Source organism: Lactuca sativa, chromosome 5 (assembly GCF_002870075.4).
Source record: "Lactuca sativa cultivar Salinas chromosome 5, Lsat_Salinas_v11, whole genome shotgun sequence".
Lineage (NCBI taxonomy): Eukaryota > Viridiplantae > Streptophyta > Magnoliopsida > Asterales > Asteraceae > Lactuca > Lactuca sativa.
The window spans coordinates 98240658-98384836 of NC_056627.2; the positions used below are offsets into that span (position 1 = coordinate 98240658).

General features: G+C 37.2%; 5 protein-coding genes across 30 annotated transcripts; 4 read left to right on the top strand and 1 right to left on the bottom strand.

Annotated features, from left to right (window-relative positions):
- Positions 1–38171: 38171 nt before the first annotated feature.
- LOC111880181 (uncharacterized) lies at positions 38172–43104 on the top strand. Its single transcript, XM_023876587.3, has 8 exons — positions 38172–38853; positions 39003–39149; positions 39415–39513; positions 39611–39727; positions 39870–40001; positions 40247–40384; positions 41809–41985; positions 42600–43104. Exons 1-8 carry the CDS (start codon positions 38362–38364, stop codon positions 42966–42968), a joined length of 1671 nt encoding a protein of 556 aa, XP_023732355.1. The 5' UTR covers positions 38172–38361; the 3' UTR covers positions 42969–43104.
- Positions 43105–53397: 10293 nt separating this feature from the next.
- Positions 53398–58316, bottom strand: LOC111880186 (calcium-transporting ATPase 8, plasma membrane-type). 26 transcript variants are annotated; one of them, XR_008224334.1, is made up of 11 exons: positions 57703–58314; positions 57310–57575; positions 56082–56376; positions 55940–56000; positions 55322–55416; positions 54978–55231; positions 54827–54877; positions 54480–54522; positions 54298–54399; positions 53980–54115; positions 53398–53665 (listed from the first exon to the last, which is right to left on the bottom strand). XR_008224334.1 is itself a non-coding variant. In XM_052764266.1 (8 exons), the coding sequence occupies exons 4-8, from the start codon at positions 55991–55993 to the stop codon at positions 53423–53425; spliced, it is 549 nt and encodes a 182-aa protein (XP_052620226.1). In that variant the 5' UTR covers positions 55994–56000; positions 56096–56376; positions 57310–57575; positions 57703–58316; the 3' UTR covers positions 53398–53422. The 26 variants fall into 26 exon arrangements, 5 of the variants coding, with proteins under 5 accessions (XP_052620226.1, XP_052620225.1, XP_052620224.1 ...); XR_008224335.1 differs by having other exon boundaries at positions 55322–55421; XR_008224325.1 differs by having other exon boundaries at positions 54978–55055; positions 55122–55231; positions 55322–56000.
- Positions 58317–84691: 26375 nt separating this feature from the next.
- LOC111880172 (receptor-like protein EIX1) lies at positions 84692–85621 on the top strand. Its single transcript, XM_023876573.1, has one exon. The coding sequence runs from the start codon at positions 84692–84694 to the stop codon at positions 85619–85621; it is 930 nt and encodes a 309-aa protein (XP_023732341.1).
- Positions 85622–85687: 66 nt separating this feature from the next.
- Positions 85688–86365, top strand: LOC111880173 (LRR receptor-like serine/threonine-protein kinase SIK1). The gene has a single exon (XM_023876576.1). It carries the CDS (start codon positions 85688–85690, stop codon positions 86363–86365), a length of 678 nt encoding a protein of 225 aa, XP_023732344.1.
- Positions 86366–102592: 16227 nt separating this feature from the next.
- On the top strand, positions 102593–105997 carry LOC111880174 (receptor-like protein EIX1). The gene has a single exon (XM_023876577.1). It carries the CDS (start codon positions 102593–102595, stop codon positions 105995–105997), a length of 3405 nt encoding a protein of 1134 aa, XP_023732345.1.
- The last annotated feature ends 38182 nt before the right edge of the window (positions 105998–144179 follow it).

Below are 144179 nucleotides of genomic sequence, written 5' to 3' on the forward strand. Positions count from 1 at the left end.
GTGTCATTCACTATCATAAGCCTTTTCATTTCTTCCATCTACTTAATTCCCTACGTGTCTTCACCGTGAACTTTCGTACACCCAAGCAGATGTTCGGTGTACCAAGCGAGAATTTAAGATAAGAAAGCTTTAATTATGATAAACGTATAAATCCCCCTATCACCCCGAAACATTTACATGCTAGTTCTAATATCGTAGTCATACACTTAGAATCCTAAACACATAACGTTTCCAGATCCGGTCGGCAACAAACCATAGATCCAAATAAACAAATAGCATCAAAATAGCTATCACACAAAACATTTAGCACATTAAAGCATTTTAGGCATCATTCCTAAAATAAACTAGTGCTTGTGTCAATTTAGGTGTACTACCTAACATATTTTAGACACACTCCTCACAATCATTACTTAGCATTCTAAGTTTAAGTCTAGAAATTTCCTACAAATTCCTAGTTTGCTTAAACTAATGCTCTGATACCAACTGTGACATCCCCAATTTCACGACCAGAAAAGACCGATTTGTTTATGCTTTGTTTTAAAAATCAGAGTAATCTTTTAAAGAAAATTGGTGCGGAATTTGTTCCCAAAACAAAATATGATAAAAATTATCAAAGCATTTCTTTAAAGAAATGTATTTTCATTATATAACAAAATCTCGGGATGTCATGTTCAATACAGACCAAAAGCATAAATAGAACAAAATAGACCTTACAACAGATATTCATAACTACTGGCCTATAATCCAAAATCTCTCGTCAATTCCACCAACTTATACTCTTGTGCCATTACCTGTAATGCAAAGAAAACTGAGTGGGTCAGGCTTGGGAGCCTAGTGAGCATATAGGGTTTTCAACCCACAATAATATAATTATTATATTTAATTATCAAACAATCAATTCAAATACCCACCCCCATTATCTCCATTTATTTCTTAAAGATTCACCCTAAGAACCAATTACCCTTAGGATTGCCCTAAGGAACTGGCACAAAGTCTAGTGCTGCCAAGGCTCTTAGATTACCTCTAGTGAGCACGCAATTCACAATAATCAATGAACACCTATTTCAAGAACACCTAATGAACACTTAGTTCAAATATTACCCAATGAACAACTAGTTCACAAACATTTAATGAACACTTAGTTCAATTATCCCTGATGAACACTAAGTTCAAATATCTAATGAACAATTAGTTTGAATATCCCTGGTGAACCCAATCACCTAAGGAACACAGTGAATGAAAGCTATTAGTTCAAACAACGTGATAATAAAGTATATCTCGATCCTGCGAAACCACTAATGTTATAAACACATATAAATTATATTTCTAAAACAATATATCCCACCCCATCGATCCCCACATACTGACCCTATACAATGACCTTACGAGATCTAGCCTAAGGAATCAATATGAACCACAAACTGACGAAGCTGCTTCGGAAATTCCCTGGCAGCAAACGAGGATCAATAAAGATATCAATTAAGGGGAATGGAATAAGTTTCACCATGAACCTTCATTCGTAAAAGAAAGAACCACAAGACAATTAAGTCAGGGGTAGTTATGTAGATAACAATGCCTAGGCATGGTCCGGCTATCATGAGGTATTATACCCCCAGACTTTACCTATCCCAACATCGAACTTTGCCTAGCAGTGGCCTGAATACATGAGGTATATCACCCCCAGACGCACCCTATCCATCAATATAACACCAGACATACCTATCAGTGGTCTATAACCGACACATTTTATTAGGCAGTCTACGAAGTTCCCTTAATTACTTCGTGAAAGAAAACGCTGACATATGAAGCTCGGTCAATCACTTCATAAAAGAAACGCTGACTCCAAAGCTCTCTCAAAATAAAAGTATGGGGAAATACTACTAGAGTACTCCCGTACACTCCCGTAGCCGACACACAAGATTGTCAAAAAGACTTTGTACATGATGGTACTTCTGGCACATTATAGTACTCTGGTATGCGAAAGAATCGTACCCAAGAACATAATAGTACACTGGCACAAGCAGCACCCAAGACATAGAGCTTTGAAAAAGACTTCGTACATAAAATGTACTTCTATACATAGGATGTACTCCAGCGATCATCAATCTCACAACACACGTACTCTTAATAAGAGGCTACCCAATGTCCAAACTTAATTGAACTAAACATCCCTATTTAAGTCTTAACCCATCACTAGGCAAGCCTACAATGCTTATAATCAATTTTCGATAGTAAATCCGTTTAGGCAATGCTAACTAGTGTATACTTAACATAGAGTTTTAAGTAATAATATCATATATTCACATCTTAACACATATTGAACCATAACTGATTCGCATGTTGTATATCATCAAATATATCTAACCCGTATTTCGGACAATAACAAATACTTTACATACATATGTATATTTCATACTTTAGTCAATACACGTATAAAATTCACGTTCCTAAAAGGGACTATACGCATGATACCTTATCGTATGAACACATAATTCAAAAATACATAATCCGTACTCTCGGATCTAAGATTTACCTCCTTACCTAATCCATATTCCCAGATCTAAAACTAACCTCTTGATTTGATCCATACTCTCAGATCTAAAACCAACCTCCTGACCTGATCCATACATCCAAATCTAAAACAAGTTTATCTCTTTACCCTTTTATCTCCTGGTCCAACCCATCTTTTATCACCTACCAACAACCTCATCTACTCATGTTCTACCCAACATATTTTTTTAGATACAAAATACATATATAGTTTAATCATTAAAACTTATATAATTTATCCATTCCACAATCATCTCGAATAAACAACGATATATTATACACATAGCACGTATTTCATAGCAAATACTTAACATTTATGCGTAAGAAGAAAGTGACTACACACTCACTTGATTAGAAGATGATCGGACAGCGTTACGACTTGTAGAAGTAGTATTCTTCGGTAGATCTGGGAGATCTTCACAAAAACCAGGCTCCTCGCGGGCAGAGCTTCGGCTCGGTAATCTCACTTCTCGGGATCTTCGGGACTTCGGAACTTGCTTCGGGGCTCGGGAATGATACCGGGGCTTCGGGATATAATTGGCACGCAAATCGAGGCAAAAACTAGAGAGAAAGTAAGAAAAATGGCAAAGGAATCGGCTGATCTTGGTTTCTATTTATAGGCTGTTGGGTCTGGGATTACGCTGGGCGTAATTTTGGAGTACGAGCTCCGTTTTCGACGTTCTTTATATCCACGCATAGTTGAGGTTATACTCTACAACTTTCATTTAGACTCCATTGGCTAATTTTGACTTTATTTTTATTATATTATTTTTAGTAGGTAAGGACAGGAAAACTCCATTATAAATTCATAACTTCTTCATCTGACGTCCGTTTTCGCCTATCTTTTTATCGTTTCACTACAATTGACAAGATCTTCGATTCTCGTTTAGATTGCTTCGGCTAAAAACCGCTCGATCTCAAATCGAGTATTCGGGCTGCATAGTGCTAAGCTGAAACTTAGAAAAATCATAACTTCCTCATACGAAGTCAGGTTTGGACGTTCTTTTTATGCACGCTCACGGTTTAACGAACTCTATGACTTTTTTTTAGATCGCTAAGGCTAAATATCGCTCTAACATAAATTCACTATTTACGTCGCGCTGTGTCGTGCTGGTTCTGTCACAAAACTTCAACAGGTCATAACTTCTTCATTATAACTCGGATTTCGGCGTTCTTTATATGCACGGAAACCTTGTAACATATACTACTTAGTTAAGATTATTCATTCTAAATAATCTTTCATCAAAAATCCATTTTTGACGCCTATCGTCTCTAAATTGAGTAGCCCGGATCTACGGGCGTTATATTTCATCGGCTACCCACATAAATCTTTTGGTTATATCTTCTACAGACCCAGTGATAATATGGTCTTTGTAGCAAGAAGAGGAGTCTTGAGAGAGAGAAAGAGAGAACTCATAAGCCAAGGAGACAGTGGGAGGCATGTTGACCTTGAAGAAATTCAAGAGTCAAGCGGTGAAGGAACCTCAAACCCTAGCCCACACCCTGAGGAGGAAACTCCTGTTGAGTCGACTGAAGAGTCCATACCTCTGAGGCGTTCCACCAGAGTTAGGAATGCACCTGAGCATTATTATGGTTTCCATATTACTGCAGAAGGTGATACCCTTATCAGTGATAATACACTGATAAATCTAGAAGAGCCTAACAGCTACACAAAAGCCATGGCAGGCCCTGAGTCTGCTAAATGGAAAGAGGCTATGGATAGCGAGATACAATCCATGTATGACAATCAAGTTTGGAACTTGGTTGACAATGTACCAGGTCGTAAGACAGTAGGGTGCAAATGGATCTTCAAGAAGAAGACCGACATTGATGGTAATGTACACACTTATAAGGCACGACTGGTTGCAAAGGGCTATTCTCAAACTCCTGGAGTTTATTATGATGAGGCCTTTGCACCAGTGGCCAAGATTAAGTCTATTAGGGTTCTGTTAGCCATTGCTGCATTTCATGAATATGAAATATGGCAAATGGATGTCAAAACCGCTTTCCTTAATGGAAAGTTGGCTGAGGATGTTTACATGGTTTAGCCAGAGGGTTTTGTAAGTATAGAATACCCTAATAGGGTGTGTAAGCTTGAAAATCCATATATGGATTGAAACAAGCACCTCGCAGATGGAATCTTTGCTTTGATGAGAAATTCAAAGAGTTTGGCTTTTCGAGATGTGAAGATGAATCTTGTATATATGTCAAGGCTAGTGGGAGTATAGTTAGCTTTTTGGTACTGTATGTGGATGACATACTGCTCATAGGAAATGACATCCCAACCTTGCAGGAAGTGAAATCCTGGCTTGGGAAGTATTTCGCTATGAAAGACCTAGGAGAAGCTGCCTATATCCTCGGGATAAAGATTTTGAGAAACAGGAGTAAAAAACTAATTGGACTTAGTCAGAGTACCTACTTGGAAAAAGTGCTGAAGAGGTTCAGTATGGAAAATTCCAAGAAAGGAGATTTACCTATTCAGTGTAATGCAAGACTGAGTAAAACTTAGAGCCCAAGTACAGATGAAGAGATAGCTGAGATGAGTCGAGTCCCATATGCTTCCGTTGTAGGCTCGATCATGTATTATATGACCTGTACTCATCCTGATGTTGCTTTTGCTTTAAGAATGGTTAGCAAATAGCAGAGTAATCCTAGAAAGGCTCACTGGACTGCAGTAAAGAATATTCTCAAGTACCTGCGAAGGACTAAGGACTGGGTCCTTACCCTTGGTGGGAGTAATGACTTGAAAGTAGCAGGGTATAGTGATGCTAGCTTTCAGACCGATAGGGATAATTTCCACTCTCAGTCGGGCTGGGTCTTTACCCTAAATGGAGGGGCAATTACTTGGAAAAGTTCCAAGCAAGATACAGTGGCTGATTCCACTTGTATATAGCAGCAAGTGAAGCAGCAAAGGAGGCTATATGGCTAAGGAACTTCATCGGAGACCTTGGAGTTGTACCATCTACTAAGGAGCCCATGGAAATTTTTTGTGATAGTGAAAGTGCAGTTGCCTTAGCAAAGGAACCAAGGGATCACGTGAGATCCAGGCACATCGACAGAAAATATCATTTCATCAGACATCGAATAGAAGAAGGAATTCTCATGGCAAAGAGGGTATCATCAGATGAGAACCCGACAGATCCCCTCACGAAGGGACTGAATAGGGTTAAGCATCTTCAGCATGCTAGGAGCATAGGGCTAAGAGATGATATTAGTTTAGAAGTTAGATAATTTTTGAAATATGTAAAATGTAATTGACATTTGATGATAAATAAAAGTTGTTATTTATGAGTAAAGTGTTACTATCTCTTGTCAATCATTTAGTAGTATTTCTTTTTGCATGTTTTGACTTCTAGAATAATTATGTTATGATATATATCATATTATTCAAATTCTCCACAGTCAATCATATGTTGGAAGTACATATGAATCAAGACTGTCATGGGTTGGTTTGTAGAGGTCCAAGATGTTGGACAAAGGGGCTACAACACTCATGAGTGCTCATAAGCTCTGAGTATTGGATTCAACCCACGCTCACTGGTATCATTTCATGGAATTTATCTCGAGTGATCGTGAGACAGTAATATCATATAAGTCTTCAATCCTATACATATGATTTTTTACCTATGAGTTGGTTATGCATTGATTGTACGAAAACGCGTTGGTAACTCGATTTTATAAAACGTACCTTTGTGTGTAATTCAACAAGTAGTAGAGCAAACATATGAGTCGAAGTTTATCTGTTCCTTCTTGGATTAGAAGCGACATATGGGCCCCTCGATGATTTTGTTTTGACCCATGTACCGGGCCCGGTCAGAACTGAATTCATGTGTTAAATTAAGTTCTATGTCAAACAAATCGGAAATCGAGAAACAACTACTAGACAGTAGAAAGAAATTGTTCCATGTGTTTGTCCGGCTGATATCTAGAATAGAGGATTATATGATCACTTATGTAAAATGGCACACCATCATCTTCTCAGTTCCAAGAGACCTTGAAAGAGCTACAATTGTTGATCGGTTCCTGAATTCATACTTGCAACTATAGTTATTAGACTTATCCAAGTGGGAGACTATTGGATATAATGTCTAAGTCCATAACTATATTTGGTATGTACTTGACCCGACTCGGCATGGTCCATTTGGGTTGCATGGCATCATGCACTTGGATAGACTAAATGAGAGAAATAAGACACTTATGGTTCATTAATATATTATAAGTGTCTAATATATTAACTGACTAGATGTACCATGTAGAAGTTTCGGGTTGTCACATCATCCCCCCGTTAGAGAGAATTTCGTCCCGAAATTCAAGGATAAAGATGTAACTTACGGACTTGGAAATGATGGGGGTACTTTTGTTTCCTTGGATTCTCGTGCTCCCAAGTGGATTCAGGTTCCTGCTTGGTATTCCAGCGGCCTTCACTATTGGGATGTGGCATTATTTCGTTCTCTTGACTTCTCGATTCGTGTGTCCAAATGAAGCGTAGACTCTTGTCTAGTTCGATATCGTCGAGGGGACCCACAAGTGTCTCATCGGACGGACACTTATTTAGTTCGACACGAGGATGACGGGATGAACGCTGCTAAGCGCTCGAGGTAACTGGAGTTTGTATGCTACGGTACCGATCCTAGCAAGGGTCCCGAACGGTCCAACGTATTCTTCGATTTAGCTTTCTACGCTTTCCGAAGCGTATCAGGCCTTTCCAGGGTGAGACCTTTAAAAAGGACACAGTCACCAATTCCTAGAATTCCAAGGGTTTTTGTCTCTTATCGGCGTAGTCCTTTCGTACGATCCATTTCAGTCGCCTCTCGGATGATTTCAGGACATCATGAGAGTATAGTCTTGGACTTGACTTCTTGACTAGTTGCATGTCTCCCACCTCGGCCCAGTACAGAGGGAATCTATACTTACGGCCATAGAGGGCTTCGGACGGCACAACCTTGATGCTGGAAAGGTCACCGTTTGTTGCGAGAAAGTTCAGCTAAGGGTAGATGAGTGTCCCACGATGTATTTCCAATTGTTTGGATAGCACTCTTACTTTGTCCATTTCTTTGTGGGTGATACTCTTTATATGAATATCTTCGGGTTTCGAAGAGAGATGAATTTTTGAAGTTCGCATCTAATTTGTCGTTACGAGTGACGGGAGTTTTGCGATCGAAAAATTTAAGACAAAAGGGCTTGGTATAACATAGACTCAGTCGGACTAAGCGGGACGATGTCGTAGAGTCGTGCGTTAAGTTAGTTTGGAAGGATTGTTTTGTTAAGACATTGATGCCCCTAGGTGAATGTCTCCGGTGTTTTCTGTGTTTGATTCGAAATTGTAGGGTACCACGAGTACGAGGGTTCTAATACTTCGAAATCATGAACTTTTTATGAAATGATTCTTACGAGATCTTCCTATAATTGCTTGGTGTATACAAGTCATGTATAACTACAACTGACCTTAGCATTTTCACTAAACTATCATAATATGCTCATTATGGTTTCAAATCTTATAAGGATTTCGTGATTTAATCCGTACGAGAAAGTAATCACAATTATGAACAATTATCGGGTTTTTCAAAAACATACCAAAATATGGCAGGGTCCTCCAACGCTTCCTCATTCTCTGAGGTCAGACTCCTCCTGTTTCCTCATTGTTCTTCTCTCTCGGGCAGTCTCTTTTAAAATGTCCTACACTTCCACATAGGTAACAGGTTGGACTTGTCCCAACATTGGTAGTCGGAGTGATGAACTTGACTAGGGTGTTACAACCGCGGGAGGTGTGTCCCTTCCTGTTGCATCTGGTGTAATGCATCACTCGGCAGACTCCATGATGATGGTAGTTGCATTTGCTGCAGTGCGGGAGATTTCCACAGTAGGGTATGGTTGGTGTAGGAACAGCAGAGATGACTGGGGTATTAACTGTCCCAGTTAGTTGCCTCTTGTAACACCTGTGTTTCCGGGCTTGCCATTTTTAGCAATGTAATATTCTAGGTTAACCTTTGTAACCCGTTTTGAAATAATAAGAATGTATTATTTGAGTATTATGTGTTTTGTGCTTAGTTGCTTAATTATGTGGTCTGATTAATTAAGAATAAAAATAAGCGTCAAAATTTAAGTGTAAAATGAACTTAATATCTTTGGTTAATGTTGTAGTAGTTGAAACGAGGTTTCCGAATATATATAGAACGCCCAAATCTGACTTCGTATGAGGAAGTTATGATTTATCGAAGTTTCGGCTTAGCGGTGTGCAGCCTGAAATACTCGATTTGAGATCGAGCGGTTTTTAGCCAAAGCATTCTAAACGAGGATCGAAGGTCTCGTTGTTGGTATCGAAGCGATAAAAAGTTAGGCGAGAACGGACGTCAAACGAAGAAGTTATGAATTTATAACGAAGTTTTTCTGTCGCGGCCTATTAAAAATAAATAATAAAAATAAAGTCGAAATTAGCCGACGGAGTCTAAACGAAAGTTGTAGAGCGTAGTCTCACCTTCGCGTGGATATAAAGAACGTCGAAAACGGAGTTCGTATGAAGAAGATATGAATTTCCGAAGTTTGATAAATAAATTATATTTATTTTTAATTGAAAAATCGGAAGCTTTATCCGAAGAGTAGTCATCGATCTGATCCGAGGTACGCGCCGCGTACTCGTGTACGCCTTGCGTACTCCGAAGGTGTCGACATCGCAACAAGTGGCTTCGGATACGTAAGCAATGACGTTTTTCGGACCTGTACGCCCCGCGTACGTGCGAGGCTCAGCCTTTATAAAAGGAATCCGAAGGCAGCCGAGTCTTTTGCCAATTTCTTCTCTTCTCTCTCCCGTTTTGCGTGCCAGAAATACCCCGAAGCCCCGGTATTATTCTCGAGCCCCGAGGCAAGTCCCGAGATCCCGAAGATCCCGAGAAGTGCGGTTCCCGAGCCGAAGCTCTGCCCGCGAGAAGTTCGATTTTTGTGGAGATCTTCCAGATCTGCTGTGGATTACTACTTCTGCAAGTCGTAGTGCTGTCCGATCGTCTTTTGATCAAGTGAGTGTATACTACTTTTCATAAACACGATAATAATACAAGTGCGGTTTGAGTGTATTAAGTAAATTGTGGTTTATATGTGTGAGGGTGTAGTTACTTTCTTCTAACGAGTAACTATGAGGTATTTTATACGATATACTTGTTATGTGTATATTTTGTGATTGTATGCGTGAATGGATATTCACTTTATTCTATCTCATAGATTTGAATTGTTTTTCTATGAAATACGTGTTATGTGGTATGCCTCATCTGTTATGTGGAATATATATTGAATGAAAATGATATACAAGTTTTAAACTATGTATGAGAATATATATTTTATCTACTAATATGTTGGGTAGAACATGGGTAGATAGTTGGTGTGTAATAAACAGATGAGAGGCCTCGATGTTGTTGTTGTTGTTGATCTAGTTATTCAGCGGAGTATGGATAACGACCATGGACTCTTTCTAGACAGTCCAGTGGAACGCTAGCAGGTTCATAACCTATAGGTGTTGTGAACGATGTGTTCACCGGTGTACTCTATCCCCCTCATGGTTGCCTTTAGGATATTTATTGTTGAGGAAACCCCTTCGCAGTGATGTCCGTCCCGTTGAAAATCCTAGATTAGGTCCCTTGAGATAGATGTTATTTTAGGGACGTAAAGTGAGGATAACGGGAATGGGTAATCGGGATAGTGATTGGTTGGTGAAATTAAATATAACTTATTTATTGTGGGTTGAAAACCCTATATGCTCACCAGGCTCCCAAGCCTGACCCACTCAGTTTTATTTGTATTACAGGTAGTGTCGCGAGGGCATAAGATGGTTGAATCATCAAGTTGTTTTGTTTACAAGTATGTATATGTATATATTTGTTGAATGGCTTGTAATGTTATCGTTTATGCTTTATGGCCTGTATCGGAACATGACATCCCGAGTTTTGATTATATAATCAAAATGCATCTCTTGATGAAATGATTTGATAAATATTATTTTATCATGTTTTGTTTTGGGAACAAATTCCACAACACTTTTAAATCAAAAGGATTTACTCTGAAATTATTTTAAAAAGCATAAATGAAAATCGGTCTTTTCTGGCCATGATTTTGGGGATGTCACACCTCTCAACATGTCTTTGGGTTGAACAACTTCCTTTGAAATTTCGTTTTAGGAGGTTAGGTGTGTCCTTTCTAGTAGGCACATGTTGTTGAGATTGGTTAACACCAAGATTCGGATTGCCATTAACACTTCCACCCACATTTGTGTTGTTAGCATTAAGAATAGCTAGGGCAGCTGTCACCGTTGCTGTCACAGTAGCTTGGAACATAGCTAAGTCCATATGGAGGAATGGCGTCTTACCTGTGGATTGGTTACGTTTCTTCGAAGGCATGGTTCTGCTACATGTCAAGAAAAGAAGCTTGTGAGCAACGATGGTTACCTCTGGATGTATGCTAAATGTTTATCTATGCATTAAGATTTCCCGTTTTGCTATCTGACTCTCATTGATTCGACTCACATCCCCATGATATGCTCCTAGCAAGAATAGATAAAGATTTGATCGCAATAAAGTTCACATACAATAAACTTACGAACTCTTTGTTGTTCAGCTCATTGCGCTGGCTGGATAACTCTTACATTCTCGTCGGCTCTAGACGCTATGGAGATTTTAGCTATAAGGGTAGTTTCGGGGATTAAGCCGATATGGGGTTCAACTTGACACTCAAAAGAAATCCCCAGAACGTCTTTGGGGAAGACATCAGGAAGGTTTCAGTCTTCGGGGATGCTCTCGAGGTCTTTAACTTTTTGCGTTTCATCAACCACATGTGCCAGGAATGCATGGCATCCCTTTCACAGATACTTCTGGGCTTTGGCGCAGGAAATGATACGAAGGTTCGAACAAATCTTATCACTATAACCATTGAGGGCTTTTTCAGGGGAAAACATTGAGACGAGTCACCCTTTCGAGTGCAAAGGACATCAGCACGATTTGGGGCTCAACCATCTCATGCCGGTTATGACATCGTAGCTTTTTATGGAGACTGATATGAAATTGATGGGGAAAAGGAATGATCGTCTAAGTACATCCTATGATACATGTTTTGAGGACAAAATAGTGATAGGACCTTGATACAGTTGCTTAATTTGCATGCCATCGATCTAAGGTATACTTTTGACGAAGATAATCTTTAACTGAAATATGATTGTCGCCATCATAAATGAAACTGAGATTACGTATATTTCAGAACCCTTGACCTAAAAGTAGGTTTAAGTCATTCTAATAGGGAAAGAGTCCTGGCAACATGAAGGACAGATATGTTTACAGAAAAGAGCTACTTAGAACATGAAAATGAAAGTTATTCCTCAGACAAAAAAGGAAGGATGAGTAGAGTATTCTCCTATCAGCGACGGGCACTCCTCAAGCGGATCCTTAAGTTAGCCAGATGGCGCTCCATGTCAAGTAGGCGACTCTTGTATACTGTCTGGCGTGTTCGGAGCTCTATGACCTCAGCTCGAGTGGTAGCTAGCTCTTGTTGCAGAGCTTCATTGTCCCTCATAGTTCTCCCATGAGCAATTTCAATATTGTGAATGCGATTTGTGTTGGCATCCGAGTCTGCCTCAAGCTCCATAGTTCGCTGAAGGGTTGCCATACTTAGCTCCACATTGCGAGCCACTCGACGGACTATGATCGGAAGGGCTCTTTCTGTGGAGCCTCCCTCATTTACGTTGTAGAAGCGACGATCCCCTTCGTACGGGCGGGGTTGTCCTTGTTCGTGACTCCATCTATCCAGGCTTCCGACCCACATATGTGTTGATCCTTCGAGCTCAAGTCGGGGGTTAGGATTTGGTATTGAGGCTACTTGAGGTAGGTTCTTGACTTCGGGTTCTGATTCAGTCTCTTCAGGAAATGGTTCGGCGAAATCATCGTCCAAAGGAATCTCATGGTTCTCTTCTGGTGCTGGTTCGAGCCATCCATCATCTCCTTGGTTGGGAAAGTATGGGTTGCCAAGGAGATGGAATCCGGCCATGCTATCTACGCGAGATGGTGGTAAAGGGATAGTTAATAGGCATCGAATCTAATAATACTTCCAATGTATTATAGTTACATGATTGCTTCTTGAGGGATGGATTCTTGGGTAAGTTGTGGGTTCGGTCGTTATATTACCCTAAAATACTCCTATAGTATTTTAACCCTTATGTTTGATTCTAGAACTTTTCTGGTACCTAGGTAAGTTTTAGGCTTGCTACGACACCACAATCACTCCCAAGCACATGTTGGTCATGTCTCGAATGAATATAGTTGATCAGACTATATTGACCCTAGACATGATTACATAACTGCCCAGGTTTAACCGCGATGTCCAACATACAAATACTTTTGTTTTGTTCTATTTATGACACCGGTTCGGGTACTTAGGTATACTTGTATACTTTTTATAAAAATACTTATATTTTTGATAGTATACTTTTTAGTTTAGAGCACTTAGGCCCCTTAATGTTTATAGTTGTATACCATGTATGGTTCGGTATACTTAGTTCACTATAAACAAGAGCTCTAATATCAATCTGTCACACCCCCAAACCGGAACGGCGGAAACGTTCGGGGGTGGTTGACGTCATGCGTAGTATCACAACAGTTGTATCATAGCAAGCATAGTAAACACAACCAAACATTGAATACATATATGAATAAGGTTTACATTGTCTTAGTACATAGTTTTATTTCATGACAAAAGTAAAATCGAAAGACGTGACTCTAACGCGTCGACTTCTCCAAAATCCTGGAAGTACCTGTCTACTAAATCCCTGAGAATACAAGCAGTTTTGAAAGAATATCAGCATAAAGCTGGTGAGTTCATAAGCATTTAGTTTTGATGAAAAATGTTCCCTTGAATCCTTTTGAAAAGTGTTCCTCAAGAAAATCCTATATTTTCTTATGAAAAGCGTGTTTGAAAAACCATTCCTTCCATGACATCCAGATTCATACAAGGTAAGTACAAATCCAAGGAGTCATGGAATGAATATGAATATCCATTAGTTTCATGTAAAAACAATTTGTTTATGGATAGCCGAGTTATCCCGGGAAAATCCTATATTTTCCCTAAAATTTGATGGTTTGTTATCCATTCTAAATTAAGGTGTAGAAGTATCTACCATACTTATATCGGTAAACGTAGTTTTCTTTTAAAAACCATGGTTACTCCCAAGTGAGGTATATTAGCCTTATTTTATAAATAAAACTAATAAAAGAAACGTGTTGAACTAAATCTTGAAGGTACTATTAATACCCTCTAGTAATCAAATCGGTTATTACTTTGAGGTTAGTTCACTTGATTCATTATTACAAAAGTAAATCTTTGCTATCTAGGTTGCGAGTGTCATGACCATAACTAACTGGATATGGCCCGCAACGGCCGGTATCCTTAATGACTTTGTCACTCGTAGACCTATCGGTCCGACTGTAGCTAGCAGCCAAGTGCGGGATTATCAGCCCCATATAGAGATATCTATACACAACAATCACGCTCTCCCTAAAAGAGATTTTGGTCACAAGTGCTAGTCCTACACTCTGTTTCTTGTGGTGAGTGTTACCAAGGACGTGTCTCCAACTTAGACTAACAAATTTACAAGTAATAATATAGAAAATCCTTTGTGATTAACATGAATCCTTTATAAAATGATACATTTTGCTATATGATTCATAAGTTCATTGCTCTAGTTTATAAAACTATTTCTACGAGTTGATTTGTTAATCGTTTGGTAAAACTGTTTTCCGTGTTAAAAGTATACTGAAAATATAATTATCTTAAACAAAATAATATATTTTGAGCACAAGTTTCCTTTTACTTTTTCTTGTATTCCCCCCTGAAAAACATGAAAACTCGGAAAAACGTAGGGGTATGAACTCACCTCAGGCGATTTGAATGAAAGATCGATACAGAATGCAGGATGTTCAAATGAGGCCTCGAACACGATTTGATCCTAATTAACATGTAATGACACATAAAGGAGTCAAATGAAAGTATTTCTCTACTAAATGTGATGGAGAACCACTCTAAGAACTTGGGACTACTTGCACTAAGTGCTAGAACCTTAAAGGATTGCATGAGGGAGGTGTATGGTCACTTTAAAGGTGTGTACGGCCATGGGTGTGTGACCCAAGGGGTGTGTGGCCATACACTCATGATGAGAGGTGCTTTTGATATGTTTTCAAGGTCCATACTTGTATCCATGAAGTGTTCTAGGTCTATACTCGATTGTAGTGCAAGTTAAGGGTCCTAAAAGTGGGTTTGTGGTCCTAAAGTGTGTGTGTGGTCGCACATGGGAATGTGCTGCCGCACACAAGGAGTGTGCAGTCGTACACATGTGTGTGCGGTTGTACACCCCACATGAAGATGTCCAAAATGTCAATGCTAAGGTGTAGCAAGGCTAGGTTCGTGTGCAACTCGAATATGGAAGTCCAACTCTCACTTTAGAGGGACTTTTAGGAGTGTGCGGCCCACCTTATGAAGGTGTGCGGCCGTACTCCTTGAAAGAGTGAAGAACATGATGATTCAAGGCTTAGATCAGTAGGTCCTTCATGTATGATAAGCTAGGTGATGGGAAACTCACGTTTTTGATGCCTTGAGAGGGTTTGCAGTTGAAGAATCTTGAGAGGATAGGAGTAGTGTGTTGCCAAGGGGTGAAAGGAATGAAGGGAAGGGGTCTACCCTTTATATAGGGGTGGGTGTGTGGCCATGAGGGGTGTGTACGGTCGTACACCCATGTGTGTAGCCGCACACTCCTCCAAGAGGGGTGTATGGTCCGGTTTCGTCACTATACAACTTGTTGACTCATTCCTAATCTCGACCTTGGTTGTACTCAAGCTTAGAACGCTTAAATGAACCCTTAATTAGTGTTAGGAGTTAACAAAAGCAAGTTTAACTTAGATTAACTGACTGGATGTACCAGGTAGAAGTTTTGGGTTGTCACAGCTAGATCTCATACACACTGATGTGTGTGGACCATTTAGAACCACCACAAGGGATGCTAATTGCTTCTATATAACTTTCACTGATGATTACAACATATATGGCTATATCTACTTAAACAAGCATATGTCAGAAACCTTTGAAAAGTTCAAAGAGTTTAAGCAAGAAATGGAGAATCAATTGGGCAGGAAGATAAAGATGTTGCGATTTGATCGAGGAAGAGAGTATCTTAGTATCGAGTTCCTTGACTATCTTAAGGAATGTGGAATTGTTTCACAATTGACGCCACCTAGGACACCACAGCTTAATAGTGTGGCTGAGAGGTGCAATAGCATGGCTCGTTCCATGATGAGTCGAGCTTCGTTACCTATCTCATTCTGGGGGTATGCATTAGAGACTGTTGCCCATATCCTTAATCTAGTCCCTACAAAAAGGTTTCCAAAACACCTCACGAGATGTGGATAAGGAAGGTTCCCTCGTTAGACCACATCAAAGTTTGGGGTTGCGAGGCTTTCGTGAGACGCGAGACTCATGACAAGCTCGAACCTTGGAGTGAGTGATGTATTTTCATCGGCTACCCACATAAGTCCTTTGGATATCTCTTCTATAGTCCGAGTGATAATGTTGTCTTCGTTGCGAAGAGAGAAGTCTTTCGTGAGAGAGAACTTGTATGCCAAGTGGACCGTGGGAGGCAAATTGACCTTGAAGAGCTTCAAGATTCAAGCGGTGAAGGAACCTAAAACATTAGCACTCAACCCGAGGAGGAAACTCCAGTTGAACCAATTTATGAGTCCGTACCTCTGAGAAGTTCCAGTAGAGTTAGTGTTTCATCTGTGTTATATGGTTTTCATATAACAGCTGAAGGTGATACATTTATCGGTGATAGCACGCTAGTAAATCTGGATGAACCTAACAACTACAAGGAAGCCATAGTAGGCCCCGAGTCTGCAAAATGGAAAGAGGCCATGGACAGCGAGATTCAGTCCATGTATGACAATCAAGTTTGGAACTTAGTTGAAAATGTATCGGGTCGTAAGACAGTCGGGTGCAATAGGATCTTCAAGAAGAAGACTGACATGGATGGGAAAGTACACACATATAAGGCGCGACTGGTTGCGAAGGGCTTTACTCAAACTCCGGGAGTTGACTATGATGAGACCTTCTCACCGGTAGCGAAGATTAAATCTATAAGGGTTACGTTGGCCATACCTGCATTTCATAACTATGAAATATGGAAAATGGATGTCAAAACCGCTTTCCTTAATGGAAAGTTAGCTGAAGATGTTTACATGAGTCAGTCAGAGAGTTTTGTCAATGCAAAGTACCCTAATAGAGTGTGTAAGCTTGAGAAATCCCTCTATGGATTAAAACAAGCATCTCGCAGGTGGAATCTTTGTTTTGATGAGAAAGTCAAAGAGTTTGGATTTTCGAGAAGCGAGTACGAGTCCTGTGTATATGTCAAAGCTAGTGGGAGACTGTTGGATTTGGTGTCTAAGCCCATAACTACAATTGGGATGTACTTGACCCGATTGTAGCATGGTCCTTTTGGGTTGCCTTCACTAGTGCAATTTGATATGATGAACTTTTGAGGATATGGTTATTTATGATTTATTAATATATTACAAGTATAATATATTAATATGAAATCATATTATTTAATTAGTATTGATCAAGAATTAATTTGGAATTAATTTTGTGGTCAAAAGAGACTAATTAAATATATGAGGATTGATTATGTAAATCAATGATTCTTATAGTGTGGGCCAATGATCCATGATTGTTTAGATGGGCTAAACCAATGAGATAATCCATGGATAGTCCATGGAGGTTAAACCCATGGAGCATAAGAATGCGAAAGGCCATGGAGCATTAAGGTTTGCATGAATGTAACCCTAGCTTAGCAACACTATAAAAGCATACCCCTAGTCCCAAAATCGGAACCCATTCATTTCTAAGAGAGTGAATTTGATTTTGTGCTAAGTAACCTAATCTCTCAAGAATCCTTTTGCATATTAGTGTTTGTGAACCATTAGAGGCATCACACTTGGGGTGCTCAAGCTTTCAAAGGCCAAGAACTACAAGTCCTTCTAAGAGGTAAGTTATCTAACTAGTTGTATTGTTCAATTGTTCAATTGTATGCTAGTTAGGGAGAATGCTTTGGAAAATTTGAAAATGCATGTATAATTAGAGAAAACATAAATCCAAATCATTTAGAGTTTCATATGCACCATAGGAGTGTTGTAGTGCTCAAAACCCAACACATCCCAATTACTAAAAGTAATTTTTTTTACAAGATCATCGGCCCAAGGGGTAAATGTTGTTGTTGCTTCTGCTAAAAAATAGATAAAATTACACAGTTAAGATCAATAACATTTAACACAAACATTAATATTACAACTTACTACCTGCAAAGTTACGTCTTTGAAACCACCACTATTGCATTGTTGCATGTAAAAGGTCAATCAACATCAATATCAGCACCTTACGTGCATGTGTGGATAATGCATTTATAGACTCCGCACTGTTAGACGACATAAGATTGTATCGGTTGCCTCTAAAATGTTCCCTAGACCAAGTTTCAGGATTTATACTTTGTAAGTATTCACATACTGGTTCTTCTGTCTTTTTCATAAGGTCTATGGCAACATTATCCCAAAAAATCCCTTTAACTGTCTTACTCTTCCCATATCTAGCTACTATGTTGAAATACAAATGGACACCACGTATTCTGTGATGGGCGTGAGGAAAAATGTTGGCAATAGATGTCGCTATAAATGGAGACATATCAAATATAATTATAATATCCTCTATATTGCCTATGCAATCACATAGTTTTTGAAAAAAAAACCATGTCCAAGAATTTGTACACTCATTTTTGCATATATCATATGCAACCGGTAATATTTGGTTTTGTTCGTCCTTAGTAATTGTTGACTATTTGAGATATAGAAACTAATTTGAGATTTTTGTTAATAACAGAAGACATTTTAGTCTTGATAGCTTGTTTAGTTATTTGGCACATGTTTTATTTTATCCTATATATAACATATAGCTTAGCTTGTTAGGTAAGTTTTTCCTTAAAAAGTTTCTTTGTATGTTCCAATTCTAAATCAATAACATACAAAAGCTTTGACATATTACTTGCAACTTTATGGTGATTGATTCATGATTGTTATTCTAATTCTGCACTCCTCATTTCGTTTTGGGCTTCATAATTGGTATCAGGGCCAAATCTTGTAGATCTTAGTGATTATTGCAAGAATTGATCAGAAATGGCAAAATTTACTCATGAATCTCAGTCTGTTCTTCAGGTGTTGTAATTTTTTTGAAGAGGAAGTGAAATATCTCTTGTTTTCGCAAAACTCAATTCATATCGGTTATTCTCTACACATTCTATCATTTGATTATTCTTGATTCAAGTTTTGGAAGTGTAATAGAAGAAGAAATTCGAGTTATATTCTCATATTTGTGCTTAGATTCATTTTCTTTCTCTAGAAATCATCTCAGATCCATTTTCTCTCTCTAGAAATCTTATCAGACCTATTTTCTTTATTTAAATTTTGTTTCTTATTGAATATTTAGTGGCCAATTATAGAGTATTAAAATCCATTAAAAGACTTGGATTAAAGGTTACAGATCCAAAGTTTCATCTTAAAGAAGGATACATGTTATGGGATGTTCCTGGTCAATCCGTTGAAGAATGTTATTGATATGTATAATCTCTATGTTGATGAGAAGATAGGTGATCTCACACAGATTTCTTGTGGTGGATTTGAAAACAATCGTTTAGATGAAGATAAAGATTTGTTAAATCAATTTTGTATTATCCCAGAACATTTAATTCAGGAAAATAAACAACGAAATTTAAAGATAGAAAGAAAGGAAAAAAGAAAAGGTTGATGTTCTTGGTGTTCTTGGTAAAGTTCATGATGTACTTCACGTTTCAGAGAAAAAGGTGACTCAAGATGTTCTTGTTGAGGGGGAGTCAAGAGTTTCAAGTTTTTCAGAAATTTCACATTCCAAATCTAGTAGTTTTAAAGACAAATATGATTTTGAATTTCTAAGTCAAAAAGCGTGTCTATTTCCGATCAACTGAAGAAGATGGTTACGCTTATAATTTCAGTCCTTGGGATTTCTTCTTGGCAGATTTAACCCAGATTCAAAATTCTATATAATTTCTTGGGTTTAACCATTTTTACCCTTTCTTTCCAAATTATTTTTGTTTCCTATTGTTTTAGTCTACTTCTTTCTAAACCCTTCTAATATTTGTTTCTTATTCTTTTTCATTTTGTCTAAACCTCAAACACAGAATAACACAAAAATATTTTTATTCTTTTTCGTTTTTAATTCCAGAAAAACCCGAAAAACCCCAAAAGAATGTATTTTGTTATTTGGTTCTAAGATTCGTAATTTTTCTCGTCAAGCTCACATTGGTTTCTGAAATATTATGTTCCTCAGAGGAATTCAGGATTTTGGTATTTTACCTGACGGTTAGAGCCTTTATTCAGTGGTTTCTTCCGTGTTTTGTTGGTTATTCATTGGTTCTTTGAAGATTATGGTGTTATAGCGAATGTTTGGGTACAAAAGTGCAAGATTTTAGAATCAAATCTTTTTATGCACGAATTTTTGAAGATTGTTTTTCAGATCTAATGGGTTTTGAAGAATTCATGTTAGCCTTGGGAAAGCTTTCATGTTCAACTTGCTTTTCTTGTATAGAGTAAGTTGTTGGTGATTCTTCTTAACTTTCCAGATTCTCTCCAAAGTATTTGTTGAAGATTCAAGGGGGAGTGATGATTGTTCAAGGGGGAGTTCATTCTTTTCTGATCTTTGTGCCTTGAAGATGATATTTTTCAGATCTGATTTCTCTCTTTGAAGACCCCAAGTTCCGATGAGTCTCACAATTTAGGGGGAGAAATGCCAAGAAGATTGGAAATCATGATCTTCATCAGTTTCAACATCTAGAGGGAGATTATTGAGTATTTGAGATATAGAAACTGATTTGGCATTTATGTTAATAATTGAAGACTTTTTAGTCTTGATAGCGTGTTTAGTTATTTGCACATGTTTTATTTTATCCTATATATAGCCTATAGCTTAGCTTGTTAGATAAGTTTTTCCTCAAAAAGTTTCTTTGTATGTTCCATTTCTAAATCAATAACATACAAAAGCTTTGAAGATTACTTGCAACTTTATGGTGATTGATTCATGATTGTTATTCTAATTCCGCACTCGTCATTTCATTTTGGGCTTCACAATAACCAAGTAACATGGTACCTTTGAACTCGCCCTTTAGGTGGGCTCTATCTACTACAAGGGTCGACTTATAACAATTGACAAAAACGCGTACCTACAATACATTGTATATCTATTCATATACACTGATTATACTTAGGTACACCAAATAAAAATAATAATAATAAAATATAGTAATATTAACTGAGCAACCAAGTGCGACATACAAGAACTCAAACCGATCATCACCATCTATTTGAATATGTGTCACCGTGTCGGGATTATGCTTGACCAAATTGTGGAAATAAGCTGGAACTTTGGTAAAAGAATCATCTTTCATACCCCTTAACAACAACAATGCATATTGCTTCTCACGCCAAGCCTGATAGTATGAGATACTGATTTTTAATTGAACATTCATATCATTAATAATATATTTGTCCCTGATATAATCTACTATAATCTTCAGCAAAACATCAGCAAGATATTCACCCAAAACATATTTGTTTGCTTGTCGATGATTAGGTTGCAACATTGTTGAAGAACATGTGTGTACGTTAACAAATTTATTCACTTGGAAAAGTCTGGCATAATTTTTAATTCCTTTTACTCTTAGTAATCAACAACAAATTTTCCTAACACACACAACCTCATACCTTGATTTGGTCGATCTACTTGTCTTTGTCTAAAAGCCTTCTTGAAGACATTTTTTCCTAATCATAGGTTTTAGAAGGTCTTTGTTCTTAAATATATGGATACATTCAATCTTTTGATTGACGTCTACCATTTGCGATGAGATATCTTATTAACATCAACTAGACATACTAGTATAGGGGGTATACCGTGAAAAGGTTATCGGGAAACTTAGCTTTACATTCATCACCCAACTCATCTCCATCAGAATTGCTTTCTAAGTAGGTTATATCTAAAGCTACATCAGTAACATCAACAAAATCCCCGTAACCATGTACATTTTCATATTTCTGAATAATAACTTTTTTTATTTTTACTATTATCTAGTCCACCCCTATTCATAACTTTAACTTTTTGTTGGGAAACATCAACATAACAACCACCCACGTCATTAAGATATGTACCAACATCATCATCACCAACATACCTGTAATTTTCAGAATCCATATAGTGATTAGATGAATAGCTTACATTAAAATTTCAACAACACTATGAAACTGAGGTACACAAGGAGTCATGAAAGTACCTATTCGATCGTTGCTCCCTTTATCGCTGCATAAGTTAGCAACCAACTCATTTCCACTCTTGCCACCCTCCATAACCGCATCACCTTCATCAACCACCACAAAGACTTTCACAGCCCTTCCTCCAATCGATTTGATTACTTTGATCAACATTCCAACATCCATGTCTTCAACTATGGCTATATAATGATTCAATTCAGGATGATGGAAACGGAGACTAATCTTTATATCTGTCTAACAAACCAATTTTCATTTTCACCAAAGATATAAAATCACTATAACTAATATATTTGGAAAATATCAAAGAGAATTCAAAAATACCTCCTCGTGGACATACGTATTCAAGATTTGTTTCTACAACTTTCCACCTCCCAACGTTTACAACGCAAACCAAATATTCATTCATTTTATTAGAGAGGTTTTAAACAAATTTGCTAAAGAAATAACACTTAAAGTGATAATTTTTTTGCAAAACTTTATATATAATATGGTTGTTTCGTAGTCAAACCTATCAATTTCATAGTAAAAAAAAAATAAATTGCCCAAAATCATAGGTAGCTGGCAGAGGAAATCGTAGATGAACTTAGTTCAACTGCGATTTTAGTGTGAGGTTGCAGGTATTTATACCAGAAAAAAATGAACAAACTAAAAAAAAAGATCCACTTGCGAATGTACAAGTCACTAAAGCATACCCGTGCTTTAGCAATCTGTACGTTCGCAGATGGAAATATAAAATCACAGACGAGTTTAATCCATCTACGATTTTGATGACTATTTTTGTAATTTTGGTTTTTTTGGCTATTTTCTACAAAGCAATTAACAAAAATGACTAATTTTGTATGTTTTTTTTTAAATCCTCCGTAATAAATAAAGAATTTTTTTATCATATGACATGTTCTCCTTTAATTTGACAAATATCAATTTGTAGTAATTTTGAATTAATTTTTTTCCACATGTCATTTTATGAGTTTTTCTGTTTTATTAAATTTCATATAATATTTTAATGTAATAATTGCAATAAATATAGTAACAAATGGATATCAATTTCATTAATGAACTTACTTTCTAACTTTCAAAAATTTCAAATTATTTATTTAGATTTAAAAGAGAAAAAACATTTTAATTTTAATAATTCATTATTTTTCTTATTTTCTTAGAAATTCATAATTCTCAATTATTTAGACCTTCAAATTTAACATTTTTTTAATTAATCCATGTAATAACTCTTTGTTTAGAATATATTCACTAAAGTCCCAATGTTTTCATCGATTTGACATTAAAGTCCTAAATTTTATTTTTTTGACGGTAAAATCTTAACTATCGACAGTTTTTAACACTTTTATCATTTTTTCCGGTTAGCCGGTAATTAAGACTTTTTTGTCAAAATAATAAAGTTTAGGACTTTCTTGTCAAATCGTGAATTACGACTTTACTGTCAAAAAATTAAGAGTTTAAGACTTTCTTGTTAAATCGTTGAAAATATTGAGACTTTAGTCTATATATCATTTTTTGTTAGAAATTTAATGGTATGATAGTCTTTAAGCATAAAAGTTATTGAAACTTGCTCTAGTTAGCTAGATCCTATTGAAATCTTAAATGTTTGCTTCTTGTTAATTAGTTTTTTAATCTCAACAAACCGATATTGAAAAAAAATGGAGATAATGAAGAAAAAAAGAAAAGAAAAAACTACGGTTGTGTTGGTTATTTGCAGTCCTAAAAATATAGAACTAAGAAACTGGAAAAAAAGAAATTGCCCTTCTTAGCCCTTCTCCACATTTCACACTCATATGCTTAAAAACTATCATACCATTAAATTTATAACAAAGAAATTTATATATATATATATATATATATATATATATATATATATATATATATATATATATATATATACACTACTAAACTCCCAATATTTTTAACGAATTAAAAGAAAGTCTTAAACTTTATTTTTTTTTACAGTAAAATATTACTTTAGTATTTGACAAGAAAGTCCTAAAGTTTTTTATTTTGACAAAAAAAAATCATAATTATCGGCTAACCGGAAAAAAAGGGTAAACATGTCAAAAATTGCCGGTAGTTAGGACTTTACTGTCAAAAAAACTAAAGTTTAGGACTTTCTCGTCAAATCGATAAAAATATTAGGACTTACATATATCATCTTTTTTAAATTAACCAATATAATAGATAAGCAACACAACTAATGAAACGACCCAAAAATACGACCCAAAAATTTCATTTTTCAATATAATCGAAAACCATAATCTGAGTGTCATATCATAAAACCATACGTGATGTATCCCAACATAATAAAAACACTATGCGGAAAAACTGTATCATATCTATGTCATATCAAAATCAAAAACTAATCAACTCCCAGGATAAAAGCTGAAGTTGTAGTGTGTGCGATGTCATCATCCCGAGCTCTTCCCTCTGCTTGCGGAAATACCTGAAACCAAAACTGAAACTGTAAGCACGAAGCTTAGTGAGCTCCCCCAAACTACACATACCATACAATAACATATCAAGCACATACTGGGGTCATGCCCCCTCCATCGAACCGAAGTCCGAAGCTAACTGGCTGGGACCTTGTCCCCTACATCGGACCAAAATCCGAAGCTAACTGACTGGGGCCTTGCCCCCTCCATCGGACCGAATTCCGAAGCTGACTGGGACCTTATCCCCCTACATCGAATCGAAGTCCGAAGCTGACATCGGACCGAGATCCGAAGCTGACTGGGACCTTGTCCCCTACATCGAACCGAAGTCCGAAGCTGACATCGGACCGAAGTCCGAAGCTGACTGAACATAGCATAAACATATCACTAGCATGAACACACATAAATCCTGTCTGAGCCACGAAGGCATCAAACATGCTAACTGCTGCATCGGGTCAAAATCCAGATATTACTACTAGCTACACGGGCCGGCATTGTGGCCTTAGACCCATTCCTACTGAAAGGAAACTCACCTCGTGAACTGGCTGCTGAGTGTATGGCTCTGGAAGCTAACTGCTGCTGTTCCGGTATCTCCCCGGCTACAATCCATAAACACACTCAATCAAATACTAAACACTGTACTGGGTAAAATGACTCTTTTACCCTTGGTCAAAGTCAACTCTCGGTCAAGGTCAACTCTCGGTCAAAGTCAACTCTCGGTTGACCTGACTCGCCGAGTTGGGCTGCCAACTCGCCGAGTCCCTATTCTCACTCCTCGACCCTACTCGCTGTTACTCGTCGAGTATGGCATCGACTCGACGAGTACCCTCTCGATCCAAGAACTCAGACAATCTTCATCCGACTCGCCGAGTCATATGAACAACTCGACGAGTTGTTCTTGAGCTTAAGAAGATTGCCTTGGACTCGCCGAGTTGTATGAACAACTCGCCGAGTCTCTCCATTACTGAGTCTACCCTCAAACTCGCTGAGTCCACTCCACTACTCACTGGTCCCACTCGACACCGCTCAAAAGGAAGAAATCGGGGACTCGCGACTCGACTCGTCGAGTCGTTCTTCCGACTCGCCGAGTCACCGCCATGCAATTATTCTACACTCGATTCTGCTCGAATCCAAAACATACAAATGATAGATCTGAGTCCAATAAGCTGATTTACCACGTAAAGTTTCCAACTTTACGTGTACCAACACATGAACAAGGGAATAAAGGCTAAAAAGGCACTTTAAAGGGTAGATCTAGGGTTATGATGCAAAATAGCTCCATAAAGGCAATAGATCTGGGCTCTACAACTCCTAAATGAACAGATCTAAAGATATTTTGACATAAAAGGGCTTCCATATCGACATAAGGCTTGAGAAAAGCATCCACTAGATCTAAAGGGGGGTTTTAAAGCATAAAAGGGAAGGAAATCTGAAGAATACCTCAAAGAGTTCTTGCTTTCCCTTGAATCTCTGCTCCACAATCCTTCTCCTTGCTCCTTTCTTCTTCTCCTTCTTCAAGCCTTCACAATTGCACACAAAATCACTTAGAATCACTCAAGAACGAATTAGGGTTTTCTCACAGCTTTTGAGGGTGAAGGAGGCGAGAATGGAGGCCATAAGGGTGGCTTAAATAGTGGGCAACCCGGGGATTTAGGGTTTCTCCCAGACGGACAGACTCGCTGAGTCCAGAATATGGACTCGCCGAGTCGCCAGCTAACACGTGCTCGAAATCCCGTCCCTACTCGGCGAGTCATGCCATGAACTCGTCGAGTCCTTCTTGCAAAACTTCAAAATAAATACCAAGGAATTATCATACCGGAGACGGGTCGTTACAATTCTCCACCACTTATCTCAGACTTCGTCCTCGAAGTCTGCTACGGCTGAAGCTGCAAATATCTCTGGGTAGTGCTCTCTCATCTCCTCCTCAGCCTCCCACGTCCATTCCGATCCCTTTCGGTGCTGCCATTGCACCTTCACTAACTGAATTTCCTTGTTCCTCAAGGTCTTGGTCTTCCGGTCCAGAATCGCGACCGGCCTCTCAATATAATTCAGGCTGCTATCAACCTGAATATCCTCTAGGGGAACGACTGCTGACTCATCCACCAAACACTTCCTCAACTGAGACACATGGAAGGTGTTGTGGATCTGACTAAGGTCCTCAGGAAGATCTAACCGATAAGCAACCCGACCCACCCGGGCCAAAACCCTGAAAGGACCAATAAATCTGGGGCCCAACTTGCCCCTCTTCCAGAACCTGATGACACCCTTCCAAGGTGAGACCTTCAGAAGGACCATATCTCCCACCTGGAACTCCAAGTCCGAACGCCTCCTGTCGGCGTAGCTCTTCTGCCGACTCTGCGCAGTCTGCAGTCTACTACGGACCTGCTGGATCAACTCAGTCGTCTTGAGCACCACTTCTGTGCTCCCGATGACTCGCTGACCGACCTCGCCCCAACAAATCGGGGTCCTACACTTCCTCCCATACAGCATCTCAAAAGGAGGTCGATCAATGCTCGCATGATAACTGTTGTTATACGAAAATTCCGCCAACGGAAGATACGTATCCCAACTGCCACTGAAATCAAGAACACATGCCCTAAGCATGTCCTCGAGAGTCTGAATCGTCCTCTCGCTCTGTCCGTCCGTCTGAGGGTGGAAAGCGGTGCTGAAATGGAGACGAGTACCCATCTCGTCGTGGAACCACTTCCAGAATCTGGATGTGGAACGGACATCTCGGTCTGACACCACCGATACCGGCACTCCATGACGTGCCACAATCTCTCGCACATAGATATCGGCTAACTTCTCTGCTGATATACTCTCCTGGATCGGGATAAAATGGGCACTCTTCGTCAACCGATCCACTACTACCCATATCGAATCCACTCCTCGTGCGGTCCTGGGGAGCTTGGTGACAAATTCCATGGTGATGTCCTCCCATTTCCACACAGGAATGTCTAGCGGCTGCATCTTTCCGTGAGGCCTCTAGTGCTCCGCCTTGACCTTCCGGCAGGTCAGGCATCTCTCAACATACCAGGCGACGTCCCGCTTCATGCAGGGCCACCAATAATCAGGTCGAAGATCTCGATACATCTTCGTCGCCCCTGGGTGGATAGAAAATCGAGACTTATGAGCCTCGTCCATCAACACTTGCCGTATTCCACCCTAATACGGTACCCACACCCTCCCGTGCAGCGTCAGCAATCCCCGACTATCATAATCAAACGAGGCTACTCGGCCCACGATCCTCTCACACTTCTGTCTCTCCTCTTTGAGGCCCTCCACCTGAGCCTCCTTGATCCGCTCCAACAACGGAGTGATCACTGTCATCCTCAAACACAGATCTCTGATAGGGGCCGCCATCACTTTGCGGCTTAGGGCGTCGGCCACCACGTTGGCCTTCCCTGGATGGTAAAGGATCTCACAATCGTAATCCTTTAGCACATCCAACCACCTCCTCTGCCTCATATTCAGACTCGGCTGATCCATAAGGTACCTCAAACTCTTGTGATCCGTGTAAATAGTACAACGGACCCCATAAAGGTAATGCCTCCAAATCTTGAGGGCAAACACAACTGCCCCCAGCTCCAAATCATGGGTAGGATAATTAGCCTTGTGAGGCTTCAACTGTCTCGAGGCATAAGCTATCACATGGCCTCGCTGCATCAATACTGCTCCCATACCTGTGATCAAGGCATCACAGTAGACTACGAAGTCCTCTACTCCCTCTGGCAAGGTAAGGATCGGAGCCTCGCACAATCTCTGCCTGAGAGTCTCGAACGTTGCCTGCTGCTCAGGGCCCCAACGAAATACCACCGACTTCTTGGTCAGTCGGGTGAGTGGCAGTGCTATCTTGGAGAAGTCCTGAATAAATCTCCGATAATACCCTGCCAACCCTAGGAAGCTCCGAATCTCAGATGGAGACTTCGGGACCTCCCACTGCATCACGGCCTCTATCTTGGCCGGATCTACCAAAATACCCTTCTGGTTGACGAGGTGACCCAGGAACTGCACCTCGCGCAACCAGAACTCACATTTGGAGAACTTGGCGAAAAGTCTCTCCCTCCTCAAAGCCTCCGGCACCTCCCGCAAGTGCTCCTCGTGCTGCTCCTGCGTCTTGGAATACACCAAGATATCATCTATGAATACTATCACTGACCGATCCAACATCGGCCTGCACACGCGGTTCATGAGATCCATGAACGCAGCTGGAGCATTAGTGAGCCCAAATGGCATCACCACAAACTCATAATGACCATACCTGGTCCTGAAAGCAGTCTTCTGAACATCCTCATCTCTCACCCGCATCTGATGATAACCGGAGCGTAGATCGATCTTGGAGAACCAAGACGCTCCCTGAAGCTGATCAAACAAATCATCTATCCTCGGAAGTGGGTAACGGTTCTTCACCGTTACCTTATTCAACTCCCGATAATCAATACACATACGATGCGACCCATCCTTCTTCCTCACAAACAGGATCGGTGCTCCCAAGGGGAACTGCTTGGCCGAATGAAACCCTTGTCTAACAGCTCCTGCAGCTGTGTAAACAACTCCTGCATCTCAGGGGGAGCTAGTCGATACGGTGCCTTGGCTATCGGAGCTGCACCAGGAATTAGGTCGATCCTGAACTCAACCTGTCTCTCAGGAGGTATCCCTGGCAAATCCTCGGGAAACACATCCGGATAGTCTCGAACAATAGGAACATCATCAACTATCGTCTTGCCCTTCTCCCGGGCATCCAAGACGTAAGCTACAAAACCGGCGCAACCCTGCTGAACATAACGCCTCGCCCTTGCGGCGGAACAAAAGGTCGGTCCACGCTGTGGCCTCTCGCCCTGAATCACTAACTCTCCCCCACTGGGAGTGCGAACCCTCACTAGCTGAAGCTCACAATCAATCACCGCCCCATTGGGGCTTAGCCAATCCATGCCCACAATAACCTTATTCCCTCGCAGGGGAATAGGTACCAGGTCCACTGAAAACTGCTCATCAAACAACTGAAGGGAACACCCTCTATGCACTCTGCCGACCCTCACGGTCCTATCAGCTGCTATCTCAACCTCTAATGGACAATCTAGCTCCCCAGGAGCTCTACTAAATCTCTTGCTAAGCGCAAGCGATACAAATGATCGGGTAGCCCCCGAATCGAACAATACCATAGCAGAAATGCCATTCATAGAGAACGACCCTAAATAAAACATACAGTCATAAGCAATATTCAAACGATAATAATAATAAAGAGATGAAGGGATGATACATACCCGTCGCCACATCAGGAGTCGCTCGCGCCTCCTTTGCTGTCATCTGAAACGCCCTGCTCTTCGCCACTGGCGTCTCGGTTCGGCCCTGCCGGCCATCTGTAATCCTCAAGGTAGCAGGGGCAGGTGCAGCCACCTTCCCTGCTGCGGCTAAGCTCGGACACGGGGACTTTTTATGTCCCCTCTGATTGCACTGAAAGCAAATCAGATCTGATGCTGCAACGGCAGTGGCAGGAGCCGTACAATCCCTACTCAAATGTCCAATCCGACCGCACTTGTAGCAGCCGGAACTCCCTGCCTTGCACGCCCCCTCATGCATCTTCCCACACCTACCACATCGACCGTGGCTCGGCTGTCCCCTGGACCTGTGATCTGAAACCCTGGGCTTTTTGCCCGAACCGCCTGAACCCGAAACCGCCTCCGGTTTCCTCTTCTTCTCCATCTCGAGATCAATCTCCCTCTCCCGAGCCCTAGCAATCATATCTTCCAGCGTTTTACAGCTGGACCGGCTCACAAACTGGCGGATATCGCTCCGCAACATCTCATGATAACATGCCTTCTTCATTTCCTCATCAGCCACGTACAGAGGAACGAGAAGAGCCCTCTCCCTGAACTTGGCGGTGATCTCCGCCACTGTCTCTGTAGTCTGGGTGAGGTCCTGAAACTCCTTAGCCAACTGCTGTACCTCAATGACCGGTGCAAACTCCGCCCTGAACCTGGTAGAGAAATCAGCCCAGGTCATGGCGTCCAGTGCTGCATCATCCCCAATGGCATGCCCGACCTCCTCCCACCAATCCCGTGCCCTGTCCTTCAGAAGACAGGACGTCAATCTGACCTTGTCCCCGTCGGGACACTTGCTAGAGCGGAAAGTGTTGGCCACATCCGCCAACCATCTGGTACTTGCTATGGGGTCCCGCGCCCCATGATAGTCCGGAGCTCCACATGCCCTGAACTCCCTGAAGGTAAGGGTGCGCGACCCCATCATGGCCGCCACCTCGGCACGGAAGGTGCCCAATCTCTCATCCATCAGCTCCAGAATCCCCTCCTTGATCGAACCGAAGATCACAGGAGTCTGCTCTAAAATGATGCGTGTAATCTCCGAAGAAAGAAACTCTCGAGTCTACTCATCCATGCGCTCGTCCCCCGAGCCTGAACCTGATCCCTCCCCGGCACCTCCGCTGCCGGCTGCTGGTCTGGAACGCAAAACCACCATTCTGAAACACATCACAACTACATCAGAACTGAAATATCTCAAGGGATCATTGATACTATAACTAGCTCCCTGGTCTTGTCTCGGCTTTTCTTGATTCGAGTACGGATCCTCTGCTTTCAGTAGTACGAGCCCATACTACCTTCCACATCTATCCGTACTTTCTTCAAGAACTGCCTTGACTCCACCAAGTCACTTCTACTACTACTGATCTCTGCTACCCTCATCCTAGGCTTGCCCTAGGGAAACCTCAGACCCAACTCAACTAGCCCTCAGCTGCTGAAGGTCTCCTTATAATGCTAATTAGCCACCACCTGAACACCATCACATGTGACGTGGATCAGATAATCCTTCAAGTAAAAGACCCGTCCCTATAACGGTTGGACTCAAACAAGAGTTGCGCAATAGGGCCAGTTCCAGCACTCTGGGATTATCCAACCCTGATCACATGTGGTGTGACGTGTTCACCTAATGGCTAACTCCCATCACTCAGAACCCCACAAAGCACGAAGCAAGCAGCATTCGGATAAAGGAAACATACTCAGGCAAAACTTATTCTCATAACGAGAAACTGTACTAGCATATGATGCTAAGCTCATACTATCAGGCATAACCTAAACAGGCTATCTTACTGCTGTCTACTCAATACTAGCATGCAATACTCATAAAGCTGTAACACATAAAGCAAGCACATAAGGCATCCTCCTCGATCCTTAGTCCTATACTAGCATGCTGTTCTACTGAAACTGAAACTGAACAAATAACTTGTATGAGTATTTTGGGAGTACTTACTTGAGCTCGGCTGATCGCATGCACCACACCCTTATCTCGTTTTAAAAATTTTCTTTCTTTCTAAGTGCTTTCAAAATTCTTTTAGAAAACATTTCCTTTTAAAAATCTTGTTATTTCCCCTTAGTTTGAGTTCAGATACACCCAGAAGTGTATCCGAATCCCTCAAACCAGGGCTCTGATACCAACTTGAAACGACCCAAAAATACGACCCAAAAATTTCATTTTTCAATATAATCGAAAACCATAATCTGAGTGTCATATCATAAAACCATACGTGATGTATCCCAACATAATAAAAACACTATGCGGAAAAACTGTATCATATCTATGTCATATCAAAATCAAAAACTAATCAACTCCCAGGATAAAAGCTGAAGTTGTGGTGTGTGCGATGCCATCATCCCGAGCTCTTCCCTCTGCTTGCGGAAATACCTGAAACCAAAACTGAAACTGTAAGCACGAAGCTTAGTGAGCTCCCCCAAACTACACATACCATACAATAACATATCAAGCACATACTGGGGTCATGCCCCCTCCATCGAACCGAAGTCCGAAGCTAACTGGCTGGGACCTTGTCCCCTACATCGGACCAAAATCCGAAGCTAACTGACTGGGGCCTTGCCCCCTCCATCGGACCGAAGTCCGAAGCTGACTGGGACCTTATCCCCCTACATCGAACCGAAGTCCGAAGCTGACATCGGACCGAGATCCGAAGCTGACTGGGACCTTGTCCCCTACATCGAACCGAAGTCCGAAGCTGACATCGGACCGAAGTCCGAAGCTGACTGAACATAGCATAAACATATCACTAGCATGAACACACATAAATCCTGTCTGAGCCACGAAGGCATCAAACATGCTAACTGCTGCTGTTCCGGTATCTCTCCGGCTACAATCCATAAACACACTCAATCAAATACTAAACACTGCACTGGGTAAAATGACTCTTTTACCCTTGGTCAAAGTCAACTCTCGGTCAAGGTCAACTCTCGGTCAAAGTCAACTCTCGGTTGACCTGACTCGCTGAGTTGGGCTGCCAACTCGCCGAGTCCCTATTCTCACTCCTCGACCCTACTCGCTGTTACTCGTCGAGTATGGCATCGACTCGACGAGTACCCTCTCGATCCAAGAACTCAGACAATCTTCATCCGACTCGCCAAGTCATATGAACAACTCGACGAGTTGTTCTTGAGCTTAAGAAGATTGCCTTGGACTCGCCGAGTTGTATGAACAACTCGCCGAGTCTCTCCATTACTGCGTCTACCCTCAAACTCGCTGAGTCCACTCCACTACTCACTGGTCCCACTCGACACCGCTCAAAAGGAAGAAATCGGGGACTCGCGACTCGACTCGCCGAGTCACCGCCATGCAATTATTCTACACTCGATTCTGCTCGAATCCAAAACATACAAATGATAGATCTGAGTCCAATAAGCTGATTTACCACGTAAAGTTTCCAACTTTACGTGTACCAACACATGAACAAGGGAATAAAGGCTAAAAAGGCACTTTAAGGGGTAGATCTAGGGTTATGATGCAAAATAGCTCCATAAAGGCAATAGATCTGGGCTCTACAACTCCTAAATGAACAGATCTAAAGATATTTTGACATAAAAGGGCTTCCATATCGACATAAGGCTTGAGAAAAGCATCCACTAGATCTAAAGGGGGGTTTTAAAGCATAAAAGGGAAGGAAGTCTGAAGAATACCTCAAAGAGTTCTTGCTTTCCCTTGAATCTCTGCTCCACAATCCTTCTCCTTGCTCCTTTCTTCTTCTCCTTCTTCAAGCCTTCACAATTGCACACAAAATCACTTAGAATCACTCAAGAACGAATTAGGGTTTTCTCACAGCTTTTGAGGGTGAAGGAGGCGAGAATGGAGGCCATAAGGGTGGCTTAAATAGTGGGCAACCCGGGGATTTAGGGTTTCTCCCAGACGGACAGACTCGCCGAGTCCAGAATATGGACTCGCCGAGTCGCCAGCTAACACGTGCTCGAAATCCCGTCCCTACTCGGCGAGTCAGGCCATGAACTCGCCGAGTCCTTCTTGCAAAACTTCAAAATAAATACCATGGAATTATCATACCGGAGACGGGTCGTTACAACTAAACTAATGTTAATGTTATAATGTATAGTTATCTATCGTTGCCTAAATGTGATTGGGTTTTTACCATAAAACCCCTCAAATTTACACAAAATTTTTTATGTGTTAGGGTGTGTTTGGCACGGAGATTTTAGAAGCGTTTGAGAGCTTCTAGCTTTTAGCTTTTGATAAAACGTTTTAGTTTGAACAAAAAGCTTCGTTTGACAGTGCGGACGTTTAGCTTTTAGTTTTAACAAAACACTCCGATTCTAAAAGCTATTTCACGTAACGTTTAACAAAACGCTCCTAAGCTTTTGAAACCAGTTTCCATAATTACCCTTAAAAATATACTATTTATATATTTATTTATTTTTAATCAATTGTCATTTTATGTAATTTTATATATTTTAAAAGTTTCCAGCTATTTCTGTCAAACATTCATATAACAAATAAAAGCTACAGCTTCCCGCTACCAGCTACCTGCTACTAGCTAACAACTACTTTTGCCCAAACATTCATATAACAAATAAAAGCTACAGCTTCCCGCTACCAGCTACCTGCTACTAGCTAACAACTACTTTTGCCAAACACGCCCTTAATCTCCAAGTATACCGAAAAGTTGGTTCAGTTGCCACACACGCCCTTAATCTCCAAGTATACCGAAAAGAAACACGCCCTTAATCTCCAAGTATACCGAAAAGTTGGTTCAGTTTCCACACACGCCCTTAATCTCCAAGTATACCGAAAAGTTGGTTCAGTTTTACCCCTTACCCACCACCATATGAGGACACTGATTGGGCGGATGACGGAGCGTTTTTACCATATGAGGACGTTGATTGGGCGGATGACGGAGCGTTTTTATGTTGACCTGGAGCTGAAGAGCTGGTGCCACGTCTTCTGCCTTCCTTAAATTTTTTTTTTTTTTTTTTTTTTTTGTTTTTTTTTTTTACATAAAAAGGCTCGAACCGGGGTTTATTCAAACAAAGGCAAAGAGCCTTACCACTACACTAGAATGATTTGTTTGAAAAGCCTCCTAAAAGATTATATTTAATAGCTAAAACCTTTTATTACTATTACTAATATTATTATTACTATTATTATTATTAGTATTAGTATTAGTATTATTTATACATATACTTTTATACGTGTAAAAACATATTTATAAAATTAAAATTGTATTTACATAAATATATATATTTTTTATATTTATTTATATATATAAATACTTACATACAAACGTGTTTATACATATTTATATATAAACGTGTTATTATTATTATTTATATATACAAAAGCAGGTTTTATACGTGTTTATATGTATAAATACATATATATATATATATATATATATATATATATATATATATATATATATATATATATATATAAATGCGTTTTTATATCTATTATATATAAATGCATTTTTATAATTACTTATATAAAAATACATTTAAAATGTATTTTTTACCTTTAAAAATATATTTATACATTTAAAAAATGTATTATATTTACACATTTAAAAATGTATGTATACATTAATAATAACAATAATCATAAGTTTTATATTTTTTCTTCTTCCAGATGAAGCAATAAAGAACAGGGGTAACATGATGTGGCTCAACTTGATTCACTGTAAGCCTATCACCTTCCATTACCTTAACGACCCTCGCTCCCTTTTTCTTCCAAATAAAAACATGCCTACATGTGATCCACTCATAAGATACTTACAATTTGACCCAAAAAACAAACTCATTTAACTGCCAATGAATTCGTATGTCCACAATATGTTTGTGGATCTTCCAAATTATCCAAATTTGAGATGGAAAGGGGAATCATTGAAAAGAACCGAGGAAAGACATTTGGTATTCAACCAATTACCTCGAGAATAAAGCAAAAAACTGGAATTTGTATCGTAAGAGAAACAGTTGAATTGCGAATGCCAACAAAGGATGATGTCTCCTGTAGTGATCCTTGAAGACGAGCATGCTCCTGACCCATCTTCAAGGAAGACAAGCGAACGCTTCTCATCGCCAGCATTATGATTGGAAAGTTGAGTTTGGGTGAAACCAGTATGCGATTAACAAGCTTTTGGACCTTTGTGTTTTTCACAATATGAGAGGTGATAGAATATTTTTCCAGACGAGAGCAAATTTGAGTGCCTAGTCAGCAAGTTTTAATAAACAAAGCCAATAATTCATTAGAAACCGTCTATTGTAGGTCGCTAGCCTTTTTTAACATGTAAATATCAAGTTTATGCCCTTTAAGTACTAAAAAAACATGAAGGACAGTTTAAACCAAAACTTAATAGTTAGTTGGCTTTTATGACACATTTAGGTACCAAACACACAAATTACTAAAATCACAAAGACCATTCGTGTAATTTACTCTTACCTTTTCGGTATGCTTACATCTGAATAACTAGTTTTTATTTGTACATATCTAGATAACGAACATTTTAAAAGTGTTCACATATGACCGGTTATAACTAGATGTAACCTGCTACAGTCGGTCATAATGGTCATATGTGAACACTTCCAAAAAATTCATTACCTAGATGTGTACAAAAAAAAGATAGTTTGCTAGATATGAACAAACCGAAAAATTAATATGTCTAAAAAAAAGAATTATCGTGAATAAGGTGTTGTTTGTTTTTTTGAAGCAAAAATCCATAAAGTCTGCGGATCATCTCTGCAACCCTTTGCAGTAGAAGATGTAGACCAAATGGCTGTAGACTGTAATAAGAAGCGTGTTTGTTTTTTTAACATTTGCATGTTGTTGCAAATGTTAAAAAATTAAAATAAACTGATTTTAAAATCCGAAAATAGTTTTTTAATACCGAATTTAATAATGTATGACATTTCGGCAAAAATTTCTGATGGTTCAGCAAAAAATAATGATATTTTAACAAAAAATAAAGATATTTTAGCACAAAATAACGATATTTCATCAACAAATTATTATTATTCAATATAAAAAAAAGAAAAAAAATCAACAAGAATAAACAAAAAAACGAAAAAAATTGTAAAATAAGATTTCAGCAATATATAATCAATATTTTAGCAAGAAAAAAAAAGAAGAAAATGTTGGAAGAGGTAGGAAGAGGCAAAACAAGTGTTGCGCCAAAAAAAACACGCGCATATGTTTTTTTAATCTGAAGACTTCTGAAAAACAAACAACTGTGAGATGAAAAAGTGTCGTTCGTGTGCTGCGTCGCGCAGCAATATGAGGTATGAAGAGGTAACAAACATCATCTAAGGTGTTGTTTGTTTTTTCGAAGCGAAAACGCCTGAAGTCTGCGGACAACCTCTGCAACTCTCTGTAGTAGAAAAGGTGGACCAAATGGTTGCATCATTTAATAAAAAAATATGTTTGTTTTTTAACGTCTGCAGATTGCTACAGTAAGTTAAAGTAAGGCGTAAAGAGGTTTGAAGCAGTTGGTCTATTGTTGCGCCACGCAGCACACGCGCATCAGTTTTTAAGTCAGAAGTATTCTGAAAAACAAACAGTTGCGAAAAGTCTAATGTTGTCGTGTGCTGCACGACACGACAATAAATGATCTGAAGTTATTTTTTAGAAAACCGAACAACATCTAAGCCTTTTAAATCTACTATGGAACAATGTGGAGCATTTGGAAATCAAGGAATAAAAGAGTTTTTAAGAAAAACCGGCTATCACGGATAAAGTCATTGATATTATAAAATTAGTGACATTTCTTTGAGTGAAAAACAGGGTTAAAATTAACCGGATGGATTAGGCAACTTGGTAAGGATGCCCATTGTCTTATTGACTATCTCTATTTCTTTCTTTTTTATGGTGTACTATTATATGCCGCTAATTGTGGTTGGATATTTTTCTTGTGTTTATTAATAATGTTTATTAATAATAATAATAATAATAATAATAAATCATAACGCAAGTTTAGATATCGAATATAATTCGTTACGAAAGACATTAAAAAAACTAAGTTGGCCTAATGACAAAAGGAATTATTTTTATATCATGGATTCAATTCTTGCTTCTCCCTATTTATTTTCTTATTTTAATCCTTCGTATTTATTATATATAATAGCTAAGCATTAAATCACAAAATGGTGTCCAGCTTAGGTGGTTTTTGACTTATCGTTTTAAAAGGCAAAAGTTTTTTTTGAAAAAATTATAAAAAGTCAGGTTTTTCAGATTTTTCCAAAAGGTCAGTTTTTTTTAAAGACTTTTGTCTCTTAAAAAGATAAGTCAAACACCACTTAATGATTAAAGTTTGTTATGCAATAAAAGGTAAAATCAGCTGCATGGGCAAAATTGAACGAATTTACTCGTATTTGAGGCATTAATGAACAAAAAATCTGATTTTAAGCATATTCATTAATGAACAAAAAATTTGACTTTGGGCGTAACGGAATATTTTGTGTAAAAGTGAGGATTCCTAGACAAAAACCCAAATGTGATTTAAGCAAAGTAAGAGGGAAAGAACAAAATTCGTCTTTGATTACGCCGCTCATCTGTCGAATATTTCAAACGTCTTTGCTAATAAGACAAGAACCTCGATCAACCCACCTCTTAGTGAATCATGGTCATCAATTGTCTCTTCCAAACAACCAATTTGGATTCCATCCAAAGCTGAAGAAATGGCGACAGCAGCATTCAAATCGAACTCTAGAAGAAGCAACGCCTACAGAGGAGTAGATTCCCCCAAAACCGAACCTCCTAACCCTAATCCCCTACCTCAAAAACAAAGATTACGAAGGTCTTTAAGCGTCAACGCTGTTTCCCGATCCACACAAATCGACATATCTGAATTCTTGAACAAAAGAGACAACCCTCTTTACTGGGCAACCGGCGGTTCCCCTGCTGACAACACTCAAACCCCGACACCGATTGATGTTGCCGGTGGCGGTGCCATAGAAATAGAATCGTCGGGAGTTTCAAAGAGCTCGAATGCGGTGGTGGGTGAGAGAGGTCGGTCAGTTAAGAGGAATCCAGATTTGAGAAATGGTGGTCAAAAGGAGGAGATTGGTGGTCGCCGGAGGAGTTTATCCAGGGTGAACGATAATGGCAGCGGCAATGGCAGGCGGGGCCGGTCAGTTTCCAGGGCCAAATTACCTTTTCGTGCTTCTGAGGTTTGGAAAACTTCATCAATTAAACTCCATTTTCGCTTATATTATCTACATTAGCTGTTATTGCTTAATTGTTCTTAACGGTGTCATTAAGACGAACAGTTGTCAATGATTTCTTCAACTTATGGTTGCTTTATTTTCTTTCAAAATAGAGTGAAGTTGAACAAGAATCAAGAATACCAATCACATATGGAGGCAGAAGTAGTTCTATTCGGACATCTAGCAGTAATGGAAAGCTTCCTGTTAATGGTGTCAAAGCATTTGAGAAGAGGAGTTCCCATCCATCCCGCCACCCTTCAGTTAGACCACGTTCCTTCTTTCTCCATCGGATAAATAAACGATTCTTAAAAATACATTTAAATAAAGGGTTAAAACTCTATAGATTTTTCAAAACACAATGCCTTTTGGTTTTGTAAATGCATTGTTGTAACAGAAAAAGATAAAAGCAGGATGCTTTAATAACCAATAAAAGAAAGTGCATTGCAGTTATCCTAAAAATAAATGAGGAGAATTTGTAAAAAGATAGGACTTAATGTGGAATGTCTCATTTGCTTATATTTATAGTTTGATTCACAAGTCCCAAACTGGGAAGATGGAATCTCCACCAGCTCTTTATCTGAAGCCGAAGAGAAAACAATCAAAGCTGTCTATGAACAGATGAAGGTCAGATATTTTGTTTCATACTCAGAAGGGCATTTATGTCTTTTGCACAAATGAGAGTTTGAAAAGTAGTTCTTTGCTTCATCTTTTTTGGCTGCAGTCATTTGAAGGGGATAACTCAAGAAAAGACACTACATCAACCTCAAGTGAAATATATGAAACTGTGAGATCTGAAGTGAGAAGAGCTATTGCTGATATACAAGATGACCTTCAACATGTGAGTTCTTATGGCTATTATTAATTTACAAAAGCTTTTAATACCACATAAATGTCACCTTTTACAGTTTATGCAATAAAGTTATATTCAATATGCAAAAGACGTAAACGCCCTCCCAAATTTTGACTTTTCTTGACTTCAGGCCATCAGGAGGAACACTACGGGTGCACTTGTGAGTACAGATGTTATGGATATATCTCCCAAGTTGGTCAAAACTGGGGCTGTTGACTTAGTGTTGGATATAAGAAGGGAATATGCCAAAGAACTTGAAGAGGTGATATTTTATTATTTTTATATTCCACTTTAGGGCTATGAAATATGATAACCAAAGTTTGGTGATTAAGTGGATTGATCTTAATTCTTAACTAAAGGGGAAACTTTCAACAAATTTGTGTGAAAATGTATAAATATTAGGTTGAAAATATAGTGGCTTTTATGTATTTTCCCTTTTTTGTAAATATATATAGATCAGTTTTATTGTTGATTGAAATTAATTTTTAATTTTGTTTAAATATGTAGTCACAAGAACGTGCTAGAAAACTTCGATCAGATTTAGCCATTGAGGAACATCGCAAGCAAGAATTAAGCAGAATTCTCAAGGAGACACTTCCGGAACCAAAGACATCTGTTTCTCATAGATCACGTGTAGGAAGAAAAGTATGTAATTTTCATCAATTTAGACAACATATTTATTCTTTTGATTGATTTGTTTATTACAAATTTTTAAAGAAAATATAAACCAATTAAAATTTTATGTAACACTACTAACCAAAATAACATTTCAAAAATAAAGAAATACAACAAGTTATTTTTAATAGGGATAATGACTTGAAAGGGTAACGAACTTTCGACTTTGTTCACATTTAGTCACTAAACTTTTTTTCGTTATCTATTTGCCATTGAACTATTGAAACTGTTCATATTTTACCTTTATGACCGGCTGTTACCGGTCATAAGGGTAAAATGTGAACAGTTTCAATAGTTTAGTGGCAAATAGATAATGAAAAAAAGTTTAGTGACTAAATGTGAACAAAATCGAATGTTCGTTTCCCTCTAAAAAGTTTAATGACTAAATGTGAACAAACTTCCTCTTGTATTATGTTTTAGCAAATTATTTATTTTTGCTAAACTGTAGCAACATTTGTTGATGAAGAAAATCTATGAAATAAAAAAACAAAACCCCAAAAAATATATTAAAAAAATGAAAAACCAAAACCGAAATAAAAAACCAATAGTTTGGTATTTTTCAAAATAAAAAATCACAATTTTCCAATCTGATTTTGGTTTTACAAAAATTCAACTTTCGGATTTTCATATCTAAATCATTCCCCATTTTTATAATCTAAAAATGATTATAAAACCAAAAAGGGAATGAGAAAGCGTTCAATTTAGAATTTTCTATCCAAAACTCCCCCTTTATGACATGAGAGAGAGAGAGAGAGATGTAAGCACCTCTATATAAGGGGAGATTGGAAATTTTAATTTTTTATTTTGGAAAATGTCAAACCATTGGTTTTTTATTTCGGTTTCGGTTTTTGTTTTTTTTAAATATATTTTCAGGGTTTTTTTTTTTATTACATAGATTTCTTCATCAACAAATGTTGCTACAATTTAATAAAAATAAATAATTTGCTAAAACATAATACAAGAGGAAGTTTGTTCACATTTAGTCATTGAACTTTTTAGAAGGAAACGAACTTTCGATTTTGTTCACATTTAGTCACTAAACTTTTTTTCGTTATCTATTTGCCACTAAACTATTGAAATTGTTCACATTTTACCCTTATGACCGGTAACAGCCGGTCATAAGGGTAAAATGTGAACATTTTCAATAGTTCAATGGCAAATAGATAACGAAAAAAAGTTTAATGACTAAATGTGAAAAAAATCGAAAGTTTGTTACCCTTTCAAGTCATTATCCCTTTTTAATAATACTAAGAAAAAAACTGCAAGTAATATGCTATAATTAGTAGAATTAAATGGAATACGCACACAAACAAATAAAAGTAGATTGCAATTTTTTGTGTATATCATATGGTTTTGATGTTAGCGTTGTATTTTAATATTATTTTTTATTACAGAGTAGCAATGAAAGAAAAAAGATGTCAAAACGTTTGAACGATGAAGCAATGTCATATTTTGACGAGTGTGTGTCAATATCAACATTTGATAGTTCAGATTTCTCAGCAGCAGAAGATCCATCTGTCAACTCAACAACAACAACAATGGGTCCCACCACAAACGCCATTGACCCAAAGGTAAAATTGCAACACTTGAACTCTTCCATGTGAAATTTACTTATTTACTTATTTTTATCATTTTTATAAATCAAAACAAAATACTAAATTTAGAAAACTTTGGAAAACTGTAAAACTCACTTTTCTAATTTACATACAATTCGGGAAACAAAACATTTTCATTTTCTTGGAAGTTTTCCGAAAACATAATCAACCAAATGCTTTTTCAAAATGATTATTTTCATTTGAAAATTTTTCTAGAACCAAACGCACCCATAGCTTTTACAGAATAGAAACCTAGGTGCGTTTGGTTGTGGAAATTGTTTTTATTTTTTTAGAAAACGTTTTCAGAAAATAGAGTTGAGTTTTTATTTTTAGTTGTTTATGAAATTTTTAGAAAATGCGTTTGGTCGAAACCCATGGAGTTTTTATTTTCCGTTTTGGAAAACTTTGGAAAAGTGTAAAAACCACTTTTCTAATTTACACACAATTTAGAAAACAGAAACTTTATGAAATCTAAAATCAACCAAAAGTGTTCTCAAAATTTTCATTTTAATTTGAATTTTTTTATGAAAAATTAGAAAATTTTTCACAACCAAACGCACTCCTAATAGCTACTAAATTGTGTTCCTCAGATGATTCATAAGGACCCAGGATCCGGTTCCATGGCGGATAGTAGCTGCTCCAGTCAAGTACTTGAAACCACGGATGCTCGAGAATGGGATGGAAAATTTCGCTTCTCGTTTGGTCAAAAGTCAACTGAGAGCATTGAGATGAAACATGATATAAAAAATTACATCAAAACTTTTGAAAAAGACACGGATCTAAATTTGAAAAGTTCTAGAACGAATTGCATTGTAGACGCGTATGAATATGGTCAACTTGAGGTCAACGAGAGGTTGTTGTTTGACAAGGTTTTGTTTAAAACTAGACATGCATCCGGAAGTTTGCATCTTTGTGGTGGAGTCGGTGTTCCGTTTATATCATTTTCTCATCTTTTTTGAAGATTGTAGATATTTAATTGTAGGGGTTTTTGCTTTTTTGAAGATTGTAGATATCCATAGATTTTATTCATTAGGGCACTGTGGACTGTTGTATACAATATGAGAAAAATTTAACACGTGACACAGTTTTTCTTCTTTTTCCTAGGTATTGATGGTGGTTTTAGTAGGGTTTCAAAATGACATTGTTTATGGTACTAGTTAATATATAAAAGAAAATTATAGTATGGGTCAAGTCAAGTTTGACAAGTCATTTGATGATAAGACTAACTAGGAGTAATATATGTCTGTTTGTTGGGTTGATAGGTGTATAATTTCTCATTTTATTAAGAGAACATATTAATAAACCCTGAGATTTAAATCGGAAAACATGTACATAAAAAGCTCAATATAAATGGCTCACATGTTAATAAAAGAGTAAATTACAAAAAGAAAGTCCTTGTGATTTGTTTCATACCAATTTCAAATTTAAGTAGAATTCATCTGGATTCTTGAATGCTGTCTTTTTCTTGAGTTTTTGTTAAGCAAAGTCGTAGTCATAGTTTTAGCAACGGAAAGAATTAAAACTTGGATTCGTCCGTCCAACAATGTTATCGGGCAAAAAAGTATTTTTCTTATGAAAAGCCTTTGCACGAGCAACATAGTTCTCGTGTTTCTCAAGAAGCCTGCATCGTTTCCTTTCTTTCCTTATTAGTCCGTCTATGGACAGCATAATTTAGGGATAAATTTACAGTTATGGCAATGAAATTCCATTATTTAATAATTAAACTTAAAAGCATGACCTAGGTTGATCATAATGCATTGCAATTGAACTGTAGCACTCGATCATGGTTCTAAACATACAAAATAACTCTTAGGGAGGTAGACCCACTCTCATATCAACTTTTCTATTTTCTTTTTATTCTATTTTTTCCCTACCCATAATATATAGAAACCCTATCTTTTCTAACCTATTAAACCTACTTTCCATATCATTCTTTTTTATTTAATTAAATTAGAAAATATAAATTAAAATATTATTTTTTGCTAATTTAAAAAAATTCTAAAATAATATTAAAAATAACATTTAATATTCTTTTTTATTTAATTAAATTAGAAAATATAAATTAAAATAAAACATAACCTTTTTTTTGATTTTTTTCGCTAATTTAAAACAAAAAAATCTAAAATAATATTAAAAATAACATTTAATTAAAAAAACACTACAAAAAAAAATACACGATAATTATAAAACACGATAATTAAAAGAATACACTTAAAAAAAGACAACATAATTTAAATCCTAAAACGACAACTGAAATTAACTAGTTATTATCTAGAGTTGGAATGTAGACATGTTCAATGTGATTAGTAAGATCGGATCGAAGTTGGTGGTGGGTTTCAGCATTGCGCAATTCATGTATTATTTCTTGCTCATCAACTTCGTCGGTGGGGTTCGGGCTGATACACAGGAGATATCACATCACCCTCATCTTTCAATATCATATTGTGTAGTATAATATAAACGTACATTATATTTTTTGTTTTCTTCAACGTCATTGCTCGTGCAGACATTTTTAATCTATCCCAGCGTCCTTTAAGGACCAAAAAGCACATTCTACGTCATTTCTTGCTGATTCTTGTGACGCCTTGAACCGTATCTTTTTTTCGATTATTAGATATGGATATGCTTTCACAAATACAACCCATGATGGATATATTCCATTCGCAAGATAGTAACCACATTTGTAGTGTTCACCATTAAGATAAAATGAACAATTGGGTCCTATTCCATGATATTTCTCATCAAACAATAGACTTAAAAAAGACAACACAATTTAAATCCAAAAACGACAATTAAAATTAACTAGTTATTATCCAGAGTTGGAATATAGACATGTTCAGTGAGATCAGTAAGGTCATATCAAAGTTCGTGGTAGATTCGTGAAATTGATCGAATTATAAAAATTTTCGAAAAAAAAAAACTAAAATTAAGTGAAATTTAAGTATTCTATTATATAAAGGGATAATGACTTGAAATGATAACAAACTTTCGACTTTGTTCACATTTAGTCACTAAACTTTTTTTTCATTCTCTGTTTGCCACTGAACTATTGAAACTGTTCACATTTTACCCTTATGAAGGGCTCAGTTAGTGTTTTGGTCTAGGCTTTACTTTGTTTGAAGTTCTTTTGAGTAATTTGGTATATTTCTAGGGTATTATGTGTATTTACGGCTGGAGTTTGTGTTTACGGCCGTAAGCCCTGTTTACAGCCCGTGTCTCCTATATAAAGGGTTGGTCTCGGTCATTGTTAGTTGTTGATACTAGAAGAGTTCACGGTCACTGTAAACGAGTTGTACCCGACGTTTTCCAGTTATAAAGCGTGCGCAAGCTTGTTTCAATTCTTCTTCTTCTCCAATTCTTGTTCTCTTGATTGTTTGATTATTTGATCATTGGTAAGATCCGTTTCCAGGACCTTACAATTGGTATCAGAGCAGAACCGGTGTCAAAGCATCATTCAATCAAGTTTTTGGCCAATTAAGTTCGCATTCATCACTGTTCGAGATTGTGTTTGGTACTTTTGCTGCTAAAAGGGATCAAATTTGCTCTAAATTCGTATTTTCGTGAATTTCTGAGAGTTTACTGCCAAGTGATTACGACCGTAAACCCAGTTTACAGCTGTAAACTCAAGAATATCCAAAGACCGTAAACTGTGTTCTTGGACCGTAAACAGAGCACCTTCATAGACCGGAAACAGTGTATCTTCATTGACCGGAAACAGTTTGACCGTAAACACGTAACCGGAAACCCGACCGTAAACTAAGTTTACGACCATAAACCTTCTGACCGGAAACTCATTTTGACATTTTTCTGATTTTAATTTTTGACTTAAAAAAAAAACAAAAATGGATTCTCAAAGTCAAACTCATCATCATGAACTGGATTCTGTCATGGGTACAACCACGTGTATTCCAAGACTGTTGTTTGCAGATGGTTTTCATGAATGGAAAATACCGGATTGAGAAGTACATAAAAATGAAAGACTTCAAGGTTTGGCGAAGCATCATCAAGGGTCCTGTCCGAATTACCACCACTGTTGCAGGACAACTAGTTGACAAAGCAGTTGAGAACTATACAGATGAAGATTTTGAGAAAGTTGAGGAACAGGAAAGGGCTTTGGCCACTCTGACCATGGCTTTATCTCTTGATATAGATCAAGGTTTCAGAGAGTATACTTCAGCTAAAGCGTTGTGGGAAGCCTTGATTGAGGTGTATGAAGGAAATGAAGACATGAAGGAAAGCCTCCAGGATATGTTGCGCCAGAAATTCAACATGTTCAACTACATTCTCAGAGAAACCATGGAGGCACAGCCGCAACGATTCACAACTCTCACTACTGAGATGAACATATCTGGGATCTTCTTGACCAAGTCCGAGATAAATAAAAAGCTATTGAATGCTCTTCCAAAGTCATGGGATATGCATGTAGTTGTTATTAAGAAGACCAAGGATTTGAATCGTCTTACTCTCGCTGAAACAATAGCGATCATCAAAGCTTGTGATATTGATGATAAACAACGAGAAATTAACCATGTGAATTCATATTTGACTGCAAATATCGGAATTTATTCTAACAATGCCCTTTTGTCACTCATCTCTTCCTTAGGTCAAGCATTTGCTGTTCAACAACCTCATATTCAAACTTTCAATGCTGCTTCATCCATGCCTCACTCACAAAGCCAATCATCAGTTACTCCACAAGATGCTCCCTCCTCCAATGTACCTATTGTGGCCTCTTCCTCAAATTCTAAGGAAAGTGATGAAAATCTTGATTTTTCCACTGGGCTTGTTAACTGCTATAATGCTTTTGTATCTAGAGAGCTTCCACCTCAACTATCATTTGCTGATCTGGATCAGATTCATCCAGAAGATGTGGAAGAGATGGATATCACATGGCAAATAGCTATGACAGTATTCAGGGCAGAGTAGTTTGCTAAAAAGACAGGGAAGAATAATTGGGGAATGAATGCCAACAAGAAGGTGGGGTTCAACAAGGGAAATCTGCGATGCTATAATTGTCACGAGGCAGGTCATTTTGCTCGTGAGTGCCCGAAACCGGATCGTAGGTTGAACAATGACAGGACGATGGTTACGGTGGGAAACAATCGTGGAAATGCTGCGGTCAATGGTGAGACTGCTATGGTTGCTCAGTCTTTTGACTGGGAGGACCAAATTTAGGCTCTGAATATTTCAGGACCTAAAAATGCTCACCTAGCCCAAATCATTGATGATGCTCCCGTGGAGAATGTTGCAGTTGATCCTGAAGAAAAGATGATGGAGCTGCAGTTTTTACTGATGGTATCTTCTACTTCCGAACCCAATAAAAGTGAGGTAAGTCTACCTTCTTGTTCTTAGGTATGTGCCGATTATGTTAAAATTCTTCGTGAGGAAATAGAATCATTACGTAGAGAAGTAGATGACCTTAGATATGAAGGCTATCAACTTAGAAAAGGACAAAAACCTCTAAAGGCCTAGTTAGAAACAAAAATTAAGGACTTTAGGAGACTTCAGGAAGACTACAGTAACAAATGTGAAAATTATGACTATATCAAGAGACAGAATGTTGAGTTAATTATTGAGCTTGACACATTAAGAAACAAATTTGAATCTGCAAATTTTGATTTTAAAAAGTTTAATGTGTGAAGCAAGGTAGTTGCCAACATGATTGACCATTGCCTGCAGTTTAAATGAAACCAGCAAAAGGGTTTAGGATACGATAATGTACCTCCTCCTTTTAATCATACATATCAGTATAACCCTTTGACTAAAGAGGAGATTGCCAACGAACCATTTATGGTTTATGGCAAACCAACTGGTTTTGTTTCAGGAGGATTTATTAATGTTGAAAGTACTAACATTTCTACTTCCCATGCAGATCAATCCTTAGATCAGTCAAATCACGAAGATGAAGTATCTGTTTCTGATAATAAACTTGAGTCTGAACCTGATGTTTCTGTTTCAAATGAAAAACTTATTGTTTCTGATGTTAAAAATGATGATACTTTTTGTGATACTTCTGCATCAACTCATGCTGAGTTAAACTTTTTTGACATGTTTGTTGAGTTATTTGATAATCCTGATGTTTGTGATGCTTCTGATGAAAATACACCAATTCCACAAGTCACACCATCTGATGCACCCTCACTTATTTCACAACCTGTTTCTTGCACATGTTCTTGTGGGAAAAGTAAGGGTGTCAGTCAAGGAAATAAATCTGAGAAAGGCAGTACCAGTTTTACTAATAATAAACAGATTTGTTTTAATTGTGGTATTGGTGGTCATATAGCTAGGAATTGTCCAAATAGGATTTTTGTACATTATATGTCACCAAGAGGAGAGAACGAATCTAGAGGGAGGTCTTTAACTAGAAAGTACTCAAGAAATCGTTCTTAGAATGATGATTGGAAGGATGATCGAAGTAGAAAAAGGGCAGTTTTTCAAAAGAATAAAAGGGTTTTTCATAACAAAGTCACAAACAGTTTGCCAAAACCGAACAAGGCTCGGCCAAGATCGGTTTCGTCAAAGAGCAGTTCTTGATCTTCAACCATTTCTGGTAGAACATCCAGATGCTCAATGCAAACTGATAAGAAACCTATTTCAAAACCACCTGTGACTATTAAGAAACCCAAATATCATTGGATGCCCAAATTAACTTCCAATCAATCATCAACATCCTTTGAAAAGGTTAAAAATGATGATTCAAATTTGAAGAGTTTAAAAGATCAATCAGAAAAAGTGAAGGGTCAACCCAGGAAACTGATGACCTGGGTTCCCAAATCTAAATGATCCCGCTCATTTTGTAGGGACAGTTGCGGAGGAATGTCGTCAGACCTTGGTATGTCGACAACGGCTGCTCCCGGCATATAACAGGAGACATCTCCTAATTAAGCAACATTCAATCTTTTAACGGGGGGTATGTTTCCTTTGTGGGCGGAGAAGGTGGGAAAATCACTCAGAGAGGAACCGTTACAAATGGAATGCTGAGTTTCGAGAACGTCAATTTCGCTCCTGAGTTAAAACACAGTTTGTTGAGTGTTTCTCAAATTTGTGACAAAGGGTATTCAACGCATTTTATTGACAAAGAGTGCATGATTCTAAAGCTAGGCATTGTCATCCCAAAAGAGTGGATTCTAGTCAAATCAAATCGGGATAGTAATGCTTATATAATTGACATCAATAGTAACATTCCCGAACAAGTCACCTGCTTCTTCTTAAAGGTCTCAGAACAAAATGCAATGATGTGGCATCGACGACTCGGTCATGCTAACACTAAGAATCTGAATCGTCTTGCGAAGAATGAGATGGCATGTGGTCTACTTGTCAGAGATTTTATAACTTTTGAGAAGTGTGTGTCATGTGCCCAGGGAAAGCATTATAGAAAACCACACCTGCCAAAACAGGTCAACTCAATCAGTCAGGTGCTCCAATTATTACACATGGACTTATTTGGTTCGGTCAACGTCCAAAGCATCAACAGAAAATCGTATTGTCTGGTTGTGATCGATGATTTCTCTCGTTTTACGTGGGTTTTCTTCTTATCCAACAAAGATGGGGTTGCTGATCTGATAAAGAAGTTCATCGTGTTGATTGAGAACCAAACCAACAACCGGGTGAAGGCGCTTCGCACTGATAATGGAACAGAATTCAAGAATGTTGTTCTTGATCATGTTTACGTAGAAAAGGGAATTCTACGTCAATACAATTCTGTTCACACACCTCAACAAAATGGTGTTGCTGAGCGGAGAAATAGAACATTAAAAGACGCTGCAAGGACGATGCTATGTGACTCCAAGTTACCTGTTTTCTTTTAGGCTGAGGCGATTAACACTGCTTGCTATGTTTAGAATCATGTTTTAATCAACAAAGCTCAGATGAAGACTGTACGAGATTCTATATGGTCATAAGCCTTCAGTCAGTCACTTCCGTGTATTTGGCTGCCCTTGCAACCTTCTTCACCTGGAGTCCAACCCAAAGTTTAATGCCAAAGCCGATGATTGTTACTTCGTAGGGTATGCTGCACGCACCGCATATAGGGTTTACAATAAGAAGACAAAGCAGATTGTAGAATCCTTCGACGTGCGCTGGTTGGAGGAGAATGAGACGGATGCTCGAGTGGGCCCTGATTGGTCATTTGATTACACATCACTCTTCAAATCCATAAATGTGTCTTCAGATGGTTCATCTGGGTCTTCCTCTGCTTCGAAGATTGTTTCTGAAGAAGAAGACGAAGAAGTTGTTACAGACCTCCAACGGTATCCTCTTCACCACCTAAGTGGGAGTCATCTGTTCCACTTGGTAGTCAAGAATCTCAAGTTCAAGATGATACTCCAGATGTTGATGCTACACCTCTTACTCTTGTTGAAAGAGAAGTTATGTCTAGAGATGCTTCCGCTGTTACTCCAACTTTTATGGAACTACTCTTTCCTGAAGAAATTGCTAATGAGTTTGTAGCAAATTTATCTAATGTGGAACAATCAACAAATGATGGAGTATTCAACATTCACAATTTTCCCGTTTCAATCAAGGATATCAGCCAGGTAATACCTTCAAGAATTCAATGCGATCATCCGATCGAAAACATCATTGGTCAGCTGGCCGACAGAGTTAGAACCAGAAGTCAGACTGGAGATGTCAATACATGTCTTTATTCTTGCTTTATCTCTCAAAGAGAGCCTAAGAACGTTGAAATGACTTTGAATGAGCCCAACTGGGTAGATGCTATGCATGAAGAGCTGAATCAATTTGAAAAGCTCGGGGTTTGGACATTGGTTGAGTTACCAAAAGGCAACAAGTCTCTTGACACACGCTGGGTCTATTGAAACAAGCAGGATGATTCTGGAGTTATAGTGCGTAATAAAGCAAGATTGGTGGTTCGCGGGTTTAGACAGATCGAGGGTATTGATTATACTGAGGTTTATGCTCCAGTGGCTCGCTTGGAAGCTATTCGTATCTTCCTTGCATATGCCTCCTACATGAACTTCACTGTTTACCAAATGGATGTCAAGACAAATTTCTTGTATGGAAAGGTGAAGGAAAAAATCTATGTTGATCAGCCCCCTGGGTTCGTTAACTCGAAGTTTCCTAATCATGTCTACAAGTTAGACAAGGCGTTGTATGGGTTACATCAAGCTCCTCGAGCGTGGTATGCGACTCTCACAAAGCAGTTGCTCGAGCATGGATGCTCTCGTGGAACTATCGATCAAACTTTATTCATCAAGCATGTTGGTAATGATCAGATTCTAGTTCAAATCTATGTTGACGACATTATCTTCGGGTCTACCAGTCCACAACTATGCAAAGAGTTTGAAGGTGTTACGAAAAAGCGGTTCGAGATGAGTTCGTTGGGAGAAATGACCATGTTTCTGGGGCTTCAGGTCCAACAAAAGTCAACCAGAATCCTGCTCCATCGAGCTAAGTATGTGGAGGATATTCTTAAGAAGTTCGGGTTTCAAGACGCAAAACCTGCATCGACACCTATGGCCGAAAGACCCCTGCTGACTTCAGATACCGATGGAGAATCCGTAGATTAGACACACTACAGATCGATGATCGGATCGTTGATGTATCTAACTGCAAGCCGTCTAGACATCATGTTTGCAGTTCGTCAATGCGCACGTTATCAGGCTAATCCTAAACTTTCACATCCTATTACTATCAAAAGAATTTTTCGGTACATCAAAGGCAGCCCAAAATTGGGTCTTTGGTACCCGAAAAATTCGGAATTTGATTTATATGCATTTGCTGACAGTAATTATGGAGGCTGTGAGCTTGACAGGAAATCTACATCAGGGGGGGTGCCAATTCCTTGGAAATAGGCTAGTGTCGTGGCAGTGCAAGAAACAACACATCGTTTCAACCTCAACAGCATAAGCGAAATATGTTGCTGCCTCTACTTGTTGTTCTCAAGTTATCTGGATCCAACATCAGCTGTTGGATTATGGTTTGAATTATCTAGAAACCCCTATCTATTGTGATAATGAGACTGCCATTCAGATTGCTAAAAATCCTGTCCAACATTCCAAAACCAAGCACATTGATATCAAAATTCATTTTATCAGAGATTGTTATTAGCGTTCGCTTATCCGGATGGAACAGGTTCCCATTGCTAATAATGTGGCGGATCTATTCCCAAAGCCTTTTAACAAAGCTCGATTCGATGTGCTTGTGGGCTTTTTGAAAATGATTCGTTTTGAGGATTAATTTTTGTCTTAAGTTAGTTTAAATTTGCGCATTTCTATTTCATTCTCATCCATGCACAAATTTAGGGGGAGAAATAAACAAAAACCAAACAAAAGATTTAAAAATACAAAAAATCCAAAAACATTAAAAATTTCAGAAATACAAAATATGTTGCTAATAGTTTTGTTTGTAGGTGTTGTGACAGGAAGTGATATCATCAAGTGATAACAGGAAATCTAAATATGCATAACGTACCAAAACTGTATTGTCTAGGCTCTGTGTTCGATGCGCTGGTAGGCACGAAGAATTCTAAATGGACTTGACTAGGCAGAGTTGAACTTAAAGAATTTAAATACTTGACAAATCTTGACCTAGTTAGATCCGTTTCGCCTGACAATACGACGCTTGAATAAGTTGAGCAGGGAGATATACATGGGAATCTACTGGTCACATTAAAAGAACTCGTACCTAGAACTGTGGATTAACTTTTCCTCGATGTGCGGATTTTGTCCTTAATTCCGGTATTGATGGGGTGACTGGGGAATTCCGATAAATTAGGTCTGTAGAAGATTATTTTCTTTCTTTCTGTCTGTCAATCATATGTTGCCTCCTCTGCGCGATCGAGAGATCCAACATGGACTGTAACATATGCAACTCTATCTCTTTGCATCTTCTATCTATGCAATTCTTTCTATCTGTTAGCCATATACTGTCTCCTTTGTGTGACTGACAATCCGACTTGGTACACAGTATATGCATCATTCTTCTTCTTAATCCCTCTAAAACGTCACACTACTAGAAAAACAGCCTTTTATGATGCTCATTGCGCGTCGTAAAAGGCTCAGACGACGCGCAAATGCGCGTCAAGGAAGGCCATGTCATAAAGAGAGACGACGCGCATTTACGACGCTCATTTAGGACACGCAATTACGACACGCAATGCGTATCAAGGAAGGCCCTATCATAAAGGAAGACGACACGCATTCGTGTGTCGTAACCTTACGATGCGCATGTTAATGACACACAATGCGTATCAAGAAAGCCCCTGTCAAGAAAGGCCATGTCATAAATGTAGATGACACACATTTTTGCGTATCATAATTTTAAATGTTAAAAAAAATATTATTTATAGATTTACTAATTTTCAAATTAAATAACACATTTAAAAGTCTCGTAATGCAAAATAAAATACTTATATAACAAAACAATCCATTTCATGAAATAATTGTACTAATATTCAAAATAAATCACATTTAAATGTTATTTTATTAACATGAGTCAAACTAGAAAAACAAATCTTCCTAATCCAAATAACAAAATACATAAAGCACAAACTATTTTCGGAAAGGAGAAGGTAGAGAGACTGCTTCCATACAATTATCCGTTTGACTGCAACACCACCTTGTTTTTTCTCTGAGTTGAATGGGGATGCATAAATAATTGAACACTCTGACCTCACGACATCAAAATTCATTCCAAGCTGCAATAATTACAGAAATGATGAGCATCACCTAAAAATAAAATCAAGGATACAAAACAAGATTCTATCCCCAACATATCAACCAAGAACTAACTAACCTTAACCCCCCCCCCCCCCCCCCCATTGAAGTATGGCCTTCTCTCTTGGAGATCCAGAAACCTCAACATTTATGCCTCCATATTAATTAAGCACCAAACCAACATTGACAGTGAATTTTCTTTTTTCATAATTGATTAAAGATCACTAACACCAAGAAAAAAAAAGGTATAGAAGAGGATTGGTGATCTCGTAAGGTACATATTCAAAATACCTACCTCAGGGGAAAATACACTGCTTGTTGTATTGTGAGCTACACTTTCAACAAGAAGAGATACAATCTTTGGAGGTAATGCTGACGTGTCATTTGGTGGATCATTTTTCTTCCCACAAATATAAGCCTCGACCAGTCATCTGAATGAAGCAAAAACATGAGATAAATAAGGTAAAAGAATGAAGGATTTTTACTTCTTGGATGTCAAAATAAAGAGAAAAGAAACGAAAGGAGATTCCCTCTAACTATCTAATATATGAACAGAAGATTGGCACTTAATACTAGAATAAAATAATAAAATATGCAAGAATCATGAAGTTACCAAGAAAAGAAAAATATCCCACAAATTCAAATTCAAGGTTCCAGTTTTATCACGACAAATTGTAGTTGCAGAACCCATCATTTCACAGGCAGATAGCCTAATCTGCACATACAAAATTACCAAAAACATATAACAAAAAACATACAACTATACAAGTCAATGAGAACAAAATATCAATATACCAATGCTTTGTCAGACATCATTTTTCTCATTGAGTATGGAAGCCTGTAATTATATATAATTAACATTTTAGTCATCCAAAACTCATATTAAAGAAATGGTTTATAGAAAATGGACAGCTTATGTTGAAGTGACAACTAATGGAAGCCCTTCGGGCACTGCAACATAAACAATAGCTACCTATAGACACCTCAAGAATTACAAAGTTGAAAATGAAACTAAATTAAAATATATATGCAGAAGATACATACTACAAAATCAGAAGCTATTTTTTTGTCTTTTGGAAAAAGAGGTCAAAAAGACTTTTTTTTATGTATTTTTGCATGGGATTAGAATGATTAAGTCTTACCATCATAGTACTACAGCCATCAGCCACCTTGCACCCAACCATTAAATCAACCTGTTCCATCATTTTTTTTAAAAGTTACATTATCTACCCTTGAAAACTAGAGAATCGAAATAAAACACAATGTAATCAACATAAATTTATGAAAACTTACAGTGTGACTCTCACCAGTCATACTTGATTCATCAATAGAAAGAGAGTAACCAGAAATGAAAATCCAATAAGATGGAACCTGGTTTATGAATGAAATGTAAACAAGGGCAAAAACGGAAATCACAAGAAATGAGAAACATATTACCTGGTCGCTTATCATAAGATGTATGACACACACACACACACACACACACACACACACTCTCTCTCTCTCTCTCTCTCTCATGGTTACAAACATTGTGTCTTTTGGAGGAACTGCAGTTTGTGGATATTACAGAAGTAAGTTTTTGGATCGTATGTCAGCTATTTTTCCCAAGGTATTAACAAACAGATCTTTGTTTATACCTGCAGTTGATCGGAAACACACCTTTTGTTTATCTCAACAATGTTGTGGAAGGTTATGTTGGACGTATTGCAGCCAAATTGGAGATGATGGAACCCTGCTCTAGTGTTAAAGACATGTACTTATTTCATTAGAGTAGAAAACTTTCCTGTTTTCTAGCAGTGTAGGTGATCACCTGATGGAACACTAAAAGTAAGGATCTTAGTATGCCATTGTATGTTAGTAGGTGATCACCTGATAGGGAATCAATCATATATAGTGTGATTGTATTAGATTTTAGTTATGTATGTGCAATATAGTACGGTTGTAGGTGTAATATAGTACTGTTGTATGTGTAATATAGTATGGTTATATGCATATGTGATTGTATTAGATTGTAGTTAAGTATGTGTAATATAGTACGGTTAAATAACCACCGTATTAGATTGTGTTTCTGAAGTTTTGATTTATGGCTAGAATGGGATATAGAGTACGGTTAAATAACCATACTCTATTAGGTTGCTTAATCTAATACTCCCCTCTAATACGGTTCATCATCTGTATTATATGTATATATTCAACCATATTAGATCACTGTTTTTTCTATTAGTGAGATAATATGAATTTGTAAGAAAAGATACCTGATGCTTCAAGTCACTTATATTTCTCTTTCTTGTTGTATATAAGCAAAACATACACCATCTGTTCCCAAAAAGGAGCGAAGGAAAATTAGCACAATATACCAAATGTAGAAAAACGTAAAGATCAAAAGGGTAAACAGACATGTCTAATCCCACCGCTATTCCACCAATGTAGAAAAACGTAAAGATGAAATTGAATACAGATCAAGCTCAGATTGGTATGTATCTCTTCAAAATCTGCTTCCCTGTCATGGCTAATCCCACAGCTATTCCACCAATAGCTCTGGTAACAGTCTCCGCCTTGTAAAGCGCTCCGATCGCTAATCCAGCCACCACGCTGTTAATAATATCATCTGCATCCCTAGCCTTAACCATCCCGCTCTCCATACCAGTGTACAAAAATCCGATTACACCCGCACGGTTACCAATTGTCCGACCTGCATGTCCAGAAGCATTTAAGATCTAAATTATGTTATTGACTTTATGACAACATAATTGTTATTATCAAGAACTTCAATAGTCTTCATAATCAATATATAGAGTCAACTTTCAATATTACAAATCTGGATTAAGCATTTACATTCATGATTCATATTTGTAGATTGCTCGAACTAAATCACCACATGGATGAGTTTGAGAACAAAAATCACTCTTGGAAGCTCAATAATCCATGAGTTTCATCTCTGAATAGATTTTTACATTGTTATGAATTTGGAAGATTTTTATGATTTACTCAGCCATTTCTATTGCTTTTTATAATTTACTAACCCTTCTTGGTATTTACATTGTAAAATTACTATGAAAATATTTAATTGTACAAAATACATAACATACCACTTTTGCAAAAGCTTCCCATGTTTTGATTTTTTTATTTTGAAACAAACAAAATACCATCAGGGTTAGTAGATACAAAATTACACAAGAGAACAATCACAATTTGAAACAAATTTGAATCAAATTAAGCCAAGTAGCAATACATAAATCAAAGTATTTTGTCTATTAATTCATATCATGAGATAAATCACAGAAATTAAAGTAAAATCTAGGGTTTAGTTAGGTTGCCCCCACTGAACAGTAAGTGCTTCATAATCCTAGTATTCCATAGGGCGAACAACGTTGACATCCGCGTAGACGCGAGATTTAGACATGTTGTTCATAGGTCTGGAGTAGTTGATGGTATCGTAGAGGCAATGATCGACGATCTGTTGAACAGATGAAGCAGAGAAGTCGTCGACAGATGCTCCTAGGTTGGGGAAAACGGAAGGGTAGGGCTGGTCGAAGTAGGCAACAACGGCGACCAAAGGAGAGGAAGGGAGGAGAAAGAATACCGATAAGAAAAGGAAGAGGAAGAAAAGAAAATTTGTACGTACCGTAGGTTTCTTAAGAGCAAAAGTGGTCTGAGGGTTGCGTTTGGCCCTGATTGGCTCCCAATTACCATAAAGGGTTTGGGTTATGCTATTTATTTGAATCCCCTAGTGTAAGAATGTTTTATTTTACACACCATAAGCTCTCTCTCTAGCTCCACCATCGTTGGTGTAAAGGTGAAAGAACCCACGAAACCATCCTCTATTGTAGCATATTTGGCTGGTACTTATTTAATTGTGTGTCGATGAGAGTAGCAACTTAATGAACGAACCTGCAAGAAAACACAATTTGGATGAGAATCAAGAAAGCACCATATATCATTATCAGAGTTCTTTTTCCGCCTGCTATTAATTTGAGAGAAGAAGCAGGAGATAGACAATCCATGTTGAATAACTTACCTGAAGTGGATTTCAAGACTCTTTCCATGCCAAGTTTTGAGATTACGTCTGACTTTTGCTACTGATTAATCGAATTGATCCCTAGGTTTTTGTTCCACCTGAAGGTGAAGGCTTTTGATACGAAATCGAAACATACCTCTACCTCTGTATTGGCTGAATCTTGGAAGAAACTGAAAACCGATTCACGATCGACTGTGAGAACGTGGGTGAAGGCGGAGGCCCTAGGGCTTCTTGTTGCTAATTCAAAGATCAACATCGATGGTAGAAGGTGGAGGCATCAGTTGAGGGAACAATCTAAAAAGAGAGGAGATCGAACCATTTAGTGTGAGGTCGATTTGGAAGAAATCTCAAAACCTTAACCTTAAACATGATGTGAAGCGATTGATCTATAATTTTCTTCGTCTACGTCAATTCCTTGGGCTCACATAATCGGACAATGGTGGTAAATGAAGCATTCTTCGAGAAGGAAGGTGCATCGCCACAGTTTGAGGCTAGAAGAGGCAATGAGGATTGGAGGTAGTGGATGTGGATGAGGGGTGGAGACGAGGGAGAAGAAGGTGGGGGTTTAAAAAATTTGGGGATTTCATTTTCCCTCCGAGACGCGCGTTTCTTAAAAAAAATATAAAACAACATTCACAGAAGACGCACAAGTGCCTTCCGTTTTTTTAATATTTTTACATGAGACACTAATTTAAGGGCACTCAATAATGCGCGACCTAAATCCTTAAAATTTTTGAAGAGATGACACTTTTTTAATGTCGCTCTCTAATGCGTAACATAAATCAAAGAGCGTCGTATTTTGCGCGTCGTAAAAGGGTCTTTTTCTTGTAGTGTCAGTTAGTTATATATTTCACCCTCTGCGTGATTGGAAGAGATCTGACCTGGGTGCATAGCATATGCATTCTAAATCTATCTTCTTTCTTAATAATTGTCTGCTCACCCGATGTAAGGAGTATTCTAGAAGTCCTTGATTACTGGAGCATATCAGGAAGCGGGAAACATATTCTAGTACAATTAAAAATTGAACACTTACAGATTGTCTGTAGATCTCGCTGTTCAATTTAGGTGGACAACAATATCTTTGGTCGTCGTCAGCTAAATGGTCCCTAAGAAATTTATCTAAGAATATAGGGTCAAAATGTCTTATCATTCTTAGATTGTCCAAGTTTATCACAAATTTTTCGTGTTTAAGTGGACCACAATACCAACGATTGACCAGACAAAGACATGAAGATAAAGGTACCGACAAGTGGATTAAGGCTGTCTAACAACTTTGATCCCATGTCACAAAATTATATTCAGGAATTGTTGAGATAAGTTTAGTCTGCTTTTATTTTTATTCTTTATTTTATTTTTATAATTGTCAAATTTTAAAATTTTAAAATTTTTAATTTTTTAAATTTTAGAAATTATTTTTATTTTATTTTTATTTTATGTTAATTTTAGTTGTAATTATGGATAACAACTAAAATCGAACAATGTATATAAGGTGGGTTTACAGCCGAAATCAAGTCTCACTCTTCACTTTTCAATTTCCGGCCGTAAACTCCTCACACTCTTTCTCATCCTCGAAATTTTTTTCGTTTTTTTGTGAAATTGTTTGGTACATCACAAAGGTATGCAAAAATCGACCCAGAATATGTGTTTATATCATCAAATTGACGGGTTTTGGGGCTTCAATCGAAGAGAAATTGATTTTCGGAGCTTACGGTTGGAGCTTACGGCTGTAAACTCCGTTTGCGGCCATGAGCTTATGGCCACGGGTTTACGGCCGTAAACCCTAATTTGACCGTAAACTCCATTTGGTCAAAAATTATTTTTGGGGCCAAAATTAAATTGATTAAATAAGAAAAACATAAATCTTAATTGTTCATATTTCCTTGTTTTCTTACTTGGTTTGTTTTAGTGCAGATCAAATGGCTAACCTGAAATTTGCGGACATGCACAATTTGGCTATTGTACTGGCAGATCCTCCTGTTGCGCATGGAGAGTTCAAGTCAATGATCCACAGGCTGAGGGAATGTTGTTTGGCTTCTGCTATCACAGTGAATCCTGTCGTTTATCAGAGCATCATCAGGGAATTCTGGATGATTGCCAAGATGAAAAGAGATGATAATGGAGCTGTTACTGTTGAAGCAAACGTGAAGGGACACAAGATTGAAATAACTGAACAATTCATCCGAGAGGCTTTGCTGATTAATGATCAACTTAGTTTTCCTACTGAGATTGGGATTGAAGACGCCCAAAAGGTTCTTAAAAGGATGGGTTATGAAGGAAACTTTCCTCCTACCGTGAAGAAGCTTCTGCCACCGTACCAGAGATTTCTGGCTCATGTCTTTGTGAGCTGTATTTCTGGAAGAAGATCTGGTGCTGACGAGATCTCACTGAGGAATACTGGAGCCATTGTTTCACTTGCTGCAGGGATAGACATCAATTTCTTGTAGTTTATCTTGGACGAATTAATTCATGGTGAACATCAATGCAACAACAAGGGACACATTTTTGATGTATCCCAGGTTCATCCAGATGTTTGTTGATTTACAGTTCCCTGAGTTAGTTAAAGAAGGAGAAACACTAGATATGAAGTCTCTTGGTCCTCACACGGTTGGGCTAATCAAGCAAAGTCGCAAGGGAAAGGTTGTCTTCCAGGGAAAGTTTCCGCTTGAGAAATTTGGAAAGTTTGCTGAACTGAACAAAGGTTCTGAGTCTCATGGATCTTCTGATAAAGCATCATCTGATCCTGCGTCTTCTGAGCGGGTGGTTTCAGAAGATGATGTTATTACCATGTCAGTTCACAAAGAAAGAGAAGAAACAATAGTTCCTAATGCTTTTGTGGTAGAAGAGCATGTCATGACGTCCGTTCAAGTTCAAAGTGATTACAGAGAAGGGACTACGGAGAATGTGTTTGAAACTGATTTGTACGAAGATCTTGATCTCTCTGGATACAATAAGGATGAAATTCCGTTAAATTTTGGAAGCAATGAAGATCTTTGTCGAATGAAAACCTTGATTCGCTACTTGACAGTATCCATGATGTTGCTCATCCTACAACGGAGATACGGGACGCCGATGATGTTCTCGAATCTACTCCTCCTGCATCCAAATAAATGGTTGGAGCTTCCATTCCAATGGAGACAGTTTTAGGGTTTCCTCCCCTTGATACTGTTCCTCGTACTACTGAGCCAATTGATAGTGATTATGTAACTACTCAGACCACCCAACCACCCTTGAAAAGAAGGAGACGTGACCCTAGACAGGGAATTCTTATTCCAAATTTATCTTCAGGCCTTTCAACACCACCAATAATCACTCCTGCTATTGTCTCATCGGAACCTATTTCTGAAGGACCTACCACCATATTTGAAGCTGGCGGCTCTTCAGTTACTACAGGATTTTCTCCTCCCAGGCCAGATCATGACACTGCCTCTGTGAGGCTCGCCATGCATTTGGCTCAGGAACAAAGTTCAGTGCCTTCTCCTAGAGCTAAAGGAGTTTCTTTTAGAGAAGGTCACTCAGGAGCAGATAATCCCTCCATTGATGAGCTTCAGAAGAAAATAAATATCCTTGATCAAAAGAAAATTGAGCTCGACATACAAGTAAGTGATCTGTTGAGTGAAAATGCCAAGCTAAAGACTCAAGTTTCTGATCCTGAAGAGGACCGAACCTTAAAGACTAAACAGATTTCTGATCTCCAAACTCACTTTAATCTCGTCACTTCAAGCTATTTTGATTTGAAGAAAAAGCTGGAAGAAGAACTTGGTGACAAGTTCAAGACATCTGCTGACGAGTCAAGGATTAATCTACACACTCAAGCTCACCCCATTGTTCCATCATCTACTCGAACATCTCGTGTTGTGGGTCGATTTGAAGAGGAGCCAGTTCAAGCACCGAATGTTGTTGCTTTGAAACGTGCTAAATTGGCTGAATCTGCTCAGAAAGGACAACTTTTGTTTAAGAGGAGCTTGGATCAAAATGCTCCTGGGGATCAACCTAAAATCACTGTTACAGATCTCGAAGAAAAACGTTTTAGAGATATATACGGTGATAGGTTCGGGATTGTCTCTTGGGGCTTTCATGACACTTTAAATATGTGGATCGTGAGACGGAAGAGTGGCAACACAGAACTTTATAAATATTTTCATGACTTCCATTCCTGGACCTGGGTTGATCTCTCAAAGTTATCTAATGCTCCTTTTGCAAATCCCTCACAAGATCTAATGGCAACTCACTTCAAACTCTTTTTAGAAGATCAAGTGAAGAAAGGCTTTCCATCAATGAATACTGCAGATTCGATTATCAAGAAATATCCCGATGTGATTGATCCCAAGACTGGTCTTCCACTTCAAACTGTGATGTGGCCTGCTACCCATCAAGTTAAGCAGATTCATGTGCTTCAAAACTATCTAGATGGATCTTTAATCTCCATGCTCTACTGGGTATTTGATGAATCTACAGCCTCCGCTGTCATTAGACTTAAAGATGGATGCATTCGTCTATATGACAGAAGAGACCTGCTTCAGTTTGGGAAATGGGATATCCATCAATTGAATCTTCATCAGATCAAAGTTGCAGAAGAAAATTTTGAAGTGGCTGCTAAAGAATATACATCTATGGTTGTTGAAATTATCAACAAGAAGATGTGGAATGGGGTGATGGGCAGATCAGATGTGCTTCTTGTCGACAAAGACTAATTCAAGCTAGCCCCAAACCAAGGGGGAGATTGAAGGGCTCAGTTAGTGGTTTGGTCTAGGCTTTACTTTGTTTGAAGGTCTTTTGAGTTATTTGGTATATTTTTAGGGTGTTATGTGTACTTACGGCTGGAGTTTGTGTTTACGGCCGTAAACCCTGTTTACGGATCGTGTCTCCTATATAAAGGGTTGGTCTTGGTCATTGTTAGTTGTTGATACTAGAAGAGTTCACGGTCACTGTAAACGAGTTGTACACGATGTTTTCAAGTTATAAAGCGTGTGCAAGCTTGTTTCAATTCTTCTGCTTCTTCTCCAGTTCTTGTTTTCTTGATTGTTTGATCACTAGTAAGATTCGTTTCCAGGATCTTACACCTCATAAGGGTAAAATGTGAACCCTTTCAATAGTTCAGTGGCAAATAGATATTGAAAAAAAGTTTAGTGACTAAGTGTGAACAAAGTTAAAAGTTTGTTTCCCTCTCAGAAAAATTCAATAACTAAATGTGAACAAACTTTCCTCTTGTATTAATGGTTTAGAAAATTATGTATTTTTGTTAAATTTTAACGACATTTGTTGATGAAGAAATCTATGAAAAAACCTCCGAAAAAAGGTATAAAAATCGAAAAACGAAACCAACATTATATGTATAAGTTTTATCTTATAAAATTATGCAATATTATATGTATAAAAATTATCCTAATATTATATGTATGAATTTTGTGTTATAAAATTATGCAACATATAAATTGACATACATTAAACCATATACATTGTTTATAAAAAAAATACATACATACATTGATATATTATATATATTGTTATCCTCCATGTATTGACATACATCATATTAGTATATTTACTATTAAAAAGGATATCGAAAATAAAAGTCAAGTTGTTTAGAATTTAGACATTTTTAATTTACCCGGACAATTGATTAATATTTGAGATTGTATTTCTTAAAAAGTTTGAATAATTATTGAAATTTATGATTATTTAACTAGACATATAGAGTTAAGTAAAACCGTTAACATGTTTTATGAAGTGTTGCGCTTAAACCACCCATTCCATATTACATTTACAAAAATATATATTTTTGAAAAAAATAGCTATATATCAACAATTAAAACGACGCTATTTTTATTTCTTTCAAAAAAGTCACTCATAATTTTAAAAGGTTTTAGAAACAAACAATTCAAATTTAAATAACTATTTTAAAAAAATAAGGTTTTTAATTTTTTTTTCTTCCGAATACAACGTAATCTTTGACCATGAAACACAATTTCTTAATAGCTATGGGTGAGAATGATTCATTTTTTTGTTAAACCAAAATCAGATTGGAAATTTTGATTTTTTATTTTGGAAAATACCAAACCATTGGTTTTTTATTTCGGTTTCGGTTTTTCGTTTTTTTAATATATTTTTTGGGGTTTTGTTTTTTTATTTCATAAATTTCTTCATCAACAAATGTTGCTAGAATTTAACAAAAATAATTAATTTGCGAAAACATAATACAAGAGGAAGTTTGTTCACATTTAGTCATTGAATTATTTTAGAAGGAAACGAACTTTCGACTTTGTTCACATTTTGTCACTAAACTTTTTTTCCTTATCTATTTGCCACTGAACTATTGAAACTATTCACATTTTACCCTTATGACCGGTTGTTACCGGTCATAAGGGTAAAAGGTGAATATTTTCAATAGTTCAATGCAAATAGAGAATGAAAAAATTTTAGTGACTAAATGTGAACAAAATTGAAAGTTTGTTACCCTTTCAAGTCATTATCCCTTATATAAATTCTATACAAACTTAAATATATATATATATATATATATATATATATATATATATATATATATATATATATATATATATATATATATATAAAGCTAACCTATACAATTAAAGTAGGTAGGTAAATGAATCAATGCTTTCAAAGGGATCTCTGCATGCATTAAAATGGTCGGTCAACAAATATAGTCAAAGTTATTGGTTCATACAATCAAAAGTGCATTAAAATGTTGAACCCGGTGAAGCCGCTTGTTCAGGTAAGGTTTCCCGATGGTATTCCAAATACCACCCTATCCCATGGCCCAAACCGCATACGACTCCGTCTACCCTTATGGATATATTTATATAGATAGGAATATGATATACATCATTAAGATTTTTGGGAACAGACATATACGAAAGTAAAGTTTACAAATTACAATGCCTTAATAAGAAAGAAATTGAAAATACATTGTTATAATAGAAAAGAATCAAACTAGGATGCTTTAGCAGCCAATAAATAAATCAACATTGCTATTTGTTGCATTAAATCCCAAAATAAATGTGAGTAAAGTTTGTAAAAAGTACTATTTAATGGGGAAAACCTCGTTTCTCTGTTAAGTCCTTTATTCCTTAAACTAAAAAGAAACACCCATATATAACTTACCAAACTGAAACCTGATTCCATTAAGTACGTCAAGTAAATAACAATGCACTTTCATTTTCCGTTAAGTAAATAACAGTGTATTTTCCATTTTCATTGAGCTTTCTGATTGGCATTGCTTACTTTTATAGTTTGATTCACAAGTTTCAAATTGGGAGGACAAGAGCTCCACTGGTTTATTGTATAAATTTGAAGAGAAAACAATAAAAGTTGTCTATTAGTAGATGAAGGTTAGATTTTTTGTATGTTTTGTAGACTTAAGTACACCATTATTATCTTACATAATGGTATAGCTTTTTAAAGTTAAGAAGGGCATTTACGTCTTTTGCATTGATGAAAGTTTTGAAATTAGGATTTTTTCCACCTTTTTGGGTGAGACAAATAAGCAATTTTTGTCACACTACATTATGTCCTAGTCCATTGCATGCCAACATATTACAACCTCTTTTCATTAAAATTAAAACATTACATAGACTAAATTAAAATAAGAAAAAGAAAAAAAAATCAAACTAAAACAAACATAGAAAAACAAATGGTGGACATTAAAAAAAGAAAATTAGATATTTCTATATTTTTTTGGATGCAGTGGTTGACTGCAAGAAATATTTTTAGATCTTCCTCTGATAATCTTCTATTTTCGTCTTTTAAATTTCCAAATCGTTTTTTTGTTTGTTTCCAAGTTGCATTTCTTTGTACTCTTTTTTGGTTGGCTCCATGATCTCTACCTTCTGCTCTTGGAGTTGGACATATCACGTATCAGTCAAATTTATCTGTAAAATGATCGATACCATGTGCCCCCATAATTTTTAACCTAAACCAGAAGTCGTTTTTTTGCTTGTCGATGTAGAGTTTATTCTGCTTCAAGGTCACCCGACTCATTGTTGATGTCGATAAATGTTTGCCCATTTGATTGTTGTGAGTGGCTACATGATTGGGATTTCCTCGAATGCTTCAAACCGAAGAAACTTTGAATCCTCATTAAGAAGCCATTTTCGACATTCTCATACCTAGCATTTGCATAAGGAAAAATTTTATGGGTTGGTTGAGATTTTTGGTATTACTTGAGCGCCACGGTGAAGAAGTCAAAATTATTGGGCCCACTTTTGTGTATGCTCTTGAGGTTGTGAATTCAATTGAATTCAATTATATTTAATATATCATATCATACTATATTATAAAGGAACATTTTTCCTTTCACCACATTCATTTGAAACTCCCATGCATTTTTCCTTTTACCACATTCATTTGAAACTCCCATGACTTTTCAGTTTCTTTCTAATAATAATTATAAGTTGGTTAATAAGGTTAAATAAATATCAAACCTAAAGTGTAATCATATATAAACTAAATTTCAATATTAAAATAATATCTTTACTTGTACTTATAAAGTTATGTTTTTAACTTTTAACATATTATACTTAATTTATTAGTTTTAATATATTGTTGGATGTAAACCATTATCATTTTAAAGATACAATTTTAGAACAATTTGTATAAAATACTTAAATTAATAATTTAAATATAACATTACATGGTCAACTTAAATATAAATTTTAGTTTAACTTAAAGAACTTAAAAAATATTTTTGTTAATAGTTAAAAGTGATAAATTATAGTGCCTTTCTAATAATGACTATAAGTTGGTTAATAATGTTAAATAAATATCAAAACTAAAGTGTAATCATAAATAAACTAAATTTCAATTTTAAAACAATATCTTTACTTCTACTTATAAAGTTATGTTTATAACTTTTAACATTTTATACTTATTTTATTAGTGTAACAGCCCGGATTTCCAGGTATCTTTTATTCATGTATTTTTGGTGTTTTGCGAGGGGACTCGGCGAGTTGGAGCTCAAACTCGCCGAGTAGGATCGCGGTTCTGGACGCGGGTTCGCGCCTGGACTCGGCGAGTCCAAGGGATAGACTCGACGAGTCTGCGCTGTTTAATGAAACCCTAATTTCCTGGTCCTAAGCCCTATTTAAAGGACCTTATGGCCCTTCATTGCGGCTACCTTGACCTTGAGAGCACCAAAACGGCTGAGAGTTCTTGTGAGTGAGATAAGAGGCCATTATTCACCAATTTTGTGTGTGTTTGCAAGAAAGGAAGGGGAAAGGCAAGCTAGAAGAGTTGGGAAGCTTGGATCTACTTCCATTTCGTCAGAGGAAGCTTCTTGAGGTATCATTCAGAGCTTATTCTCGTGTTTTTGTTGTTATGGTCAAATCTAGGGTTTCTTCATGCCTTGTTTGCTTTGTATTTGGAGTGTGAGAGGTCCCATGGGGATATGGTACCTAGATCTGGACCTTATTAGGTCCAGAGAGTCCCAAATGCCATGCTTTATGTCTTCCCTTTTGAGTTGGAAGCTTAGGTTGCCATTTTAGAGGTCATTCCTTCAAAAGAAGCCTTGTAGGCGTTGCATGGTAGCCAAGACTGTGACTTTACGTGATGAATGAGCTTGGGAGGGCCAGATCTATGAGTTGATGGAGCGGATCTGACCTCAGAAACGAGATTGAGTTGATGCATGACATGGACTCGCCGAGTCCAAAGACCAGACTCGGCGAGTAGCATGAAGATTGTCCTTAACCACTCAGCGAGTGGTCTTGCCGAGTTAAGGGTGGACTCAGTGAGTCAGGGAGAGTTAAAGAGGGTTGACAGGTGGACTGAGTCGAGCTGGAACTCGCCGAGTTGTTCTTGAGACTCGGCGAGTTGAGTCGTGGTGGCCCCACGATTCATGCCAGGTGGGACTCGTCGAGTTGGGGGTGTACTCGACGTGTCAGGAGAGGATCCTAGGGAGTCAGTGAACACGTATAGACTCGCCGAGTCACCATAGTGCACTCGCCGAGTCCAGTCAAAGTTGACCGTTGACTGTTGACCAGAGTTGACCAGTGTTGACTTGATAGGGGTAGTCAACCTTAGTGGTAAAAGTGTTAATTAGAGATATACGATGTTATAGGAGGATTAAAGCTCGGAGGATCGAGCACGAGTGATTTCCAGGATTCGCGAGTTATCGAGACATACAAGGTGAGTCTTCTCACTATACTTTACCTTGAGTAGGTAATCAGAGTTAGGTGATAGAGTATTTGTATGCCATATGTATGTTATGTGTTGTACTGCATTATTTCTATGTGATTTATGCTATGCATGTTTATAGAGTTGGAACCGGAAGGTTCCCAGAGTTTGAACCAGTGGGTTCACAGAGTAGGGTCTACAGACCCACAAAGTTATAGCCTCGAGTGGCTAATATGTGTTTTGTGTGGTATTTTGAGGAACTCACTAAGCCTTGTGCTTACAGTGTTAGTGTTGTTGTTTCAGGTACTAGTGATGACCGTGTGAAGGCGCCGACTTGATCTGTACACACGCATGGGATTTTTTTTATGATATGTGATCTTGGGATTTTGTATGATATGGATTGGAGTTTTAACTTGATATTTTGTTTTAAATTAAATGAAAATGTTTTTATATTATGCGAAAAATTATTTTGAATTTCACGGTGTTACAATTAGATTTAAAATGTTGTTGTATATAAACCATTACCAGTTTAAAGCTACAAGTTCTAAACAATTTGAACAAAATACTTAAATTGTTAATTTAAATATAACATTACATTGTCATTTTAAATATAAATTTCAGTTCCACTTAAAAAACCAAAGAATATTTTGTAAATAATTAAAAATGATAAATTGTAGTGATAAATGCAAAAACTAAATTGTAATCTCTATTTAACTAAAGTATTTCCTAAAGATATTTTTATAATCATTAAAAGTTTTCAAATAAGTAGCTTAAAATAACTTACAATAATAATAGTTAAAAGAAACTCTATATAAATAATTATATTTTTACGTTTAAAATCAAAAAACAATGTTTGATGTTTTAAATAATTATAATGATAGAAATTAAAACGTTAAGAAAATAAATTTTAAAAAATTAATTAACAATAACAAACAACTATAAATAACATTAAACCATATATTATGTTTAATTTTATTCATGTGTAACTTGTCGGTAGAAGTCATTCAAACGATTGAGATTATTCAGTTTTAATAGATGTATATATTATCGTATAATTCCAAAATAATCAATATACTATATCAATTTAGTATATAAATTATTATATCAAATTTAACAACAACGTTATTGTTATATTTAAAAAAACATATATTTGTAAAGACTTAGTATACTTATAAAAGAGACATTTTTACTTGCACCACATGCATTTGAAACCTCCATGATTTTTCAATTTCTTTATAATAATTATTATAATTTGGTTAATAATGTTAAACTAATGTAAAAACTAAATAATAATAATAAATTAACTAAACTATAATATTAAAATATCATATTTTACATCTATTTATAAAATTATGACTTTAACTTTTAACATATTATAGTTAACTTATTAGTTTAAATATGTTGTCGAATGTGAGCAATTGTCACTTTAAAGTCACAACTTTTATATAATTAATGATTTTATACAAAATAATTAAATTATTAATCTCAATACAATGTTAAATAGTTAACTTAAATCAAAATTTCAGTTAAATTAGAAAAAAATCGAGAGTCTATTTTATAAATAGTTAAAAGTTATAAATTATAGTGTTAAACCTAAATTGTAATCCTAAATTAATAAAAAAAAACCATGAAACTATTTTTTATAATCATTACGAATTTTCAAATAAGTAGCTGAAAAATAAATTATAATACGAATAATTAAAAGTAATATTATATAAAAAATTATAATGTTATCTTTAAAAATAAAAACAATGTTAGTTGTTTTAAATAATTACAAACAAAGAAGCTAACAATATTCATCAAATAAATTTTTAAAAAGTTAAATTTCTGAAACCAAATTCAAATAATTAAGGGTTTCCAAATACGTTATTTTAAATAGCTTACAACAACAATAGTTAAAAGTAACATTATATATAAAAATTATATTGTTACGTTTAAAAAAAATGTTTGATGTTTTAAATAATTGCAATTGTAGAAATTAAAATCTTAAGCAAATAAACTTTTAAAATTGATTAACCATAACAACAACTATAAATATCATTAAACCTTATATTATATTTAATTTTATTCATGAGTAACCTGCATGTAGAGGCCATTGAGACAATTGTGATTATAGAATTTTAAAAGATGTCTACATTATCATATAATTTAAAACAAACAATATTTATACCAACTTATTATAAGATTTATTATATAAGATCTAACGACAACGTCATTGATATATTTAAAAAACATATATTTTTAAAGATTTTAAATATATTGTTGTATTCTGCGCAACACACGAATATTCGCTTAGTTTAATCTAATATCGAACCATTTTGACATAATTTGGTCGACCTTCTGATAATCACTTTGCTCCATTTGTTCATGGAAGAGGTTTCTAATGGCTAGTCGAAATCAAAGCCTTAGCTAAATTAGTTTCTTCTTTTTCCTTCCAGTTTCTCTCTCCCGCTGAACGAGTTTAGTTCTTTTGTCGTTTTTACCGTGTTTCTATCGTATAACATGGTATTAATGAAATTCTTATAAGAATTAGGTAGAGAGCATAAAAAACCTTGATTTTCATCTTCAATTTTAACATCAACACCTTGTAAATCAAATATAATATGATTAAAATTATTCAGATGATCGTTTACCTGAATACTTTCTGTTATCCGGAGGGTATACAAATGATGCTTCTGATACAACCAGTTTTGTGAGAGAATTGTTTTGGTACTTATCAGAGAGTTTCTAGTAAAGCCCAACAACAATCATTTGATCTACAACCTCCTATAATAATTTGTTTGTAAAACTTATATAACGAGAAGCTGGCCGATTTGTATATCCATGAGATCGTTTCTCGCCATGGGGTGCCAATCTCTATTGTCTCAGAGCGTGATGTTCGGTTCACCTTTTAATTTGTAACGACCCAAAAATCATGACTAAAAGTTTCATTCGAAAAACATTACTTAAACCACGATTGTCAATCCATATAATAAATCATAACGTAAAATCAGAATGTTAAATCAAAACATATTCTTATTATCAGAGTAAAACATCCCAGGCTGACTAACTATGGTGTGTGCCATGCGATCATCCCGAGCACTTCCCTCCGCTACCGGAAGTACCTGAAACCAAAAATGAAAACTGTAAGCACGAAGCTTAGTGAGCTCCCCCAAACGACCACATACCATACAAAAACATATAAAGCATATACTGGGCCTTGCCCACTGCATCGGACCGATGTCCGGACTAACTTAGGCCTTTCCCACTGCATTGGACCGAAGTCCGGACTAACTGGGGCCTTGCCCCCTGCATCGGACTGAAGTCCGGATTAACTTGGGCCTTGTCCACTGTATCGGACCCAAGTCCGGACTAACTTGGGCCTTGCCCACTGCATCAGACCGAATTTCGGACTAACTGAACATAACATAACATGATCATAGTATAAAACATAAGCACATAAACTGCATACTGCCTCGGACCGAAGTCTGAAACATATAACACAAAGACATGCTTGAATCACAATGATATCAAGCACACTGAACTACTGTATCGGACTGAAGTCCAGAACTACTACTAACTAAACGGGCCGACATTATGGCCGTAGACCCATTTCTACTGGAAGGAAACTCACCTGTACTGCTGAACTCTGCCGATAACCCTCTGGCTGCTATCCGACAACTATCCGAAACACTGCCCCTCTAGCTCATTGAGCTACCAATACCAATAATAAAACTTAGCCTAAACCGTCCCCCAGAGGTCAAGTAAGTCAACTCTGGTCAAAGTCCTGGTCAAAATCAACCTTCCAGTTGACCCGACTCGCCGAGTTGTTCTACCAACTCGCCGAGTCCATGCTCCTCTATCTCAAAACAACCTCGACTCCACTCGTCGAGTCTGGCAATAACTCAACGGGTTCTCCTTCAACTAACACTTCGGGACCATCTTCAACCGACTCGCCGAGTTCATCCTTGAACTCTTCGAGTTCATCATCATCGCATGAATGTCTAGGATTTGACTCGCCGAGTTGTATGAACAACTCGTCGAGTTCATCTTCATAACTAGGAAGGTTGTCTTAGACTCGCTGAGTTCCTCATCGAACTCGTTGAGTGCTATGATCTTCATAACCATTATAGATCCAGATTGCCTGAATCCTCACTAACCCCACACACTGATCCGTCTCATAACAGAAGGGTTTGGGTTTGCGACCTGACTCGCCGAGTCCATGAATTGACTCGTCGAGTCCTCCTTGTGACATCTCTATCCTGTCGATTTCCGTCTATTCCAACACTTCCAACTCATAGATATGGACTCCTAATGCTAGCATTGCACATAAAGTTGCTAACTTTACGTGCATGCAAGGTGTTTTGAGGCTAGAACACCAAATCCAAGCTAATAAGAAGTTCAAGGTCAATACATGGAGCCTTAGCTAGATAAAACCAGCAACTGTGAGCTTCTAGAGCTCCAAAGTGTCCACATCTGATGTATAGTCCATCCTCAAAGGCTTTTCACCCAGATTCCACTTGGAAATGGTCCAAATGTGACAAAAGATATACTTCTTTTCAAAACAACAAAATCACAAAAATATTTTTATCTTTTGTTCATCTTCTTTGCACACCAAGATCATAAACGGAGACATTCGCATTGTCTATCTACTTGTGTGATGGGACAGGTATAATTCTTTTTACTTATGTATTAGCTAAGTGTCTCTAGAAGCATGATGTTGTATGTTGACCTAAGCCTCAACGACTCGACTGTGAAGCCTTAATGAATTGATATCACCAATTAATTCTTCCCAATCAGGCTGCGAATTCACATTAGTCATGAGCTACCTTACTCTTCTCACATTGAGTTAAGAGTTATTTGCATGGTCACATTCGCATTGCAAAGGTACTTGCGCTTTCTTGTAACCGTCTACTCTTTTCTCCATCACTTTCGCATTCATCAGTATAACCCTTGAGACTCTCAGCAATTACCACTAAGGTTTATGGTTATGCAAACTTTTGTATTAATGATCTTAGTTTTGTTCTACCACGAACTGAGTGAAACCGAAAATTCAATACCCACAATGAATTGACGGTGAACAATCGCATGTTCTAGCTTTCACCCAAGAATTAACGAAACCACTTTCGGGGGAAGTACCATGATATCTCTTTAATTTTTGTCTGAGCTTTATGAAATTGTCTGTCACCAAGACTTTTCTACACAAAAGATCCAGTTTATTATTATTATTATTATTATTATTTTTTTTTTTTGAGATTTCAATATTATTCCAAGTCAATTACAATAAATTCCCAACCTACTCGTTCAACTGACTACACTGGTCACACGAGTACCTTTTCCAACTTTTGCACTTTTGTCAAGTTTGTAGTTTGGTTAACGGATAAACCACCTTTACCAACCTTATATAAAAGATGCCTTTCAGTGTTTCTCATCAAACAACAGATCGTATTCAACAGGATACCGAATAGACACTTTTTAGTCTCTCTTGACTATGAAGGAAGAGATCTTTGCATGGGATCAACAGTTTTATGTCACCTATATGGCATCACAAAATCCCACAGATAAACCTTGATTTATTTCTTTTTCTTTGACACTCTTGCATGAAGATCCTTGTGATTTTCAAAAGTCTTGTTCATGGTTCTATTTAAATTTCAGGTTCGCAGTCGTATGCACTCAACATTATTCCCTTACTGCAAAAGAAGATAGGCTGACGTTTCAATTCTAAAAGGATCAGAATTCAAACGGGCACGTGAAAAGTTGAACTGCCTGCTATTCTTACGCTGCGTGATGCATGCCTCTGACTTGTCATAGCTGTCAAATCGCGCTTTTTCAGGCAACGATTTAGTTCTCGATGTTATCTCTCCAAATTTCTCTCACCAAATCAAATCGTATAAAAGGATTTTGACGGTTCATTATTTCCTTACCACTTTCAAAATTCTCTCAAAGATTTTTGGCGATTCAAAGGCTTTCTACTGTTCATCTTCTTCAAAGCTTCATCAATGGTGGCTTCCTCAGAAAATCAGTCTGTGCAAGATCAAACCGTTCATTCCACTCTTCTTACAATGAAGCAACATCGGAACCTAATCATCGATTTGAATCCGGTAAAGTATGATGCATTTCTCCTACCCTTGATGGAGTGTCTGAAGTACTCTCCTCTTACTATTGGAATGACTCAAGTCGAGAATGTCCCTCTCTCGATTCTCTCCAAAGCTTATACCGCTGCCAATTATGTCAAGGACGAGCAAAGGGTTTATTTCGACATTCATAATCATACCACTTCGAATTCCAAGACCCATTTATGCACTCTGGTAGGGCTTCCACAATCTGAAAATCTGGTCAATCCAGAAACCATCTCCAATGCAGCCCTCTTGGAAATATTCTATCATATGGGATACAAGGAGACACTCACTACTGTATCCAAGTTCAAGAAACCCAATCTTCCACCAATTTGGAATGCTCTTTTCACCATTTTGCTCAAATCCTTTTCTGAAAGAGTCACAGGCAGTAATTGTGCAAGCAAACTCTTCATGGGGCTGATGTATGGACTCTACACTAGTGAAAACATCGACTACGGTTCTATCCTTTGGGCTCAATTCATCCAGAGCACTCACTCTGTAACTCATCACAGTGAGATCTCCTGTGCGAGATTTTGGACCGTGGTTGTCAATAAGGCTATTAAGCAGCTCAAGATTACAGTGATGACTGATGCACTGATGGCTTCTATTGCGACATTCCACAAAACAGAGGATTATCATAGCAGACAGGTCCAAGTTTGATTTTATCGGTTCGATTCCAGAGGCAATGTTTCGTGATGTTCCTCCCTCAAGTAAGATTCTAGAAGGACATCGCACTCTTACTCATTCAGGACCTCGTCCTCTCACTGATGAATTCCAAGCCATTTTGGCTGAGGATGATAAACCCAAGAAAGGGGGCAAAGGGTCTAAGAGACCTGCCAAGAAAGATTCTGCGAAAGAAGGACCTTCTGCAGCTCCGATACCTCCATCTCAGAAGCGAAAGGCTCCTACAACTTCTACTGCTGCACCTAAGCGAAGGAAACAACCTGCAAGAAGGAGAAAGTCTCCTACTCCAACTACTTCTCAAAGTGAAGACGAAAACTCAGATTCTGAGACTGAGTCGGAGATTCGCATTAAGGAGGATCCCCCTGTTCGCAATGAGGAAGCTAAACCCATTTGCACTGAAGAACAGGAACACGTTCGCACTGAGGAAGGAGAACATGTTCACACTGAGCGTGAGGTAACTCCACCAATTAATGATTATGTTCCTTCTCCTCCTCCCTCACCAAAAAAAACTACTTCTGTCCCAATAACCATTGCTCCTTTCCCAACTGTATCATCTCAAACACCCACAACAATTCCTGTCTCCATACCTATTTTCACAAATTCCACACTTCTACCCCAAACCTCTACTGCACCTGAGTGTTCAGTCAACATATCTGATACATGGGCTAACATGTCAGGTTTTTCAACCCATGTTATCTCACCCATCTCTCTTATTCGTACTGATGATCCAGAGATGCTTTTCGGAGATGATGACGATGAAGATTTAGAAGCATTCTCTTTCAGTCCTTTTCAAATAAGGGTTGATAATGACGATGATGTCTCTACTTCAAAAGTAGAGTTCAAGTCTATTAATGAGAAGCTTGATCAATTGCTTCTCGCATCCAACACTTCAACTTCTGAAGCTTATTCGAAAGCTGTTGTTGAAGCAATCCTTGAGCGAGTCACAAAGGAGCATACTGCCAATTCTTCTACCTTCTCCAAGGCAGTTTCGGACTCTACTGCTGTTTGTAAGGATACGACCAAAAAAGTCGATAAACTATTTACTGATATAAGGGTATTCATGGACGAATACCAGGTTACCTACAACAACAACACCTTAACAACGAACAAGGCTATTCAAAATGTTGGTGCCATGTTCAAAGCAGAAAAGGCGAGCTTTGTTGAACTTCGTACCGAGTTCAAGTCCGATCATGAAGCATTCCAAGCCTCTATTGATGCGAGGATCTTAAAGCTTCTGGCAGACTTGGAAATGGAGAGCAAGATCATGGATGCTCTCGCATTCAAAGAGGAAAAGTGTAAAGTGTTGGAAACCAAACTTCACTACATTCAACAGAAGGTCGATGATTTGCTAGCAGAAAAAGCAGTCATGCGCAGTTGCATTTCTGATGTTAACAGACTGCTATCTGATATCATTGAGACCCGTGATCCTATGATTTTTATCACCGTCCGAAAGCATTTGCTTGAAAAGCTGAGACCGGGGTTCGCAATGTTGCACCGTTTAGAGGGTGTTTCGACGCCGATGTTGTTTCAGAAATAAGGGGGAGAAGGGAGCTCAAAATTTCATACGGAGGATGTCAAACCCAAAGTTTTAGTTAAACCCCCTGTCAAGCAAGATTCAAAAGACAAGGATCTGTTATTCAGGGACGAAACCATCATTGATGAAAGTGAAGACGAAGAGCCTGATGAAGTTGAGCTCAAAAGGTTGAAGGCTCATGAGGCAAAGATTGACGAACATGCTCACATCGTCAGAGAGGCTGAGGAAAATGAAAGAGCTGAAAAGGAAGCTCATGCCACTCTTAAAAGTAAAATGTTGTTATTTCCAAAGTGGACCCTGAAGCGTATGCAAAACCAAGCTGTGGATATGCCAAGTCAGTATTGGTTGGATCCTATTGCTTCCTTTGATGTTCAGAATTCACAGGATTCACAGTTTGACCTTCCCATCACACCGAAGGCATTCAGGTTTCGTGCCTTCATAAAGGTTGCCAGTGTTCCTTTCTCGGATAGCATCGGTGATCAACTGTTGTTTGCTTTCTACTTGAAACATATGAAGCCCCAGTTCGAGACCTGGAGTGCGAGCAAAATTGTAGCTGTGAAGGTTACTGGGCCGATCGAGACTGAAAGCTTCCCTAATGCGAAGTTTAAAGTTGCGAGAGTATCTGCATGTCAAGCCTGCAAATTCACTCTCGCAGATTTGCCATGCTTGAACCCCAATGACTGGATGGTGATTTTCAACATTTTGCTACGAGAGAAGGAGAAGTACAAACCGGTGTTTGCCCATCTTCAGATTATGATAAAGTCTTATATTCAGGAAGTTGGGTCGATGGATGTGGAATTTGCTGCGTTTCTAAGACAAAAACCAAGTGTTGTTCCAAAAGAAGCTCCGAAAGAATTCCTGAAGCTCAAGCCCGTAAAGATTTACAAGGAAGGATGGTTTGTAGTTTACACTTCGAGAGATCGTCCAAGTGTAGATCGTCGCAAGCTATAGTTTCATCTTGAAGACAAGCATCTGTTTGCTACTTCTTGTCTGGAGTTCATTTTGGAACTTGTTGCGAAGTATAAGGGCAACAACAAAGATAATGTGAATTGCTTTACTGATGTGATCACTTGGTACATTCATGTTCGCAAGCTGCTGCTGAGTTTCATTCCTAAAGTCTATGAAGTGCAGAAGCGAATCTTGAATTAACATGGCCATGGTTTCACTTAATGCAAAGGGGGAGATTGTTGAAGATACTGTGTTGCGTTATTGGGCCTATGTTATTTAGTCTGTTTTGTACTCACGGTTTGAGCCTGTCCAACCGTGTTTGTAATTCTAGGGTTTAGTATATAAGGTGCATGCATGCATTCTTGTCATTAATGCTTTTCCTGATTATAATATTTATTGTAATGTAAACCCTAGCGCACCTCTACAGAGGAAGTTCTAAATCGAGCTCTTCTGAGGTGTGACTATATTTTAATCATTCGACATATGGATTGATTCATTAAGTGTTCCGGTATTTATTCTTCTTGTTTATTTACCTTTTAAAGATCTAATCGATCTAAAATAGTTATTAACTCTTCAATATTGAAGGAACGGGAGGAGACCTTGGTATTCTCTACCATTATCACTGAATAAGGAGATAATAGGATATTGGAAGTATTTTTCTACAAGTAGTTTAAACTGAGGAAAGAGTTTTGCAACATCACTTTTATGACTCATAGGATACATCCAGACATATTTGGTGAAGTAATCAACAAAAATGACATAATATGTGTATTTGTCTATCGATTGTTGAACCGGTCCCCAGACATCTGAATAAATGAGTTGCAGTGGTTTGGTTGTAACAAAAGAATTTGGACCAAATGGTAATTTATGACTTTTATTGATTGATCACGAAGGAAAATGAACATCAGAAGCAATATTTGTATTAAAACCTAGCTTAGAGATAAGAGTCTTCAAGACTTGACAAGATGGATGACCAAGTTTGTGATGGAGTGTGAGTGGTGAGTTCTTGAGAGTAGCATGGATGTGGAGCGTGGGATGTAATCGTGTGTGTGGTAAACTCCATTAGTTTTCTCTCCTCGCATTAGACGCGCCCCCATGCACAGATCCTTCAAAAAGAAATCAGATGGAAAGAATTCCACCGAAACCAAGTTAGTATCACATAATTCAGAGACAAATACTAGATTTTGGTGTAATTTAGGAACATGTAACACATTAGATAACAATAATTTTCTATGAGGTGTAGAGATGTATGTGTTGCAAATGTGTATTATAAGTAAACCTGAACCATCTCCAAGGACTATCTCATCTGGACCTCCATATTCCGATACACTGTGAAGGGTATTTTTTCAGAGGTTACATGATTGGATGCACCGGTATCAAAAAGCCATAAGGGAGATCCAGGGGCCGATGTGGTAACATTGGCAACTAGAGTTGTTGATTTGGTAAGGTCAGTGACGACATTGTTCTCCCTTAAATCGAGCAAGTTTGCGACAGTCCTTAGTAAGGTGCCCTGGAATGTTACAATATTGACAGAAGTGATTGTTTTCGTTGGTAAGATGGCCATAAGAGTTATTATTTGGCCATTGAGATTGGGTTGTTCCTTTTGACATGTGAGAGGGAAAAGGTCGGGTGTTGTTCCTGGAGAAAGTGTTGTTGTATGTGCGATTATTGGATCCCTGTTGACAGGAAGTGTAATTAGCGGTGAATGGAGTTGAGTCAAGGGTTGAGGGTATATCCTTGAGGGCTCTTTCATAATATGTGAGTTTATCAAAGAGCTCGGAGTAGGACAAGGGATTGTCTCGTACCTTGATAACAACAGCAATGGTACTATACTCTTCACCAAGTTGTGAAAGGATGTGGACCATGAGGTCTCCTTCAGAGACAGGGCTTTGGGCAAGTGCTAGATCATCAACAATGGCCTGCATTTCTTGAAGGAATTATGAGATGGATCGAGTTCCTTTAGGGTTCTTGGAAAGTTTGGACTTTAAGGAGATGATTCTGGACCTTGAGGATGAGGCAAAGCTTGAGTGTAGCCGAGTCCATGCTTCTCAAGCTGTAGCTGCAGATGAGAGGAGAGGTTGTATCGAGTCCGAACAGCTCCCCAATATAGCGTTGAATATGATTTGATCTCTGCGATGCCATGGAAGGTAATCAGGATTTGTTATCTTTTTTCCTTCCTTGTCAGTGACTCTTGTTGAAGGTTGAACAGAGGGGCCGATGATGTGGTTATCAAGTTCAAGACTGATCAAAGTGGATTCGACTTGTTTTCTCCATACTGGGTTATTGGGTGTGAGTTTGATGGTTAGATGAGTAGCAGCGGTAATGTGAATGGTGTTTTTGGTGGCCATCGATGAACCTTAATTGATGGTACAGGGTCTTATATGAGAAGATAGGAAGAGGATCAAATCTCATGAGAGCAAGGTCGCTGTGATACCATATAAGCAGAGATATAAGAGTGAATTGGTTATTATATTATGCACACATATGGAGTGGCTTAAATAGCCAAAGAATACAAGTAACATAGGATAAACAAGGAAGGTTTACAGGGAAAATATAAGATGGCTAAGTAATTAGAGGGAAATATTCTAATTATATAAAAGATAATATACATATCTTATTCCTTAATATATTACACTTAATTATTAAATCTACCCTAATAAATAATAATTTGCCACATGTCCTTTTTTTATTCAATATGCGACATGGTTTTTTTTTGGTATTTTTCAGTTATTTATTTTCCACTTATCATTATTTTGTGGTTTTTGATTATTAAAAAATGCCACCTAATATATAGGACGTGTTTGGCACGGAGCTTTTGGAAGCGTTTGGGAGCTTCTAGCTTTTAGCTTTTGACAAAATGCTCTAGTTTAAATAAAAAACTTTATTTGGCAGTACGAGCGTTTAGCTTTTAGTTTAAATAAAAAGCTTCAAATCTAAAAGCTACTTCATGTAGCGTTTAACAAAATGCTACTGAGCTTTTGAAATCAGTTTCCATAATTACCCTTAAAATATATTTATTTATTTTTAATCAATTTTCCCTTTATGTAATTTTATATATTTCAAAAGCGTCCAACTACTTTTGTCAAACACTCATATAACAAATAAAAGCTACAACTACCCGCTACCAGCTAACCGCTAACCGCTTCCAGCTAATAGCTACTTTTGCCAAACACGCCCATAATCCTTCTACAATAGACGTTCATTCCATAATAAGTTTCTTTAATTTAAGCAATATATGGTTTTTATGAATGCATTTCAATATACAGTTATTTCATTTATTCAAATAAAACTCCCAGTATTTAATATATGAAATGTTACCTGTTATATGGATTTAATTTTAGTATCTAATCAATCATGGAATTTTGTTTCTCTTTCAATCATGGAATTTTGTATCTCTTTCAATTATATGAAATATAATATAGAATCCTACCGTACAGATAACAATTTCAAAAGCTGGCTTTCAATTTCATCTATGCATATATATGACTTCGTAGTTCCATTCGGTGTTAAATCAAGCTATCCAAAAGCAGCTTTAAGATACCAAGAACCACAAAAGGTTAGTAATTCCATTGATTGTTATATCCTTCCAATCGATTTTTTTTAATTAACAGAAGCTGTGATTTTTTCTGATAACTTTGATTTATATGGATGAAAGTTTAGAAATAGCAATCATCTTTTTGTTATTGTTGTACAATTTTATTGGAAAATTGTAAAATCAATTATCCAATGTAATTACCTGATTTATCCCTTCCACTGTTGTATCTGTTTGTGAATATGTATGTATGTGATGTTATATCCTTTCAATAAATTTTTTTATTTATAGATTACTATGAGTTTGTGACGATTTCTGTAAACGTCGATTTATATGGATGAAAGTTTATAAATAGCAATCAACTTTTTGTTACTGTTGTACTGTTTTTATTGCAGAATTGAAAACTCAATTGTCCAATGTAATTGCCTAATTTACCCCTGTCACTGCTGTTGTTTCTATTTGTGAATCTGTGTGTATGTGTTATGAGTGTCTTCATGTGAATTTATGTATGTATATGTGTTTAACGTGATTGCTTTTGACCAGTAAAAATTAACTGAAAATGTATAATCCTATTAGCAATGCATGTTTGAGAATCTGTGTATATTTTCTCTTTATTTGTGAATTTGTGCATATTTTCTGTTGAATCTAGAAGATCTGGATGAAATTTTAGAAATAGCAATCCACACATTCATAATTTAATTTCAGCTTCAAGATCCTGCATTCACAATTTGATTTCACATAGAGATACTCCCCTAAAAACACCATCTTTAAATTTGCTACAAAATTTGTTAATTTGTAGTTGTATATGTGAATGATAAGTTGATGTGCACCTTTTTTTTTTTTTTACAAATATCATTTATGAACAACAAAAAAGTAGCAAATCAACATGTAGCCCTGTTCACAATTTCATAAACAAACATAAAATAAAAGGTTTTTTTATTTATTTTTGTCTTTTTTCCTTATTTTTTTACATCTCTTTCCCTTTGGCATACTTATTATTAATAAAAAGTGTTGTGTTTATACATGATGAACGTTTTTGTACATAATTTTTTTTGTCTTATCAGCGGAATGGGAAAACAGTGTAATGGGTGAAAAGGTACTCTAATATATTTTATATAGTATGTACTTTAGCCCCCGTTCGCTATGCTAAACAAAACATAACAAAGACAAGACTAACCTGATCGTCTTGTACTAGATGTGTTTTGGATGAGACCAATATCAATGGTAAACAAATTTTAATCTTTTGCCCCAAAATATTAGGCAAATTGACCGATTCGTGGTTTATTGTGGGGGTGTTTGGCTTGTTTTTTTGAGAGACAAAAGTTCTTTTTGGAAAAAATAAAAGGTAAAAGATGTTTGGTAAAAACATTTTAAAAGCTGCTTTTGGATTTTGGATATAAGGAAAACTGACTTTTTGAAAAGTTAGGAAACCTGATTTTTTGTAACTTTTCCAAAAATGACTTTTGTCTCTCAAAAAGACAAGTCAAACACCCCTTGTATGTGAAAAAAAAGACAAAAATACCCTACTCACCGTCATCAACAAATGGAAAATTCGAGGCTCCGCCGATGAGTGCGGAACCATCAAATGCATTTGGAAAAAGACGTCCAGGTCTTTTATGTTTTCGGTTGGAAGGAAATAAAACACAAATAGTTAATCGCAATATATCCAAAATATAATGATTATTTATTTATTTTAATTAACCATTTGTTATATATCAAATTCAAGCATATAATCTATAACAATAATTTACGATTTATATGAATCATCTTTCATGTCTATAAGGGTAAATGACATAAAAAACACTCTTTTTACACAGAAATTCGATTTTGATACTGTGTTTTTTTTATGTCATTTTTGACATTGTGTATTCCAATTTGTTACAATTCTGACCGCTTGACCGGTTAATCAGGTTACATGCTGACGTGGCATGATGACGTGTCAGTTTTGATGACGTGGCATGCTGACATTATATGCTGACGTGTCAAAATTGAATTTTTTTTCTCACAAAAAACACTAAGTTTTTAGTTTTTTTTATTTTGACACTAAGTTTAATTTTTTCTTTCAACTTTGACACTATGTTTTTTTGTTCCAAATCGAACATCATTTTTTCCAATTTTGTTCAATGTTGACAATTTTCTATTTGAAACCGTACAAATATTTTTTTAATACATTAAAACCGTATAAATATGTTTTTTTTTTCATTTAAAAACCATAGTTTTGTATAAATACATTTTTTTTACACTCAAACAATAATTTTATATATAAATATGTATTAGTTATATAAAAAATGTATTTTATATTAAATATGTAACTTTCAAATGTGTTTGGAGCTTTGGATGCGTGTAGTCGATCAAAACTCAGATATCAAGTTTACAACCCATCAAATTTTTATATCTTATTAGAAGCTTATGGTTAGTGTGATTATCATGATATAACTAATGCTTTGAATGTATGGAAAAAAAACACATTGTATTTATATAAAAATATGGTTTTTAAACGAAAAATATATGTTTATACGGTTTAAAATGTAATAAAAAAATACATTTTATACGTTTCAAATAGAAAATAGATAAAATTGAACAAAATTTGATAAAAGATGTTCGATTGGAACAAAAAAAACATAGTGTCAAAATTGAAATAAAAAGTTAAACTTAGTGTCAAAATCGAAAAAAGTGAAAACTTAGTGTTTTTTATGGAAAAAAATCAATTTTGACACGTCCGCATATCATGTCAGCATGCCACATCATCAAAACTGACACGTCATCATGCCACGTCAGCATGTAACCTGGTTAACCGGTCAAGTGGTCAGAATTGTAACAAATTGGAAAACATAATGTCAAAATTGACACAAAAAAAAAACACAGTGTCAAAATCGAATTTCTGTGTAAATAGAGTGTTTTTTGTGACATTTACCCATGTCTATAAAATATAATGAGGAATTTTATTCGTTTCGCATGTTGGTGAAGACGAATGGTCCCAAAAATCCACTTATTTTAATAAAAAATAATAAAAAAGAAGAAAACACCGACAGAACAAAAGAACATATTTTTTGATACAAATTGACCGACCATTGACTTAATGACTTCCAGGTCAATGGCAACAAGGTGCTCTCGCTTTATAAATGAACTCGTTCCTTCGTCCTTTAGAACCCATCTTTCCATTTCAATCTATTTCTGAACCAAACTGAGTTAGAGTTGATGATGAATAATGGGAAGGGTTTTGGAGTCCATGTCTTTTTTGTTTGTGTTTTTTTGGTTGCAACAACATGTACTTGTTTGGGTGTCGGAAACATCGGAAACATCACTGTGGTTTGCTCTGTGCAAGAGCGACTTACTCTTCTCAGGTTCAAACAGAGCGTCAGAGATGAGTTTAAAATATTGGATCATGGGTGGGTAATGACTGTTGCCAGTAGGAAAGAATCCAGTGCGATGGTGTGAGTTAGGCCTGTCGAAAAAATCCGAAACCCGTTCTACCCATCCGACCCGTTCCGAATTCGGGTAGAATGGGTAATGGGTATGAACATTCGGGTAATAGGTTAGCCCGATAATAATATAGGTCGGGTTTTAGGTATGAATATTTATTTTCGGGTATACCCGAATACCTGAATTCGTTTTTTAACTAATACCAAATATACAATGCAGTCACGTACGCACACTTCAAATAAAATAAAACCCTTCATAACATATTATAATGATTTGTATTGTTATTATATATGTATTTGTTAATTGTACGAAGTATTTTCCTAACCAATTCTTTATTAAACCAACCAACATGTAAAAAAAATTATCAATAAGTGTCACTTAATAAATTTTCGGGTATACCCAAAACTTACCCAACCCAACCTCAAACCCGAATACCCGGAACCGAATGCCCGAGTTACAATATAGGTCGGGTATCAGGTATTATTTTCTTAAGGAAATACCCGTTCTACCTGAAACCCGAAAATTTACCAGTTCGACACCCCTAGTGTGAGTGACAATGTTGTAAGGCTTCTTCTCAGAGGAGGATACTTTGCTAGTGAAAGCTACTTAGTTGGTAAAGAGTTGGACTCTTCTTTGGCTGAGTTGATGCATCTAAAATACTTGGATTTGGGTGATAACGATTTCGGAGGAAGTCGAATCCCTGACTTCATTGGATCCTTGAAACACTTAACCTACCTCAGTCTCTCAAATGCTCGTTTTCAAGGTATTATTCCTGATCACATTGGAAATCTTTCTAATTTAAAGGTTCTTGATCTCAGTTTAAACTCTAAGTTGGTAGTAGAAGATGTGTCATGGACTTTTGGCCTTTCGTCACTCGAGCATCTTGACTTGAGTTCATTGAATCTTGTTGGAGCACGGAACTTAGACATGGTGCTTCACATGATTATTCCTTCTTTAAAAAAGTTAAGTTTGTCATGTTGTGGACTCTCGAATGCTGATTTTCAAAATTCGAGTAGAATAGTTTCCAACATTGAACACTTGGATCTTGGGTTCAATTCTTTCAAAGGTCCACTCCCTGGTTTTTTAAAAAACATGACATCCCTAATTACATTCCTGGATCTTTCAGACTTTGATGTTAGTTTAGCATGGAACTTTGCAAACTTGCTAAACATGATCCTTTCTTTACGGGAGCTACATTTGTCAAGTTGTGGGCTCCACAACACGTTTCTGTCTTCCATTCATCTTAATTTCAGTACACTGTCTAACATCCAACACCTAGATCTTGGCGATAATTCAATTGAAGGGATGTTTCCTTCTCTTTTCACAAACATGAGTTCCTTAAAAGTCCTTGACCTTTCAAGAAACAGCCTCAGTTCATGGGTTCCAGTGATGCCTAACCTTCTAGAGCTCGATCTTTCTTTTAATGAGTTTAAGCAGATTGAGCATGTTGGCATCTGGAGACATTGTCAACTGAAACAATTGAATGCGACAAGCAATAGCTTTGATAAAGAAATTATCGACTCACCAAAAAACAAATCTGAATGCTCTGGATATGCTTTGGAGATATTGGATTGAAGTGGGAGTTTAAATGGCACAATTCCAGAACCACTTGGAAGAATGGTGAATCTAAGATTCTTAGGTATGGCAGATGGCGAATTGACAGGCCCAATCCCAGAACCTCTAGGAAGATTAAGATTCTTAGAGGTATCACATCTGTCGAGTAACAATGGATTGATAGGTCCAATCCCTGACTCTATTGGAAGATTAAGATTCTTAGAGGTATTAGATATATCTTATAACGAGTTAACCGGTCCCATTCCAACATTCATTGGGCAGAAACTTTCCAAACTTGACCTTTCTTTCAACCAATTGAATGGTTTGATCCCACAATCCTTTGGAAAATTAGCATCTTTAACATATTTGGACTTACAATCCAATCGATTAACAGTTTCCATTCCACTGCTGATTGGGAAACTTTACAAACTTGACCTTTCTGTTAATCGATTGAATAGCTCAATTCCAGAATCTCTAGGAAGACTTGTTTCATTACAAGAAATTTCTTTGAACTCGAATTTGTTGAGTGGACCTATTCCGGTTTCACTTGGAAAACTAGACAGACTTCAATATTTAGACGTGTCTAACAATTCTTTAGAAGGAGTAGTTTCTGAAGCCCATTTTGCTAAGCTTTCGACGTTGATGGGTTTGATTACTTCTTTTAACACTAGGTTAACATTCAACCTTTCACGTGAGTGGATACCTCCTTTCCAATTGGAGACTCTTGATCTCCGTTCTTGCACTATTGCAAATGAATTTCCATAGTGGCTATGAAATCAAAGGAACCTTGGTACGTTATTGTTGTCCAACACTAAAATTTCGGGACCTTTGCCCACGTGGTTGCGGAAGACGCCCACCATTCATTTATTGGATCTCTCTCATAATAAACTCAGTGGACTTTTGACAAACCTTCCTTTTCGGAGAAATGTTGACACGTTTGATCCAAATGTATTCGGGGTATTATTTCTGGTAAATAATATTTTCAACGAGTCGATTCCAAAGTCATTGTGCACAAGGAAAGATTTAGGATATCTTGATCTTTCAAAAAATAGGACCACCCAAGCTAATGAAGTAGCCAGTACAGTACACGATCATCTTGTTGAAGGACAATTTAACCAACTATCATCATAGTAAGCTACCAGATTAAGATCCCCATTTGAAGGCAAGAACAATCCTTGTCTTGGTGTTTTTTTAGATAACGCAAGACTCAAATTGCAGCATCCATGTGAGATTTGCAAGGCTTGCTTAAAAACTGGTTGAGTTGGTCCACAGAAAAACAAATACCTGGATGTGTAACCGTAAGAGATAACAATCTTCCCACCAACCGATGATGCTGTGAAGCATCAACTTCTGGGCTGTCATCATCTTTGTGCAAACGAATATTTTGTTCCATAGGAAACTCACTAGGTTGTCCTCCTTGAATTCCACAATCCTCCAGGATATCAAGTGTGTACTTGCGTTGACTGATCACAAATCCTTCTTGAGATCGAGTTAATTCTATTCCTAGAAAGTATTTTAATTGCCCCAAATCTTTAATATTGAATTGTGACAACCCGAAATTTCCATTCTGAACAAACCATATCAAGCCAATAGAAGTAGAGCAGTTACAGTGAAAACTCAGATTTCGAGTATAAGTTTGGCAGTTTTCAGGATTTTACACTTAAGGAGATATTAGGAGAGTGGATGCACTAGGGTTTTGTGCAACACTGTTATTCCAATACTCTAGTATATTAGAGTTCATTCCGATAATAGAAATATTTTCTGCCAAAAATCTTAGGACTATAAATAGAATTCTGAACCAAATTGGTTCATTAGTTGAATTCCAATTAGAGAAAAGCCAAATTCACTCTCACGGATCTTCGGGTTTTTATCCCAAATTGTGAGTAACTCTTTCTAGTAGTGTTAGAAAGCTTTAAATGTGTTCATAACATAGATTACATAGCTGAATCATCCGATTTAGGAGTTTACTCCCCAAGGTGTTCTTGGGCGGTAAACTCCCGAAACCAAGCCTAGATTGTCCCCCGTGATTAGTAACTACCTTGGACTTGTATAGGAGTGTATTAGGGACATGAAATCAACCAAGAACCACCCAAGTTTAGGAGTTCACGGCCCAAGAGTAGCTTAGGCCGTAAACTCCCTTGTAACATGCTCAAATGGTGCTTTTAAGGCACATAAGGCTTAGACTTTATTTTAGACATGTAACCTAAAGTGTTTAGAACCTAGAAAACATAAGGAAGCACAAATGTTGAGGAGTTTTCGGCCAAGACAAGTTCTTGGGCCGTAAACACCTATAAAGGGGTCAAATGACACCCTAACTCCTTCCTTAAGCCAAGAGACCAATTTGGGCATGTACCTAAATGAGTTTTGGACTAGCTAACACACTTAGAACACCAAGAGTGAGGGATTTTACGGCCCAAAAGGTTCTAGGGCCGTGAACTCCATAAAATGGTGCCAAATGGTGCCGTAAACTCTTCTAAAGCCAAGTACAAAAGCCTAGTTTAGTTCCTAGTTAATTTAGAGGCTTGAAAACACCATAAACACCCTCCCAAGGGAGTTTACGGCCATAAACTCCAAGGGAATATGGTCCCAAGGCTGTAAACTCCTTAAAGGAGTGAATATGGCACCCAAACACTTGATTTAGCCTTGAAACAATTCACCACATGAGTTGTATAATTGATAAACTTCATTTAGGGGATTTGTTGAGAGTTTACGGCCAGGATTTTACTCCCCTGGGCCGTAAACTCCAAGACATATGGTCATTTGACCATAAACTTCCATTAGAGGCATTGCACTCCTTTGTTGCAACCCATTAGCCTCCTAACACTTGACCAAAAGTGTTTTCCTCGCGTTTAAATATTTATACTTGTATAATTAGTGTTTTAATCACTAATTATTTATATACATATGTCTTCATATGTAATTAGGATCATTGTGTGTGTCTAAAGTCTTCACTTGACACCAAGCACTTGTCCGATCCTTCCTTACGATAACAGTCCGTTCAATTCCAGTCACTTACTGCAGGTGAGTTCATACCCCCTTAACTAATGTTTTAAACTATTTTAAATGTTTTATGGGGGGGGGGATACAAGTAGAATCATGCTACTTATTATATCAATCACATGTGATTAATAAGTAGAATTATGCTAGTTATTACATCAATCACATGTGATTAATATACAGCATTCAAATGATTGGGCTACTCATTAGCCGTTTTACCAAACAGTTCCTTCAAATGATTTTTATAAACATTTTATATGTTTTAAACTCCTTATTACACTGTACCTTTTACTCTGTATATTACATTTCAAACTTATTTACAATTGTGTTTCAAACAAATGTTTCTTTATACTAAACTGTTTTATCAAACCCATGCCTTCAAAATTGTTTTATAGATTGACATCAAGTCGATCTTTTCTTAAGATATTAATTATGTTCAAATGTTTTACAAAACTTATTTATGCTTTTATAATATAAATTGCATGCCTCTATATGTATAATTATATAAGAAATGTTTAAAAGACTTATGAAGGCTATCCACCCTATTTCCTTTTCGCGTTTGAGATGTGGTCTGGTGGGATATCGGGTATTCGTCCGAAAGTCGTTTAGATATTAGTTATATATCATGTGTACATATATAGTCATAAAAGGCCCTTCCAGTTCATTAGATGCCCTTGGGTAGCAAGGGTATACCTCCACGTCCATACGTATCAGTTAGATTACTAGTAAACTACCATATGGGTGGTTTAGGAAGATACTAGAACTATTATTAGAACGCAATATCATACAATGAGTCAGTTCATTCATGAGTCAATACTTTCTAGATCATTACTGTACATTACTATACTTGCTAGGTAGAGAGCACGTACATGACAACTATAACATTACATTACATTGCTATACTTGCTAGATAGAGAGAACACACATTACAGCTAGCACACATGGAACATTACAGTACATTACTATACTATTACATGATCAGACTTACATAAGTACAATTACATGATCATACTTATATGAGTACTTTTACATAGATATTATAGGATGAGTTCTATTACATATTATATGTATAGACTCTGTTATAAAATCCTCATTCTTATCTTTACCTTGTGATTCAATCACATAATCGACGAGATAGATTGGATTTCATATCCTAGTACCAAAGGATACGTTGCGGGATTGACCATTCCTAGAATCTCTGTTAGCTACAGAGGTAAAAGCACATCCATGGATGTCAACGGTTGATACCATTACAGGTATACTCTTGGGGACTAACTATTCCTATACCCAGCTGTTAGCAACAAAGGTAAATGTACATCTACGGATGTCTTCAGTTAACATTGTTAGTTGCCCTTGTTCCAAAGGGTAATACTAATGCAGTTAGGTCTTGGTAAAAGACTACATTCAGAACAGTTAGGTCTTGATAGAAGACTACATTCAGAACAGTTAGGTCTTGATAGAAGACTACATTCAGAATAGTTAAGTCTTGATAGAAGACTACATTGAGAACTGTTAAGTCTTGGTAGAAGACTCCTTTTGTTACTAATAGGAATCATAGGGATTTCTAGGGTTTTTCAAACGTTTACAGTTGTTTTACAAACATTTTACATTTACAGTTCATATACATTTTCAATACTTACAATTCATTTACTTACAAATTCTTATATACAAATTAAGACACTAAATACTTATGATCTCACCAGCTTCAAAGCTGATACTCGCTTTCAAAATTACTTGTATCCTCAGGTCATCATAGACAGGTACCGATGCAAGGAGAAAGGAAGATGGAGCTTGTTCAAGACTCATATTTCATTTTGATTTATGCTTTAGTGTTTATCAAAATTTGACATAACACATTTGTATAATAATTATATTATTAATGCAATGGATGATGTTGTTGCTTGTTTACTACTTTACATTGTTGTGATATTATACATGACGTCATCCGCCCCAGAATGTTTCCGCCGTTCTTGGTTTTAGGGTGTGACATGAATTATGTGTGAAGATAATTTTTCAGATCTTAAAGTTTTCCATTGTCATTACCCATTAATAGAACATCATCAACATAGATAAGGGCCATGCCATGGACTTGATTTCTTTTGAATAAAACATGGAGTGATTAGTCTTGGACTTTTTGAATCCATTTTCAATTAAACTACTTTGTTAAGAAAAGGATAACATTTAATCTTTACTTAAAACTAGATGAACCAAAAATGTGAGACACTACTTCACGTCATAGCAATAATCCTTGTTATGTTGAGTTTTGTAACTAGAGGAAGAGCGGGCATTGTGTGTATAGATCTATACGGGACCAACAATCCCACATCTCGACTGTTAGCTACTGTTTGGCCGGCAGGCCAAGGGGTGACAAATGTCACACTGTTCGATGCAAGAAGGACGTTGTGTTAAACACTAGTCAATTAGCATGGTTATAACCACATCACATTTTAACACAAATTAATAATCTTAATTATAGGGTAGTTATTACGCCAGTAGTGTATTTTTAAGAAATACTACTGCATTAATTATTTTCCACAAACAGAACAGAACGATTTTATGGGATTAAAACTTGTGACACCCCGAGTTCAGAAGAGCAAAGTTCAGGGTGCTTAGTGTAAATATGGAAGACTGACTCGGCGAGTCAATGGGTAGACTCGACGAGTCGGGTCGCGAATATGGTCATGTGTTAAGTGACCAACTCAGCGAGTCGGAGGAGTGACTTGGCGAGTTGGTGCTGGGTTGAGAGAACCCTAATTTTCGGGGTTGTGCCCTATATAAAGGACATTATAACCCACCCTCAGCCTCTTTGTTACCTTCCAATACCCATAAAACCCTTAAATCGTGTATAACCTCCATTGATGAAGAATTAGAGCTTGGGAAGAGAAATTGAGAAGAAGAAGGTTGAAGATCAAGAGGCTAGCATCTAGATATCATTGTAGATCAAGGATCTACTCCTCCTTTGGATCATTTATGAGGTAACAATCTGTTACCTTGAGTTTCCTTCTTCTAGATTCATTCTTTGTTGCTATTTTGGGGATTATGGCTTGAGTGGAATCAATTTCGAGTTTAAAAGCTAGATATGAAGTTGAAACTTTAGATCCAAGCTTGTAATGATCTTATTTGTTGTAAAGGTTATGTCCTAGAGTGGTTGGTGAAGTCCCTTTGCCTTAAGCCTTAGCCCTAGAGTATTTTGGGCTTATTTCCTCATGGTTTCACGTAAAGTTTGCACCTTTACGTGTGGGGAAGGTTGTAGGAGGTTGGATCTATGGATTGGAGTCACTGCATGGCTTGAAAGCCACTGTATGGATTAAGAACTAGAGGTACTCGACGAGTCACATGGGTGTACTCGACGAGTTGGATGAAGAAAGGCAGGAACTCGACGAGTTGGAAGAACAACTCGGCGAGTCTGTTGAAGATTTCCTTGGACTCGGCGAGTCTAGTCGCGAAGTCCTAACCGTTTTGGTTGAGCTGTGAATCGGTGAGTCGAGGGACGACTCAGTGAGATGAGCAGGAGGTGACTCAGAGTTCGTGGGACTCGGCAAGTCTTGGGGAGACTCGACGAGTTGGGTTGCGATATGGGAGTTTTCAGAGCATAGGGACTCGACGAGTCTACGGGTTGACTCGGCGAGCAGAGTCAGTCAGGAAGTTTGACTTTGACCAAGAGTTGACCAGTTGACTTCCAGGGGGTAATTTGGTAATTATTGGTGTTTATTGAGTTCGGTCTTTTGGTATTATTAGTGGTGGAGTTCGTGTTGGAAGTTGGAGCAGCGTGATCTTATCTTTTTAGTCAGCAGTTGCGAGGTGAGTTATCCTCACTATATCGACAGGGTCTAAGGCACCAAGGCCGGCCCTTTATCGGATTGTAATCCGGGTATTGTTGTTATGTTATTGCTTTGCTATGTTTGCATCCTGGTAGTTAGGGTGGTATATGTTAGAGACCTGGTTAAGGTCGGTATCCTGGTACATAGGTTGATGCTATATTTGTGACCGGTTAGGTCGGTATCCTGTTTAGAGTATGCTATGTATGTGATTTGCTAGATCGGTTGATTGATGATTAATTGTTATGTGGTTATATTTTTATGTGCACATGGTTGGTTGATTGGGGTTGGGTTGAGGCGGGTCCTGGTTTGTGCTGTAGGCCAACATACCCAGGGCGGACCGGATATTCCGAAGGCCCAGCGAGCGGTCCGGATAGGCTGTAGGCCCCACGAGGGCAGACCAGATGTGCCGAGGCTCGGAGAGTGGATCAGGCCGACTGAAGGCCCGGTGCGGGCGGACCAGTCACACTGTAGACTCAGAGAGTGGACCAGGTGGATTGAAGGCCCGGTGCTGGCGGACCAATCACACTGTAGACTCGATGTATATGGCTAGACCCGGAGGGTGGACTAGGCGGACTATAGGCCCGGTGCGGCGGACCAGTCACACAGTAGACCCGAAGAGCATGGCTGTTCTATTTTGTTTTTATGTTGATGTGTATGGTATTGTGGTTGGTATTTTGGGGATAACTCAGTAAGCTTTCGGGCTTACGGTTTTCAGTGTATTGTTTCAGGTACTTAGGAGATCGTATCGCTCCTCATGTTTCATGTACTTATGATGTGGTTCTGGGAAATACTCTGATCATAAATGAATTGAAAACCTTTTTGTAATGAATTAATGAAAGTTGTTGTTTTTGAAAAGTTTAAATTGGTTTGAATTTTTATGGATGTTACAAAACTACTTTTCACAAATAGAACAGAACGGTTTTATGAGATTAAAACTACTTTTCACAAACAAAACAGAAAACATTCTTCTTATAATTTTGTGGAGAGTTAAAATTATGTTAACCTATGTTATAAGTATAATAACACTTAAACAAAATGGTTTTATGGAATTAAAACTATTCAGTTGTAAAGCAGAAAGTATAGGATTTTCTAGAACATACTCAATCATTTTCTTAAAACTAAAGCAACCATAACTAATACTTATGAACTCACCAGCTTAAATGCCGATCCTCTCTTTCAAAATAACTTGTATTCTTAGGAATCCAGTAGACAGGTACACTCACGGAGCTTTTGAGAAGACAACCTAGTACCGTGCTGCGTCTTTTGTCTTTTACTATATCTACTTTTGATGTTTGAATATCTAATGTTTGAACACTTAAGTAAAAACTTATACATTATTAATGCAATGGTTGTTGTACTTTGATTATTATAATGCATGTGTTGTGATACTTGACATGACATCCTCTGCCCTCGTACGTTTCTGCCTTTCCGATTTGGGGGGTGTGACAATTGGGCCATTAGTGGGCATTTGTGGATCTTTTGGTTTTGGACCTTTTGGTTAATGGAATTGGGCCTTATTTTTTGTTCATGTTGGGTCAGGGGTAAAATCGTCATTTTACCCCAAGTATGGATGGTGGGCCTTAGAATGGAACCCAATTGCTAATTGGGTGTTATTTTGATCTGATAGATCGGAGGTGTCATCAGGGCAGCAGCTAGGGATTTCTTCAGTAAGCTTCAACATTCGAGGTGAGTCTCCTCAGTGTTTTATGGGTCGAAGGCACCAATGCCGGCCCATTTGGTTTATGTATTGTAGGAAGACCTGTGGGCTAGCCCTTGACATTATGTATGAAAGACCAGGAGGCGGCTCCTGGCACACTCTATGCAAGACCGGAGTTTGAGCTCTCGTAGTTACTTAGTTAAGTTGTGTAGATTGTATGCTAGTGTTCTTTGTGATGCTTGCATGGAAGACCGGGAGGTGGCTCCTGGCACTTGTCTGTAAGACCCAGGGTTGTGGCCTCCGGCCTGGCAAGGAAGACCACGAGGCGCCTCGTGGTATAATGACGAGTCTATGTACGACACATAACACCTTTATTGATTATGATATATGAATGATATGTATGGCACACGGTTATGTATGACATGTATGGATCTTTGATACATATGGTATGTGGTATTTGGGGAACTCACTAAGATTTGTGCTTATGTACTCCAGTTTTCAAATGAAAGAGGTCGGGACGATCGCATCGCATACACCCGTGTTGTCCACAATATATGATCTTTGGGATCGGACTCTGATAATTGTTTTATTCAAAATGCTTTTCAATGATTCGAACAAAGTTACAATAATGTTTTGAATATAATAAAAATGAAAATTTTACCTTATATTTTTGGGCTGTTACAATCATGGTTCTAAACATACAAAATAACTCACTTATGGATATATAGGGATGTCAATATGTGGGAGGGGTCCCAATCCTGTATGAAGGGTATTTGTTCAAAAAAATCGGGGCGGAGTCAATGTTAACCCCCGTTTAACTTCAGGGGAGGGGCGGGGGTGGGAAGTCCCATCCTAAAAGCCCTATGGGACCCCGTTAACACATACACACACACACACACACACACACATATATATATATATATATATATATATATATATATATAACATGATTTTGAGATGCCAAAATTCAACTAAAATCATGTTTTTTTTAAGTTTCTAGTACAATTTTTTTTGGAGATATCATAACATTTTTCTTTTTAACATGTAAAATTTTGTTATAATTAACTATTTTTTATCCAAAAAAACAGTTTCTTTTAGACAAAAAGAACTTCTTTTACCACAAAAAAAAAATGACAACCAAAATCAATCGGGAGCGGGGGCGGGGGAATGGGGGTGGGGGCAGAGGTAACCCAAGAATTCATGGGTGGGGTCTGGGTTGGGAAGGTTGGAGATTTTGGGGACGGGAGCGGGGGAATTTCGGGGGTGGGCCATTTTGACTTAATTTGGTCGAGCGTTTGATAATCACTTTGCGCATTTAGCCATGCAAGATGTTTCACATGGCTAGCCGCAATCCAAGCCTTGGCTAAATTAGTTTCTTCTTTTTTCCTTCCAATTCCTCTCTCCTGTTCTCCTGTTTGAACGAGTTTAGTTCTTTTGTATTTTTATCGTGCTTCTACCATAGAACATGGTAATACCGTGTTTCTACCGTACAACATGGTATTAACGTAATTCTTACAAGAATTTGGTAGAGAGCATAATAAAATAAGAGCTTGATTTTCATCTTCAATTTTAACGTCAACACGTTGTAGATCAAATATAATATGATTAAATTATTCAAATGATCATTTACGTGGGTACTTTATGTTATTCGGATGATATATAAATGATGCTTTTGATACAACCAATTTTATAAGAGAACTGTTCTGATCACAATGTTTCTCCTAAAGCCCAACAACAATCCTTTGATCTACAACCTCCTATAATACTTTGTCCGTAGAACTTAAAGAAATAGCGATTTGCGCTTTTGATAGGATATCCTTATTGAGCGTCTTAACCATGTTTTTCGGTAGTTTTCTTCTCTTTCCAAAACTTCCGCACAACCCTGTTGAACTAGAAGCTCCCTCATCTTCACCTTCCACAAAATGAAGTTGTCAGAGACATTGAATTTCCGCGGCTCGAATTTATAGGATATTTCTTCAATCGACAGAGCAAACTATAGCTTTAATACCACTTGTTAGGAAGAAATGGGAAGAATCACACGCATACACACACAAAGACACAATATTTATATGGCTTGGTCCATATGACTTACATCAACGAAAAGAGGGAGTATGTTTATTAACAAGCTTGAAAATGATATTACAGTACAGTACCAACCAATTGAAACCTTAGCTATCAAACTTTATTTACAGGAAAAATACAATGTAAACCCTAGCTAGAACCGAGCCTTCATTCCACTAGCCGATTGAAAACCAAGCTAATAGTTGGTAGCATCTACAGGTGAGCCAACTACTGGTCTTCAATTATCAAGTTACATTTAACATGGTTAATCAGGTTTCACAATGTAACATAACTAATTCACATTAAGCAATGTTATGCCTTATTTATTCCATGGAAATCAGCTATAATGAGAAGAACTAATAAGCCATTGTAGCCTTTTATTGTGACAACCCAATGTTAAGTCCGTTATACAATTTTTGTTTCCGCTAACGGGATATGTCATTTATAAAAGTTCCGTAATTTGGAGTCATAAAATAAATGAATATTTGATTATTTATTTATAATTCATGGGATTATCATTTTAGTAAAAATAAATATAACTCGTTAATGTTAGTTCCATTTAACAAAACAAAGTTATATTATTTTTCAACCACTTAACCCGGGTAAAAAGTTTAAACCCCGTTAAACTTTAGCATCAGGTAGTCGTGTACCGGGTGCAATACCCGAGGCATATATAAGGAAGGTGAACACCTCCTTGAACACTTTTACCACTCAAACACTCTCTCTCTCTCACTACTTTCTCTCTGTAGCTCGTTTTCGGCTCCAAAACCGCAATTTCCGGCTCCTAAACGTAAGATCTTCAACCCTAACTTGTTCTAAACATACATTATTGTCTTTATAGCTCAAAAATCACATGATTGGGACATGGAAAAGGAGTTTACGGCCTGAGAACCTCCTTAGGCCGTAAACACCCAAAAAGTTGCCAAAAGTCCCGATTTTCCTTCTATTAAGCTTAGATACTAGTTAGGGGTTTTACCTAGGAGTGTTTGAGCATCAAAACCATAAGTTTTAGGGCATTAAAGAGGGTTTACGGCTCAAGCACATGCTTAGGCCGTAAACACCCTTTTTCCATGTAAAATGCCCCAAAAACCCTTCCAATGCATGTTTAGGCTTGGGATATGATTTTAGGAAATTCCATTTCGAGTTTGGGGCCATTAAACATCACATTTTGAGGGGTAATTTAGAGTTTAAAAAGCACAAGCTAGGACTGTAAACTCTCCCAAACCTCACCAAATGAGGGTTTAAACCCCCTAATTAGCCCTAGACCTTCACTAGAAAATTAAAGGGATTGATTTAAGGGCTTTAACATCAAAATTGGGGAGTGAACAAGAGTTCACGGCCAAGACATGAGGCCTACGGCCGTAAACTCCCAAGGAGTGGCCTTTGGGCCGTAAACTCCAAGGGAGTAAACTCTTGGACCCCCCTTGTACCCCTTCTGGCCTTGTACAATCCCCGAGAACCACTTCTAATCCATAAGACCTCGAATCAATTTAGAATATGTAAAAGTCTTTAAATAAAAGTATAAGTGGCTAATTTCTAGTAAAACATATATATCATATGTTAATAGGGACTTAAAAGGTGTACACGTCCTAAATTTACACCAAACGCGCAACCGACACTTTCACCCGATTTACTCGATTTCAGGTGAGTTCATACCCCTTAATGAACCTTTCTAATGTTTTCATATATTTTAGGGGGGGGGGGGATACAAGTCAAATATACATTTTTATGAAAACCAATCACATGTGATTTACTATCCGTAGTTCAAATCACATGTGATTTATCACTATGCTTTATAAAAGAACCTTACGCTTTCAAAACTACTTTGGAAAAATAAACTATTTTCTAAATGCTTTCTTTGGTCAAGATTTTTATTAAATTACTTTTCTGATAAAATGTATCTACACTAATATATTTATATAAGTAAGACTTGAAGGACTTAGGACCGATAGATCGCCTTATTTCCTGTTCTTGTTTGATGTGGGCTTAGGGTATTTGTTATCCATCCGACTGTCGTTGATTTCTTAGTTATATATCATGTATATTGGTGTTAGATACGAGCATTTTCATCTCATTCGATGCCTATATTACTTAATTGCTAAGAACCATACACACTAAGTTAACTATAATAGGTATAGTTAAGGTCACTACTACTTGTTACCGCTACTACTATACATACTATAATTCATACTATTACAAAACGATACACGAATAAGAGAACACACTATGAACTACATAAAAGACTACTACACTATATTACAAGAGAAAGCACTAATCCAGAAGATAACACACTAACTCTCTACAAGATACTCTACGCGCTACATACTGTGACCAGAGCTTTCCGGAAGGAAGGCGACGCTACATGTATAGATCTATACGGGGCAGACACTATTAGATCTCGACTGTTAACTTCAGTCCGAGCCGAGCAGGCCCAGGGATGACACTACTTCACTACACTGTGTATGACCGGGAAGGTCATGGGATCCTTTATTACTCACACTATTGGTCACATAAAATGAATACACTATATCCACACTAAAATACTAAGACTAAAGTCTCAGTTAATATCCCGAGGTAAATAAGTATCTATTACTAATGGAGGTTCGCACCACTATCACTGTCCACAGACATAACTTTTTCTTCTATCTACACTACATACTGGAGATCTGGTACCACACTTTTACATCAAACAGTTTTCAATGATAAAACTTACATGCAACTTAGAGTTTTTCACTTACGATGTATTTTCTAGAAAATATAGGATTTTCTAGAGTTTTCTACTAATTATAAATGTACATTTCAGCTTTTCACACTATATGTTCTAATACATTGTATACATTAACCACACTAAATTCTTATGAACTCACCACCTTTATGCTGATACTCGTTTTCAAAATAACTTGAATCCTCAGGTCAAAGATAGACAGGTACAGGTGCAACATTTTGGAGAAGATGGAGCATACAAGATCCATCTCTTATTTTTGTATTACTTTTGGTGTCTATTGAAACTTTACAGAACACACTTGTAATTAAACTCACTATGTAATGAAATGGTTGTATGTTTCGTGTTTTTACTATTATGCAATTGTGATGATACTGTACATGACGTCCTCCACCCCGAAACGTATTCCGCCGTTATCGGTTTTGGGGTGTGACATTTATCTACCCAACGACCCCTCATATGAGTGTGCATTATAAATCTCTCATATGAGTAGGAACACTATACTCACATGTGAATTAGACTCCTATATGAATGGCATGGGCATATCTATATAGGGCGGTGGGGGTACATCAAAACCCCAATTTTTTTTATTTTATTTTATTATTATTATTTTTTTAATATATGATATTTTAACGTGTAAATCAACTTTGTCATTTTGCACCTCTATCTTTAAAACTTGTAACCGACAACTACTTTTTGCATGTCGGTTGCTTCATATGTGAAGGGGTGAAGGATGAAGGCAATGTTTTAAAAAATCGGTTGTTTTAATTGAACCGGTATGGTGATCGGTATCTGATTCGACCACCGGGTCAATCCGGTTTCTAGGATTTTTTTTTCTTTTTTCTTATTTTCACACATACATATATGCGTACACACATACACCAAAAATAAAATAAATTATAATGCTGAAACAAAAGATAATTTTAAATGAATACAAATGTATCAAAAAGCTTGATAACATTTGCCATGCGTTTTTATTTAATTTAAGAGGAGTTTAAATATATATGAAAAAACCACCAAAGTTTGTTACACAAAATGCTTTATTTCATATGTTTTTATTCAACTTAACCGGTTAAATCAAACGATTTAAAAAACGAGAAGTAGTTGAAATTACTAAACTCAATCTTCATCGATTCAATATTAAACTTTAGGTAATAGATACGTAATATTATTATTTTTTATAACTTTTTAGGCGTTTTCCTGAATGGGTTTTTTGAAATATAATGCATAAGGGGTGTTTGGTAGAGAGAAATGAAATAAGAGAAATGAAACTGATTCCATTTCTCTTGTTTGTTTAACACAAGGATTAAAGAAATGAGAAATAAAATTGATTCCTTTTCCACCTTTTTCATTCTCTGTTAAATATGAAGAAATGGTGAGAAATGGAAAGTTGTATTAGACGGAGAAATGAAAAAAAAGCGGAGAAGTGAGAAAGAGTTCTCACACTTCACATTTGAAACACACAACTTCTCTTTGTCTCCCGATTTTTCACCTCCTCCTCTGATCGACAAATTCCCTAATTTGGGAAAATTTCGTTCGTATCCTTCCAAACTTTAAATATTACGTCAATGTCCTTATAAAATTTAAAATTACATATACATCATTTTAAAACTATAATATTTACATCTATATCCAAGTTTATACTTTTATTTAAATTAAACTAATATAATATTCAAAATTATATATATTGTTACTAAAATATCACAATTATGCCACTTGAGGTTTTATTTAGCGTATCACAAATGACCGTACATATCACAATTACACCATTTCTTCAGCATGTTAAACAACTGTAGTTGATATAGGCACTGTTTTTGAAGGTTTCACAAACTACGTATCACAATTATGCCACTTGAGGTTTTATTTAGCGAGGATAATGATATGGGTAGTTGTTGCCTTGTTGGGTGTGTATCTCATTTTTCCTATTGGATATGTAAATTGCTTTTTGTTGTTTTCACTTTTCAGTGCTACTCTATAAAAAAGAAGAAAACAAATACACAAAAATGGTTACCATCAAAAGCTGAAAATCAAACATGAAAAACAACCAAACAAATACATAATCGTTATAATTCTGAAAAGAAAAAACTCTTCGTTGTAGGATAATAATGTTATTTATGCATATTAACGTTTAGATAATAAGTGGTCATGAATCGAAATGTTTCTCTGTATATATAATGACGAATGTGTTGAAAAATTTAATTAGCTGTTTAATAAGATTAATCGTGTGAATATTTTATTTAGAAAGGGTATTTTGGTAACATCATATATAATTTTTAATTTTAGACAAGTTTTTTAATATTATATTAGTTTAATTTTAATTAAAATATAAATTTGGATATAGATGTAAATATTATAGTTTTAGAATGATGTATATGTAATTTTTAAGTTTATAAGGACATTGACGTAATATTTAAAGTTTAGAAGGATATATGGATGTGGACATTAAAAACGATAAAAATCAGTTGTAAACTGGGGTTTTTCTGCATGATTCAGGAACCAAGAAACCATGCTTTGGAAGCTGGTTAAATTTGTTAATCTCTCAATAGATGGGTTAAAGAGACGAGATCCAACATTGACTTTTTCCATTTGTTGTGCTTATGATGACCTATGGGTGTAAATTAGCCTCAAAATATCATGTAAATAACCTCAAAATATGTTGTAATTTTTTTTACACTTTAGATAATATATAAAATGCTAATTGATAATTATGAAAATTAATTTATAAAAAGTAATTGAAAAAAAATGAAATACTAGAAATACAAAAAGGCATAATTTGATAAATTAATATGTTAATCATATCTAGATTGTTATTTAAAATGTTTTTTGTAAATGATAAACTTTGGAGAAAAAATATTTCCTATCTATTTCTTACTTGCATCCAAACAAGAGAATTGGTTAACTGATATATTTCTCTAGTAAATTCAAACAATGCAATCAATTCTCTTTCTCGTTTTTAATTCTCTTTCTTGCTATTTCCATTCTCTTAATTAATTATATTTCACTGTACCAAACACCCCCTTAGTATAATGTTTTAATCCTATTATGAAGTTATGATTTGATTTGTCTGAAAAGAATTGATCGGATATTTTTGAATATTGATTTTGGTTATTTCATATGATAGGTATTAGGTACTGTTTAAAAATAATGAGTATTACACCTAATTATTAAACAACTCTATGTAAATATTATATTAAATTTCAATTATCTGGAACTAAAATTTCTAGCTTCGCCGATGAGCGCAGGAACCATCAAATGCAATTGGAAAAAGACGTCCAGGTCTTTTATGTTTTCGATTGGAAGGAAATAAATCATAAATAGTTAATCGCAATATATATCGAAAATATAAATTTTTTTTTTTGGTTGTTAACCATTTCTTATACATCAAACTCAAGCATATAATAATTTATAACAATAATTTAGGATTTATATGAATCGTCTTTCATGTCTTTAAAATATAATAGTTTGTCAGATAAGGAGTTTTATTCGTTTCACATGTTGGTGAAGACGAATGGTCCCAAAAGTCCAGTTATTTTAATAAAAAAAATAATAAAAAAGAAGAAAACACCGACATACCAAAACAACGTTTGTTGATACAAATTGACTGAACCATTGACTTAATGACTTCCAGGTCAATGGCAACAAGGTGCTCTTGTTTTATAAATGTAGTCGTTCCTTCGTCCTTTGGAACCCATCTTTTTTCTAAACCAAACTGAGTTAGAGTTGATCAGTTGATAATGAATAATGGGAGGGGTTTTGGAGTCCATGTCTTTTTCGTGTGTGTTTTTTTGGTTGCAACAACATGTACTTGTTTGGGTGTCGGAAACATCACTGTGGTTTGCTCTGTGCAAGAGCGACTTGCTCTTCTCAGGTTCAAACAGAGCGTCAGAGATGAGTTTAAAATATTGGCATCATGGGTGGGTAATGACTGTTGCCAGTGGGAAAGAATCCAGTGCGATGGTGTGAGTGGCAATGTTGTAGGGCTTCTTCTCAGAGGAGGATACTTTGCTAGTGAAGGCTACTTAGTTGGTAAAGAGGTGGACTCTTCTTTGGCTGAGTTGATGCATCTCAAATACTTGGATTTGAGTGATAATGATTTTGGAGGAAGTCGAATCCCTGAGTTCATTGCATCCTTGAAACACTTGAGCTACCTCAATCTCTCATATGTTCGTTTTCAAGGTATTATTCCTCATCACATTGGAAATCTTTCTAATTTAAAGGTCATTGATCTCAGTTCAAACTCGGAGCTGATAGTAAATGATATGTCATGGACTTTTGGCCTTTCGTTACTCGAGCATCTTGACTTGAGTTCATTGAATCTTTTCGGAGCACGGAACTTAGACATGGTGCTTTACATGATTCCTTCTTTAAAAAAGTTAAGTTTGTCACATTGTCGGCTCTCCAATGCTGATTTTCGAAATCCGAGTAGAATAGTTACAAACATTGAACACCTCGATCTTGGATTCAATTCTTTCAAAGGTCCACTCCCTGGTTTTTTAAAAAACATGACATCCCTTACATTCCTGGATCTTTCAGACTTTGATGTTAATTTAGCATGGAACTTTGCAAACTTGCTAAACATGATCCCTTCTTTATCGGAGTTGCATTTGTCAAGTTGTGGGCTTGATAACACGTTTCTATCTTCCACTCATCTTAATTTCAGTACACTGTCTAACATCCAACACCTGGATCTTAGCGTTAATTCAATTGAAGGGACGTTTCCTTCTCTTTTCACAAACATGAGCTCCTTAAGAGTCCTTGACCTTTCAGGAAACAGCCTCAATTCATGGGTTCCTGTGATGCCTAACCTTCTAGAACTCGATCTTTCTGTTAACGAGTTTAAGCAGATTGAGCATGTTGGCATCTGGAGACATTGTCAACTGAAACAATTGAATGCGGCAAGCAATAGCTTTGATAAAGAAATGATCGACTCACCAAAAAACAAATCTGAATGCTCCCGCTATGCTTTGGAGATATTGGATTTAAGTGGGAGTTTAAATGGCACAATTCCAGAACCACTTGGAAGAATGGTGAATCTAAGATTCTTAGGTATGGCAGATGGCGAATTGACAGGCTCGATCCCAGAATCTCTAGGAAGATTAAGATTCTTAGAGGTATTACATCTGTCGAGTAACAATGGATTGATAGGTCCAATCCCTGACTCTATTGGAAGATTAAGATTCTTAGAGGTATTAGATATATCTTATAACAAGTTAACCGGTCCCATTCCAACATTCATTGGGCAGAAACTTTCCAAACTTGACCTTTCTTTCAACCGATTGAATGGTTCAATTCCAGAATCTTTTGGAAATTTAGCAGCTTTAACATATTTGTACCTACAATCCAATCGGTTAACAGGTTCGATTCCGCTGCTAATTGGGAAACTTTACAACCTTGACCTTTCTGATAATCGATTGAATGGTTCAATTCCAGAATCTTTAGGACGACTTGTTTCACTACAAGATATTTCGTTGAACTCGAATTTGTTAACCGGACCTATTCCGGTTTCACTTGGGCAACTTGTCAATCTTCTTTATCTAGATGTGTCTAACAATTCTTTAGAAGGAGTAGTTTCCGAAGCCCATTTTGCTAAGCTTTTGAACTTGAAGGGTTTGTTTACTTCTTTTAACGCTAGGTTGACATTCAACATTTCACGTGAGTGGATGCCTCCATTCCAGTTAGAGACTCTTGATCTCCGTTCTTGCACTATTGCAAATGAATTTCCACGGTGGCTACGAAATCAAAGGAAGCTTTGTTGGGTATTTTTGTCCAACACTAATCTTTCGGGACCTCTACCCACGTGGTTGCAGACGTTGCCCATCATTCAGATTTTGGATCTCTCTCACAATAAACTCAGCGGACCTTTGACAAACCTTCCTCTTCATAGAAATGTTGATACGTTTGATCCAAACCTATTGGGGTTATTATTTCTGGTAAATAATCTTTTCAATGAGTCAATTCCAAAGTCATTGTGCACAAGGATAGATTTGGGATTTCTTGATCTTTCCAAAAATAGGCTAACCGGAAAAATTCCCAAGTGCCTTGAGAATCTGAAAGAGTTGAAGACCATGATATTTAGCTCAAATAAGTTGTCCGGTGTCATTCCAAGTTTTACTGGTCTTAATAATTCAAGCTTAGGTCAGTTAAAATTTAATGACAATAACCTTATTGGTGAACTTCCTCGAGAATTAGGGAACTGTGGAAGTTTATATGTATTGGATTTGGGCGATAACAATTTATCTGGAATTATACCCAAATGGATTGGTGAACATCTTACAAATTTGATGGTTTTGAGGTTGCATAAGAATAACTTCACAGGAACAATTCCTAAATCCTTATGCAAAGCTTCAAGTCTACATATTTTGGATGTTGCATACAACAACTTAACGGGTTCCATACCTGATTGTCTAGGAGAGTTGAATGCCATGCTTAATAGTAGCCTTGGAACTGGGTCAGCCAACCCTCTGAATCCTGATGAGAATGTGATTCAGGTCATGAAAGGTGTTGTTCTTCAATATACAACAACTTGGCCAATGGTTTTTAACATGGACCTTTCAAGCAATAAACTTGTTGGACAAATACCCGTGGAGCTAACTGCACTTTCTAGGTTGATTGGTCTCAATTTATCAAATAATCTTCTTAGTGGGGGTATTCCAGACAGCATTGGAAATATGGCAGCTTTAAATTCTCTTGATTTTTCTAGAAACAAGTTGAGTGGGTTGATCCCTTCGAGCATGGCAGCTTTGAACTTTTTGAGCCATTTGAATTTGTCACACAACAAGTTGTGGGGACGAATTCCATCAGGAAATCAACTGCAGACCCTTAATGATCCATCAATATATGATGGGAACAAAGATCTTTGCGGATCTCCATTGCCAAAGAATTGCTCATATCATCAAGACCCAACAACAACGCTCAAGAAGAAATATGAAGCAGATGATGATGATTCGAAGGAGGTTTGGTTTTACATGGACATAACGAGTGGTTTTGCAACAGGGTTTTTGGGTATTATTGGAGTTTTGTTGTTCAAGAAACAGTGGAGACATAAGATTTTCATGTTTACTGAGGAAACCATGGACAAGATATACGTTGTAGTCATGGTAAGGGTTAACAAGATGAAGAGAGGAAGAGACGCCTTATAGATTCATCTTTTCAAATGCAAGTAATTCTCGATCCAACATATATATAATCAATTGGTTTTGCTTTTTAATTGTGTTTATTTTCAATAATATTTGGGTCATACGTGTGTATGACAGTTGTAATATATGGGTGTTGTTTTTAAAGTTTCCATCTTTGAAATTTTTGATTTGGATTCATCTGATTGTTCTGCTGCTGCTGTCCCATCTGCTTCTCTGAACACGATTTAGATATCGAATCTTGAATTACATACATTAACTTGGTCTTGTGTATCAATATTAGGATTGTAATGTCTGTTATTCTAATTTATTTTTGTACCGGAATATGCTCATTAAGATAGGAAATATTGTTTTTAGATAGTTTTTTGAGATTTTGGTCAAATGATATGCTCAAAAAAATAAACGTAGGACAATCGAGACAGACTATGAAATTGAAAACAACGCACATAAATTACGTTTTAACAACTGTTCTTAACATCAAACTGATTGTACAACTACAAACTTCATTTTGTTTTATTATGCCATTCTCTAATGTGAGTATTTTCGAAATACAGCCTGTATCATTCTCATAGAACACCAAAATTTTCTCTTCAAGAAGGGAGACTATAATGATTGGTTGTTACATATGCACCAAGAGAATTAACTTCATTTACATGTCCATTTTTTTGCAAGATTATTCACCGTGATTTCCAAGAAACAACATTCTTTATCTCTGATGAGTTCAAACCAACAAATTAGAGTCCATTTACTTTTCATGGTATATTCATGAATTCGAGACCATTCATCGAACTTCCAGATGACCAACACTTAGATATTCATTAGGTTGACCCATAAAAATGTTAGCTATGCAGAAAATTTGGTAACAGTTTATATGGTTGATGATAATAACTCAACTGCCAAAATAGCCAGGTTGGAAAACTGCTATTTTGGTTATTTTTTTAATTGCATCATCAGGGGCTTAGAGCGGGGACAAAGTGGAAAGCTGCACAGGGCCCAATTTTTTCATTATATATTTTTATTTAAAATACAAAATTATAATAAATATAAGGGCCCTTTTTTCTTGTTCGTCCTGGACCTTTAAAAATATTTCATTTTTCAGGACCGGCTTGCATGTGTTGGAAATAAGAACATTTGTGCAGAACTTGTAGTGCAATAATTTTTATGCACTCCGTTTTCTCTAGTGCAATAACAAGCCATGATTTATTTGTTTCTCATTACTTTTTCTTTGTCATTTTGGTTTGTGATTTTAATAGTAAACAGAAAATGAAGGCATAACATATCCAAAGTGTGCAGAAAACTTTCTTCCATGGCCTCCAACAACTTGTTGCAACCTAAACATTAATTCGAAAATAAGCCGAAGAAATTATCATAATTACAGGAGTATATTACACGAATGGTCGCTATGGTTTGGGGTAATTTGCGTGCTTTGTACCTAACTGATTTTTTAACTCAGAAGGTTCTTGTTGTTTGTTTTTGTTACGCGTTTGGTCCCTACTGTTTGTTTTGTTACATGCTTGGTCCTGTCTTAGCTAAAAATACTATTATTTAAAGAGGGAAAAATTGTGGGGTAGGTAAGGTAACGTGAGGGGGTGAGGTTGGGGGTGTGTTTATATAAATAAAGTAAAAAACATCAGGGGCAAAATAGTATTTTTAGGTAAGATAGGGACCAAACGCGTAACAAAAACAAACAGTAAGGACCTTTCGTGTTAAAAAATTAAGTTATGGACCAAACATGTAAATTATCCTAAACTATAGGGACCATTCGTGTAATTTACTCTAATTACAGAGTTAAAAGATGATCAACAGAAAGACAACACGAGGTTACTTTGCATCTATCAAACATAGATCAAATATGGTTTCGTGAGATTGGTTGAATTGGATTAGCTCTTTGTTGTTTAATAACGTGTATTTTATATTTGTTTCTCTAGCATCTTGCTAGTTTTCTTTTCTTAATAAAAAAGAAAAAAAATCAAACCATTCGTACAAAACATACCGGGTGAAATAGAGTGAAGATTATGTGATTGAGACACCACGTGCTAATTTGCAAAACTCAAAATGAAAGATTCCGAGTCGGTGGAACGATTCTATAATCGGGTCATTTGATATTTAATTAATTAAGGTTAAAAAGTAAGCATATTGAAGGTAAAAGAATCATGGATAAGATCCTTCAAGGTTTATGAGACACACCCAACTTTTTAATAAATCTCATATAGAATAGCCTTTTGTTTATTTACATCAAGTATATATAATACCGAAAACAAGATAACTATAATTTTTGGGAGATAATGAGACTTGATAAGGAAGCAATCGTAAGAACCATCTAGAATATAGTTAGGACGATTCTCAACACTCCCTCTCAAATTGGATCGTATAGATCACGAACACCCAACTTGCCACGTAGATATTTAGAACGTTTAGCTCCCAATGCTTTAGTAAAAATGTCAGCTGACTGTGATTCAGAACGAATGGGGCATCACTTTATCTCACAACAATTAACCTTTTCACGAACAAAGAAACAATCCATCTCCATGTGTTTTGTCCTCTTGTGGTAAACATGATTAACTGCAATGTGACGAGATGCTTCACTATCACACATTAATGATATAGCTCCCTCTTGCGTAGCACCCAGGTTTTGAAGGAGCCATTGCAACCATAACACCTCACACACTATAGCCATGGACCTATATTCAACTTCAGCTGAGGACCGAGCCACAAAACTTTGCTTTTTGAAGGACCACCCAAGCTAATGAAGTAACCGATACACGATCGTCTTGTTGATGGACAATTTAACCAACTATCATCATAGTAAGCTACCAGATTAAGATCCCCATTTGAAGGCAAGAACAATCCTTGTCCTAGTGTAATTTTAAGATAACGCAAGATTCGAATTGCAACATCCATGTGAGATTTTCGAGGCTTGCTTAAAAACTAGTTGAGTTGGCTCACAAAAACAAATATCTGGATGTGTAACCGTCAAAGATAACAATCTTCCCACCAACCGACGATGTTGTGAAGCATCAACTTCTGGCTTTCATCATCTTTGTGCAAACGAAGATTTTTTTCCATAGGAAACTCACTAGGTTGTCCTCCTTGAATTCCACAATCCTCCAGGATATCAAGCCTGTACTTACATTGACTGATCACAAATCCTTTTGGAGATCGAGCTACTTCTATTCCTAGAAAGTATTTTAATGGCCCCAAATATTTAATATTGAATTGTGTGTGAAGATAATCTTTCACATCTTCATTGTCATTACCCATTAATAGAACATCATCAACATAGATAAGGGCCATGCCATGGACTTGATTTCTTTTGAATAAAAACATGGAGTGATCAGCCTTGGACTTTTTGAATCCATTTTCAATTAAAGCTTTAGTAAACTTTTGATACTAGTTCTTGGGCTTGTTTTAATCCATAAATTGATTTTTGCAGTTTGCACACCCGACCTTCACTTGATTTCACAAAGCCTTAGGGAACCTTCATATATACTTATTCGCCCTTCGAATGGTTACCAGTTTAGCAAACGAGGCAAATGTCTTGTGGAAATCAATCCCTTCAATTTGCGTATACCCTTTTGCAACCATACATGATTTATAATTGATATATATGTCCATCTGGTTTGCATTTTACTTTATACACCCATTTTGAATCAATATCTTTATTTCCAGGAGGAAGCTCGGCCAAGGTCCAAGTTTCGTAGTCTTCAAGAGCCTTGATTTCTTTGCTCGTAGCTTCACGCCATCTAGGATCATCAGCTGCTTGAGAGAAATTCTTTGGCTCATCACAATATATGATGGCTGCTAAGAAAGCATGATGAGATTTTGAGAACTTCTTATAAGATACATATTGAGAAATAGGGTGTACCGTAGAGGTCGTGGAGGAATCTAAAGTGGGAATGGTAGTCGAGTGCTCAAGAGATGGTGGCAAATCCATAAAAAACTCACTGGAGCGCGTAGGTTTTTTCTAACTCTAGTGCTTTGTCGTTTTTTGTTTGTCGCTTGTTGTGCCTCGATATTATTCTTGGGCTGATTGGTTGTTTCTTGATTTGGACTGTCGTGGGTAGAGGTTTCATCTTTATTCTCTATTCCAAGTTCAACATCGTGACCTTCATTAAGGTGTTCACTTTCAAGCTCATGTGCAGTATCTTGGTGAGCATTGGCACCTATATGATTTTCCCATAGTTCATTATCATTCTCGATTATTGTTGGAATTTCGTTAATGATTCAAAAAAACTTGTGTCTTCAAAGTCCCTTTTAGTCTCATAATCGTTTCCAAATGGGAAGATGTGTTCAACAAAAGTCACATTACAACTAGTGTAAACCTTTTCTCCCTTTATATCATAGTACTTGTAGCCCTTCTTTCCCATTGGGTAACATAAAAAGACACATGGTCTCCCTCTTTTGTTGAACTTATCTTGCTTTCCAATGTTATCGTGGATGTAAGAAATACACCCAAAACCTTAAAATGGTTATAGGTAGGCAATTTTCCAAGATGTATTTCATGTGGATTTTTGCTTTCAAGGGATTTAGTGGGTAATCTATTGATGATATAAGTTGCGTTTAAAACACAATCACCACAAAATTCAATGGGAAATGATACTTGGAATCGTAATGCATGAACCATTTCCAACAAATGTCGGTGTTTTCTTTCAACAACACTAATCGCTTCTAGTGTGTGTAACATCCTATTTCGAGAAGTTCTTATTTTGGAATTTTGGTCAATAAATGGATCAAGTAAAGGCCTTGGGCTTTAAGAGAATAGAGTTTAGACCCTATTAGATGTTGATAACATTGGCTATGTGATCCAAGCCCTTGGTTTGTGTTATAGAGTCAAAGGGTAAAATGAGAAAAATGATGTTTCAGACTTCTTTCATGAATTAAGGAATTTAGTTCGGTATGTTTTAATTTAAATAATTAGATAGAATGGTAGGAATCTTCAATACCTATATGTGCATATAAAGAACACCGAAAACGGAGTTGAAACGAAGAAGTTATGGTTATTTGAAGCTTAAGTTGAAATGGGAGGGTGTCCTACGTAGAGCATAGGAAAGTTATGCAGGGCGTAGCTGCTACGCATGGCACAACTAAAAATTACACATGGAGTAATTTTCTGATAAGGAACGTGTTTTTATTGAGTTACGCATGGTGTAACTTAGGTTACACAATGCGTAATCTTGGCATATCAAAACCCTAATTCTTCGGTTTTGAGCCCTATTTAAAGGCTCTAACTTGTGGGAAACCCTCTGATGATCAGCCTCCATCACCTAAGATCATTCCTTGATGATCCCAGCTCATCTTACTTGTTTTTTGATCCTTGACATCATTTATGAGCTTATTTCTCCATTGGAAGGTTGAATCTTGAAGAGCAAGGTGGTGGCAAAGTGTATAGAAGAAGAGTTCAAGTATAGATACAACAAGATTTCATCATTCATGGACCATTGTGAGTAAAAAGCTTCTAACTTGCTTATTTGTTTCATAAATCTAGTTATTTGTCATATTTGGTACTTTTTGGTTATTTTAGTGCATAAAGTTTAGATCTTGAAAGTTTGTGACATTTTTATGGATAAAGTTGGAAACTTTATCCATCTAAACATCATATTGATTCAGATACGAAGGTTGGAGACATGAACTTAATGGATTAAGATGAGAAAGATGCATTTTTGGTCCCTTTGAGACTTAAAGACTAGATCTTGGTTGTTTGGAGCATCCTAATGGATAAAGTTGGAAATTTATCCATTATGGAGCAATTAGGAACTAGATCTGAGCTTTCAATGAAAGGTCTTAATGTATTAAGTACTTAAAATAAGGTTTGGCAAGGGACGTCGTACGCAGGGCGTAGCCTGCTACGCCCAACATAGCCTGATTTTTCCCATTTTCTGGATAAGACTCTTCGCCCTGCATAGAGTAAGATGTACGTCGCACTGAAGTCAACAAAAGGTTGATTGTTGACTTTTTGACCAATTTGACTTTTGGTCAACTGTGAGGGTTGAGGACTTAGAAGGGCAAAATGGTCTTTTTCCCAAATGAGGATTTATCTTGGTATTTGTAATTGCTAATTAGGGTTTGGTTTATAGATATGTTTAGTTGGAAGGACTTTTGCATTGGCAGATCGTGTGTGAGATCTATTTATTTACCGATTGAGGTGAGTCTTCTCACTATACTTGGTCGAAGGCACCAATGTCGTACAACTAGATTGTGTTATGTAGAATGCTAGTTGTCTTTGTGACTCTTGCATGTATGAGTGGGTTGAGATAAACCCCAGGGAAGGGCCCACTATGTCTGGTTGGGTTGAAATAAAGCCCAAGGTTGGGCCTGTTATTGTATGTTTGGGTTGAGATAAACCCCAGGGTTGGGCTCATTATGGTATGATTGGGTTGGGATAAACCCCCCGGTTGGGACCATTATTGCATGTTTGAGTTGAAACATACCCCAGGGCTAGGCCCATGATTGTATGTTGGGTTGAAATACACCCTAGGGTTGGGCTTACTGATTAGTATGGTATGTGGTATTTTGGGGAATTCACTAAGCTTTGTGCTTACAATTTATGTTCAAAATGTTTCATGTACTTTTGGTTTCAAAAGGAAGGGCATAACTTGATCACAATGCATCCCATGGATATTTATTCCGCGCTAAATGTTTACAAATTACTATGATGTTTTGTGAATACTTTGGCTCTGATCATCTTTTGGAACAATAAAGGAATGGTTTTAACTTATTTAAAAATGAAATTTTACTCGGTATTTTTGGGGCGTTACAAGTTAGTATCAGAGCCTTGGTATGAGTGATCCGGGCACACTCTTGGGTGTGTCTGAACTCAAACTGAGGATTTTTAAAATCTTTTAAAAGAAAATGATTTTCTAAAAAGGTTTTCTAAGAAAAAAGGGTGTGATACATGCAATCAGTCGAGCTTAAGTAAGTATTTCCCAAAATACCCACACATGTTTTATGGTTATTGTTTTGGTATGAGTGTATGGGAATTTCATGCCAGATTAAGGCTAATGATTTGTTCAGGATTTAATGATAGAATGCTAGGAGAGATGTCTGTATATGGTTGTTGATTGAGCTTTTGGAACTGCATGCTAGTATGGATTTCAGATGTTGGATATAATGGACTGCTTTGTGATGCCTTGTAGCTTAGGAGGAATTGGATGCTATGTCAGATTTGGAATCTTCTTTGGTGGAATTGATTGCTAAGTGTATGCTTTAAAAATTGTATGCGATTAGGATAATACAGCCCTAGAAGGACTGATTTGGCCTTATTTCCTATTCCTTTTCTGGTTGTGGGCTAAGGTTAGAATCACTCATTTGACGGTCTATGTGATCCCGTTTTGTGTATAATTTGCATGCAAAAGGAAACTGAAAGTGTTGGTAGAAGTTCCTAGCATCGCAGAAGCAAGTTAGGTGGAGGATGCCTTTTATGTTTTGAGGCCTATAGAGTGTTATTGCTCAAATATTGTTGTTTTGTTCTTTGTGGGACCCATATTGATGTGAGCTAACTATTAAATCAATATTTTAAGTTACATGCTACAAAGTTTAAATAATTCTATAATGATTGATTTGGCCCTATTATGCAGCTCTCGTTTGATTCTAACCGTTGTAGGGCTGTACCTTTTATGCGAAAGATTATTTAAGTTTTGTTGCATGTAATTGTATTCATGAAGTAGTTAACTGATATTAGTAAGGGTTCTTCAGCAGTTGATTGCAGGATGAGTTGGGAATCCTAGGAGAGCCTAGGAAGTGCCTTAGAGGAATTGGTGTGTTGTTTAGCAGTGTGTATTTCTTGAGAGCAGGTATATGTGATTGGATCAGATGGTAGTAGACATGAGAAGTTACTTAGAGGATCTGGAACAATTCCTGAGGAAAGTACGGATAGATGTGGAAGGAAGTATTGGGTCTGTAATACTAAAAGAATAGGATCCATAATTGAATCGATGGGGATTTAGATTATTCTAACGAGTTGATGGAGAGTAGATTATATGGTTTGGCACCATGATTCACTATAGTGTGTTTTCGTTCTTATCAATTTATCGATTATGGTTGTTTAGACTGAGAATGGGTATGGTGAATTGTTAGGGCCTTGGTGGCCGTGTATGGATGGTGCATTCCCAGATGAGTTAGTTGGTCTTGAGGGCCTTGCTCGAGGTAGTGCCAGTTGAGTAGCAAGACTCAAGAATGAAGCGATGGTGATGATCGAATCGAGGATTGCAGCCGGAGGCTGAGTGATTGGCTAACGGATTGGGATGTCACTATCTTTTACGGGTGTTATGTACAGCTATCTTTCCATCTTCGGAGGAAAGAGAGGTTAGACATGTAATTTCAGAGTTAGAAAACAATACGTCCATTGATTGGTTTTGATATTTTACACCCCCTCGTAGATTGCCTAAATAAGCACTATCCCGTCTTTGAAATGGGTCGGTGGGGACACCTCCCTCAAACTGTTGTTAAGGTTGAGCCCACTCTCATCTTCCTAGTAGATTTCTTCACCTTCGTGGCAGTGGTTACTCCTCGGGTTGCTCCAATGGTACTTCTTCATCCTCCGGGGGTATGCCATATCAAATCCATCAAAGCCAATTGTGACCTGCGGTAAAGTCATCTATTGGATCAATTATCTAATCTAGAGTTATGTGACTTAAATCAACATTAGAAAGATCATGTATTAATCAAGCAAAACGAAATCACCACTAATTTTTTATAATATATATTTTATCTACAACTTGAATTTCGGGACGAAATTCCTTTTAATGGGGGGGGGGGGATAATGTAACAATTGGTAAAAATTGGTCAGAGTTCGGCAGTTAAACTATCGCGAACCGCTATGTGTTAAGGACCAATTGTGTGTACTTTTATGTTTATAATGTATACTAAAGATATTATATACATAATTAGTTTTAGAACATCTTAAACTGCTCAAATCATCTATCGTTGAAGATCAAATCGAGAATTGTCGAAAATTAAATTTATATGGTGATGTTAAAAATAATATTTTACATTAAGTTTATTTGAGAGTTATGGATAAGAAATTTAGATAAATTACATTCTCCTGATTACATGGATATAAAGAACGTCCAAAACGGAGATCGTATGAGAAAGTTACGCTTCTTTAAAATTATAAAAATCAGTATTTATTTTATTTTCCTGAAACGAACTATGCACTGCTTCGTTGGGAATAGCTATGAATCTCGTAAACTGTTTTTGAAAACAGATTATGGTATATATTTTATTCGCTTTTTTTTTATATTTATATCACATTCTTTAATCTCAACCAAAATCAGATTCATAAAATTTGTTGAATCGGATCCAAACTAATCGTGAAACTTTAAACGTTAATTCACGGAGTTCGGTATATCAGAATGGATTTCCATTTGAATTTTTGGAATCACAAAGACCGAGACTTTGAGCAGACACTTTCAGAAAAATTTCATGAAACGATATGATGACACAAGAATCGAGAAATGAAATTTACGATTTAATTACTAAAGTTTGAAGATACAATGAACATGTTATATTACTCAAAATATCCCCAATGAGTCATTAAGTCAATTTGACTTTTGGAGGTACAGGAAAAAAGCTTCAAATTGAAGCTACATTCTCCTGCTCTAGCACTCCTGATCATCTCTCTATCCTCTCAAAACTTTCTTTCTTCGCTTTTTTTTTCTTTCGTTTCTTGTTCTTCTCCGATGGATTACCTAGAAGCACACCGGAGGTGTGGTAGTCCTCCGATCACAGGAAAGAAGGCTGCAGCCCCTCCTCCTTATTTTTTTTCCCGTAGACGTTCAACAACCAAACACCTCCACTACCCGGTGCTGCTAGTACTCTCCCTCCTCTTGTTTTGAAGTTACCAACGACGAGAAAGAAACCCATAAAGGGGCTCGCCGGAGAGAACTGTTGCCTCCGATCTAACCTCCCCTCTCCACCCTTTTCGTCGAAGCTCAACCATAAAACACCCCACACCGATCAACGACTGCAACTACCACTCCTTCGAGTTCCACTATCGACAGAAGAGGAGCAGTTGAGAGATGTCGGCTTCCCTTCGGGTGTTGTTATTGGCACCCAAAAAAAAGTCAAAGCCATGATTTTTTAAAGTCAAAACCATTTTTCTTAAAACCCAATTTTACATGACATGTTATATGTTATTAAATTGTATTTTATTATAATAAAAGTTATCTTGATTTACTTTTTCCCTTTACTCTTTTATTCTTAAGTAATTTTTTTTATTTTAAATGCGTTTTTCTTTTACTTTTCATTTCTAATATCATATCTTTAAGTACTTTATCTTTATTTTAGTGTGGTGTAAATGAATATCACTATGATCAAATCAAAATAATATAATAATTTTTTACATTTATGGTCCTTTAACTTACCCTGCATTTACAGTAAATATCATATCTTTATTTTAGTGCAGTGTAAATGAATACCGAATACCAGTACAATCAAATCAAAATAATATAACTATATTTACATTTATGGTCCTTTAATTTACCCTACATTTATAATAAATACCCTATCTTTATTTTAGTACGGTGTAAATGAATACCACTCCAATCAAATCAAAATAATATACCTATATTTACATTTATGGTCCCTTAACTTACATTGTATTTACAATAAGTACTTTATCTTTATTTTAGTACGGTGTAAATGAATACCAATACGATCAAATCAAAATAATATAACCATCTTTACAGTCATGACGTTCTTCAGGCGTCAGTTTCGGTAAGATATTTGTCACCCTAGCCTTATCAAATTTGCACGAATTCTGAGTCCCAATATAGAATATTGCAAATGACGTTTCTAGTGTAAATTTATGACTGAAGCTTTATGACACGCATTTTACAGCTTTGTGACATACAGCCTATAACTTGTACTTTTAAAAGCTTTATGATGGACAGATTATGACACACAAATTTTTATGTCGTATAATTATGTTTGTATACCGTTTTGGTTATATTATCTATAACAATTTTTATAAACAATCATTAATGGACTTTTCTACTTGTAATATATGTTGTGAGAATATCATAATCCTCTAGATTTTAAACCTTTAAAATGGTGACAACATATTACGACTATTTTACTAGTAAAAATTATTTTTAGTAAAATAATCAAGTTTTGTAGTTTGTTTAACACAACAAAATTTTGTTTAAATGTTTTGTAACACAAAATATACTATTTTGTTGTGACCCTAACAAGTCACGATTTTCACAAAAATGCATATAGAAACCTTGAAATTTATTATATTTCAATATTTGAGTAAGTATAAGTGTTTAAAATGTATATGTTCCAAGAGTTAACATGCTTGAGCCCAACACTCATATTTTAGCCATTTTTTAGTGTAGAACCCATAACCACACGTTTTTATGCAATATATATATATATATATATATATATATATATATATATATATATATATACATATATATATATATATATATATATATATATATATATATTTATATATGTATATATATATATATATATATATATATATATATATATATATATATATATATGTGTGTGTGTGTGTGTGTGTGTGTATGTATGTATGTATGTATGTATGTATGTATGTATATATGTATAGAGAGAGATATATTCAAGTGTTTAATGTATTTATTGTGTTATTGTATACATAACGGTGAAATAAATCATTCTTAAGGGGTATTAATGTAATCTTACTATATAATTTGTGTTTGTCCGAGTTAATTAAAGATTGATTGATATCAATCAAATTCCTAAATATCAGGCTATTAAATTTGGATCTTATCAACGAAAATAATATATATAATATATATATATATATATATATATATATATATATATATATATGCATCATATATGTTTTATTCGATTGCAGATTCATCCTTCATCATCTTCATATCATTTTTCTTATTTTGATATTTCGTTAATGGATGTATGTTGTTAATGCACGTTTTTATTATGACAGTGTTGAATAATCATTTATCATATGAATATAAATTTTTTTCTATTCATAGTTCAGAATAATCCTTCATCGGATTGATATCATATTTGTTCTTATGATATGTCATTCATGAAATTCATATTTTGAATTTATTTTTGTGTTTTTCAGAACAAAGATAATATTGATAACAATAACAAGGACTTTTCTGATAACAATGGTCTGAATGTGAAGCAATCTTGTCACAACCAGAAATTTCTACATGGTACTATTATACAAATCTGTCAAGTCAGACTCGTTTCTACCACTTTTTAGCATTGTTTTGAGTCAACTGAGTGTTCTAAACCTAGCATCTTCGGGTTAGAAGCTTGGATTTGAGTACCACAAGTTCACCCGACACAAAAAGTAGCCAAACACTCCCACCTAAGGAGTGTACGGCTGTACACTTGGGTGTGCGGCCGCACACCCCTCTTCTGGCAGCACACTCACGCCTATAAGTTGGAGTCTAGGCCTTCATTCAATTCTTTTCATTCTCCTAGTCAAGAACTCATTTTCTCCCAAGTAGCTCCCGATTCTTCAACTAGATCTTCAAGTGGTAAGTGTTTTTATCCTTTGATAAGTTGATTTCTTACCTCATCTAGCGTAAATCACTATTTCATCCATGAAATCATTCCATCTTAGTAGATCTTCAAGTGTTCTTCAATTTCTCCAAGAACACCAAGAACACCTACAAGGTTCTTGGGCTCCAAACACCCCTATACGCTTCTACATCGTAAGTACCCTACTCCTGCATGTTATTAACTATATTTGAGCCTTAGAAAATGTCCAGAACTCGATCTTCAAGGAGTGTGCGGCCGCACACATTCAAGTGGCCGTAGACCCTTATCCTAGTGCTTTAAGGCCTCAAACTCGACTTGTAAGCTGGCACATGAGCAAAGACACTTAGGGGATACAAGATATGACCATAGAAATACGTTTTGAACCACTTTTAATAGGAGTGTGCGGCCGCACACTCCATGGCCACACACACCTGGCCGCACACCCAATGGGCAGCACACCAGGTGGCTACGCATGCCCCTGTACAGTCGTACACCCATTTCAGATGACTTTTGGTGCTTCTAACACTTAAATCTAAGTGTTTTCTAGGCCCTAGGGTGTTTTCCTTTCATTATTAATTGTTTAAAGACTAATTATATAAATATATGTACCAATATATGCTTATTAGAATCCGTTGTGATCGAGTCTTCATTTGGCACTAACCATCCACACCGACTTTACTCGGATCCTACGTCAAACGGTGAGTTCATACCCCTACATTTTCGGTGTTTTTAATGTTTTTAGGGGGGGATACAAGCCAAACTCAAAGTATTTTATTAAGTTTTTAACTTGTTATTACAGTTAATGATTTCCATGATTAATAACATATTCAAATATTTTATCCCTTTTTAGCATAAGGGAAACTTTTAATTTGGAAATCTAACTTCATATCTTTCAAAAAGGTTTTTACAAAGCATTATCCATATCAACTCTAATAAACTATAATGGGTATAGTTTGGGATAACACTCTAGGTAGTCTCTACTAAATCAGATTTCATAAATGATTATGTATACACTATGGCATATTTAGTTTATGTTATATATTTTCTCAGGAGTATAAAGTACATTTATTCAAGGATAATTACTGTTTTATATTGTTTTCCCGCTAGTGAACTAGATTATACCGAATTGTGAGGTGCTACTTCAATATTATGCCCTTGGTGTACATGGATAAATCCTTTTAGTATAACCAGAGTCTCCTCGAGGGAGAGGGTGAGATTTGTGAATAGATCTATTCGGGACTGACAATCTCACACCTAAATTTCTAGTTATAGTTAGGCAGGCATGCCTGGGGTGAACAAATGTCATTTAGCTTAACGCCTGAAGAACGTTATAAAGGTCTCTTGGTCATATTAAATATGGTTATATGACTCACAAATAAGTATGAACTAATTTTGGCTTACGGACCCTACTCTTCATTGTTTTATTTTGAATAATAAAACTACTTTCATAAATACACTAATAGTAGTCAGGAAATTCTAAACTTGCATCTCTACCGCTTGGATGGATAACCTGATGTAAGGCAAAATATGGGATTTTCCCAATATAACGTCGGTATTTCTAAAACAAATGGTTTACTTTCTACTAATAGATACTCTCTCCACACTATTTTTCATAAGAAAATATGGGATTTTCTTGAGGAACACTTTTAACTGATATCAAAGAGTCATTCTTCTTGAGGTTTTATATATTTATTTCACCGGACAGTACGAGATTTCCGATAAAGATATATCACTTCTTTTTAAAAGAACTGAGTACTGTGTTTCCTAAAACAAAATTGCTTATGAACTCACCAGCTTTATGTTGATACTCTTTCAAAACCTACTTGTATTCTCAAGAATCTAGTAGACAGGTACACCCGAAGTTTCGAGAAGACTGCTTAGCACCGGACTGTGACTCCTATTGTCTTTTGTATTTCCTTGGTGTTAGAATATGAAATGTTTAAAATCCTTATGTAAAAATTATATTTATTAATGCAATGGTTGGTTGTACTTTGGTTACTATAATGCATGTGTTGTGATACATACATGACGTCATCCGCCCCCGAACGTTTTCGTTGTTTCGGTTTGGGGGTGTGACAGATTGGTATCAGAGCCTTGTATATAGTGAACTCAGTATATCAATCATAAAAGATATACAACTATAAACACATTAGGAAAAACATTCTAACTCAAAATTATACTTTAGAAATATATATTATTATGTTATAAAAGTATAAATATATATTTAGAATATGGATGTACTAGAACAAGAATCGTAAGAAGTATATAATAAAAGTATTTGGAGGTTGGATATTGCGGTTAAACCTGGGCAGTTATGTAATCATGTGTAGGATCAATATAGCCTGACAACTATATTTATTCGAGACATGACCAACATGTTCTTGGGAGTGATTGTAGTGTTTCAAAAAATCTAAAACCTACCTAGGTACCCGAAAATTTTCTAAAACCAAACATAAAGGTTTAAAATACTATAGGAGTATTTTAGCTACTATAAGATAAGAATGGAGTACCGAGCATACAATTACAATACTGTAGAAGTAGTAATAGACTAAATGTATGTTAACTATCTCTTTACCCCTATTCTCGCATAGATATCATGGCAGGATTCCACCTCCCTGGCGACCCGTACTTTCCCAACCTAGGAAATGGAGGATGGCTTGATGATGAACTAGAAGAAGAACCTGCAATCCCCTTAGATGATCACTCCACCGAGAACTATTCGGAGAGTTCTGACTTTGAGCCCGAAGTAACTAATCTACCTTCGATGGCCCATGTCCCAATCCTAACCCTCGTCCGGTTTTTCAAGGCCTGACGCCTCCATGGGCGGAAAGCTGGGAAACATGGAGTCAAGAGCAAAATCAACCTATGCTTTTCAATAGAGACATAAGTTTTTACGATTTGAGCACAGGAGGCTCAGCGGACAGGGTCCTACCAATCCTGGTCCGTAGGGTTGCTTGGAACGAAATACAGGGGATGACAACCCTCAACAGAATCATGGAAGTGGATGCCAATGCGAGAATGTGTAACAGCCCGGAATTCAGGTATAACCTTTAGCCCTTCATCTTTTCATAAATGTCATGTTGGCCCTTTTGTGTTGGGGCGAGTACGCTGGGCGTACAAAGAGTACGTTGCGTGTACTCGCGCGCTTAAATTGAACGCGTTGCCACCCGGGTACGTTGGGCGTACCTAAGGCTACGCTGGGTGTAACCGGTCCAGACCCAAAACCCTAATTTGAGTTGTTGGCTATAAAAGGAATGAGATGGCTTGGTTTCTCAGCCACCATCCTTCAGAAAGAAACCCTAAGAGAGTGTCCCTTCGTTCCTAGCCCTTTTGTGAGTGTTCTAAGCTTGGTGGTGTCATTTCAAGGTAGCAAAGGAGAAGAAGAGTCCATTGAGAAGGCTAGAAGCTGGTGTTCAAGTGTAGATCCGGGCTTAGCAAAGGTTGGAGCTTCTTTCTAAGGTAAAAAGTTCGGATCTTGACTTGTAGATCTTATGGTATGCTTTATGGACCATTTTCTAGGATTTTTGTCCCAAAGGTGGAGACTTTATGAGCAAGTGGTCTCCATTAGCTTAGATCCATCATATTTCTGGTCCATTTGAGTTGTAGATCCATAAAAATGTAATCTTGGACGTGAATGATTAGCCATGCATGAGATCTAGATCCTTGAGTTGAAATGGAAAGGTGTTAAGAAGTATAAGAGCCTTTACAGCCATGCCAAGGCTTAAAGGTTCCGACTTTATGAGTAAGGATGCTTAAATAAGGCCGGATCTAGAAGTTGAAGTAGTGGCTTAACCGATTAAGACCAGAACTGAAGTGTGTATAGATCTGACTATTACGCTGGGCGTAACTCCCAGTACGCGCAGCGTACTGGGTGGAGACCCCGACTATTGAGTTGTCGATGTACGCCCCACGTACATCAGTCTGTACGCCCCGCGTACTGAAGATGTTGACTTTTGCTGACTTTTAGGGTTTTGGTCAACATGTGGACTTTGAGTCAAGGGAGGGTAAAATGGTCTTTTACCCCTCTGAGGAATGTTAATAAGGGGTAAAGTCTAGTGGTGGAAGTCTATATTAATTAAAATGATATTCGTTATGATTAGGCGAGGTTGAGTCTTCGTTTGGGATTCGGAGATAGCGAGCATGTGAGATTCTAGACTTTCCACGAGGTGAGTTTTCTCACTATACTGTACCCGGAAGGGTTTTATTGTGTGACCGGAAGGTCGGATATGTTATGAGTTGTATGCATCGTATATGATAAGTTGATCGTTTATATGTGCTGTGTATGCTATGCTGGATACGGGCCGAAAGGCATTATGTTATGGGCCGGAAGGCATATATGTTATGGGCCGGAAGGCATCGTGATGAGGACCGTAAGGTAGGACCGGAAGGTTTACCGAGTCGGGACGGAAGTCCCCTGAGACACATGGACCGGAAGGTCAAGGCCTGGAAAGGCGTATTTGCGTAAGTAGTATTCTGGGGAACTCACTAAGCATTTATGCTTACAGTTGTGTTATGTGTTTCAGGTACTAGCGAGGACCGTGGGAAGGCGCCGGCATGATCTGTACACACGGATGAAGGATTTATGATCTTGGGATTATATGATTTGTATTATGATATGATACATTGGATCTCTATGGCTTGTTTTGGATGAAAACATGTTTTTAAGAAATGAAATTTTTTTTTGAAAATTTACGTTGTTACAAGTTGGTATCAGAGCCTTGGTTTGAGGGATTCGGATGCACCTTCGGGCGTAACTGAACTCAAACCGAGGATTTGAGGAATTTTTCAATTAATAAAGGCATAAAAATTTTATAAGAGATTTTGTAATAACCAAAGGAGAAGCAGTGTGTACGGTCAGCCAGCGCCCGAACGGTAAAATCCCCAAAATACCCTTACAATATGTGTTATAAGATATGTTGCGATATGTTATGCATGCTAGAGTAGACTAGGCATTCATATTAGGACTAGAGTGGCCTGATTGGTGATGCCTTAGTCTAGGGGACTTGGGGTGAACGCTGATGCGGTGTAGTCAGTAGTATAGGGCCCGTACTACTGAAGACACCAGATCAGTGGGCAGTCCAAGTACGAATCCTTTGGGTATCGGAGGTCCAGTAGGGTTGCATATCGAGTGCGAGTATGCTCGATTGGGTCTTTGATACTTTATGTTGTATTTCAGAGGCATCATGGTTGGGACACGCCACATACCTGAGACGAGCGGTGTGAGTGACGAGGAGATTCGTCAGATGATCCACGATGAGGTGGCTGCGACAATCCGGGTCGAGATTCCGGAGATGTTTGGGTCTATCAAGACCACGCTGTTGGAGACTTTTGATGAGCGGTAGGCCGCGGTGACTGAGGCCGCAGTCGTTGCAGCTACGGCAGCCGTGGCTGCTGCCAGGCCTCAGGGAGGTGACTCGTTGCTGTTCCGAGAGTTCAGCAACACGAAGCCACCCGAGTTTGATGAGACGCAGGATCTGATCGCTGCGATGAGATGGATTGCTGACATTGAGGGATGCTTCTATACTTGTTCATGTCCGGAGCATCTGAGGGTACGGTTCGCTTTAAACCAGCTCCGCTTGGGAGCGAAGGATTGGTGGAAGTTCGTGAAGGTGAACTTCACTCTTGCAGAGATTTCAGCGGTGACCTGGGAGAGGTTCACCACCATGTTCAGAGACGAGTATGTTCCCTCGGTGGAGAGGGAATGGTTGGTTCAGGAGTTCTTGACCCTCAAGCAGTGTAATGATTCGGTTACTGTGGTCACCCAAAAGTTTAATGAGAGGGCAATGTTCTGCCCTGAGTAGGTGTCTACTGAGCAGGCTCGGATGAGCTGGTATCTGGGTATTCTGAGGAGGGACATCCGGGAGTTCGTGTCGAACTCGACGTACCAGACATTTGCTGAGCTCCAGGAAAATGCCAGGAAGAGGGAGATTGAGTTGGAGACTCAGGCCAGGGTGGAGGCCGAGTCTCAGAGGGTGGATCAGCGGCCGGCTCAGTCTCAGCCGGCAGCCAAGCGGACCAAGTCTGCTGATTCGAGGACTGGAGGCCAGAAGGGCTGCACTTGCGGGAAGTGCGGCAAGGGTCATGAGGGGACCTGTCGATCGGGTGCTTGCTACAAATGTGGTAAGGAGGGGCATATCGCCAGGGATTGCCCCAAGGTATTTATGGTTTGCTTCCATTGCAACCAGATTGGCCATCGGAAGGCTGAGTGCCCTCAGCTACACCAGGGATCAGCACAGGGATCTACGCCGGCTGCTAGGATTACCAAGGCTCGACTGGCGAATGCCGAGGCTCCGAAGGCTCGTGGGAGAGCTTTTCAGTTGACTACGGAGGAGGTCTGTGCGGCGCCCGATGTCGTGGCTGGTATGTATTCTTTCGTGTATTTATTTTTATGCTGAGATGTTGTGCTTATTTTATGATATGCGTAGGTACTTTTCTTGTGAATTATGTACCTGCCTTGGTGTTATTTGACTCGGGTGCGAGTCGGTCTTTTGTATCTCTGGCTTTTAGTCAGCACCTTGGCATTGAGCGAGAGGTGATGAGTCGACCTCTGAGGGTTTCCATAGTTGATGAGACAACGGTATATGCCACTGACGTGATTCGAGGATGTGTGCTCGAGATTTTTGGTGTCGATTTTCCTATAAACCTAGTTCCTATCGCTATGGGATATGTATGTGTCATCGTGGGCATGGACTGGTTGAGTAAGTTTGGAGCGGTCATTGACTGCGAGAGACAGCTGGTGACTATGCGAGACCCTAGTGGGGGAGTGCTTACTGTGTATGGCGAGGGGACCCGGTGTGGGTCAGCGTTCTGTTCGGCTGCCAGGGCGAGGCAGAGTTTGCACTAGGGCTGCAGTGGATTCATAGCCTATGTGATGGACGCACGAGTGGCCACTGGGAGGCCAAGTTCAGTTGACGAGGTTCCGGTAGTGCGCGAGTTCCCGGATGTTTTTCCTGAGGAACTGTCGGGTGTGCCTCCGGAAAGACAAGTGGAGTTCCGTATTGACTTGATTCCAGGAGCAGTACCTATCGCCAAGGCGCCTTATCGCCTCGCGCCGCCGGAGATGCAGGAGTTATCCTCGTAGCTTCAGGAGCTGTTGGGGAAGGGATTTATTCGACCGAGTAGCTCGCCTTGGGGAGCACCGATCCTTTTTGTCAAGAAGAAAGATGGTTCACACCGGATGTGTATCGATTGCTGGGAGTTGAACAAGTTGACGGTCAAGAACTGATATCCGTTACCTAGGATCGATGATCTGTTCGATCAGTTGCAGGGGGCATCTTGGTTCTCCAAGATAGACTTGAGGTCGGGTTATCATTAGATGAGGGTTCGGGATGAAGATATCCAGAAGACTGCATTCAGAACTCGTTATGGACATTACGAGTTTGTGGTGATGCCTTTTGGGCTCACCAATGCCCCAGCTGCGTTCATGGATCTCATGAACAGGGTGTGCGATGCTGGATCGGTCGGTGATAATATTAATTGATGATATTTTGGTATATTCGAGGTCTAGAGAGCAGCATGAGGAGCATTTGAGGGAGATCCTTGGAGTTCTGAGATCGGAGAGGCTGTATGCCAAATTCTCCAAGTGTGAGTTTTGGTTACGAGAGGTCCAGTTCCTAGGACACCTTGTTAACCAGGAAGGGATATTGGTCAATCCGGCCAAGATTGAGGCAGTGATGAGATGGGAGGTGCCAAGATCACCCATTGATATCAGGAGCTTTCTGGGATTGGCCGGCTATTATCGGAGGTTTATTAGGGATTTCTCCAAGATCGCCGTACAACTTACCAAGATGACCCGGAAGGGTGTTACATTTTCTTGGGGTCCGAAGCAGTAGTCCTCATTTGAGACCCTTTGTCAGAAGTTATGCAAGGCCCCGGTGCTCGCACTCCCGGAAGGGATGGGGGATTTTGTGTTATATTGTGATGCATCTATATCGGGGTTAAGGGCAATGCTTATGCAGAGTGGGCACGTTATAGCGTATGCATCAAGGAAGCTGAAGCCTCATGAGTCGAGATATCCCACCCACGATCTGGAGTTGGGGGCTGTGGTGTTTTCCCTCAAGATCTGGCGGCACTATCTATATGGGGTTCGGTGTACCTTATACACGGACCACAAGAGTCTGAAGTACTTGATGGATCAGCCAAACCTGAATATGCGCCAGAGGAGATGGTTGGATGTGGTGAAGGATTATGATTGTGAGATCCTGTACCACCCGGGCAAGGCTAATGTCGTAGCCGATGCTTTGAGCCGTAGGTCGGAGAGCGCCCCGATCCGAGACATTTGTATGAGGTTGACGGTGATGACTCTGATATTGGACACCATCCGAGGGGCCCAGGTTGAGGCTGCGAGACCAGAGAACCAAAAGCGGGAGCGGGCTGTTGGGCAGGTGTCGGAGTTCATTACTGATAGTCGGGGACTTATGACATCTCAAGGTCGGATTTGGGTACCATTTGTGGGCGGGACGCGTACCATTTTGATGGAGGAGGCACATCGATCGAAGTTCTCGATCCATCCCGGGACCACTAAGATGTATTTGGACTTAAAGAGGGAGTATTGGTGGCCCTGTATGAAGAGGGATGTTGCATGGTTTGTCGAGAGGTGCCTAACCTGTCGCCAGGTTAAGGCCGAGCACCAGCGTTCGCATGGTAAGCTGCAGCCGCTGGAGATTCCCGAGTGGAAGTGGGAATAGATTACCATGGATTTTATCACCAAATTGCCAAGGACTGCGAGAGGAGTTGATGCAATTTAGGTGATTGTGGATAGGTTGACGAAGAGCGCTCATTTTCTTGCAATCAGCGAGAGCTCTTCTGTTGAGAGGTTGGCAGAGTTATATGTGAGGGAAGTGGTATCGCGGCATGGATTTCCGATGTCGATTGTTTCAGATCGAGACGTGCGATTTACTTCCAGATTTTGGAAGAAGTTTCACGAGGAGTTGGGTACGAGGCTACATTTCAGTACCGCATACCACCCACAGACGGACGGGCAGAGTGAGCGGACGATTCAGACGCTCGAGGATATGCTCCGAGCGTGTGTTTTGGATTTTGGAGGGAGTTGGGACACCTATTTACACTTGGCAGAGTTTTCGTACAACAATAGACATCATTCGAGCATTGGTATGCCACCCTTTGAGCTGTTGTATGGGAGGAGGTGTCGGACCCCCATCTGCTGGGGAGAGGTGGGGCATCGGGTAATGGGTAGTATGGAGTTTGTGCTTCAGACGACAGAACAGATACAACAGGTCAGACAGAGATTGTTGACCACTCAGAGTTGCCAGAAGAGTTATGCGGATAGGCGTCGGTCGGAGCTCGAGTTTCAGGTTGGTGACCTTGTACTCTTAAAGGTCTCTCCATGGAAAGGAGTGATTCGATTCAGGAAGAGGGGCAAATTGTGGCCTCGATATATTGGACCTTTCAGGGTAATCGCGAGGATAGGCAGGGTAGCCTACCGTTTAGATCTACCTGCGGAGCTGGGACAGATTTACGACACCTTCCATGTGTCGCAGTTGAGGAAATGTATTGCCGACGAGTCGGAAGGGTACCATTAGAGAATATTCAAGTGGATGCGGACCTGAACTATATTGAGAGACCGGTGGCAATTAGGGATCAAAAGGTTAAGGTTCTGAGGAACAAGGAAGTGCCCTTGGTGCAAGTGCAGTGGCAGCATCGGAAGGGGTCCGAGCTGACATGGGAGCCCGTGTCAGAGATGCGGGAGCAGTATCCGGGGCTGTTTTCGGTATAAGACTTCGGGGACGAAGTCTGGTTTTAGTGGGGGAGAATTGTAACAGCCCGAAATTCAGGTATAACCTTTAGCCCTTCATTTTTTCATAAATGTCATGTTGGCCCTTTTGTGTTGGGGCGAGTATGCTGGGCGTACAAAGAGTACGCTGCGCATACTCGCGCGCTTAAATTGAACGCGTTGCCACCCGAGTACGCTGGGCGTAACCGGTCCAGACCCAAAACCCTAATTTGAGTTGTTGGCTATAAAAAGAATGAGATGGCTTGGTTCCTCAACCACCATCCTTCAGAAAGAAACCCTAATATAGTGTCCCTTCGTTCCTATCCCTTTTGTGAGTGTTCTAAGCTTGGTGGTGTCATTTCAAGGTAGCAAAGGAGAAGAAGAGTCCATTGAGAAGGCTAGAAGCTGGTGTTTAAGTGTAGATTCGGGCTTAGAAAAGGTTGGAGCTTCTTTCTAAGGTAAAAAGTTCGAATCTTGACTTGTAGATCTTGTGGTATGTTTTATGGACCATTTTCTAGGGTTTTGGTCCCAAAGGTGAAGACTTTATGAGCAAGTGGTCTCCATTAGCTTAGATCCATCATATTTCTGGTCCATTTGAGTTGTAGATCCATAAAAATGTAATCTTGGACGTGAATGATTAGCCATGCATGAGATCTAGATCCTTGAGTTGAAATGGAAAGGTGTTAAGAAGTATAAGAGCCTTTACAGCCATGCCAAGGCTTAAAGGTTCCGACTTTATGAGTAAGGATGCTTAAATAAGGCCGGATCTAGAAGTTGAAGTAGTGGCTTAACCAATTAAGATCAGAACTGAAGTGTGTATAGATCTGACTATTACGCTGGGCGTAACTCCCAGTACGCGCAGCGTACTGGGTGGAGACCCCGACTATTGAGCTGTCGATGTACGCCCCGCGTACATCAGTCTGTACGCCCCGCGTACATCAGTCTGTACGCCCCGCGTACTGAAGATGTTGACTTTTGCTGACTTTTAGGGTTTTGGTCAACATGTGGACTTTGAGTCAAGGGAGGGTAAAATGGTCTTTTACCCCTCTGAGGAATGTTAATAAGGGGTAAAGTCTAGTGGTGGAAGTCTATATTAATTAAAATGATATTCGTTATGATTAGGCGAGGTTGAGTCTTCGTTTGGGATTCGGAGATAGCGAGCACGTGAGATTCTAGACTTTCCACGAGGTGAGTTTTCTCACTATACTGTACCCGGAAGGGTTTTATTGTGTGACTGGAAGGTCGGATATGTTATGAGTTGTATGCATCGTAAATGATAAGTTGATCGTTTATATGTGCTATGTATGCTATGCTGGATATGGGCCGGAAGGCATTATGTTATGGGCCGGAAGGCATATATGTTATGGGCCGGAAGGCATCGTGATGAGGACCGTAAGGTAGGACCGGAAGGTTTACCGAGTCGGGACGGAAGTCCCCTGAGACACATGGACCGGAAGGTCAGGGCCTGGAAAGGCGTATGTGCGTAAGTAGTATTCTGGGGAAGTCACTAAGCATTTATGCTTACAGTTGTTGTGTTATGTGTTTCAGGTACTAGCGAGGACCGTGGGAAGGCGCCGACGTGATCTGTACACACTGATGAAGGATTTATGATCTTGGGATTATATGATTTGTATTATGATATGGTACATTGGATCTTTATGGCTTGTTCTGGACGAAAACATGTTTTTAAGAAATGAAAATTTTGTTCGAAAATTTACATTGTTATAGAATGCATACAGTCCGCACCATTCGTCTTGAAGATACAACGAGGCCCTACATCGAGAGCTTGCTGCAACTCGAGCTGAAGTCATAGAACTCCGAGTACGCCAAAGAGTATTCGAACGACGCCTTCTTGACATGGAGCGTCGACTGGCTAACTTAAGGATCCGTTCGAGGAGTGCCCGTCGCTAGTAGGACTACTCTACTCATCCTTTCTTTTAGTTAAAAATAGTCTCCCTACCTATGCTCTAATTAGCTCTATTTCCCGTAAAAACCTCTGTATCGCAAGTACTGTTTTTACTAGTTCTTTATGTTGACAATTTTCCCTCTGTTGGTATGATGTAGACCTATTCCTAGGTCAAATTTTCCTAACTCTGTGTAATCATAATACCCACTATAAAGACGAAAGTCTTAATTCAAATAAAGATCATCGTTAGCAAACATATATCTCAGATCAGTAACCTGTGAACTAAGTAACCTTATCAAAGACGTATCACCACTTCATCTACGAAACGTGTTCATAGACTATACTCTTACCCTGGGCGATTATTCCTTTCCCATCAAGCTCATGCCATTATCCCTAAAGAAAGCTTTTATGTTAAAAATCGACATCGATGGGTTAAGTTTCAATCACGTTAATAACCTCTGTTTCGAGAAAACAATTCGTTTCAATTACCCCTCTGACGAAGCCCTCATTATTTTCCGTGATAAACTCAGTTTGAACCTTCGTACCGTTTCATGCATCAAAGCCCGGAAGTACTTGCAGAAGGAATGCTCTGCATTCCTAACTCGTGATGTTGATAAAATGCAAAAAGTTAAAGACCACGAGAGCATCCCCGAGGTCTGCAACTTTCCTGATATCTTCCCCCGAAAATCTTCCTGGAAATTCTCCCGAGCGCCAAGTTGAGTTTTGTATCGACTTAATTTCCGAAGCTACCCTTATAGCTAAAACACCATATCGTCTAAACGCCAACCAAAGTACAAGAGTTATCCAACCAGCTCAATGAGCTAAGCATCAAAGAATTTATAATTTTATTGTATGCGAACTTTATTATAAATTGTTTTCAAACTTCTTCGAAAGTTGGAAATCGATATTCGCCAATCAAAGGTAACATAGTTCAGATGACACTCGATCTATGCTAGAAAATTACTTCTATTCCTACTAGGACCACATCATAGGGATGTGGGTCGAATCCATGAGAACCAGATGACAAAATGAGCAATTTTCATGTGTATATATATATATCTACCCTTAGAATACAGCCAAAGGCGACCATTGTTGCTCACAAACTCCTTTTCTTGACATGTAGCAGATCATGCCTCTGAAGAAACGTAATCAACCCGCTCGTAAAACGCCAAACCTTCAGATGGATTCAGCTACGTCCCAAGCTGTCGTAGCAGCTGCCATGGCTATCCTTAACCCTAACTACATCAATACTAGTGGAAAAGTTAATTGCAATCCTAATCCAGGTGATAACCAATCTCAACGGCAAGTGCCTACTAAAAAAGGCACACCTAACTTTAAACCTAATACCCTGAAACGCAAGTTCGAGAATGAGATAGGGAGTTGTTCAACTCAGGGACCTACTAAAGGACAACGAACTGAGGCAGTCAATACCCCCGTCAGCTCTACTATTTGTACACCAATGACACCCTACTTGGGAAACCTTCCATACTGCAGCAAATGCAATTACCACCACTATGGAGCCTGTCGAGTGCTGCATTACACTAGATGCCACAAGAAGGGACACACCATCCGCACCTGTAGGACCCCAATCGAGTTCATCACTCTGACTACCAAGGCTGGGACTAATCCAACATGTTACCTATGTGGTAAAGTAGGACATTTTAAGAGAGATTGTCCAACACAGAAAAAGGATGGGGAATCAGGAGGAGTTTGACCCCAGAGAAATGGGGAAACAACAGGGAGCTCTGCCATATTTTGGTACGTTTTCGAAACCCCCAATAATTGTTTATAGTTGTGATTACTCTTTTGCTCAAATTAAATCACAACATTGTTGGGTTAATGTCCAAGTCCATAACTATAATTGGTAACACTTGACCCGACCCGACATGGTCCATTTGGGTTGCATGGCATCGGGACAATTGGATTGACAAGATGAGGAAAAAGGATACTAGTGATTTATATTAATATATTATAACTTCTAATATATTAATATATAATCATATTATTTAAGTAGTATTGATCAAGAATTAATTTGTAATTAATTAAGTGATCAAAAGGAACTAATTAAATATGGACTCTTAGATATATATGTGTGGTGGGCCAAGTTCATTTAGGTTGGGCTAAGCTTTCATGGATAGTCCATGAAGTGTTTAACCTATGGATCATATGAAATGAAAGGTCATGGGTTTAGCCCTAGTCTCCACATTATATAAAGAGGTCCTTGGTTGGTGAAATTGGCACTAGTGTGGGTACATGAAGAGGGCTAACCGATTTCACTAGAGAGAACCAAAGTATCCTTATTATCAAGTTTACTCCAAGTGTTCATGGTGTTGTGTGAACCATTTGAGGTGTCACACTTGGGGCAGTAGGCACTCAAGCTTCATGAAGACAAGCTACATCAACAAGGTATGTCTTTTAACTTGTTTTATTACCCAAGTATCAAAGATTGTATGCTAGATAGGGTAATACCTTGTAATATTCATATTTGCATGTATAATAGAGAAAACATAGATCCAAGGTATTTAGGGTTGCATGTACACTTAGGAGTGTTAGAATGCTTATAACCCAACAGTGGTATCAGAGCCATGGGTTGTTTTCTGTTATATTGATGCAAATGTTTTATTTTCAAAGTTGGAAAAAGGGAAAAAACATGACGTTTGTCAAATTTTAAGATAATTACTTTTTTTTGTGAAAAACTAATTATTTGTGAAATTTGAATCATTTGTTATATGAGTTGAATTAGGTCAAATTTAGTAAAAGATAAAATGATATGATTATTTTATTAGTTTTAAAAGTTTGATCTAAAGAGTTCTTTTTTTGAAACCTCCATAAGTTATGGATATGAAAAGGTTTTAAAAAAAATTGATTCAAAGTTTTTATGGAGTTACAAAATTTGGTGTTAATGTTTTAAAGAATTCCATAACTTATTCTTAAGTTATGGAACATGAAAAGTTTCATCATAAAACAAGCATTTAACTCCATAAGTTATGGATTACCAAAAGTTTTATGTTTCCTTGATTTATGAGTTAGTTTGGATTAATAAAAAAAATTGTGTTTTAGTTGTTTTCAATCCTAATTAATCTAGAGGTAGTTCATAAAATGTGTTTTTGTAACTTGTCCTCAAGTTACATAAAAGGCCACATTAATGAATCTTAAAACTCATAAAAGTGTCATAGGTTACATAAAAAATGAAGAGTCTTTCATTAAATAGTATTATGACTCCATAACTTGTCCTCAAGTTATGGATGTTTAAGAGTCACTTCTTTAAAACTGTTATTAAAGAATAAGATGTTACATAAAAAATGAAGAGTCTTCATTTTAATGAACCATTAAACTCATAAGTTATGAAATGAAAAGTTTTGAATAGTTTCAAAATTTTCCCTCAAGTTTTGGAATTTGTAAAGTTTTCATTTATGAATACTTTAATTCCAAGTTAAGCCCTTAGAATTTTAAAAGTTAAAATTCAACCCTTATACTTTATAATATTATAAGTTAATAATATATATATATATATATATATATATATATATATATATATATATATATATATATGTATAAGAGTAAATTTGTCTTACCATTAGTAGGCCTCATTCACAAAGTCGGTCTATAAGGGGGGTATAAGGTTACTGCCTATAAAATGACAGTTTAATGGGTGTTCACTCTCACCCACCGCTTCCTTGACTGGTGGAGGTTCGTTAGCCGAACAGGTAGGACAAGGACTATAATTCTCCCTTCATTAAAATTATTAATGAAAAATACTAAGTAACTAAACTTTTATTAATTCCGAATCTTAGTTACTTAGGAAAATGTGAATTTGGTGCTAACCCATGAAATTACACTTTGCACTTTGTTTAAGCCATTAGTGGAGCGTGCGTGGTTAACCGGCACACTAATCTGGACTTAAAAAGGTAGGCAAACGGTAACTTAATATTTATCATAGTATCGGTGGAGCGTGTGTGGTTAACCGGCACATCGATTGATGGGTAAATATTAAGGGTACCAAGTATATCTGCATGGTTACTTCACACCTTGTTTTGTGATCATCGGCATCCCAGTCACAAAACCTGAAGGGCACACTCGAGATTGAAACATGCCATTGAAAAGTTTAACGAATCTCAAAAGAATCTAGGAGTTTCAAAACCAATTAAAAACTAATAATAAATTTCGTTTATCTTGGTGGAAATTGATGAATCTGTTGGATTAGTGTCTAATTCTATAACTATTTTGGTATGTACTTGACCCGATGGTGCATGGTCCTTTTGGGTTGCCTTCACCAAAGCAACTTGATAGGATGAATTATGGAGAGAAAGGTTTAATTATGATTTATTAATATATTATGAGAATAATATATTAAAGGATAAATCATACTGTTTAATTAATATTAGTCAAGAATTAATAAGAATTAAGTTTGTGGCTAAAAGACATTAATTAAACTTAAGGGACTAGAACTGTCAATTATATGATAGTTGAATATTGAGATAATGGACTCCATATTAAAGGAGTGGACGAATTCTATGGGGAAACCCATTAGAAATCGTCCTAGGCCTTTAAGGAAGGAGTCCATGGGTTGCTTAGGGCTTAAGCATCCAAATTAGGGTTTCCTTGTTAGATAACCCTAATAGCCTCTCTATTTAAAGGACCCTTATGGCTCAAAAACGTGGTGAACTTGTTGATTAGGGTTTCCACACGTTTTGGGCAGCCTCCTTCTCTTTTCTTCTTCATCCTCTTGCTCTTGGTGTTTGTGAACCATTAGAGGAGTGACATTTGTGACTTTAAGCTTTCTAAAGACATTACAAGGAGGATTTGAGATTGTTATTGCTACATAATAATCAAGGTATGATCTAAACCCTAATTCATATGTTATATTGATTATCATATGCTAGATCTAGGGTTTATAGTCTTGGATGAATTGCGTGTACAATAGAGAAATCTAGATCCAAGCATTAGGGTTTGTATGAGCACATAGGATGTTCTTATGGCCAAAACCCATCAGTGGTATCAGAGCCTTGATTGGTTTCTATTGTATTGATGCCTTGTATGTTTGTTTTATAACATTAAAAGTCTAACATTATATATATATATATATATATATATATATATATATATATATATATATATATATATATATATATATATATATATGAATAAAAGTCAGTCTTACCGTTAGTAGGCTTCATTCACGAAGCTGGTCTATAAGGGGTGTTTAAGGAAATTGCCTATAAAATGGCGATTGAATGGGTATCCACTCTTACCCAATGCACTCTTGACTAGTGGAGGGTCGTTAGCCGAACGGGTAGGATAGGACAGAACCTTCCATTATAAGTATAATGAAGTACAAAAGTAACTAAATGTTTTACAAAATTCTCAATCTTAGTTACTTTAGGCAAAAGTGAATTGATGCAATTCCTTGAAATTACACTTTGTGCCCTTGCGAAGACGTTAGTGGAGCGTGTGTGGTTTACCGACACACTAAATGGTTCTAAGCAAAGGTAGCAAAGGGTGACTCAATGTTTGTCATAGTTCGGTGGAGCGTATGTGGTTAACTGCCACATCGAATAGGTGACTGTAACATGTGGGGGCACCATGTAAGTTTGCATGGTTATTCACACCCGCTTTATGATCCTCGGCATCCCAGTCACAAACTAGAGGGGCATATCGAGATTTAAACATGCCATTGAAAAGTTCAAATAATCTCAAAGGATCTAGGAGTTTTCAAAGCATTTAAAACTTAATCCGTTTTTTGTTTTACATGGTAGTAAATTAGTGAATCGTCATTCACTTACCTTCAAATGTTCTGCAATTTGGGTTACGACATCCCTCTCCCGAGTTGTAGAATATTGTGTTGGGTCCTAGCCTTAGTATCTCATTTGGGTGATTTATTAAGGACTCAATCAATCAACTCACTTGAATTTATTTTTCTCCCGTTTTGTAGATGTCAAAGTACGACAATTATATTCTTCCTAAATCCCGTGGAATAAGCATTCCACATAAAGATGATATTCCACGATTTGATCGAGGAACAAGAAATCATGCTTCACTTCCTCCACCTCCTCCAATTATTTTCCCTAACCAACAAGATCAAATAATTGAAAGGTTCAATGTCACTAAAGCCCTATTGGAAATGAAACATGAAGATGGTAAACCCGTGTGTGCCCACGTTCTAGGAATGAAATCACACATCGATAGGTTGATAATGTTGGGTGCGTCATTCCCTGATAAGTTGGCTGTGAACTGGGTTCTGCAGTCACTCCCTGAATCATATAATGAGTTCAAAAGAGAGTATTATATGATGGATCATGACGAAAACCTCATTGACCTAACTAACATGCTCATTGCTGCTGAATCAGAAATGATTTGGCAAAGCAATGGAGCGTATTTGTTGGGAAAGTCAACCAACCATGCTTCCGAGGACGTTCTAGGAGAACCGACATGCGTTTGCTGCCAAGAGAAAGGGCGTTGGATACAAGTCTGCCCTAAGAGCCTGAAGAGCCCAGAAGATGGGAGAGTCAAAGAGTATGACTGCGCTTCAGGTAAAATCCACTATCTAACTCCATTAAGTTCCTATTCGTTGATTCTTAATACATGATGTGATAAGATTGCATTTGAATGTTTTGTAGGATCAGTGAAAAGAGAGGAAGCTTGATGAAAGAGCAAGATGAGTCTAATCACGAAGAAATGGATCTCAATCGCATGGATTTGAAGATAAGATTTTGAGCTTAGAAAGTTATGAGAGAGTTGTTAGAAATTTTTCTTTTTGACTACATAGTTTTTAGTTGATTTTGCATTGTAAGGACAAATGTTTTCTGTTGTTTTTTGTGAATAAAATAAATTTTGGTTTGACTCAATTATTTATTTATTTATTTCCTTTCAATGAAATCGTTATGAAAAATTGATGTTTGCATATTTCTACAACGAGTGGATGTGATTCTTAATTATGTTGTTTGTGGAAATGTCAAGAATTTACCAAATAGGGAGAGTTTCTCATCACCCAAGTTTCGATTGGATAGAGATTTGGAATCATGCAACTTGGTTGCACGATGAATGAGAAATTTCATATTTGGAAATTAGACTAATTCGTTGACAAAGTGTCAAGTTAAGGACCAGGAGATCGAGCACACAAAGTTGTGCATTGATCAAGTCCACCATAAGAATGACAAAGATATTCATCATGATATACTAAAGGTTTAGTAAATATGATTATACTTATAAGATTAAGTGTAATTCTGAATTGATTAAAAGGTTTGAATCAATAGCAGAACGAATAAGAAGAATCAAGTAGGCAGAAAGATAAAAGTTTCTCTATTCTAAGAAGAAGGGAGAGTACCTTTTATGCTTTATGATATGTCTTAATGATTAAGAACCATATCTCAATTGATCCTCTAAGTCAGTCTTAGTACAATGGTATGTCTAAGAAGAGGAATCGATAATTGAAGAAATGGTTAAATCAAAAAGTCAATCATACTTCGTTCCAATAAAAAGTCTTAGAGTTAAGATTGTGACATTGAGTGACAAGTCTTAAGAAGGTTTATAACATTCATCAAATGTAGAATTTGGAAAAAGGTTTTCTTATTTTTGCACATTTGGAATTGGTAAGTTGTGATGTCTGGGATAAGACAAAGACCAACTAGGATCAATTTTATGAAGTGTTTTATCTTGGTAAAGGCTACACTAACTCTTGAATATTTCTTTGTCAAGAAATGTTTATTGACAAGAGAATCTTATATGTCAAGGAGTCAGTGGGGGTCTTAATTATCTCAAAAAGTTTCAAGAATTAATCAAGAATAAACCTTATCAATCATCACTAGCACACGAGTTGAGGTTTACAACCTATCGTATTGACATTATCGTGTTTCTGTGTCATTCCAATTGAGTTAATTATGCATGTGAGCCCTATGAGTTCTCATTTTGAATGCATAAAAGGCAAGGAACTTGATCAATGAAAAGTAAATTGATAGGAAAGGGTGAGTTGCTTAACTACTTGGAAGACATGGTGGGCAGTTGTGTTACCATAAGGAAAGAAATCAAGATTAAGAAAGTTCGGTCCATATGAGCTTGAATTTGTCGTAAACTTTGGTTTTGACAAATTCACATGGATAGGAACACATACACCATTAAAATCTAAGTGTCATAAGATTCCCTCCTTCATGAAAATGATTGTGAGGAAATACTTTCACTAAGGAAGATTTTAAAAAGATAGTGATTGTGAAATTGTATTCTCGAATTCGATTATGGTTACGGTATCCCTTTCCATGATTCGAATTGTGAGATTTGACAGTTAGTCTGAATTGTTTGAGACACACATATGAGCTATCTAAGGTAAAGGTGTATAAGCTTAAGAAGCCTTGATAAAAGATTATCAAAGCATTGGGTATTAGAAATATGAGTTTAAAGAAATTCAATAGGCATTGTTTTTCTGAAAGTTAAGCTGTTTCTGAATATGTGTCAAAGCTAGTGGGAGCATAAGTGTTATGTTTATAATAATAATCATGATAGTGGGAGCATAAATGTTATGCTTGTATGATTATTAAGGCAAGTATTGCAAGTTAGAAATATTAATTATAGAAAAACAAGAGTCATACTTTGCAAAGTTGTAAGGGTTGAATAGTTGTTTTGCTATGATTAAGGGAGAGAATATTATGCTTTAATTCAAATCTAAAGGCTTAGGTTGTGGAATGTTAATAATATTAGTCAAGGAAACATAACGCGTTCTTAAATTTCAATTATGATTACGGCATTCCTCTTCATAGTTCAAATTGTGAGAACGTAGCACATAAAATATTATGGCAGAAGATTAATAAAGCATCAAATCTTTATGTAAGACATTATGCATCGTGTCCCATACGCTTCGGGTATAGGATCGATTGCAAATGCTATAATATTTGACCATTCTAAAATTTTCCAAATGTCTAGCACATTTAGAGGGAAAAGGACAAGAATCGGTTTTGACTAAGATAATTAAACAACTATCAAAGGACAATCCAAAGTTCGCCGAGGATTGGTCGCTTGTGAGTAGTTGGATGTATAGTATTGGATGGACCATATCGACATTATTATGAATAGAAAAGATTCTATTAAGAATGAGTTGTCATATGGAAAATATGGAAAGATTTCCATATTGGGAGTTGGATATTGAAAGTCTATGTCTAGATTAGAAATTTTAGTCAAAAGGATGTTCAAAGGAATGTACTTTCAGTGAGAGACATCACATCTATGGAATTGTCTTGTAACAATCTCCGATAGAGGACTTTGTAATTTCATTGGCAATGGTCATTGTGACTTTAGTGCAGTGACATTATGAAGGGATCATTGCATAAAATGTTAGAATCTAACATATTCCATAAGTGGCAAGAATTTGATATTCTTTCACTTGTGAAAAAGGATCGGGAGTTGTGAAATGAGTATGATTGGAAATGTGTTCATTTGATCTATTTCACAAAGTAAGGACTATAGGTAAACATTGTGTGCATGCTAAGAGCATGGGACAAGTGTAGTAATAATTCAAGTAAGAAGTTGATTACCCGAAACAACAAATAATGAGTAATCGATATGGTGATAAATAAAAGGTGTGTTATTTATGCTCAAAGGTTTGAGGCCATATGGGATTAGTATTATTCTTGTGTTTCACTTTGCATGTTTTGACTTCCTAAATAATTTAATTGGTTCCGAACAATCAAATTATTCAAACGGGCCACAGTCGTTCATATATTGGAAGTAGGTATGAATGAAGACTGTCATGAATTGGTGTGTGGATTGTCTAAAGAGTATTAAACATAAGCAAATGTTTGCTGCAACGTTCATGAGTGCTTATGAATATGATTTGAGCATTGGATTAAACCCACGCTCACTTGGATCACTTCATGGATTTTATCACGAGTGATTGGTGAGATGATAATATCTTATATTCTTGAAACCGAGATGTGTGAGTTGTATCTTGCAAATCGGTTACACATTGATAATATGTAAACACACCAGTAACTTGGTGTTATAAAACATATTGTTGTGTGTAATTCGGTAAGTGAGTGCAAGCAAGCATTGAATCAAAGTTTATCCGTTCCTTTTATCCAAAGTAGGGTGAAGGCGATATCTGTGGGCCCCTCGATGATTTAGTGATGGCACCTAAGTGCTTGGCCAAGCCGGGACTAAATTGATGTTTTCAATTGTAGTCTGTTGTCAGTCATCATAAATCTGAATTCAGGAAACAACACATAGACAGAGAGAATGATTTAGATCCATGTCTCAGTCTATACGATATCTAGAATGGAGGAATATATGATCCCTTATCTAAACGACACGCGTATCTGATAGGATCAGAGTTGACAACGACTTTAGAAAGCTACGATTGCAGATCAGGATCTAAAGTCATACGCGGAATAGTTATTAGACTTATCCAAGTGGGAGACTATTGGATTAGTGTCTAATTCTATAACTATTTTGGTATGTACTTGACCCGATGGTGCATGGTCCTTTTGGGTTGCCTTCACCAAAGCAACTTGATAGGATGAATTATGGAGAGAAAGGTTTAATTATGATTTATTAATATATTATGAGAATAATATATTAAAGGATAAATCATACTGTTTAATTAATATTAGTCAAGAATTAATAAGAATTAAGTTTGTGGCTAAAAGACATTAATTAAACTTAAGGGACTAGAACTGTCAATTATATGATAGTTGAATATTGAGATAATGGACTCCATATTAAAGGAGTGGACGAATTCTATGGGGAAACCCATTAGAAATCGTCCTAGGCCTTTAAGGAAGGAGTCCATGGGTTGCTTAGGGCTTAAGCATCCAAATTAGGGTTTCCTTGTTAGATAACCCTAATAGCCTCTCTATTTAAAGGACCCTTATGGCTCAAAAACGTGGTGAAATTGTTGATTAGGGTTTCCACACGTTTTGGACAGCCTCCTTCTCTTCTCTTCTTCATCCTCTTGCTCTTGGTGTTTGTGAACCATTAGAGGAGTGACATTTGTGACTCTAAGCTTTCTAAAGACATTACAAGGAGGATTTGAGATTGTTATTGCTACATAATAATGAAGGTATGATCTAAACCCTAATTCATATGTTATATTGATTATCATATGCTAGATCTAGGGTTTATAGTCTTGGATGAATTGCATGTACAATAGAGAAACCTAGATCCAAGCATTAGGGTTTGTATGAGCACATAGGATGTTCTTATGGCCAAAACCCATCAGAATCGTCATTCACATACCTTCAAATATTTTATAGCTTGGATTACGACATCCCTCTTCCAAGTTATAAAATATTGTTGGGTCCTAGCCTTAATATTTCATATTGGGTGTTATATTAAGGACTTTAGATCAACTATCTTGAATATCTCCCAAAAGATGTCTAGTTCAGTCATCTATGATCTTCCCAAATCTCTTGGAACTTCACTTCCTCCATCTCATCCAATTATTCTCCCTAACCCACAAGTTCAAGATCACTCAAACCCTACTGGCAAGCATGGTCTATGTGTGCTCACATCTTAGAGATGAAGTCACATATCGACAAGCCGGGAGAGTTGGGTGTCAAAGTCTTGAGAAAGTTGGATGTCTAATCACTTTGTAAGTCACATAGTGAGTTTCGTTGGGACTCCTATGAAACAGACTATGACAAGACCCTTAATGATCTTGTCTAGTTGCTTAGTGCTACTGATTCAGCAATGATTTGGAGGGCTAGTAAAGCAAATTTGATTAGAAGATTGACTTCCCAAAACTTAATGGACGTTGACAATGGTGACACTGGAAATCCAGAAAAAGAATTCTCTTCCCAATGGAAAAGGATCGGCCATAGTCAACTCGGTTGACCAAATGGTAAAGAGAAAGGTTAAATATGCGATAGTCTCATGTACCATTCCCAAAGAGTCCATATGTTTCTCTTGCTAAAGGAAGGGGTATTAGTTGCGAAGCTGCCAATTTACCTAAGGATGTTAAAGTCAATAAGGTTGACTCTACTTCAGGTAAATTCCACTATCTAACTCTAATAAGTTTCTATTTTGAGTTCTTGATACATGATGTGACTAGGTCACATGTTGATTTTTAAGAATCAAAGAAAAGTGAAGAAACTTAAAGAAAGAATATGTTGAATCTGATCGCATAGATGGATTTCTATCGCATAGTTAGAAGATCGGATTCTTGAGCTACTTCTTAGGAGTTATGATATATTGCTTAGGAATAGATAACAACAAAGTTTTCATGTGCTTTTTCCCTGTAAGGATAGTTTTACCGCAAAGTTTTTAAAATAAAAGGAAAATTTTGATTTTATTTATTTTAAAATATCCTTACAATGGCATTTGTGAAAATTTTGTTGCTTATATGATTCCATTAATAGAAAGAGTGGAAATATGAATTTGATTCTTTCATTTGTGGTAGTCTCTAAATTTACCAAATAAGGAAAGATTATTATCACACAAGTTTCAGTTGGATAGAAACTTGGAATCATGCAAGTTGTATAGCATGATGAACGAGAATTTTCATCTTTGGAAAATTAAGACTAATTCCTTGTTCACATGTTTAAGTGAATCAAGTGAAGAACTAAGGGATCGAGTACACATTCTTGTGCACTGGTCAAGTCCACCACAAAAGATCGATAAGTCTATTCCTCATAATTTACTAAAACTCAGTAAATATGGTTATACTTGTTGGATTAGTGTCTAAATCCATAACTATTTTGGTATGTACTTGACCCGATGGTGCATGGTCCTTTTGGGTTGCCTTCACCAAAGCAACTTGATAGGATGAATTACGGAGAGAAAGGATTAAATATTATTTATTAATATATTATGAGAATAATATATTAAAGGAGAAATCATATTGTTTAATTAATATTAGTCAATAATTAATTGGTAATTAGTTTTGTGACTAAAAGAGATTAATTAAACTTAAGGGACTGGAATTGTAATTATAAGATAACTGCAATTTGGGCCACGGATTGCCTTATATTAAGGAGTGGACGAATTCTATGGGGAAGCCCATAAGAAATCATCCAAGGCCTTAAGGAAAGGAATCTATGGGTTGCTTAGGGCTTAAGCATCCAAATTAGGGCTTCCTTGTTAGATAACCCTAATAGCCTAACTATATATATACATCCCTTATGACCCAAAAACGTGGCTAAGACTTCTTCTAGGGTTTCACACGTTTTTGGGCAGCCTCCATCCTCTCTCTTCCTCATCCTCTTGCTCTTGGTGTTTGTGAACCATTAGAGGAGTGACATTTGTGAGTCTAAGCTTTCTAAAGTCAATACAAGGAGGAATTGGGATTCTTATTGCTACATAACAATCAAGGTATGATCTAAACCCTAATTATATGTTATATTGATTATCATATGCTAGATCTAGGGTTTATAGTCTTGGATAACTTGCATGTACAATAGAGAAACCTAGATCCAAGCATTAGGGTTTGTATGAGCACATAGGATGTTCTTATGACCAAAACCCATCAGTGGTATCAGAGCCTAGATTGGTTTCTATTGTATTGATGCCTTGTATGTTGAAAAAATTCGTTTTTTGTGGTTCGGCTTGCTGAACTCGCCGAGTCTATTGATGAACTCGCCGAGTTCATGCTAACTCGATGAGTCCATGCCTGACTCGACGAGTCGGTTGGTCTGTAAGAGGGAAAACCGGGATTTCTTCTTGTTTTTGCTTGAGGATACTTGCCTTATCATATTTGATCAATAGTAATCCGATTTTTTGATATATATGAGTATATTCTTGATCTAATTGAAGATATTTATCAATTAATAAAATATTTGTTTCCTTATGTGATAATTGATTAATTATTTTGATTAAATTGATAAATTGTTTTGCAAGAAATCATTAAATAAATCAAATATGGATAATTATGTGATTAATTGTTAATTTATATTATTTGTTATTTGATCCTTGTGTTATGAAAAGTTTCACATTTTCCCCTTTAGGTTTTATAGTTTAAATTTGAACTCAAAAGTTTTAGTTTTGAAATTTAAATGGTTGAAACCCTAATGTTTTGAAATGTTTCAAAACTTGCCCTCAAGTTTTGGAATTTAAATTTT

Coding starts and splice junctions, on each gene's coding strand:
- LOC111880173 (XM_023876576.1), top strand. CDS start 85,688: ATGGCAGATGGCGAATTGACAGGCCCAATCCCAGAACCTCTAGGAAGA.
- LOC111880172 (XM_023876573.1), top strand. CDS start 84,692: ATGCATCTAAAATACTTGGATTTGGGTGATAACGATTTCGGAGGAAGT.
- LOC111880174 (XM_023876577.1), top strand. CDS start 102,593: ATGAATAATGGGAGGGGTTTTGGAGTCCATGTCTTTTTCGTGTGTGTT.
- LOC111880181 (XM_023876587.3), top strand. CDS start 38,362: ATGGCGACAGCAGCATTCAAATCGAACTCTAGAAGAAGCAACGCCTAC. Junction 39,728..39,869: donor TACAAGATGACCTTCAACAT/GTGAGTTCTTAT, acceptor TCTTGACTTCAG/GCCATCAGGAGGAACACTAC. Junction 40,385..41,808: donor GATCACGTGTAGGAAGAAAA/GTATGTAATTTT, acceptor TTTTTATTACAG/AGTAGCAATGAAAGAAAAAA.
- LOC111880186 (XM_052764262.1), bottom strand. CDS start 55,214: ATGTTTGTAACCATGAGAGAGAGAGAGAGAGAGAGAGTGTGTGTGTGT. Junction 54,878..54,977: donor TGACTGGTGAGAGTCACACT/GTAAGTTTTCAT, acceptor ATGATGGAACAG/GTTGATTTAATGGTTGGGTG. Junction 54,103..54,826: donor ATGGCTGTAGTACTATGATG/GTAAGACTTAAT, acceptor TGACTGGTCGAG/GCTTATATTTGTGGGAAGAA.